At 52.4% G+C, this 112,764-nt stretch overlaps 4 protein-coding genes across 8 annotated transcripts; 3 read left to right on the plus strand and 1 right to left on the minus strand.

The window, feature by feature from the left end:
• The first annotated feature begins 20,447 nt into the window (after positions 1–20,447).
• Positions 20,448–29,970, plus strand: ACP7 (acid phosphatase 7, tartrate resistant (putative)). The gene is given in 14 exon segments (XM_029235995.1): positions 20,448–20,568; positions 22,232–22,395; positions 22,397–22,439; positions 22,746–22,928; positions 24,022–24,145; positions 24,367–24,429; positions 24,528–24,586; positions 24,589–24,641; positions 24,725–24,832; positions 24,924–24,981; positions 25,073–25,140; positions 25,259–25,330; positions 28,596–28,733; positions 29,860–29,970. Coding segments are annotated over 14 exon segments (1,365 nt in total).
• Positions 29,971–34,994: 5,024 nt separating this feature from the next.
• PAK4 (p21 (RAC1) activated kinase 4) lies at positions 34,995–81,215 on the plus strand. Of its 5 annotated transcripts, none has more exons than XM_029202215.1 (11): positions 35,053–35,165; positions 64,147–64,320; positions 69,564–69,637; positions 70,973–71,230; positions 74,065–74,526; positions 74,719–75,159; positions 76,503–76,636; positions 76,914–77,040; positions 78,178–78,303; positions 79,561–79,695; positions 80,219–81,215. In XM_029202215.1, the coding sequence occupies exons 4-11, from the start codon at positions 71,027–71,029 to the stop codon at positions 80,372–80,374; spliced, it is 1,785 nt and encodes a 594-aa protein (XP_029058048.1). In that variant the 5' UTR covers positions 35,053–35,165; positions 64,147–64,320; positions 69,564–69,637; positions 70,973–71,026; the 3' UTR covers positions 80,375–81,215. The 5 variants fall into 5 exon arrangements, with proteins under 5 accessions (XP_029058028.1, XP_029058048.1, XP_029058038.1 ...); XM_029202205.1 differs by lacking the exon at positions 35,053–35,165 and adding an exon at positions 58,538–60,437; XM_029202195.1 differs by lacking the exon at positions 64,147–64,320 and having other exon boundaries at positions 34,995–35,165.
• Positions 81,216–93,486: 12,271 nt separating this feature from the next.
• On the plus strand, positions 93,487–96,654 carry NCCRP1 (non-specific cytotoxic cell receptor protein 1 homolog (zebrafish)). Its single transcript, XM_029235451.1, has 5 exons — positions 93,487–93,739; positions 94,341–94,403; positions 94,489–94,540; positions 95,164–95,259; positions 95,831–96,654. The coding sequence occupies exons 1-5, from the start codon at positions 93,487–93,489 to the stop codon at positions 96,234–96,236; spliced, it is 870 nt and encodes a 289-aa protein (XP_029091284.1). The 3' UTR covers positions 96,237–96,654.
• Positions 96,655–98,549: 1,895 nt separating this feature from the next.
• Positions 98,550–98,972, minus strand: SYCN (syncollin). The gene has a single exon (XM_029236007.1). It carries the CDS (start codon positions 98,970–98,972, stop codon positions 98,550–98,552), a length of 423 nt encoding a protein of 140 aa, XP_029091840.1.
• Between the last annotated feature and the right edge of the window lie 13,792 nt (positions 98,973–112,764).

Below are 112,764 nucleotides of genomic sequence, written 5' to 3' on the forward strand. Positions count from 1 at the left end.
CAGTCGAGAGAATGGAAGTGTTAGCACCCTATTTCCCAAGCCCTAAGGAAATCATGGGTCAAAGATTATCAATTAGGGTTAAAAACGTTAGGTGGTGGATGTGGGTAGAGTGTCACAGTGACACCACAACTGTGACATTCTAGTCATGATGAGGGTGAGAGAGAACCATGCAATGGCAAAATTTGACTGTCCTCGCCCCAGTCCAGGGGTCATGGCTAGCCTCACTGCTGCAGGATCCCTAAGGAGTTCCAGGTCTCCTGATGTAAAGCAGACGAAGCCTGCCACTGCCTTTGATGTATCCACCCTGAACTGCCCCACCCACCTGGCAGGGAGACACAGCTAGAGGGGTTAGTGTTTTTCCAGTATCATCAAAAGGCGAGTGTGACAGGTTGAAACAGACCTAAGAGTCATGACCACATGTAGTGTGTGGTCCTGGAGCAGATACTGGTTTGAACAATTCAACTCTGGAGGATAATTTTGGGTCAACTGGAGGAATTTTGATAGGAGGAATATGAGATATTCATGTTCAGGAAGGGAAAGGTGGAGACCATTGGTTCAAAAAAAAAAACCACATATAATTTAATTCGACAACCTAGAAGAAATGGACAAGTTTCTAGAAACATACAGCCCACCAAAACTGAATCAGAATGAAATAGATAATTTGAACAAACCTACCACTCTAGAAGTGAAATAGACTGTGCACTTTTTTATTTTTTCGGTACGCGGGCCTCTCACTGTTGTGGCCTCTCCCGTTGCGGAGCACAGGCTCCGGACACGCAGGCCCAACGACCATGGCTCACGGGCCCCGCCGCTCCGCGGCATGTGGGATCCTCCCGGACCAGGGCACAAACCCGTGTCCCCTGCATCGGCAGGCGGACTCTCAACTACTGCGTCACCAGGGAAGCCCTAGACTGTGTAATTTAAAAACTTCCTACAAACAAAAAAGTCCAGGACAGGATGCCTTCACCGGGGAATTCTACCAAACATACAAAGAAGAACTTATATCCATCCTTCTCAAACTCTTCCAAAAGATTGAAGAGGAGGAAACACTCCCGAAGTTGTTCTCACAGTCGTCCTTTGTTTGGTCTACACGATAGTAATAATAACAAATATACTCTTACAAGTGATCAGGTGGAAAACTCATTTAACTTCCTACTGCACCTTAAGCTGTAGGTACTATTGTTCCTTCCATTTACAAAAGAGTAAATTGAGGCTCAAAGAGATGAAGAGTCTGACCTCAGGTCACACAGTCTGGGATTTGAAACCAGGCAGGCTGGCTGAAAAACCCTTGATATTTTTTTTTTAGAACTTTAAATTTTGTACCAATTTTAGACTTAGCAGAAAATTTGCAGATATATTACAAAGTTTCTCTGTCCCCCTCACCCTGTTTCTCCTAATGTTAACATCTTGACATTTTAGAGTCCTGAGCTGTTGTTTTTTTGTAAGATATCACTCCTTTGAGGTTTATCTGATGTTTTCTCATGATTGGAATTAAGTGAATTGGATTCTGGATTTTTCTGGCACGACTATCCTAGTGGGATGTAGTGTCCTTCTCAGTGCATGGTATCAAAAGGTTTATGACACTGACATGGCTTATTGCTCTTACTGCTGACGTTAACCTTCATTGCTTGGTTAAAGTGGTACCTGCTGGGTTTCTCCACTGTAAAGCTTTTATTCTTTCCTTTGTAGTTAATAAATATCTTGGGGTGGGGGGGTGTGGATCCCTTAAGGCTATGCAAATCAGGTTTCTTCTGAAATTTTCACCCACTAATTTTATCATTCATTGGTGGATCTCGTCTGCAAGAATTATTAGCATGGGGTTTGCCTAATGGTGATTTTGTTATTTTCTAATTCTCTTTCTTGTCTAATTGAGATTTTACTGTAAGGAAGAGCTGTTCCTCCCCACTCCATTTATTTATTTATTCAATTATTTCTTTATGTCAGTATGGAGTTACTGATATATATTTTGTCCCCTGGGTTAAATCCAATACTGTTGCTATTTATTTTGTGACTCAGATGGTCCCTGATATGGTCTTTTGATTTTCTTCAGATGGGTTTCTGGGTTCTTTCAACTCCCTCCCCAACCCCACTCCAACATCATGGTTTTTTTTGGTTTTTTTTTTTTTAAAGGGATGACATTTATTCCTTTTCCAAATGTTGCAGTAAAACCAGGTGGAAAAGAATGGTTTTAGCAGTTAGAAAAAAAAATGTACAAATCTGGGGTTTGGCCATTGAAAGTTGTCTACAACAATGGGAGGGGGGAAAAAAAAGACAAGAAGTTGTTTCACATTACATACCTCCCCCACACACCCCAGAGCTTAATACTTGCTCACCAAGTCAAAAAAGAGACACAGCTGATTCACAAGCTGGAGGTTTGAACTTGAGTTAAGACATTTACAAAAACCTAGACAGGGGCAGTGTCCTCCCCAGCTCAGGTGCCACTAGACACAGCACAAGAGACTCCAAACTCAACAGGGGAAGGCTGGACACTCAGGGTGTGGGAGTAGGCACCACCACATCTGGCTCAGGGATTTGGGGAGTAAACAAAGCCTACTTGGAAAAGAATTGGGGAAGAAAACCAGCAACTGCCTTCTGCACAGGTGGGGACAGGGAAGGAGGTAGGGACGGGGCAGGAGCATTTCACATCACTAACCTAACTTGGGAAACTGCAAGGGACCATCTTCAACTGGCCTTAACAGGAAGACCAGATGGATGATGGGAGAATCCACAGGAGGGAGAGGAGGAGAGGGAACGTGGCTAGCGGACAACAGACCCTTCCTTTCTGGGCACAGGAAGGCAGCCAGGGCACCAGGTCCAGGCTGTGACCACAAGGACAGCACAGTTTTTGCAGCTTAGGGATCACCCATCTGCCCCCACCCAGATACTCACTCTGCTCACTCGCTGGTGTAGGGCCACTCTCTGGCCAGAGGGAGCGGATGGCTGTGCGCCTGGGGCCCTGCCTCTTCCGTGTCTCCTCCCTTGGAGGCAGCACCAGCCTCGGCCCCTTTGGCCTGGGGCTCCTGGCTCTCAGGGGTGGTGGCAGCCTTCCCTCCCTGGGCAGTGCCTTCCTCGCTGCAGGCACCGACCTCTCCCTGCTCCGGCTCTTCCTCTGTGGGTGACGAGGCAGACGGATCACCCCATCCTCCTTCCGATTTCTCTTGAAGGACAGGCCACTCAATTTGAAAGCCTTTTTAAAAAAAATTTTATTTTATTTATTTATATTTGGCTGCGCTGGATCCTCGCTGCTGCGTGCCAGCTTTCTCTAGTTGCGGTGAGAGGGGATTCCTCTTCATTGCAGTGCACGGGCTTCCCATTGCGGTGGCGTCTCTTGTTGCGGAGCACAGGCTCTAGGCACGCAGGCTTCAATAGTTGTGGCTCGCGAGCTCTAGAGCGCAGGCTCAGTAGTTGTGGTGCACGGGCTTAGTTGTTCCACAGCATGTGGGATCTTCCTGGACCAGGGCTCGAACCCGTGTCCCCTGCATTGGCAGGTGGATTCTTAACCACTGCGCCATCAGGGAAGCCCCACAATCCCCTTTTGATGATACTGGCAAAACACTGTCCTCAGTGGGTGTGTCCCATGCTGATACTGCAGGTGGGTGGGGCAGTTCAGGGTAGTTACATCAAAGGCAGCAGCAGGCTTCGTCTGCTTTACATCAGGAGACTGGAACTCCTTAGGGATCCTGCAGCAGTGAGGCTAGCCACGACCCCTGGACTGGGGTGAGGACAGCCGGATCCTGCCATTGCATGGTCCTCTCTCACCCTCATCATGACTAGAATGTCACAAACGTGGTGTCACTGTGACACTGTACCCACATCCACCACCTGCCTAATGCTTTTAACCCTGATTGATAATCTTTGACTCCATGATTTTCTTAGGGCTTGGGAAATGGGGTGCTAACACTTCCATGCTCTCAAATGGAGAACACCTTCTATGGTGTTTTCTTCTGTACAATTTTCCCTCCTCACCTGGGACAGCTCCTTACTCTGAACCAAGTATTCACCAAGGCTGTAACATTGTATTTCTATTAAAAAGACATGAGACACTTTTGACAAAATGATACATTTATTACTTATGATCGGCAGATATATTGCTCATTTATTCTCTCCATGTTTAAAAAGAATTTCAAAATAACAAAATTATTATATACCCCATACAATTCAGAGTAGGGTTGGGCTCAGGGGACCGCTTCATTGTTCACAGGGTGGGCAGAACCCTCTGTCTCCAAACATTTTTTGCGCTAGTTTGACTTTCTGCTGTGAGTCCTGGTCCCAGTCTTGCTTGAAACCCCATGAGGTTAAGTTCACCACCCAAGGGGGGCTGGAATTTTCCCAGCCATAGGGATGAGCTTCTAGTTCAGAGGTGAAAGAGGGCCTCCTGGAAGGGATGAATATAGCCTCTGCAGCAGAAACAGGAGGACACAAGGGCAGAGGGCACTGGGGCTGAACCAGAGGGCCTCTGGGGGATCGTGGAGCTCTCAGGATCCAGCATTTCCCTGTGCTCAACCGTGGGTTTCCATTCAGTAGAACAGGGTCTGCCTTAGAAAGCAGCAGAAACTTTCTTCTAGTAGTTTCCAAAACCTGAAGACAGGGCCCAGCAGGAACTTCGAATGGACCCAGGAGATCCCAGGATGCCAGGGAGCTACATGCCCTTGATTACTGAGATGGCCCAACCAATGGGCCCAGCTCCTGGAAGGCACGGTCAGGTAGTTTTGCAAGGACAGCCCACGACTAGGACAGACAGACCCGCACAATCACACTGGAGTTGGTAAAAAGGACTCCATATTGCTCGTTCCCAAACTCCAGGTTCGACACCCATTGTTCAAAAGACACAAAGCGAATGCCCTTCTTGAGGTTGGAGAACACATGGCTGCCCTACAAACAGAAAAAGGTAAGCCTCGTTGTGACATAGCCTTCCCCTCAAAAGCTGAGTTGGGGGCCTTCTGACAGGTGTATTTTCCATAGATGGCTGCGACAATGTCTCCAGTTCCACATGTACTTCTAGAATCAATGCCACTCCTCACCCAGGAGTGGAGTCTAATTTCCGTCCCCTTGAATCTATCTGGGTGGGTTTCCTTGTAACCCAGAGTGTGGTGGAAGTGGTGCTGAGTGACTTTTGCTAAGTGATTTCTGAGGCTGGGTCAGAAAGGCAATGCAGCTTCTGCTGGTTTCTCCTGAAGCCTCATGGTGGAGGCTCTTGAGCCACCAAGAAGCAGCTGACTGCCCTGAAACCGCCATGCTATGAGGAAGCCCAAACTAGACCAAGCAGAGAGATCCCAAGGCCAAGCTCTGAGACTAAACCAAGAGTTGCTTGGCCAGCTACCAGCTACTGTATACACACTCACACCCTACCCTGCCCTTCAGCTCCAGCCAGTGTCTGAAATGCAGCCACATGAGAGACCAGAGCCAGAAACTCCCAGCAGAGCCCTACTCATAGAACCCATGAGAGGTGAGAAAATGACTGCTGTCAAAATTAAGCCACTAAATTCGGGGGCAGTTTGTTACACAGCAGTAGATCAGCGTAGGCTGTACCATCCTTGCCCCTCACCCCTTTCCCCACAGAGACTGACCTCAAAGGGGACTCTCCTCCACCGCCGGATGGGAAAAGGATTTGAAGAGAAATGATGCAGGACAGCCTGGTTGACGTCTAGAATTTGCACAATTAGCTGATATATACGTATACGGTTAGTGCCTCTTTGTTCCATCCAGCTGTGGGAGAAGGGAAACCTTAAAGGCTGGACCCGCCGCCCATTCTCTTTGGGGGGCTGCCTCCCCCACCTGAATGGCCTTCCCAAGTATACAAACCCAAAATGGTGCTGTGGTCCCCAGAACTAGCACCATTAGTGTCACTTGGGAGCTTGGCCCCTCTGCATACCCAATGAATCCATCTGTGCTAAATGTGCTCCCCAGCTGGTCTGCAGGCACATTCAGGAGTAATGACCTAGAGCTGTGCTCTTCAAGGTAACTCCTCCCATATTATTTCTCATTCTATATTTCACTGGTAGCAAAAGATGTCATTTCCAATGTGTACAATGGTGATGTTTTAAGATACAGTTTTCTTGTCAGTCGTTTAAAAGGATCCGGGGGAATCTATCTATGGTAACAGAATTCTGGATGGTGGTACCCTTGTGCTGGAAGTGATGGAGAATGGGGCATGAGGGACGCTGAGGGTGGGAATTGCTGGCAACACCCCGTTCTTGGTGTAAGTGAAAGTGTTCAATTGGTCATAATTCATTGAATTTCACACCCAAGATATGTGCATTTTTGATATTAGAAATTAAAATTTTAAAAACAAGAGTAATTGGTTATATAAATACACAGAGAAGTAACTTTCTTTACAGAGACTTCACATCACTCCACTTCTTAGACTTAGATGTCCATTCTACTTCTCCCAGATTTTGTCCTTATATAATAATATTATGTTTTTTGGACTTATCTTTCATGCTGTCCTGTGCCAACCACACACACACAAAGAATATAATTAGACATTTAAAATTTTCTTGTGACCATAAAGCTCTAGGTGTCAACATCTTTTCTTTTAGATTATTACCTACTAGTGGTTCCAGTTATAGCTACAGATTGGAATCATCTTCATTCTTGAAAAGATATCGTGTAGAAAAATTTTTTGGCCTGTCCAAAGCTGTGGTCTTTGCCCTCTGCCACTGGGATGTAATCCCTGGACCCTTGGGATGTTATGTGTGACAGGACTAACCTTGTTTGCCTGGGGACCTTGGGTCATAGTGGACAGCCTGCCAATGTGATTTGGTGGGAGCTGGCCACGTCCACACAGATAGTCTATAATGGGGGCTAGCCGCTCCAGGAAGACAATGTGACTTAGGGTGCCTCACGCAATCAGTTGACCTGGAGGCTGAGGTGAAACATATAACAAAGCCCCTATAAACTCAGGTGAGCTTCCCTGGCTGGCAATATTCCATGCGTACTGTCACCCATGGAGGCCAGCAGAGTCAGGTGTCCTGAGTCCACAGGGAGAGAGAGGGCAATGGAAGTCTGGTGTTGGATACTTCCCCTGGGTGCTGCCCTGTGATCTTCCCCTTGGCTAATTTTAGTCTGTATCTTTTCCCTGTAATAAGAGTTTTCATTCAGTTCCACATATTTCTAGTCTGAGGGTGGTTTTGGAATTGTGCCCTCTAACCTTGCAGTTGGCTCTAAACTTCTCAAAGATATTGATGCCTGACTCCCTCACCCCAGACACTCCAATTTAATGAATATGATGTGTGACCCAGGCATCAAGAGTTTTCAGTGTTCCTGGGTGATGTATGGCAAAATTGGGAATCACAGATTATTACAATGAAAAGCTACACCATTGCTCTAAGCAACACAAATGTGCTTCAATAATTTATAAATGATTAAGTGAAAAACAGAAGTTTACTGTAAATATATCTCCTAATGAGGTGGGTTTTCAGGGTGGGGTGGGCGGGGGGAGTTTAAGATGTCTTGATTGAAACTGAATGTAGTAAGGCTGAAATTTCAAAATGGTCACTTTGCCTGTCTCCCCAGAGGTCTTTACATCTGTGGACCATACATCTTAGTGAGGGGCTTTTTTTTTTTTTTCTGTAAAACTGGAGGGATGAGAGATAGGAATTGGGAAGGCATAACAAATGATGCTCCCACCATAGATGTGATCTGTAGCTGATGAATTTGAAAACAGGGAACATAAAAGTGTAGAGAATTTGTAATTTGCCTCCCTTAAAATGATCTGGGTCATGTATCCCTTGGAAAGTCTTCATGGACCTCAGTTTCAAGACCATCATACAATGCACAAGAGTCAGACAAGTATGAGCCTCCTGCCAGGTCCTGCCAAGCCCTAGCTGTGCCACCAGGGGAAGTCACCTCTCTTTCTGAACTTCTCAATTTGAGGTCTTAAAATACACTTTCCCACAGGATCAAGGATCACGAAGGGTGCTGAAACAGCTCAAACTTCAGAGCACTGGCTTCGTGCTTGCCGTCAGTCAGCGCTCAGCAGAAGGGCAGTTTTTATCATCACACTCACCAGGCAGAGACACAAATCTCAATCTTCCCACTGTCCAGGAGTTCTGGCCAGAAACCCTCCTCCTCCAGGTCCACCACTTCCTTCTTTTGAAACCACCTAAGAAAGAGGAAGGTCAAGAGAACAGGCCAAGTACTCACCCCCACAGCCCTGGCCCTTGGGGAATGGGGAGGGACATTTACCTGTAACCAGGTAGGTAGTAGGCAGGTAGGAAGTGGACATCACAAGGAGTTGCAGGCATGCCCTTACATTTTCCCTCCTTTGTCCAGCCGTCCCCACCGCTCAGCATAGGCTGTTTCTGGGAGCCATCTATTAAGTAAAAAAATTTTGTGCCCAAGTTCTTCCTCCACCTGTCAGCTCAGGTATAAGTCCCAGGGGTTTCCCCTGTGGTCCATCGCTGCCCCACCCTCCAAACCCTAGAGGTCGGTCGCAGGCCTCCGCACCCTCGCACCGGGTCACAGGAGGACCCCTTTCCTGGGCTCCCCACCTAGGCCCCTGGGGTTCCGGAGGAGGTTGCGTCCTATGGGTCTGCGCCCGCAGAAGCGGCCCAGGATGCAGGGCCTGGGGTTGTCGGCGGGCGGCAGGCAGGTGCTGACGATGGGCCACAGGGCAGCGTGTTTCCGGGCCAAGATGCTCAGCCACAGGGCCTGGCAGTCCACCAGGTCGCGCCAGCGCCGGCACACCCGGCGGCAGCACCCGAGCAGCACGTGAGGGGGCACGTGGCTCAGCACCATCTCGAGCAGCTCCGTGGGCAGCTGGCCCAGACCCAGCGGCTCCTCGGGTTCCTGCTCTAGCAAGGGGATCCCGACAGGCTGGCCCCTGGAGGAGGTCTTCTCGCCAGGCTCCGCTGCGACTGCGGGACAACCAGGGCCAAGATGTCAGAGACCTGCAGCCTCCGTCAGCCCCGCCCCTGCCAGCCACACCCCAAGACTGTCAGCCCCCAAACCCCGTCAGCCGCCTCCCCATCTTCACCACCCCCAGTCTTGTCCTCAAGTCCCCAGATTCCCAACCTATCCTTGCCGGGCTCCCATCCCCTCCCCTCTCCACCATGCGCCCCAAACACAGCCCTGGACAGCCAACCGGCTCTGGGGCCGCGCGGAGCCCTGAGTCCTACCCTGCATCTCAGCCAGCGCTCCTCCTGGGTGGGCCATCACCTTGCTTCAAGTGCCCTTATCTCTTCCTCCCCCCTTTTAATTCACCCGCCCCTCCCTTCTTAATAGCCGGCACCACCCTGCAGCCCCATCCTCCCTCTAACTGCCAGTCTCTGAGAACCACTCCCTTCTCACTGACCTGCACCCTCCTCCCTCTGCTTCGCGGCGATTTACAGGCCAGCACCTCCAGTCCCCGCCTCCAGTAATTTCCAGACACCCTCTCCTTTGGGCTGTATTCAAATCCCGAGGAAACTACCAAACAGAATCCGCAGAAGAGGGAGGGAGTAGGAACGCCAGGATGCAGAGTCTCTCTCTTCGTCCGCCCCCGTGGCCCCTTGGAGTGTCCCTAACCAGGCTGTAAGGCCCTTGGTGCTGAACAACTGCTGCTATTCAGTCAGGCCTCCGGATGGGAGGCCTCATATTGTTGCCGAAATATCGGCTTACCTGGGTACCGAGGCCGAACAGAAATACGGAGACAGGGATTTTAGAGGAAGAGAGGGATAGCTTTATTTTTCGGCCAGGCAGAAGGGAAGACACAGCAGGCTAGCGCCTCAAGAACTGTGGGAATCCTTGGGAATCGGAGAAGATTTTATATGTGGGGCTCGAAGTCCGGGGTATATGATAAGGATCAAAGTAGTGAAGGTCTTGCGTTCTTCCTTTCCTTTGCATTATTTCAAAACAGTCAGAGCTGGCGTCAGGCCGCGCGATAATTGGGGTCCGGCAGCCTGGTAATTGCGTCCGTTTGCCTCCCGTTTATCGGCTGCTGACCTTGTCTCTGAAATGCAAAAACTCTAAGAGGTGATTTGTTACAAGGGGCGTATAGAATATAAGTGCCGCGACATAATAAGGTTAGGGAGTGAGGGGCGCGGGATGTAACTCACACAGCGTTAGGGGTGATAGATGCCGAATGTAAATTACATAGTGTCAGGGAGTGAGGTTCGCTTTGTAAAGTACAAATCTAGTTACTACAAATTAGTGACAGTTGAAGTAAAATAAGGAGTGATTAACTCTTCCCGGCCAGGTTTTGTTTCTTCTCTAGCCTGTTCGCTGTTCCCTTTGTTTTCCCTGGTCTCCGGAGAAGAAGAAAGAAAACCCTCACTTCTATTTACACTGCAACATGATTAACTCTTTCAGGCCAGGTTGTGTTTCTTCTCTAGCCTGTTCACTGTTCCCTTTATTTACCTTGTTCTCAGGGGAGGGAAAACTTCATTTCTATTTTTGCTGCAACAATATTCCTTAGTTCCTGTAAAAATTCCTATCACATTTAAGGATCCAGCATCACTAACTCAGAGATCATTGCACAGGAGAAAGCAGGCTCCAGCAGGAGCTAAATGCATTTCTATCTGACTCCCTAAATGAGTGCTGTAACCAGTAATAACCCCAGCCAAACTTCATGGAGCCTCTTACTACCAGTCAGGGTAGCAACCCCCTGAGATAGGTATGGCTATGTCCCCACTTCCCAGGTGAGAAAACTGAGGCCAAGTGACCTGCCCAAGATCACACAGCTAGTAGGTGACAGAGCTGGGATTTGAACCTAACCAGGCTGCATCTAGAATCCTTGCTTTTAACCTGTATACCAACTCTACCCAATAAAAATAAAATGTGTGCTACACATATAATTTTTCAGTATCAGCAAGTAAAACCAGATATGGTTTCTTGCCCCCATGGAACTTACCTTCAAGGGGGAGAGACATGGTAAACAGGAGACAGAATAAGCAAGTTATATACTGTTGGGGAAATCATTAAAAATAAAATCTGCCAACCCCCAACATCCTCTTCACAATTGTAGAAAAGATTCAGAGTTTTATTATGGAATAAACATTAAATCAGACTGTAATTCACATGGGCCATGATGAGCAGTGGACGTGACATGGAAATTGTGTAGTGTGTAGTGTAGCTGATCAGTGCTCTGGGAAACAGAGCAGGCAAGGGGAAAAGGGCCATAAGCAACCCGGGTGGGGAGATCCTGAATTCTGAGAGATGGATTGACTATTACATGGGCCAAATTTATTTTCATTACATACACTGTCAATAAAATTATTACTATTGAGGTTTTCCAACATATTCCAAAGTGGAATAGTGTAAGGAGCTCCAGCAGTTAACTCCTGACCAATCTGGTTTCATCTCTACTCCCACCCACTTGCTCCTCCAGGCAATTTGAAGCAAATCTTAGAAACCACACCCTGCTGCCCATAGCAGTCCTTTTTTTTTTGGCCATGCTGCAGAATGTAAATTGGTGCAGCCAATATGGAAAACATTATGAAGTTTCCTCAAAAACTAAAAATAGAGTTGCCATATGATCCTGCAATCCCACTCCTGGGCATATATCCAGAGAAAACTATAGTTCCAAAAGATACATACACCCCAATGTTCACTGCAGCACTATTTACAATAGCCAAGACATGGAACCAACCTAAATGTCCGTCCACAGATGGACAGATAAAGGATAAAGATGTGGTACGTATATACAATGGAATACTACTCAACCATAAAAAAGAATGAAATAGTGCCATTTACAGCAACATGGATGGACCTAGAGATTATCATACTAAGTGAAGTAAGTCAGAAAGAGAAAGATAAATACCATATGACATCAGTTATATATGGAATCTAAAATATGACACAAATGAACTTATCTATGAAGTAGAAACAGACTCACAGATATAGAGAACAGACTTGTGGTTGCCAAGGGGGAGGGGGTTGGGGGAGAGAAGGATTGGGCGTTTGGGATTAGCAAATGCAAACTATTTTATCTAGAATGGGTAAACAACAAAGTCCTACTGTATAGCCCAGAGAACTGTACTTAGTGTCCTGTGATAAGCCATATGGCTAAACAAACAATAAAACCCCAAGAAGAAACGAGTAACAATCACAATAAATCCGTGTTAGTGAGATCGTGGTGTGATGAAATAAAATGTATATTTTGAGGCAGGACAAGAGAAATTAAAAATAAAATTCTCTCCCTGTGCTTTTTTGGGCCTCCTCTGTCCCTCCCTAATGCAACGTGTGCCTGCATTATGCAATCACCCAGAGCTCCTCAAAGATGGCAGTGCCTGCTCAATTGTAAAGATCATTTTTTCCCCTTTCTTCTGAAGGTTCACAATGTACCTTCCTGAAGAATAGAATTCTTTCCCAGCTCTGTGGGGGTCATGGTGACTTGCTACTCATTTTGTATATTCTTACCTGGACTAGGTATCCTTGGTGAACTTGACGTAAAATATGTCATTTTGTTGTATAATCCTTTGTCGAGAAAATGTATGACTGTACCTTCGACTTCTAACAGGCAGAATAGTTCTCAGAGCTTTCTGAGAATCTGCTTCCAGCATTATAACCCTGTTTGGCTTGAAGAAAATTCCCTTTTTTTTTTTCTTTTTTAACTTGAGAGTTTATTGAATTTTCATCGACATTTTCTTGGCATAGTCTGCAGGATATCAGAGACACCCACCAAAGGACACCAGGAGCCCCCCACCCTGAAACTTTGAGCCCCACCAGCTTCTTGGTATTCTTCAGGTGCTTCTCCAAGTTCTCCTGATATCCAGACATCATTGCTTAAATGCTGTCCTAAATTTTACTCCTGAAATTTATCTCTTTTTCTTGGGACTTGGAGTCCTGAAGGGGTTCAGGTACATTTCCTAGGCAAGGACCTAGGGGGAAATCTGGAGCGAATTGGGTTGTCTTGTCCTTTTTTTAAATTTGGCTTAAATTGGCAAGATTATGTGTATATGGTCTGAACAAACTGTCTGCTAGTGAAATGAGAGACTGAGCCTGCACAGCTCTGAAGGAAAAGGGACAACTGCTCCTTCTGGCCACGAGGTGGTCTGAGGTGACTGAGAACCTAGGGGAAGTGTCTGAGGATCAATCCTCGTGACCTGTAGCAGTCCCACAGAGGATCCCACTACAATCATTAAGTAAATTCTGCTTGTCATAGGGGCATAATAAAGGCTGATCATGTAGTGCCCCGAGAACCCCTGGCAGTTTTAGACCACTGGAGGGAGAAACTGAGATACGTAAGAGAATCGAACCAACCCAAGGATAGAACTCCCTTGGTGACCTAGACTCACAAGCAGCACGCACTCGCTCCATCACAACCGCCTTCAGAAAGTTGTCCAGATCATATCTGAATTAGGCTGCCAAATTAATAATGGGAAACCATGCCTCAAAGGCCAAACAGCTCCTGGATGGGCAGCCACTCGCGGGAACTCTGCCTGGTTTCATGTACAATTGGAACAAAGCCAATGAAAGCACTTATCTTAACTCTTAAATGGCCAGGAGGGAGCTCTTTTCACAGTTTAGAGAAAGTCAGCTTGAAAAAACACCTTTTCAAAGTTCTGACCCCAAGAGAATAAAAGTATTCCTAGGATGGACTTCCCTGTTGGTCCAGTGGTTAAGACTCCACGCTCCCGCTGCTTGGGGGCATAGGTTCAAAGATCCCTCATGCTGTGAGGTGGAGCCAGTTTTAAAAAAAAGTATTCCTAGGAGAAAGCTTGAAGTTATAACGTTTATTACATCCTTGAAATGTAAACACAGCCCACATCATCTGAGAATACAGCCTTAGCTCAGTTAGTAGAACGAAAAACTGAAAGGAAGGAAAAGAAGGGAAAGAGGCTTTTTAAGTTCAAGCAGGAAAATTATGAGGTCTCTGTGTCTGTCTGGATGTATCTGTGTCTGTGTGTATGTTGTAAATATGCTATGTCCCTACCTCCAGACGGTGTTATCAAAATTAATTTGTAAAAGAGCTCTGTTTAACGGACTTAAAAGCAAGTGCTGGGCTTCCCTGGTGGCGCAGTGGTTGGGAGTCCGCCTGCCGATGCAGGGGACACGGGTCCGTGCCCCGGTCCGGGAAGATCCCACATGCCGCGGAGCGGCTGGGCCCGTGAGCCATGGCCGCTGAGCCTGCGCGTCTGGAGCCTGTGCTCCGCAACGGGAGAGGCCACAACAGTGAGAGGCCCGTGTACCGCAAAATAAACAAAACAAAACAAACAAACAAACAAAAACTAACCCAAATTTTTAAAGGATCATGTGATCTAGAATTAATCTTTAATGACCAAAAACAAGTTTAAAGTGATGGTTTAATTAATATAGACATGTCTTTAGAGTCATCAACATTAAGTATAATACTTTTATTGTACCTAGGGTTACTGAAAGTCAATAAGCTCGTGTTATTTATGTTATAAAATTTGTCAACAAGATAATTAATGGTATGATGATATTTTCACAAGTAATAAAATAGAGATAAATGGGATAAAAGCTTTTGGGTGATGCTTTAAGAATAATATGTTTTATTGTATGCCTAGCTGCAAACAGTTTCTCCAGATTTTTGGCAGCTTGAAACTTTAGAGTTCTGCTAACTCAAATTAAATGTTGGAAATTCATTGAATGTCTAGATCATTTTTAATAAGATAAAATACTAAAACATTAATTGCTAAAGAGGCCTCTGTTTACCTACTCTTGACCTCTTATTACAGAGAGACTAAATATGTATGAAACTATTAATAGATATATTTTGTGCTTTATTGAAAGATTGTACTATGAAATGGCATATATTTCTAGAAATTGATTTTTAAAAGGGAATACTGAGAAGAGAGTTTTATGCATGATCAAGACTAAGTTTAGATTGAATTTAATTAAATAAATGAATTTTAATATTAAAGGTAAAATGATGTAAAACTAGAATTTGGTTTTTTCTCTGTTGAGAGGACAAAGTTTTCTTGAAATATGGATCTGCTTTTGATAACAGATTGTAGAGTTTCTTTACCAGTGACTTCCTGCACTTGCCTTTGAGATCTTTTATCGTCATTTTGGTTATATGTATCAGTATTGCCTCACAGTGACTTCTGATTCTATTTGACCAAATTTAAAACATTTTGATGTCTTTGACAAACTTTCTCAAATCAAATTCTAAATGAAGTTCTTTTGACCTCCAGCTAACTCTGGAATGCTTCAGAGGGCCCCTGAACATCCCAAAGAGAGGTATTAAACTAGTTAGGTATATTTGGTATATTAAATGACCCGGGAAACAATGCCAAATGAGTAATAATAAATCTTAAGTTACATTGTAAAGGTAAATATTATTAATATAAATGTTCTAGAAATTATATGAAGTTCTTAAAATTTGAAGTGTCCTGGTATGATGTCAGTCATCGTTTTAGCTGTTATCTTAAAAAGTTATATGTCACAACAAATTTCTTTTTCAGTCTTTTGCATATATAGACAATTATTGTCTTACACTGATGCTTTTACAAAAATGCTGGTAGATGACTTGCTTTTTTTTTTTTTTAAGGTTTTTGCTTAAATTATTTATTTATTTATTTGGCCATGCTGTGGGGCTTTCAGGATCTTCCCTGACCAGGAATCAAACCCGGGCCCCCGCAGTGAAAGCGCCAAGTCCTAACCACTGGACTGCCAGGAAATTCCCAGATGACTTGCTTTTATGCTTCAAAACTAAGTTAGACTCAGTAGCAAAGGGACTTCCACCTTGTATGATGGTTATTTCAGAAAAGGCTCTCTTCTGGAGGGCTCCTGTAGAGTAAGCTACAGCCATGTGCAACAACATGGATGGACTTTAGAAAGCTATGGATAAGGGAAATACACCAGATGAAAAGGAGCAAATGCCTTTTCTCAGTCTGTGGCTGGTTATAGACGGAGTCGGGTTACACTCTCTGTGTGTACATTATACTTCAATAAAAAGGTAAAACAAATATACAAACAAAAAATGAGATTGGCCCCAAGCTGGTAACTGTTGCATCTGGGCGATGAGGACATGAGGTTTGATTATGCCATTTTCTCTCCTTGTGTGTGTGTGTGTTAAAGTTCAAGGTTAAAAAAAATTAAATTCCATATATGATGCAGCAATTCCACTTCTGAGTATATATCCAAGAGAACTGAAAGCAAGGTCTTGAAGAGATAGTTGTACACTCATGTTCATAGAATTATTCACAATGGCCAAAAGGCAGAAGTAACCTACGTGTCCCTCGACAGATGACTGGATAAACAGAATGTAGTGTTTACACACAGTGGAATATTATTCAGCCTTAAAAAGGAAAGAAATTCCGATACATGCTGCAACATGGACCTTGAGGACACTACTCTAAGAGAAATAAGCCAGGCACAAAGAGACAAAAACCATATGATTCCACTTATATAAGGTTCTTAGAGTAGGGAAACACATAGATGCCAAGTAGAATGGTGGTTGCTGGGGGTTGCAGGGGGGAGACTGATTAATGGGTCCAGAGTTTCAATCGTACAAGTTGAAAAGAGTTCTGGAGATGGGTTACACAACAATGTGAATGTACTTAACATTATTAAACTCAAAGATGGTTAAGATGGTGAAATTTGACTATTCAAGAATATTTTTCATTAAAAAATTTTTTAAATTCGATTTACAAAATCTTAAGGTGGCTCAGAATAAATCCAACAAAAGATACGCAATACTTCATGAAAAAATTTTAAAACTGTTATTGAAGAGCATTAAAGAAGAGTTAAATATTGACACACAAGAGGACAAGATCTCCAGGTAACAATATGGACTAATCCAAAAGCACATCCTCAGGGCAAACATGAAGCTGTGGGTTGGTGAGTACAATATATCATTTCCATAAAACTTAAAAACACATTTAAAAAATGCTATATAATAATTGTGGGCCAGGTACTTCCTTGGTGGCACAGTGGTTAGGAATCCACCTCCCAATGCAGGGGACGTGGGTTCGAGCCCTGGTCCAGGAAGATCCCACATGCGGCGGAGCAACTAAGCCCATGTGCCACAACTACTGAGCCTGCGCTCTAGAGCCCGTGCTTGACAACAAGAGAAGCCACCGCAATGAGAAGCCCGTGCACCGCAACGAAGAGTAACCCCCTCTCACCTCAACTAGAGAAAGCCCGCGTGCAGCAACGAAGACCCAATGCAGCCAAAAATAAATAATTAATTTTTTAAAAAGATTTTTTAAAAATAATTGTGGGCCAAACATATGGAGAAAAAGGAGAACGTAACCCAAAGCATGTGCCTTCCCAGGACGGTGGCTGGGGGTGGAGAGTGGCATTGGAGGGAGGGGGCAGATATGGAGTGTTTGGTTTGTCCCAGCTAAGGTTTGAGACCTGGCAGTCTCAGCTTCAGAACTGATGTCAACGGTTCCTCTAGGCTCCATGCCAAGTTCAGGGACTGCTGGTGGAGAAGGACCTGGGGCTCAGGGCACCTGCCTCCACCTGCCCCCCCCCCGAGAGCCAGCTCCTGGCTGAGACTGGTTCCCTCCCGTCACTGCCCTGATCAGATGCCCTGCACAGCAGGTTAGAGGCGGGCTCAGGAGTCTCCTCCTTGTGGACCGGGGTTCAGCTGTGTGACTTTGGGCAGGCTGCTGCCCTCCCCAAGCTTTTTTTCTCATTTTGTAAACTGGGATGGTAACAAGGCCTACCTTCCTAATTTTGGGAATTCCCTGGTGGTCCAGGGATTAGGACTCAGTGCTTTCACTGCCGAGCGCCCAGGTTCAATTCCTGTTTGGGGAACTACGATTCCACAAACCGCGCAGCACAGCCAAAAAAAAAAAAGAAAAAAGAAAAAAACACTTCCCAGTTTTATTTTCTTACATGGTAAGTATTAAAAGATATAACCCACACATACCAAAGCTCTTTGGGGTCCTCAAAAATTTTTAAGAGGGTAATGTTTATAAACTGTTGCTGTAATTGAAATTTACCAGGTCCTTCTGCCATGGTGGGCGGGGGCGAGTGTTGGAAGGGCCAACCACAGGACAGTTAGCAGATGTCTGGCTTTGCCATGAGAAGAAATTAACAGCTGTTTTCCAACCCCACTGTAGTCGTCGCAAGACTCTCAAACATCATCTATACACTCAACAAAGTTTCTAAATTACTATAATTTTGGACCTGTCCCTAGATCTTGAAGTTTAATGCACTGATAAAGAAGTACATATATTACTGTATTACATATCGAAAAAAAATCGTGTATCTGTAATTCAATGGCATCCATTTCCTTTGTATCCTGTGTTGTTTTTTTTTTCTTTTTAATACGTGTTAAAACATGATTTGGAGAAGGGCTTCACCAGCCTGCCACAGGTGACTTTAGCCAAAACAACGTTCGCAACCACACAGCTCCTGGAAGACCACCAGAAAAACTAGAACTAAGGGGAAGTTAAAATTGCTGAGGGTGAGCAGGGTCTTGAGGGTATTTGAGTATGGCCAAGAGGGTTGCTTTTTATTACATTTTAAGCTGTAATGGAGACTCCAGGAGGTGGGGGAAAAAAGTCCAAACAGTGCAAAAGCCCATCTTGAACCACCCCTACACCCTCAGTGTCAGTCCATGGAATCAGTGTTCCCAATGAGCAGACACTGCTATACCCGACTTGACAAAGCCAAATTGTGGAGTCATTTTATCTGCAGACAGGAAGACAAAACAACTAAAACCTGGACCCTCTGACTTTTCCTGCTGCTCTGGGAAAATACGCAAGGGTATTTTGCAGCAAGCCACTCACAACCTTCAAACAGCTCACAAAGGTTTACAGAGAAAATTCTCACTTGTTCCCACCTAGACCCCAGGGCAATTTCTGGAACTCATGCATTAATGATAATAAAAATAACAGCTGATTCTTATCCAGCCCTTACTCTGGGCCAGTCCCTGTTCTCAGCGTGAAATTTCATGTGTCAACTGGTTTAATCCTCACAGTAGCCCATAGTGTCCATACTGTTATCACCCTCATTTCACAGGTGAAGAAACCGAGGCCCAGCGGGGTCGAGTAACCGGCATCGAGCGCAAGACTCAGAAGCAGCACCGTCATTCGGTGGACTTCGATTTTCTGTTTTCAGCATGCCCGGGGGCCTGAGGAGGAGCCGGCGTGGACTAAGCTTGCAGAGTGAGGAAGGCGGAAGGAACTGCCAAGAATACAAAGCCGGCGCCGCGAGAAGGGATGGGAGAATCTCCCCACACCCACCTCGGTCGCAGGCGCAGGTGCCAGCACACCTGGGTACCTCAGGATCCGTCAGGGCCAGAGCTGGGGACCGGTGTCAGTGCCCTGGGGGCTCCGTAGCTGCGGGATGGGGCTCCTGGGGGACGAGCATAGACCTCCTGTCCGGGTGCTTACCTGGAGGCCGGCTTGGAGGTGGCAGCAGCAGCTTATCAAATTTACCTAGGTCCCCCTTCCCCCGCCCAGCCCGGGGAGGCGGGGCGGGGGGGAGGTGGGCGCGTGGGCATGGGCCGCCCAAGACCAGCCGGACCTGTGGAACCCGGGGCGCCAGCTGTCTGAGGAGGCCGTCACCTGGAGAAGGCAGGCTCTTCCGGGGCTGGGATAGCTGTGGGCGGCGGGATGTCTCAGCGCCTACAAACTCATAAAATACCGCTGTCCCACTGGTGCCCCGAGACGCGCATGCTGGGAGTTGGAGCTCCAGCGGGTGAGCCAGGGACCTGGGGGGAACCTCCAGCCCCAGCTCCCGGCCCCCAGATTGACGGTCCCGGCATGGCTCTGCCCCGACAGGCAGGCAGGCTGGTCCTCGATGGGCTGGAGACCGAACTGGAGCGGGAAGGGAAGGGCTGGGGAGGAGGAGGGTGGGTATACAGGTGCAGGGTCAGGGGAGACAGGTGGAGATGGAGAGGAATTGGGGTCACTAAAGGCAGAATGGGATGCTGGGTAAGGGGCAAGGAGGACGGGGCTGCTCCAGGTGGGACGGAATTCTTGGGCGGTCTGGGGATGGAGTGGGGGGATTGAGGTTACTATGATGGAAATGGAAGGTTGGAGGATGGAGTAGAGGGTGATGAGGTCTCTGAGGGCAGGGTGGAATGCTGGGGATGGGGTTGCCAAAGGCAACTTCTTACACTGAGACCCCCCAGCCCCACTCCCAAGCCTCTTGCATTGAGAGTGAGCGGTGGATAAGAGCAAGGGCTCTGGAGCCAGGACCCCTGGGTTCCAATCCCCGCTCCATCACACCTGAGCCGTGCAACTGAGTCACTCCATTGCTCAGCTTCGTCATCTGTGATATGGGACTGATGGTCACAGTGGCCACCACACAGCGGAATGTCGTCAGGCTCCCATGAGCTAATCTATGTAAAGTGCTTAGCAGCCAGCGAGGCTCAGAGGGCATTTGCCTCTTAGTAGTGATGACTGTTTTTGTTTTTTCTCCAGTATCTGGATAACCGTCCCTGTGAAGACCTCCCTGCCGTGCTCCCTCCCTCCGTGTGATTTTGCCTGATCCCCCTTGTTTCCCCATCCTCCCCAGCCGCTCCTGCTGTTCTGAAGGGATCTCATACACTTTAGACCCTTCCCCTTCCCCTTTCTGCTTCCCACCTTCCCTCTACCATGTGCTCCCCTCTTCCCTGCTGGTCCTGCTGCTGTCTGCTCCTCTATTTCTCCCTGGGAGTCCAGGGGTCCCCAAAGGCTCCCAGCGCTGCCCCTGAGCAAGTCCACCTGTCCTACCCAGGTAAGTGTCTGCGACCTCTCCCTGGGCATTTCCCAGTGAGGCTCAGGAATCCCACACTGATTTCTAGGCTGGTGGTTCTTTCTGAGACTCATGTGTCCACCACTGTTAAATGGAGATTATAAGCAGCGGCGCATCTGGCTGTGTAGGAAATGACTCTGGAGCCCAGCCTATAGTAAGCGCTCTCCTAAGGGGGCTGCTGTCGTCCTCACTCATTGTGGTGTTCGCACAAAGCTCCCTCCTGGTCCTTGATCTTCGGGTGGAGGTGCAAGGAGGTAGTAGGACCTTGGACTCTGGACCCTCTGCACCCAGACTTCCTGGGTTTTAACCCCAGCTTTGCTGCTTACCTGCCGTGTGAACTTGGGCAAGTGACTTAACCTCTCTGGCCTCAGTCTCCTCATCTGGACAATGGGGTAATACTAATGTGACCTCAGAGTGACGAGTAAGTGAAATATCACCTGTGAAGCAGCAAAAGGGAACTTGGCGTGTGGCAGTGGTTCTCACACGTTTTTGTCTCGGGACGCTTTGGCACAGCTAAAAAAATTATAAGAACCTTAGAGAGCTTCAGTTTATGTGAGTTACGTCCATAATAGTTGCCATAACAGAAACTAAAACGGAGGCATTTAAAAATATTGATTCAATCATTAAAAATGAGCAATAATAAACCCATTCATTAGTAAGGTAGATGACATTTTTCATGAAAAATAACTACACTTTTGGGCTTCCCTGGTGGCGCAGTGGTTGAGAGTCCACCTGCCGATGTGGGGGACACGAGTTCGTGCCCCGGTCTGAGAAGATCCCACATGCCACGGAGCGGCTGGGCCCGTGAGCCCTGGCCGCTGAGCCTGCGTGTCCGGAGCCTGTGCTCCGCAACAGGAGAGGCTACGGCAGTGAGAGGCCCGCGTACCGCAAAAAAAACAACAACACCGTATAAAGATTTGCTCTAGAAGTTGACAGATTGAGTGGTACCTGGCCTGCTTCATTCACAGCAGCCATCCCCAGAGCTGAACGATGGCTCCTCTCTGAGGCAGGGCAGGCTCTACGCTTTGCAACATACTCCACATCTCCCTGCTGCCTTACTCCTTACAGCTGGCCCTTTTCCCCATGTATATTACGTAGCTGGACTCTAGACATCTGAGTTTACAACCCCTAAACTATGTCATGTGTAAAATACGTGGAACAGGCCTGCACCCAGTAACGATATTAATAATAATATTCATTCACTCATGTAACCCTGACTGTACTAGGCACTGTTTCAAGTACTTTACTTTTATTTTTTTATTTTTTTACATCTTTATTGGAGTGTAATTGCTTTACAATGGTGTGTTAGTTTCTGCTTTATAACAAAGTGAATCAGCTATACATATTACTTTACTTTTATTTATTCATCTAAGCCTCACAGAACCCTATAGGGAAGATACTATTATTATTCCATTTTATTGAGAAGGAAACTGAGGCTCAGAGAGGTGAAGTGACTTGCCCAAGGAAAGCACAGCTTGGAAATGGTGGAGCGGGGATTGAACTTGGAAAGCTCCAGAACCTGTGATCTTAACTACTAAATGTTCAAGAGCCCCTCAGTCTCTCGTTATTGCCCCTCACTCTCCGCACATCCCTCCCCACCCCTGCCCAGGCCTCACTGCCCGACCCCCATTTCCTTTCTCTCCAGGTGAGACAGGCTGCATGACTGTAACTTGGACCACATGGGTCCCAACCCCCTCGGAAGTGCAGTTGTTCGGGCTGCAGCTATGGGGGCCCCTGCCCCTCCAGGCTCAGGGCACCTTCAGCCCCTTTATGGATGGGGGCATTCTCTGGCGGAAGCTCTACATACACCGACCGAATCACACTGCAGGGGCTGCTGCCCAGGGTCCAGTATGGTGAGAGGGGCCCTGGGCCCAGGTGTTGGGGGGGAATGGGAAGAGGAGTGGGATGTGGGCTAGAAGCTGCTATTGGCAGGTGGCTCAGGTGGGCTGGTACCCCTTCTGCTTATCTGCAAGCCTATTGTATAAGACCCTAGGATGAAAATGGAAGGCTGGGGACCTGGGGTGAGGTGGACAGAAGGGGCATAGGGCAGACCCATTCAATCCCCGCACCAATTGAAGATGGATGGGGGTGAAGGAGACATCCTGGGGCGCCCCCCACCCCACTCCCCAGCCGACTGTGGCCTTTTCCTTTCCCCTCAGTTTACCGCTGCGGCAGTACTCAGGGCTGGAGCCGTCGGTTCCTCTTCAGGGCCCTGAAGAATGGGCCCCACTGGAGCCCCTGTCTGGCTGTGTTTGGGGACATAGGGACTGACAATCCTAGGGCCCTACCCCGACTGTGCAGCGACACCCAGCAGGGCAGGTATGACGCTGTTCTTCATGTGGGTGAGGCATCGGCCAGGGTGCGCCTGGAGGTTTGGGGTCGGAGAGGGGGAGCTTGGGTGGGAGGCAACGCCAGGACTGCGGAGGGGACCCGGGTCGGGGCTAGCGTGGCTCTGCAGGGTGGGGGATGAGACTGGCCACAGAGACGGTGTTGTGGTCAACCAGGCTGCCCAGGTTAAAATCAGTCTTGATGCTTCGAGCTATGTGCGTTGGTTTTCTCCTCTGTATTATTGTTATAAGGGCTAAGACTAGGTTAGAATTCATAGGCCTCTTGTGATGACTAAATAAGTCGATATTGCCTGTCCTGTTGTAAGTGCTACATAAGTGTTTGTTGTCATGATCATTTCTGTTGTGATTTGAGAGGACGGGAACCAGATGGGAGATGGAGATTGGGGCCGATATAGTTCAAAGCCATAGTAGACTCTGGAATCAGGCTCCCAGGTTTCGATTCCTGGATCCTCACTAACCAGCTCTGTGACCTTAAACAAGCACTTAACCCCTCTGGGCCTCAGTTTCCCCATCTGAAACGGGGATGATAATAACATCCACCTCAGAGGGTGTTTTGAAGATTCAGGTGATCGAGCATGTAAAGCATCTGAAAATGTGCCTGGTACAAAACCAGTACCTGACTAGACTACCTCAGTCTTTTTTTTTTTTAATTCACCCTTATATATTTTTTTATTTGTTTATTTTGGCCCCTCCGAGGGGCATGCGGGATCTTAGTTCCCTGACCAGGTATCGAACTTGTGCCCCCTGCCGTGGCAGCACCGAGTCTTAAACCATTGGATCACCAGGGAAGTTCCCAGACTGTGTCAGTCTTAACGTTGCTATTACTCTGAGAAGGGGTGAGATGGCGGCTGGTGTGCTCAGAGTACAGGAGACCGGCAAGGTCCTGCAGGGGCCCTCAGGGACCAGAGGCTCAGGAAATGGTTCCAAGCGCACATGCGGGTGGGTGTGAGGTAGGGATCGGAGAACCAGGACGCCTCACAGTGGGGGCGACCGGGACTTGCACAGCCCGCACGTGACCAACCAGGTCTCTCAAATCTGGAGAAAGCAGAGCCAGGTCTGGGTCCTCATTCTCTCCTCCACCCCCCAGGAGACTTTACCTACAACGTGGATCAGGACAACGCTCACGTCAGGGACAAGTTCATGAATCTCATTGAACCTGTGGCCGCCAGCCTGCCATACGTGACGTGTCCTGGGAATCACGAAGACCACTAGTGAGGCCTGAGGGCTTCGGGGTGGGCAAGGGCCTGGCCAAAGAAAACAGTCCTTCCTAGTGTCTCACCTTAGTCTCTCGTACTGCAGCAGCTCATTTGTGGAAGTGAGAGGGAAGGAGATGAGGGCTGGGCTGGGAGCCAGGCCTGGCCTGACAGTGAGAGGTGGGGGCGGGCGGGGGCACCCAGACCCTCCCCCCACCGTTTTACTTCCTTTTATCCAGCAACTTCTCCAACTACAAAGCTCGCTTCATCATGCCAGGGGACAGTGAAGGCCTGTGGTACAGGTAACCTGGGGGAAGCTGGGGGACTGACCTCCCTCCCCTGAAGGATGGGAGATGCAGGAGAGACCCCATATTTGACCCCTGCCCTTTGACCCTTCCAGCTGGGATCTGGGCCCGGTACACATCATTTCCTTCTCCACCGAGGTATATTTCTTTCTCCATTAGGGCGCCACCTGGTAGAGAGACAGTTTCGCTGGCTGGAGAGCGACCTCCAGGTAACCTGTGGATGTCCCCCTTGGACCTGCCTCGCCTCCCCCTCCTGCAACCCCTGCCCCTCACACTGCGCCCTTCTCTGCAGAAAGCCAATAAGAACCCAGCAGCCCCGCCGTGGATCATTACCATGGGTCACCGGCCCATGTACTGTTCCAGTGCTGATTGGGATGACTGCACCTGGCGTGAAAGCAAGGTGAGGACCCCCTCCCTGGGGAAAAGGTGCTGAAATCCAGGTAGGGGGGTTGGCCCGAGTCACCCCTCACCTCCTTGCTCATCCGGCCCAGGTTCGCAGAGGCCTCCTCGGCAAGTTCTATGAGTTGGAGGATCTTTTCTATAAATACGGTGAGTGACCCCAGGGGACTCCCCAGCCCCAGGCCCCACCCCCCATCTCTCCTGGATTCAGGGACCTGACCCCCCTCTTGCTTTGTATCAGGGGTGGACCTGCAGCTGTGGGCTCACGAACGCTCCTATGAACACCCGTGGCCAATTTACAACTACCATGTGAGGCCTGGGGTGGGCTGAGACCCATGTGGCTGCTGTCAGTGGACCGCCCCCTCAAGGTCAGAACCGCGGGGCCTGGCTGGGTATGACAGGCCCCTCCCCTTTGTCCCTTCTCCAGGTATTTAATGGCAGCCGAGAGATGCCCTACACCCACCCTCGAGTCCCTGTCCACATCATCACTGGATCTGCCGCGAGCAGGGTGGGGGGAGGGGGGGGTGCTGCTTTGGCCTCTGATCTATTGAGGGCTGCGCTTGTACCAGCCTGGGTGCCTCATCTCTTAGGTGGTTAGATGCACCTAGTATCAATGGCATGCCCATTGCACAGATGTGGAAACAGAGGCTCAGACAGTAAAATACTCCTTCAGAATCACAGGATCAATAAGTGGCGGGGGCAGGGGGTGCTTGCCCAGGTCTACTGGATGGATCCAGGGCAGAGGGCTTATTATTATCATTGTAACTGGACTCCAGACTTTATTCACATTGCACCAGCTTTCCCACCAATGACCTTTTTCTGTTTCAGGATCCCACACTGTATTTAGTTATTGTGTCTCCTTAGTCTCCTCCAAACTGTGATGGTTCCTCCCTCTTCCCTTGTCTTTCATTCAGGCCAGTTGTTTTTTTCAGAATGCACCTGGATCTGGGTTTGTCTGCTGTTTTCTCCTGCCAAGATTCGGGTTATGCATTTGGGGCCACACAGTCACAAATGATGGTCTATCCTTCTCAGCGGGCCATACCAGGGGGTCCCTGTCCTCACTGTGTCTCATTCCTGGAGGGATTTCTCTGAATCACCTGTTTAAGGAAGTGTCTGCTGGGTTCTTGCTCTGTAAAGTTGTTGTATTTCCCTTTTTAGTTGATAAACATCTTGGGGGAGATGCTTTTAGACCCTGCAAATGTCCTGTTTCTCCTCCAACTTTCACCTGCTAATTTTTGAACCCATCAGTGGGTCTTGTCTGTTACAGTGATTACTGGGGTGTTCTACTGGGGATCTTGTATTTCCCTCATTCCTCCTCGATTTATTAGTTAGCATCCTCCCATGAGGAAGAGTTGTCCCTTCTGCCCCATTTATTTGGTTAGTTAGCTGTGGATTTATACTAGTATGGACTCATGGGTAATCATCTTCTCCCGTAGGCTCTAATCCAATACGCCTGCTGTTTATGCTGCTGCCTAGATTGCTCTAACTTTGGCCACTGAGAACTCTTCAGATCATGCCCTGTGTCCTTTCGATGTGTCCCTGTCGTTTTGTGGGGTCTCTCTTACTTTTTGGCACTACAGGGTGCTCCAGGATCATCTTCTGTCCCCCTACCCCCACCCGCCGAGCCTTGGAATCAGTCACTTCCACAAGAGGCAAGGGCTTATTTTTTAAGCTGTTTCTTACAAATTAGTGAGATCAAAGTAAGAACTTCTCATGATAAAAATTCAAACAGAACAGAGGGCAGGAGGTAGAACTCTCCACACCCTTCTTAATCCCACTCTCAATGGTTACATCTCGGGTGGCATTTGAGAATATTTTCCATGTATGCAAATGAGTCATTGTCTCAATAGAGATGTGTTATGGCATCACCCACTTTTTAAAAACAGCTTGGATCATTCTTCATACCCTAGCAGTTCTCAGCCTTGGTGCACGTTAGAATTACCTGGGAAGGTTTTAAAACTCCAATGCCTGGGCCCAACCCCAGAACAAACACCAGAATCTCCAAGGGCTCGGCCCTGGCATTGCCACCCCTGTGTGGCCACCACCTGCAGCAGGAAATAGAATGTTATCAGTACAGGTGGCTCCTCATAGCTGTAGGTGATCACTATTCTGACCTTAATCAGTGCAGATTAGATTTTTCTTTCATTTAAAATTTTGAAATTATTTAGACTTACAGAAAAGTAGCAAAAATAATACAAAGACGTTCCATATCCCCTTTACCAAGATTTCCCAAATATGAATATTTAACCACACTTGTTTCAATCTCTATTTTTGTCTCTCTGTCTGTCTGTCTAAGTGTGTGTGTGTGTGTGTGTGTGTGTGTTTACATTTTACTATTATTTTCAGATCCGATGAAGAGCACGTTGCAGAAATGATGCCCCTTTATCTTTCCATCTGTATGTCCTAAGAAAACGAGGACATTCTCTTACATCAGTACAGTATAATAATCAGATTCAAGTAGTTTACATTGATAATATACCATTATCTAATCTCATTCAAATTTAGCCAATTGTCCTATTCATGTCCTTTAAATTAAAGAATTTTTTTTTTCTGGTCCAGAATCTAGTCTAAGACCATACATTCTACTTCTGTGTCTTATCTCTCTCCCTTCCTTTTTTTTTTTTTTTTTTTTTTTTGTGATACGCTGGGCTCTCACTGCTTCCGGATGCGCAGACCCAGCGGCCATGGCTCACGGGCCCAGCCGCTCCGCGGCACGCGGGACTCTCCCGGACCGGGGCACGAACCCGCGCCCCCTGCATCGGCAAGTGGACTCTCAACCACTGCGCCACCAGGGAAGCCCCCTCTCCCTTCCTTTAATCAGAAACATTTCCCCACTCTTTCTTCATTCTTCATGACTTTGAAAAATTTGAAGAGCATAGCAAAGTTGTTTTATAGACTATCCCTCAGTTCGGATTTGTCTGATGTTTGCTGGTGATTAGATTGAAGTTACACATTTTTGGTAAGAATAGACAAAAGCGATATTGTGTTCTTTTCAGTGCACCCTATGAGGAGGTGCATGGTATCTCTTTAGCCCCTTTAAGTCTCAGTTTACACATCTCCTCCACCATAGTCACGGTTTTCCCCTTTAAAATTAACAAGGGTCTCCTGGAGATACTTTGAGACTCCACAAATATCCTGATATTCCTCAAATTTTCGCCACTACTTTGACCATCCATTGATGGTTCTGGCTTCAGTCAGTTACTATGATGATGGCTGCAAAATGGTGACTTTTTTTGTTTTTGAGGCTGATGCTCCCTCATCCTTTCTGCTCACATTACCTGGGTTTCTACTGCAAGGATAAGCACTTCCTCTCCCCCAGACAATGACGATTTCAATAGCTTTCTTGGAGGGTCTGCTGTGCAGCGACGGTTGAGAGCCACCAATTTCTTCTATTCTGTGAATTGCATTTTCCCCTTAACCATACGTCTTGGCCATTTTTCTATACAGCCCCACTTTGTGATGGCTACCCTATAATTTATTTAACTGACCCCCATTGATGGCCGTTTGGCTGGCTTCCAGCTCAGGGCTTTTCGAGAAAATGCTGCAGTGGACAGTCTTGTACAGCCATGCACTGTTCTAGAAGTCAGAGAACCAGGAAGCCTGGTTGGGTCAAAACACTCAGCTGTGAGCAATTATTAAGGACGAGTCTTAACTGGCTTTGTCTTCCTTGGGGGTGGCAGGGTCCCGGCCTGGCAGGTCTTTTCTGCTCCCCAGTGGGTACTCCACCTGCGCCAGCCCTGGGTCTAAATGATTCTCTCCGGCAGCGTTGTGAGGAGCGGCTGACCCCCTTAACCCTCTTCCCGCGGCCCTGGAGCGCCGTGCTCATCAAAGAGCACGGGTACACACGGCTACACAACCTCAATGAGACCCGTGTCCACATCCAGCAGGTGTCTGATGACCAGGTCAGTGAGCAGTGGCCCAATCACCTGCCTGAGTAACCAGGCCTAGCATGCTCTGGAGCCAAGTGGTTTCAAAAGTGGACGTGAGAGCTGGAAATCCTGGGTTCAAATCCTGCCTCTGCTATTTACCAGCTGGATGACCTCAAGCAACTTTGAGCCATAGTTTTCCCATCTGAAAAATGGGGATATTAATAGTTTCTACCTCACAGGGTTGAATGGGGGTTGAATGACTTATTGTATATAAAGTGCTTAGAACAGTTTCTAAAACACAGTCGATTCTATAGGTATTTATCAACATGAAGCAGGGGAAGAAAAAGGTAGGTTGTGGGAGACAGGTAGAGGGAAAGTAATATGATGTGTGTGTGGTAGGGATGGCTTAAGGTTAGACAGACCCAAATAATCATGGCTCACCTTTCTTTATTTCTGCCATTGTAGTTTTATAAGGGTGCTAATAACTGATTGATTGAACACCTGTTGTGTTCCAGACTCTGAACTGGATGCCTTATATTTAGTCCCTTTAATCACCAAAACAATACCATGCGACAAATTTTCTTTTCATTTTACAGCTCAGAAAGGGGAGGTAATTTTCCCAGGGTCACACAGCCAGAGGGTGCAGAACTAAGATCTGACCCCAAAGACCATATTCTTTTTATGATAAATAACTACTATTTACTGTGTAGCCCATACACCACAGGCAGGCTCTTGTGTATGTTATCTATTCAGTTCTCCCCATTTTATGGAATATGGAAGTGAGGCTCAGAGTAGGGGCATGTGCTGAAGGCCACATAGGGAGTGGCTTTGCTGGGATATAAAGTGAGTTTTGTCTGACTCCAGGGTTTGTGCTCTAATAATAATAGCCCGCACTTACCCAGTCCTTGCCTTGTGCCAGGTTCCCTTTTCAGCCTTTTCCAAATATCTCACTTAATTCTCATGATAGCTATGATGTAGGTACTATTACTATCATCCTCACTTTCCAGTTGAGGAAAACTGACACCGAGAGAGGTCTAATAGCTCACCCAAGGTCACACAGCCTATCAGAGGCAGAGCTGGGATTTGAACTCAGGCCACTTGGCCCCAGAATCTGGGCTTTCAGCCTTCATTACCTCCTTTTTTTTTTTGTCCCTTGCATGATGGGAAGATTGTGGACGATGTCTGGGTGATGAGACCTCTGCTTGGCCGGATGATGTACCTCTGGGGATGGAGACAGCTCTCATCAGGAACCCTGGGCCTTGTTACCTAGGCTGGGGTACCCAGGCCCGGGAGGGTGTCAGGGAGGTCCTCGACTCCTCTACCTTCCTAGGTCCCATGTGGGGTGGATGCAGCCCTGAGGGAGCTGGAGCAGCTCTCCCCTCCCCGAGAGGTGGGGGTCCCAACCTGCTGTGTTGGGAGAGCAGTTGTACGGGCAAAGTGAAGCAAGACAGGTCTTGGGTGGTACAACCCTGCCCTCCTGCATAGCACTGACTGGGCAGAGTGTCCACAGGGCCTCAGGAGTAAAGAGGCTTATGGCTGTGTCTCTGTGGACTCTGAACTTCTGCTGGGGATGCCCCACTGGGCCGACTCCTCTCCTGACCACGGAGCAAGGGCCATCAGCAGCCCCAAGTCAGCAGGGTGGGTATGGCTGTCATGACACCATTGTCCAGCAGGTGGCGATGGTGACTTTCTCCTCCAGGCCGGCCCTTAGTGCCAATCAGAGGCCTGCCTCCAACGGCCCAAGGAGCGGTAACCAGTGTCCTTCATGCCTCAGTTTCCCAGCCTGGCACTGACTTATCCTGGAAGGCGGGAAGTGTTAACACTCCTAACTTCCAACTGGGGCAGCTGACAAGCTTAGGAGCTCACGGAGCTGCCATTTTCCTCCCTTTTTAAATTTTTCCCCCTCCCTGTGTTTCCCTTCTTCCTTTCCTGTATTCAATCGGTATTTATTGAGCACCTGTCATGTGCCAGGACCTGTTCTCCGTGCTGTGAACAACACAGAGATGTCTGCCCTCATGGAGCCGACATTCTATCCAGGGTGTCGGACAGCAAACACAATAAATAAGTAAAACATATAATGGTAATAGTGATAATGCACAGAAAAAGCGGGAAGGGGGATAGAGAGTAGTGGGGGGCAGTGGCAGTTTTCACGAGGGTGGTCAGGGAGACCTCACTGAGAGGGTGATGTTTAGATCTGAAGGAATCTGAAGGGGGAGCCATGTGAGCAGAGCAGTTCAGGCAGAGGAACAGCTAATGCACAGGCCCTGAGACAGAAGCACGCCCATCCTGTCAGAGGGCAGAGGGAGTGAGAGGAAGAGTGGGGATGAGGGCAGGAAGGTGACTGGGGCAGAACGTGTGGAGCCTTGTGGGTTACAGGGAGGACTCTGCCCTTTACCCTGAGTGACATGGAACCAGGGGAGGGCTCTGAGCTGCAGATGGACAGGATCTGACTCCAGAAGTCCTAGGCAAAGGCTGGGCTCTGGCCCCAGGGCTGAGGGCTCCCCTGAGAGAAGCCTGTGAGTCCCTAGCTCTGGCTGATGGCACATGTATTCCTCCATTGCGCCATGCAGTTTCAGCCTCCTCACATCGTATTCCCCCCCAGGCTCCACTAGGCCCAAGGCTCCTTGCAGTTTCTTTCTTTCTTTTTTTTTTTTTTTTATTTACTTGGTTGTGCCAGGTCTTAGTTGCAGCAGTTGGGTTCCTTAGTTGCAGCAGGCAGTTTCCTTAGTTGCGGCTCACCGGCTTCTTAGTTGTGGCACATGGGCTCCTTAGTTGTGGCTCGAGAGCTCCTTAGTTGCAGTTCACTGGCTCCTTAGTTGTGGCATGTGAACGCTTATCTGCAGCATGTGGGATCTAGTTCCCTGACCAGGGATTGAACCTGGGCCCCCTGCATTGGGAGTGTGGAGTCTTAACCACTGGACCACAAATTCGTAAATGCTCTTTACCTATAAAGGACAGGAAGCTTTGCTTGCCATCTATATATTGCCACTGATCTTTTTCCATGATGTATTGAAATTTATCATTTTTTTAAAAATGTATTTATTTTATTTATTTATTTATTTATTTATTTTTGACTGTGTTGGGTCTTCGTTGCTGCGTGCGGGCTTTTCTCTAGTTGCAGCGAGCAGGGGCTCCTCTTCGTTGCGTTCCACGGGCTTCACGCTGCAATGGCTTTTCTTGTTGCAGAGCATGAGCTCTAGGCGCTCGGGCTTTAGGAGTTGTGGCTCATGGGCTCTGGAGTGCAGGCTCAGCAGTTGTGGCGCACAGGCTTAGCTGCTCCCCGGACCAGGGCTCGAACCTGTGTCCCCTGCATTGGCATGCGGACTCCCAACCACTGCGCCACCAGGGAAGCCCAAAATTTATCATTTTTATGAGGCCAAATCCTCCTCACTCTCCTCACCTTTTCCATCTATTGGGGGTCACCTCCTCACCAACCCCTCCAGGAAGCCTGCTATAGGAGGTTCTTTGGGCCCGATTTCCTCTCCCAGGGCCCTGAAGTAGAAGGGCCTGATCGCCCATCCCGAGGAAACCCTTGGAGCAGATCTACCACTGGGCTTGTTCCAGGGCTCTGATCTCTGACTGAGATCCCCAACTAAGTTACAGGAGGGCTTCCCCAAACATGGGTTCTAGAGCCTGATGCCCTGCACTGTGTACAGGGTATTAAAGAGGCAAAGACTAGATATATGTATATGTGTAAGTGAATCACTTTGCTGTACACCTGAAACTAACACAGCACTGTAAATCAACTATAGTCCAATATAAAATTAAAAAGAGAGAGCCAAAGGCTGTACCCAGCCATCCTCCCATCACTGGGACTTGGATAAAGTGCCATCGTCTCAGCTACTAGACTTGCTTGTTTTTTTTTGTGGGGGGTGGTGAGGTGGGGTTGCAGAATCTTAGTTCCCCGCCCAGGGACCAGGGATTGAACCTGTGTCCCCTGAAGTGGAAGGGCAGAGTCCTAACCTCTGGACCACCAGAGAAGTCCCAAGACTTGTTTTTTTTTAAAAACGGAGACTCAGTAAGGCAGAAAGACTTCAAAAGAGCACAAGAACAAGAATGTTTAATGCTGGCAAGGGTAGTTTAAAGGGCATATTCTCTCCGAACACTGGCGGGTGTGTGAATTGGATCCCTGCAGCACAACTTGGCAATGTGTGTCCCAGGCCGTGGGGAGGCAGCAGAGCGAAGTTAGCGAGAGCCTTACTTGGGCATCAAAGCTAGGGATGAGCCCAGTGTGTGGTTTCGAGCAAACGAAGTTACTTCTCTAAGCCTCAGTTTCCTCCTCTGTGAAGCAGGGATAATCACAGCCCCTGCTGATTAAATTATGCAACTTAGCACCGTGTATAGTGCACAGAAATGTTTGAAGCATGGGAACTGTTACTATTATTAAATCTTAAAGATGTACGTTTCCTTTGACCCAGCAGTTCCATCTGTGGTAATCTTTTCAAAGGAAATAATTAAAGACGTGCACAAATATTTAACTGCTTGGATTTTTGGGGTGGGATAAATTATTTATAATAGCAAAATATTTATCACAGTTTAGATGTTCAACAAGAAAGAGTGGTTCAGACAAATTAGCATTCATTGATAGAATGGCATCTTATGCAGCCATTAAAACAAATGTTCTTGAAGAATATTTAATGACCTGGAAAGTTACTGGTGATATTTATAGTCTTGTTTTAAAAAGATACAAAATTCTTTATAAATGTGTTTCCAATTCTGTTTTAAAAGGTAGGTAGGGGGCTTCCCTGGTGGCGCAGTGCTTAAGAATCCACCTGCCAATGCAGGGGACACAGGTTCGAGCACTGGTCCAGGAAGATACCACATGCCGCGGAGCAGCTAGGCCCAGGCGCCACAACTGCTGAGCCTGTGCTCTAGAGCCTGCAAGCCACAACTACTGAAGCCCACGCGCCTAGAGTCCGTGCTCTGCAACAACAGAAGCCATGGCAATGAGAAGCCCGCGCACCGCAACGAAGAGTAGCCCCTGCTCGCCGCAACTAGAGAAAGCCTGAGCGCAGCAATGAAGACACAACACAGCCAAAATTAAAAATAAATTTATTTTAAAAATAAATAAAAGGTAGGTAAATGCACAGAAAAAAAGACATTATGCAATCACTCATTCATTGCTTCTGCAGATACTAATTAAATGCCTACTATGTGCTAGACACTGGGCTGGGGCAAGGGAGATGCACTAAATATTTAAAAGTACCTCTGCAGAGGTGGATTTACAACTCATCCAACCATCCATTCAACAAATGGGCAAGTACAGTGAACAAAACAGACAAAAATCAATGCTCTCATGGTGCTGACACGACAGCAGCGGAGAGAGCCAAAAAACAGTAACTATGATTATCTAATCATCTAGTATGTTAGAAGATGATTTGAGCAACAGAAAATAAGAAAAAGCAGACAAGGTAAGGGGTTTAGTAGCATGTGAGAGGGATGTTTGCTGCATTAGTCAGCGTGGGCAGGAACAGTCCCACTGATAAGATGACATTTGAGTAAAACCCTGAAGGACAGAAGGGAGGTAGCCATGACGATACCTGAGGGAAGAGTCTATTCCAGACAGAAGGAAAAGGCAATGCAATGACCTTGAAGTGGGAGAGCACCTGATTTTTTTTTTTTTTTTTTTTTTTTGGAAGAGCAAACTGGCTGGAGCTCAATGAGTGCAATCACAGAAAAAGATGTCCGAGTTTAGATTACGGGGGTTTTTTTTCAAAAAAATTTTTTACAAATAAATACTAAAAACAAAAACACACAAAAGAAACCTTATAAAAAGATTAAATCAAACTGTGCCTTGATTCCGGGCCAAGTTCCCGGGCTCAGACAGACTGACAGACGTCGTCCAAAACTCACTATTTACTTCCTGTGATCCCGAACCAGCTCGTTCGCCCCTCTAAACCTCAGTTTTATCTGTAAAATGGGTACTAACATACAATACAACTGTTGTGAGTATTCAGCGAGAAATTTCACTTGGCGGGGTGTCTGACACATAGTAAATGCTTACGAACTGTTTCTGGCCATTATTACCGTTACTGCCTTCCACCCCCTAACTCCTTTTGAGGGAAGGTGGGAAGTTCTGTTACCAGAGGATAGCCATTTTCCCCTTTAAGAATCCAAGTGGGCTGGGAGCCAGCCTCTCCGCACCCTTTCCAAATTTTCCAATCCCTGCTTGGCATTTTCTGCCCGAAGGTCTCCGATTGGACTATCAGCACCAATCAGAGGCTGGAGCGGCGCTGCCCGGAGCCCAGCTCCGCCCCTGAGCGGGCCCTGCCCCCGGCCCAGTCAGCCCCGTTGCTATGGGGACTGGTGGACGGCGAGGGGGGAAAGCCCCGGATGTTCGTTGGGGATTCAACATGGCGGCGGCAGTGGCCGTGGTGGCGGCGGCGCAAGAGAGCTGAGGGCGGCGTGAGGGCGCCGATTTCCGGGCCGAGCAGCTAGGCCGCGAGCGACTGCGGTGCCGAGCCGGTAGGATAAGTGGTCTGGCCACGGGATCGGGGTGCGCCGGGCGGTTGTAGAGCGTTTAGGCGAGTAGGGGGCGGGGCCCCTGGGGTCAAAGTTCACTTGTGGAGGGAAGGGTCGCGTCCGGGGGGGTCGTGGGTCTACGCTGAGCGGGAGGGAGGGAGGTGTATAGGAGGTCAGAGGTCAAACTAACGAAGGGGGCGTGGCGAAGGGGGGCGCAAAATTCGAAATTTGAAGTGGGAGTTCGTTGGAGGGACACGGGGTGAATGTCAAAAAAGGGGGTCAAATTAATAATTTGATGGAAGGATGTGCCTACGAGGGTCAGAGGTCACAACCGTGGGGGCGGCGGTTGGAGTTAAGGCAGCAGCCAGTGGAGCAAATGTAGGAGACTTAGGTTGGGGGGCATCTTTATGAGATCAAAGGTGGGGCGTGACCAAAGCGAGCAAAAATCAGAATCCGATGGCCCGACAGATGATGTTCCCAAGGGTCAAAAGTTAAAACCCAAGTGGGACATATTGCTGGAGAGGAGGGGTAGGACATTCAAGAAAGAAATCAAAGGTGCTTTCTGGTGGAGGAGAAGGATTCCCCCCTCCCGCAGATAATGAAAAGAATTCCAAGCACTCATAAAGCACTATGTGTCAGACCCTGTTCTAAACTCTTTACACGTATTTAATCCTGACCACAACCTTATGGGCTTGGTGCCATTATTAAGAGGCCAAGTGATTTGCCCAGGGCCACCTCATGAGTACGTTTTGCAGCTGAGATTGGAACTCTGGAGTTCTGGGCCCAGAGTTCTATGCTCTGCTGCCTCTCAAATACTCATAATGTTGGTTAATACTTAATGAGGGCTGACACTTTGCTCAGCGCCTGGTCTTATTGTACTACAATCTAGATACACCCACTTTACAGCCACAAAAAATGAGGCTCAAAGAGCTTCTGCTAAGTGATGGAGGCAGATTCCAGGCTGGATCTGAATGATTCCAGAGCTCCTGCCCCTGGTCGCCACACTGTAGATTGCCAGATGTCTGTTCGTGGAAGCAGGGGGCTGGGCAAGGCCGGGCCGCTCCCTGGGCAGGAACAGATTGTCTGTTTGGCCTCCGTGGAAGGGTGTGATCTGGGAGGAGAGGGTCCCATGGGCCGATGGGATGGGGTGTTTGTGGGTGGCCCGGAGTCCAAGTGAGTCTGGCAGGCTCCTGTCTGGGGAGGGTGTTGTTGGGTGGTACCCTGTACAAAGTTGGGTGTTCTCTGTCCTTAAAACCCCAACCTCTCCTCACGATCTTCAGTCACTGCCACCTCTTTTCCTCCTGCTCTCTCACGTCCCTCCCCGAGGTCCAACCACACTGGCCTGTTTGCTGTTCTTCAACTCTGTAGGCTTATGCCTGCCTCCAGGTCTTTGACCTTCGTGTTCCCTCTGCTTGGAATCCCTTCCCCACTTTGCACCCTCTCACTCACGAGCCACTCACTCACAGCCTGACCAGGACCACCCTGCCCCCAGACACTGTTTTGTGGTATTTTGGCCGTGCTGTGTGGCATGTGGGATGGTTCCCGGACCAGGGATCGAACCCAGACCTCTGCAGTGAAAGCACTGAATCCTAACCACTAGGCCACCAGGGAACTCCCAACCGCCCTCCACACACACTCTTTTTTTTTTTTTTTTTTTTTTTTTTTTCACACACACTCTTTATCTCACTATTGTTCTCTCCCAGCCCTTCACTCGGTCTTTAACTTATTTATCAACACGCAGTTTCTTGTCTGCCTCCCACTAGAATGTGGGCCCCTCACGGGCAGGAATTTCTCCATGTTGTTCTTTCCCTGAATCCCCACTTGAATCACTGCCTGGTCCATGGAGGGTGCTGGGTTGGTGGTGGTTGAATGTCGGGCGTGGTGCTGGGTGCTGGGTCTGCAGCAGCGGACAAGACACACGAGCCCCTGGCCCCTGAGGGCCCTCAGTGTCCCTTGGTGGGAGCGGACTGGAACCAGACCCTTAGCCAGTGATACATGGCTACATCTCTACCAGCAGTGACGTGGCCTGCGAGGACATGGTCAGAGGACCAGGAGAGTGCCCAGACCCTGGGCCCGGTACTCTGTCCCTTGGAAAGTCCCCTGGGTAATCTCTGAAGGATGAGTAGGAGGAATGGGAAAGGGTGCGCCAGGCAGAAGAAAAGGCGTGAGTGGAGGTCAGGGATGCGGAGTTGGGGGCTTGTCGGCAGCATGTAGCCTGTGGGAGGCCCCTAAGGCTCCTGGCCTTGGAGGAGAGTGGGCAGTGCAGCAGGGGCAGATGAGTAGCTGCCCTGTGTGTGGAGCTCCGAGGCAGCACTGGGGAGTGGTTCAGAGAAAGGACGCTGGTGCAAGGATGCCTGGCTCACATTCATCACTCACAGGCTGTGTGACCGTGGGCAAGTCGCTTAACTTTTCTGGGCCTCAGTTTCCTCCTCTGCAAAATGGGCATAACGATAATGACTACTTCATAGAACTGCTGTGAGGATGCAGAGCATAAAGCGCTTGGCCCAAGGCCTAGCACACAGTAGGTGCTGTGTAAGCACTGGTCTTGAGGCCGCTGCTGCTACTGCTACCTGAGGAGGGCCTCAGAGGTGGTGGCGGGGCCTCTCTCCACCTGCCTCCTGGCTTACTCTGGGAGCTACCCCTCCCCCACCTGGCTCTGGCAGGGTCACTGGGTGGGTACAGGGCCAGGCAGCCCTATGAGGCCAGCCAGCCTCGGGCCCTCACTGCGGCAACTTACTCAGCATCTCAGGGCTTGGCACAGATAATGGGGGAATTATAGGGCTTTGGCACTAGACATTCGGGCTCCTGCCCCATCACTTACCAGCCATGGAACCTTGAGCAAGTGATTTCTTATTTGCCAGTTTTGTTCCTGTGATACATTTTTAGACTAGGGGAAAAAGTAGAGCTTTCAATGTAGCAAAACACCCACGCTTCCAGTGTCCAGCCTGGGACAGAGCACACAGTAGATACAGTTAAAGGCCCCTCTTCTCTGCCCCGCCCTCCCTGCCTGTCCTCCCTCCCAGTGGTAGCTGCTGGGCTGGATTTGGTGTCCAGCCTTCCTCTGCAGGTTTTCCTACTGTTCCTGCCCTCGGATGGATTCACAAACAATAGAGTAATAGCTCTCAACCCTGGCTACATACTGTAGTCACCTGGAGAGCTTTCAAAAATACTGCTGCCCAGGCCCACCCTAGAAATTCTGGCTTGGAGTCCCTTGGTCTGGCGTGGGGCCAGCATCGGCACGTGGTTCTGATGGCCAGCCAGGGTTGCCCAGTGTTTTACAGTTTTACAGATCATATAAAGCATACCACAGTAAACAGCCTGCTTCTTCTGCTCTGCGTTAGTTTGGCTTTTTCTCCATGTGGATGTGTGTCGGTCTAGAGCAGGTCATTCGTTTTCCCTTTCTGCGTTTCTTTTTGTATTAGTGACACACAGGAGTTACCTGTTCACCTTTCGGTGGCCATTTAGGTGGTTCCCACTGGGACTGTAACAAACAACACTGCAATGAACATTCTAGACATGTTTCCTTGTGTACCACGACCAGAGTCTCTCTTAGGTATATGTCTCACAGTGGAAATGCTGGACCTTCCAAATTGCTTCCCTAAGCATTTGTACCAATGTGCTTCCCAGCAGTGCTTGAGGGTTCCCTTGCCTCCGTGTCCTGCTTCGGGCAAGTCTGCGGCCCTTGCTGAAACAATTTACTCAGCCATGAGGTGGTAGGTTTCATGCCACCTGCCTGCCCCCCTCACCCCAGGCTGGAAACAGGGGGATGGTTCATGTGACGGGCTTAGCTGGGGCCTGACACCTGCTGAGCCCTCACACCCAGAGGAGAAGGCAGGCTTTGACCTTCGCCCTCTAGGGTATCCAGGACAGTGGCTGAAACTTTGACCCAACTCTCCTTGGGGATCATCTCCCAGGGCTGACATTTGGGAAGGGAAACGGTACTGACTTAAACCTCCTCAGGAGGGAGGCAAAGAGGAAGGAGGTGCAGCTCGGAAAGGGATGGGCAAAGCCTTGATACACTCGTATGTGTCAGATCATTGGTCCCAGTGGTGACCAACGCAGTCCAAGCCCTGCCCTCATGGGTTACAGGACAGTGAAGGAGATAGACCTGTCCCCAGACAGTGACAGCCCACAGTGGTTGGGCTGGGATAGGGATGCACAAGCAGAATGGTTAGGGCTGGGATGGGGGACGCACAGGGACTGTAGGAATCCAGAGGAGGCATCTGACCCAGCCTGGGGAGCCAGCACAAGGGCTTTCTGGAGAAGGAGACATCTGATTGATGAGAGGGAGCCAGGCCCGGGAAGAGTTGGAAAGAACAGAACAGGTAGTCGGTATGGAAAGTGCAAAGGCCCTGAGGTCCAGAGGAGCTTGGGATGTTCAGTTCCCACCAAGGAAGCCAGTGTGGCAGAGCTGGCAGTGAGGTCAAGGAGGTGGGGAGGTGTGACAGATACAGCAGGGGGTGACAGGCTGGGGTGAGGAGTGTGGACTTCATTCTGTGTGTAATGGGAGCCATCGGAGGGCTTTAAGCACATCTGCTTTGCCTTTTATCAGGACTGCTCAGGCCGCTGTGTGGGGACAGGTCAGGGAGGGCGGGGGCGGGGAGACCTGAGGGGAGGCTGCCGGGATAGTCCAAGCAGAAGAGAGTGGGTAGCCTGAGGGCGGCGGTGTTGGAGGGTCCCGTGTGCTGGCCAAGATTGTGAGTCCTTTACCCATATGGACTCCCTTGATCTTCACGGCAACCTATGAGGTAGGTACTGGTATCAACCCCTTTTTAGAGATAAGAGAATTGAGACCCAGAGAGATATGTGACCTGCCTAGGGTCACACAGCAGGCATGTGGCAGAGGCAGGACTTGAACTCCAGGCCTTCAGGCTCCAGTGCCCTGCAGTGTTTTGGAAGTGGTCTTGGTAAGACAAGCCTACTTCCTGTTCTTCCAGCCTCCTGTTTAGATAGAAACTCTTCGGGGGCCTGTTCAGCCTGGGTGGTTTCTGGGCACTGGGTCCCTGCTTCCCTCACGACCTCCCACAGCCCCCTTCCCTTTCGTGTCTACTGCCTCACCACTCCTTGTCCTGCTGGCTCACAGTGAGCCAGACTTCCTGGCCAGACGCCGGTCGGGGTGTCCCCAGCAGCTGTTTCTCCCATCACCCAAGCCGGGCGGCCACAGATGCTGCCAGCAGGAAGCAGTCTCCTTCCAAGTCACAGCCAGGGAAATGGGACCCTTCCCGGCCCAGCCACCCATCCGGGGCTGGGGCTTATTGTCTGCCAGCTGCCTTGGCCCACAGGAATGCTGGTGGAGGTGGGCAGGGAGGGTCAGAAGGGGAGCTTTCCCAGGTCCCAGGGGAGCCAGCTACGGCAGATGTGTCAGAAGCCACCACTCACTGCAGCCTGTCTCACGGGGCCCTCTGGTCCTGCCCAATGGCACCTTCCCTGCCAGGGCCACACATTCCGCTCACACGTCCCTCAGCCCGACCCCCTACTGGAAGAGCCAGAGCATCCCCGGGCCTCACCTTCCTCACCTGTTAAATGGGCTATCGGGGGGATTGGAGGAGACCGTGCTGTCGAGTGCTTAGCACATTACCTGGTACATAGTAAGCTCATGGTACGTGTGCCCCTCTGGGCTGCAGCCTCCTCTTCGCCTGCTCCCAGCCCCTCGTGATACCGTGCTAGCCGCCAGGTCCCTGAGTGCCAGGCACCAGATGTGTGCTTTTTGAGCATCCCACCGTGGCTTGGCCCGGAGCCCTGAGGAGGAGGTGTTATTAACCTCATTTCTCTTTTCCTGCATTTTAATTTTAAGAGGCCCATTTTTGCCCTGTCTGCATGTATTGCCTATTTGCAGTTGAGAAACCACGCACAGCGCAGAATGGTATATACAGCAATAAGGTCTCTTTCCCACCCCTTCTCTGTCTTCGGGCCCCTTCCCAGAGACAGCATTGTTCCTGGTTTCTTTTCTGTCTTGGGTGTTTGTTCCTGCACGTGTTCTCCCCCGCTTTTGTTTTTGCTCACATGGAGCCGACTTCCCATGTTTGTATTCTGTCCTGCCCCTTGCATTTTTCACTCTTAAGTTCTGTGTCAGGATGTAGAGGGCTTCCTCGTGCTTTCTGTGGCTGTGTGAGGTTCCATGGCATGGTGTCCCCCCACACACGTGTGAGCTGTGGGCACACCTCTGGAGGTGCTCGGGGGTCTGAGATGCGTGCCCCGGGAGCTCTGCTGGCAGTGTCCCAGTCTGCCTGAGAGCATGCTCCTGTTTGCACCCCACTCCCAGTGTCCGGTGGCACCATGGTCTCCTCACGTTCTCACCATGTGGATGGGTGTTACCTGATACTTTGACCTCTGCCAGTCAGGCAGGTGCCAGTCAGGCAGGTGCCACAGTAAGTGGTCCTTATTGTGGTTCTGATTTTTAAAAATTATTCTTGTTATTTATTTTATTTTAATTTTGGCCATACCATGTGGAATCTCAGTTCCCCCGACCATGCCCCCTGCCGTGGAAGCGCAGAGTCTTAATCACTGGACCACCAGGGAAGTCCCCTGATTTTAATATGAGTAAAAGGGAGCATCTTTGTGTTTGTTGAAAGCCCTCTAGACTTCCTTTCCTGTCTATTTGTGATATTTTTGCTTTCCCTAAAAAGAGGAAACTGAGGCATAGGCTGGAAACCCCACAGCTAGTGAGTGGCAGATTTGGGACTCAAATCCAGGCCTGCCTCGCTCCAATCTGGAGCTCTTAACCTGTCGGATGCAGTGGAGATTGAGGGCATAGATTCTGGAGCCAACTTTGCCACTTTTAGCTGTGTGATCCCAGACAAGTCAGTTCACCTCTCTGTGCCTCCGCGTCCTCATCTATAAAATGGGGATGATAATGATACCTCCTTTACAGGGTTGTTTTGAGGATATAAATGCATACTCATCAGACAAAATGCATAGTAAGTGTTCAAAGACGGATAGCTGCCGGTATTAGTACTCACAGTGTTACTCTATATTATTAGTATTAGCAGGCACTGTTTCGTGTGCTTTGAGTGAACGAACTTGTCACATCCTCCTAGCAACCCCAAGATGTAGACGTTCTTGTTTTCTTGGTGGTGGTGGTTTTTTGTTAGCAGCATGTGGGATCTTAGTTCCCGGGCCCCCTGCAGTAGAAGCCCAGAGTCTTACCCACTGGACCACCAGGGAAGTCCTAGATGTAGATGTTCTTATTATCCCACTTTTAAGGGGAGGAAATGGAGAACCTGGGAGACCAGCCTGGTGTCAGAGCCAGCAGGGCTGGGGTTTGGCCCCGGGCTCCCCCTGCCACCCGCTAACTGAGCGGAGGGATTAGAAGGCTCCTCCCTTCCCAGCCGGCTGCAGGGGAGCTCTGGAGGGCACACCTTGACAGGTGGGGACGCCGGGCAGGGGCCCCACATAGAGAGCCTCCCTCCTGGGCCCTCTGCTCCCACCCCAGTGCCCCAGCCCGGCCCTGGAAACTCTGATAAAGCGGCATTGTGTGGCAGTTTCGGGCTTGCTTCCCCTGGCGGCTTTCAGCCACTCCCACACATGGGGAAGCCGCCTGGGCCTCCTCCCCCTCCCCCGCCCCTCCTGCCAGCCCTCCACGCGAGTGCTGGGAATGGGGAGGAAGTAGGGCATTGCGGGAGGGCTGGGCTCCTACTGTCCCTCAGGTGAGGACAACCCCCCAAGTCCTGTGCGCAGGCACACGCTCTCTTTCTCGCGCTTTCTTTCTCCCTAGGGACCCCTCCTCTGCTGCCTGCAGCCACTTCCCCAGCTCCCTTCCTCCAAATCTGGCCCCAGATTATTTGTGTATTTATGTACCTTGATGATTCCACCTCTTTAAACCTTCCACAGTGGTGAAGGGTAACATGCCTATAGAAAAGTGCATCAGTGCCCATGTCAGTTTAACAGGTAGTTATAAGGTGAGCAGCATTTCACCACACCTAGGCGAAGACTGCCAACACAGCACCCCAGGAGCCTCCCATGCCCTCTTGACCACAACCCCAGTAGAGGCCACCTCCCTGACCTTGGGGGTCACCAGGCCCCCGCTTTTCCAGAGGTTTTACCAGGTGTGCATCCTGAGTTATAGCCTGCCACCTCGCCTGCCTGGGGACTTCACATAAAGGGACTCCTGCAGCACATCCTCGTCTGGGTCTGCCCTCCCTCATCCTTGGTCTGTGAGGCACAGCCATGTGGTTGTGGGTGTGAGTGGTTCATTCGCCCTCGTTGCTGGGCAGCCTTCTAATCATAACTTACTTCTCCGCCCCTGCTGCGCGGGGGTGACTGTGCTCTTTGAACACATCTGCTGGGACCTGTGTGCATGCACTTCTCCAGGGATCACGTCCGGGCTGCGGTGCTCAGCTCAGAGAGTCGAGTCTCACCCCCTTAGCAGAGCCCGCCACGCAGCTGTCCAGAGTGGCCGTAACTGCGCGCCCGCCCAGCAGTGCTGCTCGTCCTCCCTGCACTGGGTCTCTCAGACTTTGTAACTGACCTTGGAACACTTTATATTCTCTTCTCCTACAGAAGTAACATGTGTGCGTCTTATCGCTGAGATGAGTCCTCTTGTCCTTTTCTCCTCCCTGGGCTCCTACCCATGCCAGCTCTTACCCATCCCACTTATGGGAGTCCCGTGCTTACTCCTTGATAAGCCCTGTGCTGGGGCCCCGGGTGCCAGGACCTGGAGGTGAACACAGCAGGCTCCCTCGCTGGGCTCAGTCTGGCAGGCGACCCAGACCTTGACCAAAGAGTGATGCGGAGACAGGTAAAATAGACCAGACTCCCAAGCCCCATCTCCTCCCAGCAACCCTGCCTCGTTCACGGGCACCCCATTCGTCCTCTCCATGGGACCGGGAATCTGGCGTCATCCTGGCTTCTCTTGTCCTCATCCTCCACATCCACGATGTCAAGAAAGCCGGCTGGGGCTTCCCTGGTGGCGCAGCGGTTGGGAGTCCGCCTGCCGATGCAGGGGACACGGGTTCGTGCCCGGGTCCGGGAAGATCCCACATGCTGCGGAGCGGCTGGCCCCGTGAGCCATGGCCGCTGAGCCTGCGCGTCTGGAGCCTGTGCTCCGCAGTGGGAGAGGCCACAGCAGTGAGAGGCCCGCGTACTGAAGAAAAAGAAAAAAAAAAAAAGCCGGCTGTTCTGCCTCAGATTAGACCCCAGCGCCTCCCACTCCTTGTTGTCTCCGCCTGGTTCCAGCCGCCCTCCACTCCTGCCTGGGCCATGTGGCCGCCTCCTCACTCCCCCGCTGCCCCCACAGTCTGTCCCCGTGCCCAGCCAGGGGTTCCCTGCCCTGCTGGGCGGCCTCCCGTGGCTTCATCTCTTTTGGGAACGCCTCCAAGGCCCCACAAGATCCTGGCCCAGGTTCCCTGCTCGCCTTCACTCCTCTCCTGCCGCCCTATTCCTGGAGCATTCCAGGCTGGTCCTGCCTCAGGCCCTCTGTTCATGCTGCTCCCTTGTGTTTGCAGCACCTCGCATCCCTGCATCCAGGCAGATCTCCCTGACTCCTGTCTACAGTAGCGCCGTCACTCTCTCTCCCCACCTTCCCCTGCTTGGTTCTCCTGGTCCACTCACCTTCACTACTGATCCTTAGTTATGACTGTGGGCATGTGGGTTAGTGTCCTCTCGGCCCGCCCCTCCCCACCCCGCCCTGAATGACTTAGCTTCGTGGCGGTGTGGGGGGGGGGGATTCTTGCGTCCCTTGTTGTATCTCAGGGCTTGACTTGTAGTAGTCGCTCAGTAAACACTGGTGGGCCGAATGAATGAACAAGCCATAATAAGCGGAGAGTGTCATTGCCAGCATGTATGATGTGGGGGGGTGTCCTTCCCCCCCCCGCCCGCCCCGCCCCCAACGTGAGACTTACAGGGCAGGCTTTCCTAAGGAGGAATTGCTACTTGAAGGATGAACTCAGGGAGGAGGAGGGCGACTGTCGAGGCTGAGGGAGCTGCCTGGGCAGAGGTTCCAGGCGGGAGAGCGCAAGGAGCCTTCCAGGAGTTGAAGGAAGACTGGCATTCTCCCACTGCTCTGGATTCGAATCTTGGCAGCCACTCGGGCCTCTTCATGTCTCAATTTCTTCCTCTAGAACTAAGGTTCCTCTGCGTGTCCTGGGGCATGTGTAAAGTTCTGCTCCTAACATACGTATCCTAGTGCCTGGCATAGAAATATGCATGTGATTGGTTTATTACCCTTTTTTCCAACAAATACTCTGGAGCGCCTGGCCCTTTGTGGCCTCCGGGGACACTGTGGTAGATAAACAGACCCAGTTGCTACCCAGATGGAGCCTATCTCTTGGGCTCTTAGCCTTCTAGCCACACCCCCGACCTCCCAGGTCAGAGGCAGGAGAAGGCCTGAAAAGACCTTGGGCCTGGGGAGTCCTTATTCCTGAGGCTGATTAATAAGGAGAACTAATCGCGGGTTTGCACGTGCCAGGCCCAGTGCCCGCACACAACTCCCACGCTGTTTCTACTCAGTCCTTCCTGGAAGGATTCAACCCATTTCAGAGATGAGGGCAGTGAGGGTGGCACCAGTAGTGAGTACTGGGTCCATCCTACCGGCTGGTGCTAACCTGATGTGGTGGTATCTCCTCGGGGTGTTGGAGCAGCTTTTCACATGCTCCTCAAACATCTGGAGCGCCCCTCCTATGAATGGCCCATTCGGGTCACTTGCCTCTTTTTCCTCTGGCTGTCTGTACTTTTTTTTAACCACTAGACCGCCAGGGAATTCCCTGTCTGCGTTTTTGTTTTGAATTTCTGTGAGTTAAATTCTAGATTCTGGTCAAGAACATGTGTTTCCTAGATGGTACTCCTGCCTTCTCTCAGTCCATGGCCTGTCTTTTCACTTTTTTTTTTTTTAATATTTATTTATTTATTCATCTGGCTGCATCAGATCTTACTTGCAGCACACGGGCTCTTCATTGCAGCACTCAGGCTTCTCTCTAGTTGTGGCGCATGGGCTCTCTAGTTGAGGCCACGGGCTCAGTAGTTGTGGCTTAGTTGTCCTGCGGTGTGTGGGATCTTAGTTCCCTGACCAGGGATCGAACCCACGTCCCCTGCATTGGAAGGCAGATTCTTAACCACTGGACCACCAGGGAAGTCCATTCACTTTTTTTATTGTGTCTTTTGATGAACAGAAGCCTTTAATTTTAATGCAGTCAGTTATCACCCATTTCCTTTATAGTTTTATAGTTCTGCTTTTCACGTTTAGTTTTCCTTTGTGCTAGAATTGGAGTGTGTATGTGTGGTGTGAGATAGGCACCCAGTTTCACATTGTCCATCTGGATCCCCAGTCATCCATGTACCATTTATTACAAACCAGCGTTTCTCCCCTGCCACCTGTGTCATAAATTATCTCTCTGTATAAGTGGGCCTGTTTCTGGGTACTTTCTTCCTTTCTCATGCTTGGTTTGCCTAGTCCTGTGTCAGTACCCCACTGTCCTAATTTCTGTAGTTGATAGTAAGTCTCGCTGGTGTGGAGAGCAAGCCCTTCCACATGTCCTTCTTCCCGAGTGTCTCGGCTATTTGACTTTTCATAATTCCATTTAGAGATGAGACAAGCATCTTGCCACACACACAGACGTGACATTGAGTCTCCCAGTCCATGAACGTGGCCTGTCTCTCCATTTATTTATGTCTTCTCTGATGCCTTTCAGCAAAGTATCACACTTTTCCAGCCTGGGCCTTGCCCACCGCCTGCTGGATTTATTCCAAGGCACTTTGTGGTGTGGCAGGGGGAGCCTGTGGCCTCCTCTCCCACGAGGCGCCTTGTTCACTGGGCTTGGCTTTGCTGGGTGAGGCTCTCACAGCAGAGGCAGGAGCCCACCTCCCCCATTCCCTGCTTTCTCCCTGGCACCGCCCCTGGGCCCTGGCAGAGGGCAGGCAGGGTGCCAGAGAGGAGGTTGTAATTTTCCTGAATGATTTCAAGGGCTAATTAAAGGTTTTCCTTGACTAACCAGCTTACGGTTTAATTATCGGGAAACAGGCTCAGGGATGCAGGAAGCAGCAGCGCTGGGGTCTCCTTACAGCGTGGCGGGAAGGAGCCAGGGCCCAGCCCTTACCCCGTAGCCATGGCAGGATCTGGGGATACCCCGGCACCCCCAGGAGGCCAGCTGCGATTCTCCGTCCCTGGGAGAGAACAGGGTGGAGGGCAGCAGATGCCGGTGAGGTCAGAGTGGGTCCCTGCCCTGCTTAAAATCCTTCTATGGTTCCCACTGCTGGGGTGGTGGGGGACCTAGTCCCGCCTCTGGTCGGCAAGGCCCTGCCCCCCTCCCTTGCCGGCTGCACTTCAGCCTCGCTGGCCTTTTTTTAGTGCTCTCACCTCATTTATTCTTTGGGTCCTGGCCTAAAGGTCACCACCTCTGGGAAGCCTTCTCAGGCCACTCCTGCCTCCAGAGCAGGTGATAAACTCTGCCAGCCACAGGCTGGCTGTCAGTGTCACTCCCTCCACCACTGATAAGCACTTCTCTCCTGGGTTGTGCCCTGTGGTCCAGCATTGGGATTGCGGAGGACCCAAGAGGAGAAGGGGTTCAGGATGGGCGCTCTGAGGAGAGGGCTGGGTGCGGGCTTCAGGCCCGGAGGACTGAGTGATTGCTGAGGCCTTCCCGGGGGCGGTGGTTGGCAATCTGGCCAGTGACCTGACCAGGGAAGGGCTCTTGGGAGTTTGTGAAAGGGGCGGGGACCTGGAGATGGCCGTGCCAGGCCTGGCTTCATTCCTTGCATTCTTCAGCAGGCCCCAGACTCCCGGTGGCTACGGTGGGGGAGGGTGGGCAGGCAGAGAGGGGGGCCTCCTGGGCACTCACCCTGCCCCGCCCTTTCCCTTTCAGCCCCTAAGGCCTACACCCCCATCAGTCTGTCTCACTTTACACCACCCCTCGAGGACGCAGGCCTGGGACTGTGTGTCCAGGCCCCCCACCCCTAATCCCGTGCTCACCTCTGGCCACACATTAGGGTTACCTGGTGCAGGCATCCATGCGGGGGTCCAAGGTCAGACCATTTGAATCCGAATCTCTGGCTGTGAGGCCTGAGCATTGGGTTTTGTGAGGTTTTTTCAAGCTCCCTGAACCGAGATGAGAGCCACTGGCTTACAGAATGATAGGAAACATATATTAGCTTTTGCGATTTCCTGGGTTTGGGTACTTTCCTGGGTTTCTGACATGGCATGATTAAGTCATGTCACCTCCATGAGCACACTGTAGGAAGATATGATTATTATTCCCATGTTACTGACAAGGGAGCTGAGGCCCAAAGAAGGCGTCCGTGCCTGGTGGTGCAGCCTCTGTCGCTGTCCTGTCTTCCCATCCCTGGGCCCTCCAGACCTCTGTCTGAGCAGCTATCTCTCTGTCCCCGCCCTGCTCCTGTCTTTCTCTACCTGTGTCTCTGCCTCCTATCTCTCTCCCTCTTTCCCTCAATTTCTGCTTCCCTCCTCCCCTGAAGAGGCTTCCTTAGCTTCCCTGTTTAGAGCCAGGATCCTGCTGAAGCCACAGAGGGGAGATGGTTTCTACAGGCCCAGGACAAGAACCGGAAGGAGGGCTTCCCTCCTTCCACAGGCTCCCCCTGCCACACACACTCCAGCCTCCCTTGCTCCTCCTGGCACCTGGCGTGGGAGAGGGTGGGAGGCAGGGCACCCATCCCACTGATGGTCAGGGGCTGGGGGTACTGGGGCTGGCTCTGCAACCTTGCAGGGAGGACCATCCAGTGGGGTGGAGCCTAACAAATCCCGTGGGCCCCAGATCTGGTGTTGTCATCTGTTGCTGGTTACCATTTCAGGCTCCCGTGGGGTGGCTCATGGTTTAATTTCAGGAAAGGTTTGTGCTAATATGTGAATATTGCATTGCAGGAGCCGTTATTGTTTGATGGGAACGAGGGGGACCAAGAGTCCAGTGCCCCTGTGTGTCCCCACTCACCAAGGGCTCTCTGGCCTCCTCTCCCCGACCCCATCCCAGCAAGGGCTGGGCATGCAGCTCCCCCGCCAGCCTCAGCCACCCCCAACAGAGCTTCCTCTGTGACCTGAGGCCAGGCCCTGAGCCCTGGGTATCTCTGCACTGGTTCCCATTTGGAGCCAGAGGAGAAGGATTCTTGTTGCCTCCCAGGGTGGCTGGGAGAATTGAGCCAGCGTGTGTGTAACACCCAGCACAGGACTGTCGTCATTACGTCATTCTGGTTACTGTTGCCGTGATTACTGTTACAGTTATTAGAGGCGGGATATGTGTTTGGATTTAGTAATTAAGGTTCACGGGGTGAGCGATCCATAATTCTTCACTGTTATGACTAGGTCACATTTCCTTTTGCAAAACATTTAAAACCTTTGTATAATGGAAGTGTCCACACATGCTCTGAAGAATGGTCTGATGGCCTCCCCACGTCCCCGTCCCCAGCTTCAGCAGTTATCAGTAACCACCAGGCTTTTTCATCTGTACCCCATCCCCACCTCCCTGATTCTTTTCAAGCACTTCTCAAACATCATAGACTTCAGCCATAAGTATCTCAGATTTTTTTTGCCCATGAGAGATAAGGAATCCTTAAAACACACAGACACACATACACACACACACAATACCATTGTCACAGGAGAAAAAGAACCAGTACTTCCTTAATATCCTCACATTTCCCCAGCTGTCTTATCATCCTTTTTCATGTGTTTGTTTGACTTGGCATCCAGACAGGGTCTGCTTTGCGTTCGGTTGATAGGCCCCTTAAGGCTTCTGTAGTCTGTAGGATTTCCCCTGGCGGCTCTTTCCTGTGCTTGCTTATTGGGTCATTGATCTGTCAAAAACCCTGGTCCTCTCTCCTCTGGAAGTTTCCACACTCTGGATCTCACTGATGCATCTTTGTGGTGTCATTTCACATGTTCCTCTGTCCTCTGTACTTCCTGTATATTGGGCCTTAGGCCTAGAGGCGCTACTGGATTCAGGTTCCCTTATTTCATAGGCGGTGCTCTGTGGGAACATCAGGCCAACATTTGTGTCTGAGTGACTATTTTAAAATAAATTTAATTAAGTTTTTTTTTTAAGTGAGTGGATTGAAAAAAAAGTTCTTAAGTCACTCCTAGTAAGGCTGGTACCCAGCTACAGCGGAGCGGAGCGGGAGGAAGCCAAAGGCCTGACTTCCAGAATGGCCGGGGCCTGGGAGCAAAGGGCTGTGTGTGAGCCCCTGGCTTACAGTGAACCATTGTCATAAGTGCACAGCTTTGGGCTCCTGCTTTGCTGGGACCAGAGGCGCCCAGCTGAGAGCCGTCCCTGACCCCCAGCCCCACCCCCATCCTTCAGCCTGGCCTGGCGGTTAAGCTTTAGGGACACCTGCCCCAGTTCTGCCCTTGGCCAGCAGGGCCACCCTGGGAAGCTTTCCCATCCCCCACGGGCTTCCTCCTCTTTAACATGATGCTGGTAGGGGGACCACACCTCCCTTGGAGGCCTGTGGTCAAGAGGCCTGGGCGCCGGGAGCCGCTGTTCTTCTGCATTTAGTGTAGACTCTCTTTGACCTCAGCCGGGCCACTCTCCCCTTCCACCCTTCCTCCCTTCCTGCCACGCCAGCCTCCTTGGCCAGCCTCCTCCGGCATTCTGGAATGTGCCAGGCAGGCTTCAGTCCTCGGGCCTTTGCAGTTGTGGTTCCTTCCACCCTGAAAACTCTTCCCTGGATCCTCACGTGGCTCCCTCACTCCCCTGCTCTTGTCCAAATGCCGCCCTCTCAGAGACACCCCTCCCCCCACTGTCCCCTCTCCCACTTGTTACAGACTTTTTTGTTTACTTGTGTGTTGTCTTAACTCCGTCTCACTCACTAGGATGTCATCTCTGGGAAGGAGGGACTATCTTACTCACTGCTGTATCCCCAGGGCTTAAAACAATGCCTGGCACATACTGAGTGCATAATAAAGAATTGTTGAGTGCGGGACCGAATAAGAGCCTGAACGGGATGAATAAGAGCCTGAACGTGGTTAAGTGAGTGGACTCTGGCCTGGGTCACACCTGCCATGGAATCCTGGCTCTAATACATGCTGTGTGACCTTGGGCCAGCACCTCCCCTCTCTGAGCCCCACTTTCCTCGTCTGCAGCATGGAGGCATTCACAGCACCCTGCTCACTGCCTTGTCTTGCCCTAGTGTGGTGCGCGCACGTAAGGCTCTGTAGCTGGCCTCGCTGGTATCCTCTGTCTCCAGCGCAGGGCACAGGTGAGGCAGCTAGGGCTGTCCCCACCCTGGGGACCCTACCAAATCTTAACTAACTCCTTCCACTCTGGGTGACCGGCTGTGGCACCCCAGGGTAGGGACGCCGTGGATAGATACTTCCCCGTGGCCAGAAAGGTTCCATGAGTAGTGTGATCCACGCAGGACACCAGAGTGCTGGGCATGTGCAGAGACCTGGGTGTTGGGGCTGAGGCTGAGTCTGGCTGCTTCCAGGCCTTTGTCTCCTTTGCAGGAAACAGCCCAAGAGCTGCAAGGGGCCAAGGGGGGCTACTGCTCTGATCGCGGCAGCAGTTACAGCCTTGGGAGTGTGTGAGTGTGAGAGAGAGAGAGAGATGGACAGAGAGCGAAAGAGACTGTCTGCGGACACCTGCAAGTGTGGAGGAAGCTTCCAGCTGTCAGAATTGCTACCCCTGGTGTTTCCTGCACCAGAGTGTAAAATATGACACGCGTACAGAAAACTGCGTGAGACCTCTCTGTTCAGTCTAGTGAATGATCATAAAGCACATGCCCTTCTAACGACCACCAGATCAAGAAGACAGGCGTTGCCAGCACCCTAGAAGCCCCCTCCTTTGTGTGCTCTTTCCAGGTTTATCAAATAAATTCAGCCCTCTTTTCTTCCTTTTAATTGTTGCCTGTTCGTTTGTGAATCATGAAAGATTACAGTTGCCCTCAAGAGATCAGAGAATCACCTGATGGACTCCCTTGGGCCTGTTGCCCAACTAAGAGAGAAAAAACGCTTGCCATGGTTAAAGTCCCCTGGGTCCCCTCCCGCAGGTACTCACTGTGCTTCCTTGTTGCTTCCATAAATAGTATCCCATATTGTTCTGCAGGTTTTAACACTGTATGTAAATGGCTCCAGACCGCCAGCACTCAGCTGCAGCTTGCTCTCAATAGGGTGGGTAAGTGAAGTCGCATGCTCCCCAGCATGGGTCAGATGGAAGCCTCTCCCCATAGCCAGATGAAAGCATCCCTGCCCCGGTGGAGCCGCAGGAGGGCGCTCTGGGGCTCCTCTTGGCTTGCCACCCCCTGCTCCAGCTGGGTGTGACACCTCTGCCTCAAATGAAGGTGGGTAGTCCCTGTCCGGAGAGGGCGCTGCCAGCTTCCCAGGTTGACAATTGGGATTCAGCTGTAGGCCCATGACCTGTAAGGGGCCTTCCCTGACACCTGTAAGGTGTGAAGGGGGCTCTGGTGCCATCCCAGATCTGTCACTTCCACGGAGGGGCCTTCCCTGGAGAAGGGTGAGACACCCCCCCCCGCCACGTGGGAATGGATTGGGGGCTGGGTGCAGGGAGGGTCTCTTCTCTTTCCCTGCCTCCTCTGCCCCTCTGCTTCCCCTGTTAGCCAGTCTCATCCAGCCTTTCATGGAGAAGCCCTGTGGGGTGGAGATGACTATCAAAGGCTCTGGATCTGAAGGCCTGGGTTTGCTACCCAGCTCCGCCACCTACTAGCTGGGTGACCTTGGGCTCGTGGCTCCCCTCCAGCCCCCCTCGGCCTCAATTTCCCCATTTGTAAAATGAGATTGTTATAAAGGTTATTTTATCCATGTAAAGCACTCAAAAGAGAGCTAGCACATAGAAACCTCTTAACAAGTGTTAGCTGAGAGTATTATTGTCATTATTGTCCCTCACTCTTTCACTGTGTGCCTCCTCTGAGTCCAGCCCTGTGCTGGCTGATGTCTGGGACAGGATGGTGACCTGTCTGCCCGAGGCCCTGCTCTCACGTCCAGTGATGGGAGACAGACACAGCACTAAGCAGTGACAGCCCAGAGTGACCCTGAGGAAAGCACAGGCCCGAGGGTCATGGCTTTGGTGGAGGAGGCCCCGAGAACTTGAAGCAAGCCCTGGCTCCACCCTAGGAAATCAGGGAAGGCTTCCTGGAGGAGGAGACATCTGTGCTGAGGGCTGTAAAAGGAGCAGGAGTTAGTGTATGGAAAGCTGTGCGTTCCAAGGAGAATGAATAGCATCTTCTAAGGTGGGAAAGGGTCTGGCATTTTCAGTAAATTATTAATATTTTTTTAATTATTAATATTTTTAATTAAGCTTTTTATTGTGAGATCATTGTAGATTAACTTGGACGTGTAAGAAATAACACAGAGAGAGCCCCTGTACCCTTTACCCAGTTCCCCCAATAATAACATCTTGCAAAATTATGGTTAGTACAAGACCACAACCAGGATATTGACACAGATACAGTCAAGATATAGAACATTCCATCACAAGGATCCCCCCTGATGCCTTTTTATAGCCACATCCCCTCCCTGGCCTGTCCCTAACTCCTGGCAACCACTCATCTATCTGTTCCCCATTTTTATTATTCTGTCATTTCAACGTTATGTAAATGGGATCACACTGTACGTCACCTTTTGGTGTTGGCTTTTTTTCACTCAGCATAGCTCTCTGGAGATTCATCCAGGTTGTTGCCTGTGTCAATAGTTCATTCCTTTTTCTTGCTCAGCAGTGGATGTGCCATAGTTTATTGAACCATTCACCCATTGAGGGACATCTGGGTTGTTTCCAGTTTGGGGCTATTAGAAATAAAGCTGCTATAAACAGCCTCATACAGGTTTTTGTGTGAATGTAAATTTTCGGTTTTCTGGGACAAATACCCATAAGTGCAACTGCTGGAAAGTAAGGTAGATGCATGTTTAAAGAAACTGCCAGACTGTTTTCCAGAATGGCTGTTCCATGCTGTATTCCCACCAGCAGCGTATGAGTGATCAGTTTTTCTGTGTCCTCACCAGCATTTGGTGTTATCACTATTTTTTATTTTGGCTGTTCTAATAGGCATGTAATGATAACTCATTGTGGCTTTCATTTGCATTTCTCTAACGGCTAATGATGTTGAACATCCTTTCATGAGCTTATCTGCCATCTGTGTATCCCCTTTGGTGAAATGTCTCATGTCTCCTGCCCATTTTCTAATTGGATTGTTTGGGGTTTTTTTACTGTTGAGTATTGAGAGTTCTTTATCACTTCTAGATATTAATCACTTGTCAGATATGTGGCTTGCAAATATTTTCTCCCAATCTGTGGCTTTTTATCCTCTTCACATGGACTTTTGCAGAGCAGAAGTTTTTAATTTTGATGAGGTCTGCTTTATTCATTTTACAGGTCATGCTTTTGGTATCAAGTCTGAGAACTCTGTGCTTAGCCCTAGATCCTGACGATTTGTTTGTTTTCTAAAAGTTTTATAGTTTCACATTTTATATTTAAGCCTGTGATCCATTATGAATGTAGGTTTGTGCAAGTGTGAGGTTTAGATGAAGGTTCATTTTTTAGCATAGGGATGTCTGATTGTTCCTGTACCATTTGTTGAAAATGCTGTCTTTCCTCCGTTGAATTGCTTATGCTTCTTTGTCAAAAATAAGTTACCACAGTGAGATACCACTTCACACCTACCAGGATGGCTATTATCAAAAGAAGAAAGGAAAATAACATGTATTGGTGAGGATGCAGAGAAATTGGAGCCCTTATGGACTGCTGGTGGGGATGTAAAATGGTGCGGCTGCCGTGGGAAACAGTTTGGTGGTTTCTCAAAAGGTTAAATATAGAACTACCATATGACCCAGCAATTCGACTGCTAGGTACACATCCAAAAGAATTGAAAGCAGAGACTTGAACAGATATTTGTATACTTTAATGTTCATAGGTGCATTATTAACAATACCTAAAAAGTGGAAACGATCCAAGTGTCTATCAACAGATGAATGAATAAACAAAATTTGGTGCATACACACAAGGGAATATTATTCAGCCATAAAAAGGAATGAAGTTTTAATTTATGCTACAAGGTGGGTGGACCTTGGAAACATGCTTAGTGCAATAAGCCAGACATAGGAGAAATATTGTGAGATTCCACTTACGTATTGCACCTAGCGTAGGCAGATTCATAGAGAAGGAAAGTAGAATAGAGGTTACCTGAGGCTGGGGGGAAGGAGGGAGTGGGGAGCTATTGTTTAATGGGTACAGGATCTTTTTTGGGGATAATGAAGAAATTTGAGGCATAGGCCTTGAAGGTGTTCCACAACATTGTGAATGTATCTAATGCCACTGAAGTGTACACTTTACAAATGGTTAAAAGGTAAATATTATGTATATTTTACCACAGTGAAAAAAATCAATGTTTTAAAAACCAGTTGGGGGCTTCCCTGGTGGCGCAGTGGTTGAGGGTCCACCTGCCGATGCAGGGGACACGGGTTCATGCCCCGGTCCGGGAAGATCCCACATGCCGCGGAGCGGCTGGGCCCGTGGGCCATGGCCGCTGGGCCTGCGCGTCCGGAGCCTGTGCTTCACAACGGGAGAGGCCACAGCGGTGAGAGGCCCGCGTGCCGCAAAAAAAAAACCAGTTGGGTGTATTTGTAAGGGTCTGTCTCTGGGTTCTCTATTCCGTTCACCGGGCTCTGTGTTTATCCCCACTGTCTTGATTACTGTGTTTATCCCCACTGTCTTGATTACTGTGTCTGTACAGCTGGTCTTAAACTATCGGGGAAACTACTGGGGAAAGTGAGTCTTCCCATTTTGTTCACCTTTTCCACAATTGAGTTCTTCTAGGGCCTGGGCCTGGCATTTTTGGAGCCCCTCTCGCACTCCCTTTTGTAGAAGATGGCACCAGGACTTACCTACTTTCAAAGTCACCCTTGACACCTGCCTTGCCCTCAGCCCCCCGTATCTGACTCAAGCGTTGCTTTTTTGGGGGCAGACATAGCTCTGGTCTGTGCCCCTCTCTCCGTGTCCAGCCATACTGGCTGCTTTCATCAGTCTCCTGGAACACTGCTTCCGTCTCATCACTTGTCCGCACACCCTCTCAGGCCCCCTTGATCCCATCCTCCACAGACAAGGCAGCCAGAGTTACATCTCCCAAATACCAGCCCGTCCTCAGCGCCTGCCTCTGCTCCCCCGCCTCCCTGGTGGCCTGGCTCCTGCCCCGCTCCAGCCTGGCTCCCCCACACTCTCAGCCCTCCAGCCACCCGTCTCCGCTGGAATTTCACACTTCGTCAGGCGATGCTGGACTGCAGGCCCCAGCGGGCAGGGGCCATGCTGCACCGTCACACCAGCTGGGACTGGACTTGGTGCATGCACATTGGATTTCTACTGACAAACCCCATGAATGTGGGAAGGAGCCCATGGTTGGGGGTGGTGGTGGGGAGATGAGGCTGGAGACGTGGGGATAGCTGGGGTGGGTTTACAGAGGTCTCCCTGACCCTTGCAGAAAAACAGGCAAAAGCTTTTTTTTTTTTTTCAGCCATACCACATGGCACGTGCGATCTCCCCAACCAGGGATCAGACCCGCGCGCGCCCCCTGCACTGGAAGCACAGACCCAGAAATTTCCAAAATAAAACTTTTTTTTTTTTTGGCCACGCCGCGCAGCATGCAGGAGGCAAAGGCTTTGAAGAGACACTTAGCAGAAAAGGAATTGTGGTGCTTTTATAAATATGAAAGGATGCACAATTACTAAGTACAAAAACGCAAATGAAAACTAGGCCGAGAGGGGCCAGACTTCACCTGTCTGACTGAGGAAGATGGGCGAGTTTGAGAGCACCCTGGGCATGAGGCCGATGGAGGGGCTGAGAATGGGCAACTTGGCAGTGCTGAGCTTTGCCCAGCAATCCCACTTGTAGGCATTTGGCCCACAGACATGCTGGCACACCTGTGAAATGACATCTGCACATGGTTATCATTGCTGCACCGTTTGTAAGAGCAAATGCCTGGAAACCACTGACCTGGCCCCATGGGGACTGGCTCAAGACATCGTGGCCCTTCCACACAGCTGCTAAAGCAACAAGGCTGTGCTTTGCAGAGATGGAAGCATGGAAAGATCACTAGACATATATATATTTTTTATTTAAAATCCTAATTTTAAATTATTAGCCTACCTAAGGCATAAATGTATAGTATGACCAGTTACTTTAAAGGGAAAACCCACGTAACCCCCACCTCCATTTGAAGACACAGATGGTTCCAGCCCCCCAGAAGCCTGTCCCAAGCCCTCTTGCCCCCCGGAGGCAACTTCTCCCCTGATTTTTGAGGCAGTCGCTGCCTTGCTTTTCTCTTTGGTTTTGCTCTCCTCTGTATGCTTCCCTAAAGAGCATATTTCATTTTGTCTGGTTTTAAACTATTTCTGAACAAAGTCCTAGGATGTATCGGTTTTTGCTTTGCTTCTTCTGTTTAATATTGTTTTTGATGTCCATCCAATGTAGCTGTGGGTCATTCATTCTCACTGTTGTGTACTATTCCACGGAGCTAGTAGATCACAGTTCATCATCCATCTCCTGTAGACGAGCATTTGTGTTGTTTCCAGTACCTCGCCGATTCAGACTGTGCTGTGTGAACCTTCTCATGTGTGTCCCTGGGTGTAGACGTGGAAGAGCACTTGCCAGGTCCCCAGTGTGTCTTCACCTCGACTGGATCCTGCCAAATTCCTCCTAGTGCCAACGGCGCAGAGGGGCCGAGGAATGCTGTTGGCAAAAGCATCGTACGTGTGGTGCGCTGCCATTTCTGGCTGTTTTAAAAGTGCGTAAGCATCTCTGTATGCGCGCGTGTGCACACACACATGTGCATAGGCTCTCTCAGAAAGAAAACAAAGAAACTCCAATAGAGGTGGCTCCAGGGCTGAGCTGGGGTGGGGCAGGGCAGGAGGGCATCGTTCTGTCCCTGTTTTCCCTTTGGTGCCATTGGCTTTTGAACTATGTTCCATATTATAAAGGGACAGAGACTGAGACGGAGAGAAGGAAAGAAAAGGGACGGGATAGATGAAGCCTAAATGTGGCAGGATGTTAATAGTTGAGAATCCGAACGATGGATTTTATGGGGGTTCATTGGTTTAGTCTCTAGCTTGGGGTGTGTTTATAAAGTTTGGTAATGAAGATCTGTTCCGGTGTGAGAGGCTCTTGAACCGACCTCTCCTTGCCCCTGAGGCCTGTCCCAGGAGGATCCCTTGTTTCCAGTGAGACTTCCTCCTGGAGGAGGGGTGCTCCCTCCTTCCTCCCCCCTCCCCGGTCCCTTCCCTTGGGACCTAGTTTCCTTGGCTGGTCAGAACTGCCCAGTCCTGACCGCCTCCCTCACCAGAGCCCAAACCAGCCGGTCCGGTTTGGGGAGCCCGCCCCATTTGGCTCTTCTCTGGGTAGCTGCCTGACAGGTGCTCCACCCTGATGGGGGAGGGGGTGGCCTGGGATCTGGGGCATGGGGGGGGAGCGGGAGGGGCCAGACCTGCCCTGCCGTGGCCCCAGGCCTGGCTGGGAGCCCCTGGCTTAGTGAGCAGGTGGTAGACAGAAGGGGGTAGATGGGATTTCCAGGCCCTTGGAGCCAGTCAGTCCTCCTGGTCCCCGTGGTAAAGTCCTGGAGGAGTCGGTCTGGGGCAGAAGCCGTGGTAGGGTGCCGGAGCAGGGGAGTGGGAAGGACCCAGGCACCTCTGTCCACCTGCCGCCCGGGCCACCTGCTCACTCACTGTTCTCCCTGGGCTCCCCGTCAGCCGAGTACCTGCCCAGGGCCCAGGACCCTGCTTGAATCTGATCATTGCTGCTGCTCACATGACCACCCACCCCCCACCCAAGTCAGAGAGCAGTCCTACTCTTCTGTCCACCCCCAGGGCAGGGAGTTTTGTCGGGTTTGTTCACTGCTGAATTGCCAGGGCCTCCGACAGGCTTGCCTGGTATGTGCCAGGAGTGGGGCAAATGTGTGAACCAATGGGGGACACAGGTCAGGGACGGTGACAGCCTGAGGGTCAGCGCAGGGATGGAGCCCGGGGTGTCAGGGAAGGCTTCCTGCAGAAGGGGCCGCAGTAAAGGGATGAACTGGGCAGCCCCGGCCCCTGCCCCCCACAGGGGAGACAGAAAGAAACAGATTTCGTGCCAGGAGCTGTGCCCCGGGCCAAGGAAGGCTTCTCAGAGAAAGTGAGATCTGAAGTGGGGAGAAGGTGTGAGGCAGAGGTGGGGTGGGCCTGCACTACCCCTTCTAGATTCCCTTTCTCTGAGCGTCCTTTTCTCCTGTTCTGCGATAGGGATTCTGGGCCCCCTAGCCTCCTGCTCAGAGTGGCTGGTCTAGGACACAGGCGCTGGGACAGACGGCCCACTTGGGCACGTCACTCAGCCTCTCCAGGCTTCAGGTTCATCTGTTGTAAAATGGGCCTGATAAAGTACCTGCCCATTTAGGGCAGTGGTGAGCTAAAATGACTTAATGTGTGTCGATGCTGAGAGCAGGACCTGGCCCAGAGGAAGTTCTCTGGAAAGTTGGGCCACTTATTTTCAGAAAGGTTACTTACATCCTGGCAAGACAGCCAGCATAGCGACACAGGAGCCCCAGCCGTCCCCACCTTTCCCTCTCCACATTCCCGCCATCCAGCCCCACTCTCAACGCCTAGGTATTTCCGTGGCATGGGGGTGGCGGCTGTTTACCGTGATCTCCCCTGGTGAGGCCGCAAGTCTCGGGTTCATCCCAATGGGTGAGTGGGGCTGAGCAGCAGGGGCCCCCTTCGTTGCACCCTCTGGGGCTCTTGCTGGCATCGCAGCCTGGGTGTGCAGGGAGAGGGGGACACAGCAAGCCCCGGATCTCCAGCCACCCTCCCGTCAAAGAGGCCACTCATCCCCCGTCTCTGTGTCCTGCACCACAGCCCCAGCCAGTGTTTCACACCTGGCTGCCCCGCCAGCCACTCTCGGGCACTCAGCCCCAAGCTGAGCCACTGTTTCCCTGGCCCCTGGCACCTGGCCTGGCATAGGGAGTGAGATGGGGGTGTGCGTGTGTGGTGGGAGACTGACCCTGACGAAGCAGGGGCTGTGGTTGGGTCCCCTGTTCCTGTGTCCCTGCCCAGCCCCTCCCTCTGCTGGGACAGTTGTGGGCCCCATGGCTCAGGCTTTCCAGGCTCAGCCCCGCCTCCCTCCGGCCCTCCCTTCACCCTCCACCCTTCCCCTCCCCCTCCCATGGGCTGGAGCCACAGCCAAGCTCAACTCCTGCCAGGGCAGGGCCGCGTCACCAGCCGCTGCCAGGGAGGCCAGGGCGCAGAGCCCAGCCAGCTCACCTCCGTGGGCAGGGGAACCCCTTGATCCCAGCTCCCTGATCTTTCAGCTGGAAGCCTCTGTCTGCCGGCCTGCCCCACTGCGGGTGGCCCAGGACAGAGGGAAAAGGATGGTGGAGGTGAGCTGGCCCAGGCCTTGGGGAGGAGTGGAGGAGGGGGAGGGCTGCCTGGGTGTGCGGGAGGGCAGTCCGGCCACACGGCCACCTGAGCCAGCGTAAGCACGTGCGCCAGGGGCCACACCTGTCTTGGGGCCAGGGGCGGGGTGGCCATGTGTGTGCCCGTGTGGGCGGTGGCAGGTGTCTATCTGCTGGGGCTTAGCCCACACCTTGGCGCGGGTCCCCCTGAGCATCTCTGTGGGAGCGCATTCCTGGGGTCTGGTCTGCATGGAGGTGTTTCCAAGGGGTTGTGCCTCCCTGGGCCACTGGTGACCCTGGAGCTGGCTGTGGGCATGCCTGGGTCTGTGTGCGGATCTCATGGTTTAACTCTGTCTCAGGAGCGCTCCTAGGTGTGTGGAGGGTCTTGGGGTCTGCCTTCCTAGTGAGTCCAGCCATAACGGAGCATTTGTGGGATTATGTGTGTGTAAGCACGTGGCTGTGTTTTTAGGTGGTGGCTAAAGTCCGTATCGTTATGTTATTTGGCTCCCCCAGGATCCTTGTATGTGTCTCTGGGTCTCTCCAGAGTCCCTCCATCTCAGGGGTGAACGGGTCTTTACGTTGTTTGTGGCGGGGCTCCCAGGTCCTTGACTTCTTGGGGTCCCAGCCGTGGGTCCCCAGTGTTGCGGCCCTTTCGTTCTGAGAACTTCCTCTGAGCCAGGCCCCTCTTAAGACTGCTTTCCCCACCTTCTCCCATTGACACCTCACAGTTGCCTCCGGCCCACTTGCTGAGGCTCGGGGTGGGATGTTCCCTCCTGCGCCCAGGCCCCTGTACAGCCACCAGCAGGGTACCTGGGTAGTGTGGGGCAAGCGGCTGCTCCGTCTCGGGCTGCTTGGGGACTTTTCCGTGCAACCAGTGTGTGTGTTCTCATGTTTCTGTGGTTGTGTGGCTGGACGTCTGTGTTGCATGTCTGTGTCAGTCTCTGAGGATAGCTGTGCACTGTGGAGCGACTTCATTTGCTTCTGTGTCTTGGGTGCATGCGTGTGTGTGTGTGTGTGTGTGTGTGTGTGTGTGTGTGTGTGTGTGTGTATGTGTATGGCGGGGAAGGACTTAGGTTGGAGGGGCCTGGCAGGCCACTGGAGCCTCTTTTATACCTGTTGCCCCCTCCCTCCTTCCTGCCCCACCTCAGGGGAGGAATGAATGAAGTCGAATCTGATTTCCCCAGTCCCTGGGGGCTCGCCCACACTCTCAGGTTTGTTGTGGCATCCATCCCCACCCTGGGCACCTCTGGGGGGTGAGGGACACCAGCAGTGCCCTTTGTGTCTGTGCTCTATTGAGCCTGGCCAGGCGGGGAGGGGGCCCCCGAGCCTGGGGCTGCCACAGGAGCCGCCTGGCCTCCCTGGGGGCTTAGAGCACCTCGGGGTAAAGGAAGCACCATCTCTGCATTCAGCCACACTCTCTGAGCTGTGCCTCGCCCTGTGCTGGGCAGGGCCGGGGACACAGGGTGGCTGAGAGGGCCCCAGGCCCTGTCCTTTGGGAGGGCAGGGGTCATCAGAGCATAATGGGAGCCCATTATGCTCCCCCATCCCAGCCCTGGAGAAGGACAGTCTTAAACAGAGATAGTCAGACTGGCGCATTTGCTCTGGGAAACCATGCTCAGCATCCTCTGTGCTTTATTTGTTCCTTCCTTTATTCGTTCAGCAGCAACAACAGCAGCAGTGCCAGTAATGATAACAGCAGCTAGGCTGTAGCAGTGAGGGCCCACTCGGCGGCAGGCGCTGTTCTGAGCGCTTTGCATGGGTCATCTGGTTTGCTCGTCCAAACACTCCCAGGAGATAGGGACCATCGTTACCCCCAGTTTGCAGGTGAGGACACGGAGGCCCAGAGTCACTTGCTCGCGGGCACACAGCTTGGCAGTGGTGGAGCGGGCACGAGCCTGGGCCGTCCGCTCTTACTCATCGGCTGCCTTCCGAGTCCTTGTCCGGCACTCAGTGCAGAGGCCTGCTGAGGGGAGGATGGCGCTTACGTGGCCAGAACACGGAGAGCAGGCTGCTCGTCACTTCCCACATGGCCGACTCCAGGCCCTGCTCCCCAAGGCTTGGGTGGCCCTCGATCTGTGTCTTTTTATGGGCTTTCACCCATCGTGGGGAGCGCAGATCTCTGGCGGCACACCCCCTGTATGATGTTCTTCTTGCTTCTGGCCAAAATGTACCACCACTTCCTCCAGTTCCCAGCCTAGGCCGTGTGGTGGGGAGGGCCCGGGGAAGTGGGCTCACAGCCGGGCGCTCCTTGTGTTTGGAACACACACCAGGTTATTCACTAAGTAGCTAGATTCAGTCTCTAAAGAGGCTCAGTTCCTTCACAGGCATCAAGGTCACATTTCCAGGCAGTGTGGACAGGCCTTGGGGACTCCTGGCCACCTTCTGCCCCACCACCCTTCCCTGCGCCTCCTCAGGGCCCAGCCTCATCACTTTGGCAATGGCATCACTCATTCGTTGCACAGATATTTACCAGGTACCTGCTGTGTGCCAGGCCCTGCTCTAGCTGCCAGGGGTACGACAAGAATGAGACAGACAAAGGCCCCTGTTCCTGGGGAGCCCATACTCTGCTGGGGGGTGGGGAAGGAGGGGGGACCAACAGTCAACAGGTATATAATGCCAGATGATAATAAATGCCACGGAGAAGTATAAAGCAGGGGTGCAAATTTTGTCAGGGGGTCAGGGAAGGCCTCCCAGAGGAGGTTTTCTTTGCACTGAGACCTGAAGATCAAGAAAGGGGAGCCATGCAGCTCTGGGCAGAGGGAACAGTGGGTGCAAAGGCCCTGAGGCTGGAACAAGCTTGATGTGTCCAAGACTGAAAAGGAGGAGACCAGCGTGGCTGGGGTGAAGTGCAGGGAGGAGATGGGGTCCCTTGGTGGCAGGGCCCAACTGGGCAGGGCCTTGCTAAGTCACAGTGGGGAGTTTTATCCAGGTGGGAAGCCCTGCAGAGTTTTGTTTAACATTTCTTCAGATTCCCTGCTAACCACAGCAGCCTTTCTTTGGTCATCGGAAGTAGAGTTGTCTCTGTTCATGTTCCTGTCCCGTAAACCTCTGAGGTCCTTTGTCTGGAGTAGAAGCTTTGGCTGGAGCCAGGGCTGCTGGGAAGCAGGAGGCTTAAGGGGGCAGTGACAGGCCTTCTCCGTGGGTCAGAGTCGACGCTTTTGTGCCCTGGCGCTGGGCAGCCCTGGGCAGTGACTTCCCCTCTCTGGGCCTCAGTTTCCTAGTTTGGGAAACAGGAGGGAAGAGGACTCTCCACCCACACACCCAAGAACCACCGGGAGGGTTCACTGTGGCCTGGTCTGCATGCCTGGTGCAGGCATAGGCCAGAGTCAGTGCTGAAACACGTGTGTCCCCTCCATCCACCCAGCAGCCACTGAGGGGAGACCTGGGATCCAGCCTGTAACCAACCAGAGCATTGCTCCTGCCTGCGCCGAGCCACCGACTTAGCAGGGAGACAGCAGACACAATCATAACCATATAACATGTTAGGTGATGCTAAGGGCTGGGAGAGAATGGACTGGATGCCAGGATGCCAGGCTCTGGGGGATGCGGCAACGGGCAAAACCAGACCAAGCCCCTGCCCCCGTGTGGAGCTCACGCTCCAGCTGTTGCAAAAGGTGGTGTCAGTCCTCAGCAATCCTGCCGTCTCAACCTCTACAGGGTGCCCAGAACCTGCCTATTCCTTCCGCCTCCACAGGCTCCACGTGGTCCCGTCCACCCTCTTCTCCTGCTGGACTGTTGCATCCTCCTCCTCCCAGGTGTCCCTGCTCCTGCCCTGCCCCCCCACACAGCCACCGGGAGCCTGTGAACACCTGAGTCTGGCCACATCCCTCCCCTGCTCAGAACCTTCCTGTTGCTCCGTCTCACTCAGGTAAAAGCCAGAGTCCTGGGGATTTCCATGGTGATCCAGTGGTTAAGACTTTGCCTTCCAATGCAGAGGGTGTGGGTTTGATCCCTGGTTGATCCCTGGTCGGGGAGCTAAGATCTCACATGGCTCACAGCCAAAAAACCAAAACGTAAAACGGAAGGAATATTGTAACAAATTCAATAAAGACTTTAAAAACGGTCCACATAAAAAAATTTACAAAAAGCCAGAGTCCTACCCACGGCCCACAAGTGCCTACACAATCTGCCCTTCTCTCTCACCTCACTCACCCGGCCCCAGCCACTCGGCCTCCTCTCTGCTCTTTGGCCACATCAAGCATGTTCCTGCCTCAGGACATTTGCACTGGCCGTTCCCACTGCCTGGGTGCTCCTCCTCCAGCTACCCACAGGGCTCCCTCTCCTCTCTCCACTCGGGTCCCTGCTCAAGCGTCACCTCCTCAGCAAGGCCCTCCCTGACCACTTCACTGAAAATTCCCACCTCCCCTCACCCTCCACACCCTCCTGATCCCTGCTGTATTTTTCTCGTCAGCACTTACCACCTGACTTACTAGCTATTTTTCTGATTTATCTCATTTATTGACTGCCTCCTTTCCCCTAGGCTGTGAGCTCTGCAAGGGCAGGGATATTCCTGACGCTCCTGGCGCCCCTGCCCCGGGCCTGGCAGAGATCGATCCTCGGTAGACATCGATGATTGGACAGAGGGGTGGGGGGCTGCGTGTGATGGATCATTTGTGGGTAGAGTAGCTGTTTGCCAAGGAGGGGGCTTGAGCACGTGTCAGTCCCAAAGCGTGAGGCAGGGTCTGGGGACAAGGTGCCAGAGGGTTCCTTGGTGGAACTAGGCTCAGGGCAGGAGGAGAATGGGGGGTTGCGGGGGGAAATGCAGGTGGGCAGCAAGAGCTGAGCAAAGGTGTGAAGGAGGAACGGTGTGGGGTTTCGGGGGGCAGCGAGAGCCTGCCATGGGCTGCCACGTTAACACTCCCCCTCCATCATCAGAGCACCGCCCAGGGAGGTAGGCGGTAAACTGAGGCAGGGAGGGGGCTTCTGGAGCTGGTGGGTGGAGATCATGGCAGAAGGGTGGGTGGGAACCAGCGGTGGAAGCGAGCGCAGGCTGGGACCAGTGAGCCCTTCCTCATCGCCCCCTTCCTGCTTTAGTTTCATTTTGGTGACTAGGAAGGGGTAGCTGTGGCCCCTGCCGCGTCCTCTGCTCTGCCCCTGCGCCCTGGGGCCCTGGCTGAGTCAGCTCCCTCCACTGCCGGGGTGATGGGGGGGCAGCTTTATTCAGGGCTGCTGGAGCAGGTGGAGGGCAGGAGGGAAGGAGCTCTCTACACGCGCACGCACACACATTCCCTTGACCGTGTTATCACACTAGCAGATCTGGTTCTTCCACGTGCGCTGATTTCCTTGGTGGGGAGAGTGGTGCCATTTTTGTCTCATGAAAGGTCTGATGGTAGAACACGTGAGCATAGGGGGTGACTGGAAAATGTGAAGCTTTTGCTAGGACAGGTCGGAAACTGCCCGTTCCGCGTGTGAAATAAAAAGACTTTTTTTTTTAATTGAAATAAACATTTTAGAGTAGGATGGAAATGTGCCTGCATTTGAGGGATCAAGCACTGGGCTTCAGAGGCATCTATGCCCCGGCTGGTGGCTGCAGGCTGCACCCTGTCCTCCTTTGTTCCGTGTCGCTGGGGTCACTGCTTCACCCTCTGCCTCTGAGTTCCAGGGGTTTCTCTGCCAGAGTTTCACAGGTACTGCCTGGGCAGAGTCTGAGGTGTCTGAGCAGGGGTGTAGCATAGCGGGTACAGGCGAATGTGTTCGTTCACCAAGTGTTCCTTGAGTGCCTGCCACGCAGTGTTGTAGGCATTGGGGTACAGTGGGGAGCAAGACAGAGGACAGGCTCTGCCCTGGTGGAGCTGACATTCTGGTGGAAGCAGACACTAAAGAAGCTCACACACGCAAACACATACACACACAGTATATGGTGAACGCAATGAGGAAAAATAAAGCAAGGAAAGGGGCATAGAGGGTGGTAGGACAGGAACAGGGACATTTGTGTGCAGATGTGGGTGGAGGGAAGGAGGGAGGGAGCCCTATGGAGATCACTGAGAAGAGAGTTCCAGCACAGGGTGGGGTGGGGGGGGGTTGTAAGCTGCCAGTGCAAAGGCCCTGAGGTGGGGGCATGTCTGACGTTTGAAGAACAGTGAAGAGGCCAGAGTGGCTGGGGCAGAGTGAGTGAGAGGCCGTGTGGGAGGAGAGCTGATGGGCAGATCTCTCAGGACCTCGTGGGCCACGGGGAGGAGTTTAAGGATGTTGACTCTGTAGTGGATCAGACTGTCTTCCAGGCCCACCTCTGCTTGGTGACCTTAGCGAGAGATTTCACCTTTGTGAGCCTCAGTTTCCACATCTGCAAAATGGGAGTGAAATAGCCACTCCACCTAAGTGCCGGGGAGTCGGTGAGCTCAGCATTGGCATCTGCGCAGGGTCATGGGCCCCCCATGGTGGTGGTGATGGTGGTGGTGGTAGGGGTGTGAGTACTGGGGCTGAGCCTCAGTAAACCACATTTGGTGGTGGGGACTGGTTCTTGGACAGCTTTTCTGCTGCAGACCGACAGGCCAAAGGCCCGTGGAAAAGGCGAGTAATTCCTTATTCCTGGGTGGGGGGTGGCGGTGGTTGGAGCCCCACTTTGTGCTGCCTCCCACACTACCGCTGGGGGCCTGGGCATGTTGGAGGAGCTGGGGACCCTCACCCCCAGGTGGGTCAGGACAGGAGAGGAAGAGCAAGGTCTGGGTGTGGATAGAGAGGGTGGAGAAGGAGGGAGGAAGGGTTGGAGGCCAGGACCATGATGGTAATGACAAAAACAGAAGCACCACCGCAGGACAGGTGGGTAAGAGCCTGGACTTCGGTCCCCGACTGCCTGGGTTCTAATTCTAGGTGCCCTGGATAAAGGATTTTCCCTCTCTGAGCCTCAGTCTCCCCACCCGTGAACTGGGGATGATGAGCGTGTCTGTCTCACAGGTTAGCGGTGAGGATGGAATGCGATTAGACACAGAACACCAAGCAGACCCGGGCACACACGAGTCTCCAAGGACGCACCTGCCGTAATTCTGAGAACTGGCGGGGCCCGGGCTCTGTTAGACAGGGTTGGAGTCTTGTGTCCACTCTGCTTACCAAGCTGTGTGACCTGGGCAAGTGGGGTGCCCTCTCTGTGCCTTGTCTTCCTTGTCTGTAACACAAAGCCCAAAACAGCCCCTTGGTCTGGGGTCGGGCGTGCAGATTAAATGAGGGACTCCGGGTCAAGTGCTTAGGAGAGGGGCCGGCACGGTAGGTGCTCCCTAAGTGTTGGCTGCTGCTGTGATAGTGAGCGACATTTACCGCGCGCTTCCTTGCTGTGTGCGCTTGGCCTTGGGGCCAGGCCATCAGTGCCTGGGTTCTCTGTGACTCCTTATAAGAACTCCAGGAAGCAGGTACTGTCATGGTCCTCTTTCAACAGAAGAGGAGACGGAGGCACAGAGCAGCTGAGCTGCTAGGCCAGGGCCACGCAGTGAGCTCCCACGGTGGGTCAGCTCACCCACACTTCATAGGCAGAGAGCTGGGCTCTTGGCCCTGGGCTGTCTGACCCCTAAATTCTGGGCTTGCCTGGGAACCCCAGCGCCTACTCTTTGCCCGCCTCCTCTGCTGCTGGCACAGGCCCCTTTATATGTAGCAGCTCCTCTCCCTTCCGTGGCCCCCATAAAGTCAGGAGCTTGGGGACTTGGTGGGAAGGGGGGTTTCTGGTCGGGGGAGCCGGCAGTGCTTGGAGCTGCCCCAGGGTGGGGCTCCCGCCTGATCATTATAAACACGGTTGGTTCCTCTGTTTGTCCTGCCCTCCATGCAGCGCCCAGAGGGAAGGGCTGGCCCCGGGCAAATATCCGGAGGTGTGCCCCTCTGTCCCCTTCCCCTGCAGGTCACACAGGCAGCTGGGGGCGGGGCTGGGGGCGGTGTGCAGAGGTGGCTTGGGGGTTTACGGCAGGGCTTCTGGGTTGGCTGCCCTGTCTTCCAGGCTGCCTCCTGCCCACCCCGTCTGGATCCTGAGCCCCTCCCTCTCCTGGGTTTAGTGAGGGGTCCTGTGGCTAACCCTATTCGTGCAGAGGGCTTGGAGCTGACTTGGGGCCCGAAGGTCCTGGGCTGGGGGGCAGAGGATGGGCAGGCAGAGTGAGAGAGGCCAAGGTGAGGAGTGAGGCTGGGCCCAGGGCCAAACGGGGGCAAATCCGGGAAGGCAGTGAGGAGGTGGTGGGACATGGTGTACACATCTGGAGGGATGGAGTGGAGTGGGGAAGATGGGGGAAGGTCAGCGTGTAGGGATGAGGCTAGGAGCTGGAACTGGGAGAGAGTCGAGGGCAGAGAAGCCTGGAGAGAGGACAGGGTAGGTCAGGGCCTCTGACAGGTGGGCCAGGAATGGAGGCCTGGGCGGGCGGGATAGGCAGCGTTCTGGGGGCTGGAATGCGGGACCGCTGCTGAAGGGGCTCCTGGCTTGCAGGGTAGAGAACGGGCTGGGGCAGAGGGCCCCTCACCCTGGCCAGGCCTGTTCCACCCCAGAGCAGGCAGGGAAACTGGACCCCTGGGGGACCCCTGGCTCTGGTCACCTGCTGCTGGCCGGGAGGCCCAGGCCAGTTGAGGCAGGTTGGCTGCTGGGTCCCCACCCGCCTCCCACTGGGCGGCTCCTGCTGCCAAACCGGTTCCCCTGGATCACTGCCCACTGATGGCCCTACCTCTGGCCTGGGGATGGCGGCCTCTTCGTCCTTACCTCACAGAGCTGCTCCGCGAAAGGAGCCGGGAGTGGAACCAGGGGCTGCAGGGGCCGCATCCCAGCCACACGCAAGCATCCTTGCTAGGTCACGAGACTTACTGAGCTTGGGGCCCGACCCTGTGCTGGGCACTGTGCCAGGCTCTGGGGAGCCAGCCATGAACCAGACAGAAATCCCCACCCAGTGCATTTCCCCTAGTTCTTTGGGTATTCGTTCACACGGGCCCTCTTCTGGGAAACCTCCCTTATCCCCAGCCTGCCATCCCTCCAGGCTGGGTCTGGCACTCTGTGACCCCAGCGCCGACCACTCTGGGCTGTCAGAGGCTGTCTCAGTCACCGCAGTATCCCTAGCACCAACCAGCGCAAGGCTGGACACAAAGGAGTGAGTTATTGCTGAATGAATGAACGAACGAATAATGGACAAATGATGTTTTCTTCCCACTTTACAGATGAGTAACCCGAAGCCCCAAGAGGAGACTTCTCGTGCCCAAGGGCACTTCTAGCACAGCCAGCATCAAACCAGGTCTGTGGGACTCAGGGCCCATGTGCGGGTTGGGGGCAACACCTGGGCCCCCTTCCCCAGACGTGGCTACGAGTCGTCCTAATCATCAGAAGAGCAAACGCCGACGGCCCCCCCCCCCCCCCCCGTGTCCCAGCCCTGCACCCAGCCCTGCCCGCATTAACTCATTAATCCTCCCGGCAGCCCTGTGGGGGCTGATGCAGCGCACAGACAGGTTAGGTCACTTGCCCAAGGTCACACGTAGTAGGCGACAGAGAGAGATTTGCACTCTGGCCATCTGGCTCCCCTACCCATCATTTCTCTGGTCCCCCTATGGGACACCGCCATCACACATGTCCTCTTCGGCCCCTTTGGTTTTTAAATCAGCTCTCATTGAGCATTTACTCTGTGCTGGTACTGTTCTGAGTACAGGACTGGAGACCACAGGCCCTAAAGACAGGGACTGTTTGGTCTGTTAGTATCTGTTATGAAGTGGCTCTTTCTCCGCTCTGTAATCTCGGTGAGGAACTTCCCTCCTCTGAGCCTCAGTCTCCTCATCTGTAAAGTGGGCATATAGCAGTAAGGCTGCCTAGGGGTCACGCATAGGACGGGGGCTTGGTAACCATTTGTTGAACAAATAACCAAAGGTATGTGGTGCTTCCAGCCCAGAGTGCAGGCTGGAAAAGCAGGGATAGTGTCAGCTGGCCTTTAGGAACCAGTCACTGAGCACATACCGTGTGCTGGACGTGGCCGAGACAAGGGAGTGGGATGCCAGGAAACTGGGCAGGTGAGACCTGGCCTGGGGCACTGAAAGTCTAGTGATGGGGGTTTTAAACACTGAACTAGTAAACACAAGACTGAGCAGCAGAATTTCCAGAAGTTAAACATGCTATGAAATGTGATGGAAGGACAGTGGGGAATGGGGACTCTTTTTCTTGGGGTGTTCAGGAAAGGAGTCACCAACGACTGTGAAGGAAGGGAGGGAGGGGACCATGTGTGTGGATACTGGGGAAGAGTATTCCCCACAGAGGGAACAGCCAGTGCAAGTCCCTGAGCTTTGGAAGCCAGTGTGAGTGAGAGGGAGAGATGAGAGCAGAGAAGTGATGGGGCAGGTCGTGTAGGGCGGGCCACGGGAAGACTGAGCTTCTCCCCTGAGTGAGGTGGAGCTACAGGAGGGCTCTGAGCAAGGGGCCTGACTCGGGTGTTCACGGGGTCCCTTGGGCTGCATGTGGGGGACAGACTGGGGAGGGGGCGGGGGGGAGTGGGGAGACCAGGGAGGAGAGGAGAATGGATAGGACCAGGGCGGGGCCAGAGGATCGAGGAGAAATAGCACGTTCTGCGAGCTGTCCCCTCCCACAGGCCTGCCGGTAGGAGCCCAAACCTGCACCCTCACCACGCTGAGAGCCTGGCGCCATGTTTGGGAAGAAGAAGAAGCGGGTTGAGATCTCGGCACCGTCTAACTTCGAGCACCGCGTGCACACGGGCTTCGACCAGCACGAGCAGAAGTTCACGGGGCTGCCCCGCCAGTGGCAGAGCCTGATCGAGGAGTCAGCTCGCCGGCCCAAGCCCCTCATCGACCCCGCCTGCATCACCTCCATCCAGCCTGGGGCCCCCAAGGTATGCTGGTGCCCACCACCGCCTCTCCTGACCCACGCCAACCCCCTTGGGGTGACCCCAGCCCTCAACCCCACACTTGACCCTGCGGCCAACACCTCCCCCTCCCTTGCTGACCTCCACACAGACACGCCCCAGTCCTCACCTTTCGCTCACCCCTCCACCCACTGATCCCTCACTTGGCCTCAACGCTGATGCCCCCCCTTACCTTGCTGAGAACCCTACACTGACCTTGACCCTCCGACAGTCCCCCACACCAGCCCCAAGTTGTGCTCCTGTCCTTGGAGCCTCACGCCCTGAGCTCTGTGCTCCGGTCCCCAGCACCAGACTTGTCCTGGGCCTTCACCGGGCTCTCATCTCAGGACGAGGGACAGGCTCGTTCCCTCATGGCGACTGCCCCAAGTGCTCAGGGCTGGGCTGGGGGAGCCCAGAGGGGGCTCCTGACCAGCCCCAGGGTCCAGGCCAGCTTCTTGGAGTCGGGGACACCGGAGCTGAGCCCTGAGGGCCGAGGACGAGGAGGAGTCATTGGGGCAAATGGTGGAGAGGCAGGGCTTTTAGTGGAGGAAACGGCCCACATGAAGCATTGGGGGTTTTTTGGTTTGGGTTTTTTCCCTGCCATCTGAGCAAAAGGGCAGAGTTGGGATTTGAATCAAGGTCCGTTTCCAAGGCCCATGTTCTTAACTCCTTTCGTGTCTCCGTGATCCCAGTGCCGGGCGTGGCCTAAGGTGAGGCTGGTCTGGGGGCAGGGGGTGCGGCACCCCGCAGCCTGCGAAGCCGGCCTCGGAGCACGGACTTTATCCGAAGGGCAGTGGGAACCGGGAAGGGCCATGGGCCAGGGAACGCAACCCGGGTTGTTCGGAGGGGTGGAGATGGGCCGGCTGGTCAGCAGGCTCAGCGCCAGGGGGCAGGCCCAGGGCTGACTCATCCTGCCCCGCCCTGGGCCAGCGGGCGTGGAAGCTCTCCCCCAGGGTCTCCAGCTGGCGGCCCACTGAGGCGTTCATGTGCCCCAGCCAGGGGGATTTTGGATACTTTGAATTCTCTGCCACTGCCTAAAAAAGCAAGAGGCTTCACATCCAAATCTCTATTTCTGGCTTCTCCTGACAGATCGGCTGGGGCCACTGGAGGGGCAGCTGCCACCGCAGGCGGGGTGCCAGCTCTTCTGGGCCCGCAGGCCCCACCCAGCCCACCTCAGTTCCATCCCCTACCCGGCCCTGTGGCTGCTTGTCTGCTGGTTATGCCCACACTAGGGCGCTTCCTAAAATCTAGCCCCTGCTCGGCCTGCCAGCCACGAGCCGTACCTGGGACTGTGTCTGCCAGGAGGAAGGGGCACCTTAAGTCACACAAAGGTGCCACACGGGCTGGCACTCTCCTGGGGCCCCTGTGGGCGCTTGTGTTTGCTGCCCTCGGCTGAGAAACTCCCTAGTCCTCCCAGACCCTCCCCCAACCCCCAGGGACTTCTCGACCTCTTATTCCAGCACCAAAGCCTGACCAGGCGTCTCCCTTGCTTCGCTGGGCCCCTGGGCAAGGCCAGGCCTCCAGGCTGGCAGCCAAGCCCAGGAGAGGCCGGGGGCAGGGGCTGGCCCCACAGGGGTACGGTGGCCTGTAGGAGGGTTTTGTGGGATCTGTGTTTTCTGCACATTTGAAGTGGTTCTGGCTTTAGGATGTCTGGCAGCCCATGTCCCTGCCTGCCAGTGATTGACGGCACAGGGCTGAGGGGCATGGGCTCTGCTCCCCTCAGCCTCCTCCCAGCCTGCCTGCCTTACTCACTCACGGGTTCAGCAAATACTTATTGAGCACCTTCTGCATACCAGCCAGAACAGAAACAGACAGGAGGAAACCATGGCCTCCCTCACGATCATTGCACTGGGGGAGCCGGCCATGGACAGCTGTACGCATGCTTTATGTCAGCTGGTTTTAAGTACTCTAGAGAACAGGAAAGCAGGGGAGGGGGATAGGGAGTGTTAGGGGCTGGCGTTTCAGACCACGGGTGGTCAGCAAAAGCCTCCAGCAAAGACCTGAAAGGGGGGTGCGTTGGGGAGGGGAGCTCAGGGCAAACTTGGGGGAAGACGTTCCAGGCAGTGTGAAGAGCCAGTGCCTGAGGTAGGAGTGTGTCTGGTGTGTTTTAGGAGCAGTTAGGAGGCCCATGTGCCTGGAGCTGAGTCGGGGACAGGGGGAACCCTGGAGGCTGTGACCTGGATCAGGATGGTGGCCGTGGTGGGTGAGGGTGGATTCAGGACAGGCTTTACACAGGCATTCGCATTTGCCAGCCTTGCTCCTGGGGCACTCCTGCCCTCTACTTTGGGCCCAAACCTTTCTGACTCTCCCTTTAACCCACCCTCAGCCTCCAGAGGAACAGAGAGCGTGGTTTGGAGTTAACAGCCCTGGCGGGCTGCAGGGGAGGAAGTGCCAAGCTGGGCCCTGGCCCCAGCATCCTGTAATTTGCAGCTCTCCCGGGCTGATTATGGGGTGGCATAGTCTCTGCCCTTCTTCCCCTGCACCCCACAGGGCAGGGACCGCCCCCCAGTCCGGAGAGCAAGAAAAAGACAGGGGTGCATCCCACGGGGAGGGGGCGACAGCCTGTCGGATGGGCAGGCTTTCCTCCCGCTCCCCTCCTGCCACCCAAGGCTAGGTGCTGGGGGAGGGGCAGCAGGGGCCTCCCTGCTCCTGCCCGCCCCCCCTGCCGCCCCGCCCTGTCATCACCCATGGCATTTCTTCATTCCGTCTCTGTCTTGTCTCTGTGTGTGTGTTGTGTTGTCCTGTCCTCGTGTGTCGGATACACGTCCTGTGTCCCCCTCCTCCTTGCCCGGCCCCCACCCCGCCATTGCCCCGGACCCCAGACCATCGTGCGGGGCAGCAAAGGCGCCAAGGATGGGGCCCTCACGCTGCTGCTCGACGAGTTTGAGAACATGTCGGTGACGCGCTCCAACTCCCTGCGGAGAGACAGCCCGCCGCCACCCGCCCGTGCCCGCCAGGAAAACGGGATGCCCGTGGAGCAGGCCGCCACGGCCAGAGGGGGCCCAGAGAAGGCGGGCGGTCAAGGCTGGGTCACCGGTCGCAGCGAGGCGGGTGGCAGCAGTGGAGACAGGCGGCGGGTGGGGCCGGACAAGAGGCCCAAGTCTTCCAGGGAGGGCTCAGGGGGGCCCCAGGAGTCCTCCCGGGACAAGCGCCCCCTCTCTGGGCCTGACGTCGGCACCCCCCACCAGCCTGCCGGTCTGGCCAGCGGGGCGAAAGTGGCAGCTGGCCGGCCCTTTAACACGTACCCGCGGGCCGACACGGACCACCCATCCCGGGGCGCCCAGGTAACTGCTCCCCCTGCCCCAGGACCGCCCCACTGTCCCCTTGCCCGGAGCTTCCCCGTTGCCACCCACCGACTCCAACCTGTGCCCAGCCCACCGTCCATCTGCATCCTGACCACCATGTGTCTGTCCCACAGCCGGGGTCCCCGTCCCTCTGGCCCCTCCACTGACAGCCGCCTCTCTTTTCTGTTGCAGGGGGAGCCTCACAACGTGGCCCCCAATGGGCCATCGGTGGGGGGCCTGGCCGTCCCCCAGTCCTCCTCTGCCTCCCGGCCCCCCGCTCGAGCCCACGGCCCCCCCAGCCCTGGAGTGCTGGGCCCCCACGCCTCCGAGCCCCAGCTGGCCCCTCCAGCCCGCACCCTCGCCGCCCCCCCTGCACCCCCCGCCCCTGGACCCCCCGGACCCCGCTCGCCACAGCGGGAACCCCAGCGAGTGTCCCACGAGCAGTTCCGGGCTGCCCTGCAACTGGTGGTGGACCCCGGCGACCCTCGCTCCTATCTGGACAACTTCATTAAGATCGGCGAGGGCTCCACGGGCATCGTGTGCATCGCCACCGTGCGCAGCTCGGGCAGGCTGGTGGCCGTCAAGAAGATGGACCTGCGCAAGCAGCAGAGGCGCGAGCTGCTCTTCAATGAGGTGGGCCTGCTGCCCCTGCCTCCGCCCTTCACCTCTCCTCCTGGGGCTCCTCCGCCCCGTGGTTTTTGAGGGCACATAGGGGTGAGGAGGGGAAAGGGCCTTCGGGGATGGGGTTCCCCAGGGCTGGGTTCTGGGCCCGGCTCCTGTCCTCACTCATCACACCTCCCCAGGCTGTCTCCTCTGTCCCCACGATACCCATGGCCACGGCTGTCCTGTTCCTGGCCAGGCCCTGAGCCCCAGCTCCAGGCTCCCTTAATCCCCCTGAGCCCCACCCTCTGCGTGCCTTCCAGGCCCCTCATACCCACCAAGTCCCATTCTGGCCCCGAAGCGTGTACTCCAAACCTGCCTCTCCTGGTTCCCTGTCTCAGACAGGCCCCGCCACTCCTGTCCGCAGGCCGGAGCTCTGGACCTCCCTGGCCCCCACCCTGGCTTGTCAGCCCTGAGCCTGTCACTCCTTCCCCCATCCCCGTTCCTGTCCCCATGTAGTCCATTTGCTGCTCGGCCCTGCCCCCTGGGCGTTCCGCACACCCCTTTACTGCCCCTTGCAGCGCCCCCTGGTGCCCTCAGGACAAAGGCCTGGCCTCTTGGCCGTGCATCTGAGATCCGCCCCCATCTAGGCCTCGCTTCTGTCTGACCTCAGGCTTTGGCCCTTGAGGGGCTCACTACCAGTGAGCATGTTGCAAAGGCAGACCCCTGGCTCCTTCCTGAGAGGAATCTGTGTTGGGAGCAGCCCCCGGCCCCTGATGCAGGAATCCCAGGAGGACGTCAGGTCCGGGGTCGTCCGACTCTAGCTCTTGCCTCCTGACCTCTCCACACTCCTCAGCTTTGCCCAGTGTAATGTGGCCCCTGTGAGCATCATGTTCCCCCAGCTCCGTGAGGCTTTGCCTTGCTAGGCCTTCCTGCCCCTGAAATCTCTTCCCCCACCCCCACCCCCCACTGCCTTTTATCTGACCTGCCTAGTACCTGCTTGGCCTTCTGGTCTCAGCCCTGTGCTTAGACACCCTCGTTCCAGGTCCCTCTCCTGACACCAGCCTGGCCATCAGAGCCACTCGCGGCCCAACTCAGGGCTGGTCAGAGACCAGCGTCAGAAGTGTGGGGTGTGTGTGGGGCGGGAGCACCCCTGGAATAGAGTGCAGACGTCAGGCCCACGCTGCCTTTGAGGTCTCTTGACTTTGGCCGTGGGAGGACAGCCCAGGGGGACCCCGATGAGCAGGAGTGACGGGTGGAAGCGGACCCGCAGTGTGGCAGGGCCCACACCCAGGCTGAGAGGGAGGCAGGAGGGCTCCGGTGGCAGGGGCTGGCCGTCCTCCCTCCACCGCGCCGACCTGGCCTCCCATGCCCAGGTGGTGATCATGAGGGACTACCAGCATGAGAACGTGGTGGAGATGTACAACAGCTACCTGGTCGGGGACGAGCTCTGGGTGGTGATGGAGTTCCTGGAGGGAGGCGCCCTCACCGACATCGTCACCCACACCAGGTACTGCTGGACAGCTGGACCCTGTGACAGCCAGCCTGCTGTCTCCCCCGGCTCCCCAGGGTGGACCTGGGTCCTCCTCAGACCTCTCCCATGATAGGACTGGCCCCCTCCAGACCCCTTGGGGTGGGGCCATGTCTCAGAGCCAACAGGCTCTGTCCGCATCCGGCCCCCAGGGTGGGGCCATGTCCCCCTCAAAGCCCAGGGTAGTGTTGTGTCCCCCTTAAACCACAGGGCGGGGCCCTGTCTGTCCCCGTCACTCACCCACCCACCCCCGCAGGATGAACGAGGAGCAGATCGCCGCCGTGTGCCTGGCCGTGCTGCAGGCCTTGTCCGTGCTCCACGCCCAGGGGGTCATCCACCGGGACATCAAGAGCGACTCCATCTTGCTGACCCACGATGGCAGGGTGAGGAACGGGGTGGCTTGGCCTTCCCCCACCTCTGCCCAGCTCTCCCTCTGCTGGTAGGGTGTGCTCTGACCCCCGAGTTCAGTCACGTGAGGAGCAGTAAGTTCCTTCGTTCCTTGTGCAGCAGTCCAGAGACAGGGGTCCACGTGAGTGGGGCCTCTGCCCCTTCGGTCAGGGGCTCAGGCTGGTGGGGGCTCTGCCGTCAGCACGGGCCGTTGGGAACTGTAGTCTAGCCCTGGGCCCAGAGAGGGGAGACTCCATTTGGGTGGCCAGCCTCTCGGCCACATGAGAACCTGCTCCTAGCCTGGCATCCAGGCGTGGGCTGTGGACTCCAGTCCTGTCTCCCATCTTCTGGACTGAAGTTCTGAGTCTGAGGTCCATGGATGAGCCTCACAGTGACCAGAACCTGCATTTATATTCCAAGAGTGAACATGATTTTCAGTGGGAGGGGGCCCTTGACTTTCACCAAATTCTTGTTGGTGATTTGCCCGCCCTCCCCCAGGAACGTTAAGCCAGTCAGCAGAGGCGGGGGGTGGGGGGAAGGCTCAGTTTCACTGGGAGTCTCAGTTGGGGTCCACGAACACCTAAAGATGTCTGCAGATGTGTTTAGGGGATATGTGTGAGCGTGCTCTATGGGGGTGGGAGGATCCATAGACATCCTCGAGAGTCCAGATAGGGCCCACGGTTCCAACAGAGGTATAAATCCTTGGTCTGGGGACGTAGCTGTTGCAGAGGCAGGCTGTGTCCCCTTGTACCCGCCTTGGACAGGGTTGCACCCCTCTCACACCTGCCAGCTGAAGGTGTGCTTCCTGCCGGGAAGCAGGGGCCCAGGGCACAGCATTGGGAGCCAGCCCCAGTCTGAGCCCCCGCCCAGCCTTTGGTACCCCTGGGACTCGGGCCACTTCCCCCGAGAGCCCCAGCGCAGACCCTGTCACGGAGGCAAATGGTGCGATCTTGGGCAGGTGACACGGCTGAGGGCCCCAGCCAGGAGACGGCAGAGCTCCCCAGAGGCTCTAACCTCTGGGCAGCATCGTGGAGACCCAGCGCGTCCGAGGCCAAGGAATCAAATAGGTAGATGCCTCTGCTCACCCTGCCCCCACCAGCACCTCTGACCCTACTGCCTACATCCTACTGCAGGTGAAGCTGTCGGACTTTGGGTTCTGTGCCCAGGTGAGCAAGGAGGTGCCCCGGAGGAAGTCCCTGGTCGGCACGCCCTACTGGATGGCCCCGGAGCTCATCTCCCGCCTCCCCTACGGGCCAGAGGTGAGCCAGAGGCGGCCGGCCGTCCCGCTCGGCACTGGTCTACGCTGTGACAGTCCGGAACAGCCAGAGTGCTGGGGGTGAGGGGCTCAGTCCCTGGGGACAGTCTGGGGGGGAAGTAGGCATGCCTGCGTGCACTCATTGCTGACTGGGCTCTAGTTTGGAGCCAGGCCAGTGCTCAGCAATGGGAACAGAATGCGGAGCAGAAGCGGCCCCGGCCCTGGCCCTGCCTGTCAGCCTGGGGCAGAGGCCACAAACTGGCTGACGTGCTCTGAAGATGCTCTTGCAAGCATTTTAAAGAGAGCTCTCACGTGAAAGTCTGAATTTTATCCTCTGTCAGAAAACCAAGAGCTCTGGCCACGTGGAGGCCAAGTTCCTGCACAGCAACAATCCGCAGGCGCTGGGGCTGCTCCACATTAGCAAGTGCGGGGCCGCCTTCGTCTTGGCCGTAGTCCCCACCCGTCTCTATTGCCCGCACCGACCTGCTTCACTCCCTGCCGTTACCTACCTGCCTGGTCTTTGAGCTGTGGCCTGTGGCCCTGAGGATTCCTCCACAGTCAACAAGGCTTGACCCAGGGCTGGTCCAAGGTGCCCTTGGAAGCATATCTTGGGGGAACCCCAGGCAGGAGTGGGATCACACTGGGAGGGGAGGCTGGGAGGAGATTCTGAGGGACCATCTCAATCAGGACTGCCTGTGAGTGACAAAACTATCTCAAATGGATTTAGCAAAATGGAAAGCTGTGGGTCCCTAGAATTTCCCCCCTGTAGTCTTCACTCAGGCAGGTGCTCCCCTGGTCAGCGCAGACATGACCCTGGCAACTCCAGAACACATCACGTGAGCCCTACTGTTTTCCTGAATATTTTGGTTGAAGTCTCAGGGTTGACTGTGACTGGCTCAGCTTGGGTCCTGTGCCCGTTCCTGAACCAATTACTGTGTCCGGACTCTTGCCGACTAGGCCACCTGGTCATGCTCCATGGACTGAAGTAGGGGAGAGGGGGTTCTCCAGAGGAACCCAGGGGAAGGAGGGGGGTTAGCAAAAAAGAAGGGGATAGATGCTGGGTGGGCAGAACCCTTCAGAGGGCTCCCTGGGTGAGGAGTGCATAGGGTCCGGCAGGCTAGGTATCAGCGAGGGTGTTCAGGCCCCAAGGATTCTAGGAGCGAAGAGGCAAAGACAGAACCAGGGCCATCCCTCTGTGGGTGTCCCTCGAGCACTGGCCGTGCCTGCACAGCTCAGCCCTGCTGCCCCGTCCCCACCGCAGGTGGACATCTGGTCTCTGGGGGTGATGGTGATCGAGATGGTGGATGGGGAGCCCCCCTACTTCAATGAGCCACCCCTCAAAGCCATGAAGATGATTCGGGACAACCTGCCACCCCGACTGAAGAACCTGCACAAGGTGGGCCCCTCCCGCAGGCGGCAGGCAGGTGGGGGTGGGGGGACAGGGCTCCACCCAGCCCCGAACCCAAGCAGAGCGCTGAGTGTGGGCAGCACTGGGGTATGGATGGCTCCCTCCCGAGGTGGCGCTTACTGTGCGCTGGGTCACCCCCGTGTCCCCCAGGCCTCGAGTGTCTGTGTAAACTCTGTGCCCTCACCACCCCACATCCGAGAAGTTGTGCTTAGGCTGGCCTGGCTAGACGCACACAGCATAGCCAGGTCCAGGAGAGGAGCCTTCGTGGTGAAGGAATTGCCTGGTGAGAAAGGGGTGCCTCCAGGGCCCAGCTGCTGCCAGGGTCCTGCCGAACCTTGGAAATGGGGAGGGAATGAGCCCCTGGGGCCAAGCTCCTGGGACCTCTTTGCCCCCTCCCTAGGCAGTAGATGTTGTCAGCCCATTTGACAGAGGACGAGACTGAGGCCCCACAGCGAGTGAGCAGTGGAACTGGCTCTCAGACCCCCTGACCCTCTCGCCCGCCTCCTGACAGGTGTCGCCATCCCTGAAGGGCTTCCTGGACCGCCTGCTGGTGCGTGACCCGGCACAGCGGGCCACGGCGGCTGAGCTGCTCAAGCACCCATTCCTGGCCAAAGCGGGCCCGCCCGCCAGCATCGTGCCCCTCATGCGCCAGAACCGCACCAGATGAGGCCCAGCGCCCTGACCCTGAACCAAAGAGCCCCTTGGGTCACCCCTGCCCTGCCAGAGGCCAGTGGAGGGCCGGCCCCTGCCCCTCCCAGCCCAGGAGACACTCTGTATGGCACTGCCCTCCTTGCTGGGGGGTGTGCGGGACCCTACTACTGAACTGCCGTTTTGATTTTGGGACTTTTAAAAAAGCGCAGGGACTTGTGGGAGCACACGAGGCTCCCAGGACCCGCCAACCCTCTGGGACAGGCCCGCCCCAGTGTTGTCCTGTCTCCAGGAAGGACGGGCAGCCTTCCCATCACTGGAAATCTGCAGTGGGGGCCGCCAGGGGTGGAGACAACACTACGAAAGAGGTGTGTGTGCGTGTGTGTGTGTGTGTGTGTGTGTGTGCGCGTGCGCACGCGCGTGTATGTGTGTACACGCATGTGTGCATGTAGAAGGTCCAGCTCCTCTGTCCTCCAGCCTGCGAGTGCGTGTCTCTGAGACCTCGCCTGATCCACAGCCCCTCCCCCCTGAGCCATTGCGGGGGTCGATCATGAATGTCTGAAGAGTGGCCTTTTCCCTTCGCCCCACACCCCTCTCTGTGGCTGGATGCGGAGACAGGGGTCAGGGCTTCCCACCCACCCCCAGCCTCTGCAGAACATGACTACTGCACCTGGAACAGCCTCCTCTTTTCTAGAAGTCTATTTATATTGTCATTTTTTAACACTCTAGCCCCCATCTGGGGACGGATGGTCCCTGTCCCGCGGGGTGGCACCGGGGACAGGACCACTGCTTGAAGAATCGGGTTCCTGCCCCCTCAGCGCAGCCCCGCCCACCCCTCCCTCAACTTAGTTTTACAATTAAACCAGTTTCTTGTTTTGTGTGTGTGCAGTGTGCATAGAGGCCCCCCCACCCCCGTCCAGGCCGTCTTGGGGGGAGAATTGATGGGGAGGGGCTCTAGGGTTGGGAGGGAGGCCTGGCTGACCCCAGGATTCCAGCCCAGTTCAGGGCCAGGGCCGTGTCTGTGGGTGGGTGGGAGTTCCAGGTCCAAGCAGCCGGTTACAGGGCTGGATTGATGCCCCCCAGGCCTGGAAGCAGCCAGTTTACCAGTCCATGTGCCATGATGACCAGTTTGCCAAATCTGCAGTTTGCTGGAAACCTATTTTAAAGGTTGTCTGGAGTGCGTTCAGTGGGTAGGAACTGATCCTTGGTGAGCTGATGTTAGGAAACCGGTCAACAGGCAGATGGGCTGCTGGGGCATCGGCTAAGACAGATGGACCTGGAGCTGCCAGCCTCAGAAATATTCCATTGGCCATGTCCTGCCCTCCAGGCTGAGGCCGGGTCTCAGGGAGAGGAGAAAATCCGGCCGACAGGAGACGGCGCTGCTTCTGCATTTTGGGCAGGCGCTGCTTCTGCATTTTGGGCAGTGACTGCCCCAGACCAGTGTGGGCTCGGCGTATGTCCTTCCCAGCACCCTGGGAGGTGTCGGGGCAGCAGCGGCCTCCTGGGGACACTGAGAGACCAAGGAGGGGACCCCCTTCCCAGAGCCCTCCAGGCGTCACCGGCACCAGGGACCTCAGTCTGGTTTGTGGGCTGGAAGTGTGTGGAGAGGAGCCAGAGAATCCGACCTAGTCCTGCCTCGCCCCCACTGTCAGCCCCTACCCCACAGCACCCCTCTCCACAGGCCCTGAGTCCCCCAGGGATCCGGGCACTGTTTCTGTGTCAGCCTGGCCAAGTACACGCATGATCTAGATGGATGAACACAGAGATTTAAAGCATAGTGCAGGACGTCCCTGGTGGCGCAGTGGTTAAGAATCTGCCTGCCGATGCAAGGGACACGGGTTCGAGCCCTGGTCCGGGAAGATCCCACATGCCGCGGAGCAACTAAGCCGGTGCACTACGACTGCTGAGCCTGCGCTCTAGAGCCCTTGCTCTGCAGCAAGAGAAGCCATCGCAGTGTGAAGCCTCATTCTGATGCCCCCTCAAGTTTGAGAACCACTGAGATCTACAGTTGCTCTCAATAAGAGGCCAAGGAGTGGGGGACTCAGTCCTGCCCAGTCAGCAAGGTCCCAGCTTCCTTCCATCTTGCTGCTCCTCCATCCTAGGATTGTTACCTCTCCCACGTGAATAGGAGGGCACACCCCTTCCTTTTAAAGGGCAGTGACCCCAAAGCTTTCACCATTGCCTCTTTGGCCTGAGCTTAGTCACGTGGCCACACCCAGCAGCAAAGGAGGTTGGGAAATGTAGTCTTTATTCTGGACGACTGTGTGTCTAATTAAAACTTCTATTACTGGGACTTCCCTGGCGGTCCAGTGGTTAAGACTCCACGCTCCCAATGCAGGGGACACGAGTTCGATCCCTGGTTGGGGAACTAAGATCCCACATGCTGCATGGAAAAGCAAAAAAAACGCTTCTGTAGAATCGTGATCCTCCATCCCTGCTATTCACTACATTCGCCAGGCTTCACCCCAGAGAACCCAGAGGCAGGCCCAAGTGTATGCAGGAGCAAATTGAAGGGGGGAAATAGATTGTTTAATAATAGTGTTGAAGAAATTGGTTCATTTTATTAAGAAAAAGAAAACTGAATCCCTACCGAATACAATGAAAGGGAACCCGAGATCAGTGCTGTGCAGGGCAGTAGCCACTAGCCACATGTGCCTACTTACTTTTAAATTAAATGAAATAAAATTAAGCATTCGGTCCCTCAGTTGCACTAGCCACGTTTCACACGTTCAATTGCTACTTCTGGCCGGCGGCTGAGGATTAAACGGTAGAAATACAAAAACCTTCTATTATCTCAGTTCTGTTTTGACAGTGTTTTTCTCTAGCTGGATTAAATATCACCGTGGGGACTTCCCTGGTGGTCCAGTGGTCAAGAATCCGCCTTCCAATGCAGGGGACGTGGGTTTGTTCCGTGGTCGGGGAACTAAGATCCCACATGCCACAGGGCAACTAAGCCTGCACGCCGCAACTTAAGATCCCGTACGCTGCAACGAAGATCCCGCGTGCCGCAACTAAGACCCGACGCAGCAAAATAAATAAATAAACAAATAAATATTAAAAAAAAAAAAAACACCGTGAAAGGTAAACTATAAAGTTGATAGAGGAAAATAATTGATGAGCTAGGGGCAGAGAAGGACTTCTGAAAACTCCCCCAAAGAAACAAATTATGAAGAAAAAAATCAATTTGATTATACCAAATTAAAAGGCCAACAGGGATGTGCACAGGTGCTCAAACCAATTAGTAATCAGAGAAAAGCAAATTCAGCGATGAGCTGTCATATTAACAGTACGAATCTGGTAAAAATTAAAGTCTGGCTTAGCCAGATGAAGTGCTGCACATACGTATCTCGCAGTAATTCCGCTCCTGGGTGACTTCCCAGAGAAATTCTCCCTCGGGACCATGCAGTATTTATGCAGGATCTGAGGGCACAAGGCAAGGGCTCCTGTGAAGCCATCAGGAGCCAGGGACCAAGTGTGCCCATGGGAATGGGGAGCCAAGCCAACCAAGTCTGTAAATCAAAAACTGTGGACATAAAGAATAGTCCTCATTTGGCAAGACCAAAAAAAGAGACTCATTTATGGAACAGAATGGCTCACAGTGAGGAGAATGGAAGAAGGAATGGGCTAGAGGGAAAGAATGAATGAATGAGAGAGGGGTCTTGGGAGGAATAAAGGCCTTGAAGGCCATGCTGAAGGTCTGTTCTGTGAGCAAAGGGCAACCCCCTTTGGTGCGGATTGGAGTCTGGTCATAGGTATATAAAATGAGAATTATCCAGGCAATTATAACATGCAGCCAGGATTGAGAATGGTAGTTTATCTGCCACAGTAAGTCGTTGGTGACCTCAAACTCGTGCCTGCCTCCTGCCGACGCCCCACAACGAGAAGGGCCCAGGAACCATCTCACACCTTCCCCCATTTCACAGATGTGGAGACTGAGGTCCATGGAGGGGAAGGGCCTGCCCAGGGTCACACATCCTACGAGGGCCAGGCCTGAAGTCCTGGGTCCCTCACTGGCTTTCTGAGCCAGGCCTCAGGCTGGGCGGTGGGGCTGCAACAGTGAGCAGGACAGATCTGGTCCAGGAGGCTCCAACTCTGATGCCCCAGGGCCAGGCAGGTGACACTGGGGACTGGGGAAGTGGCCACACACGCCCCTTCGAAGGTCAGTCACTTCTCAGGGCTCCTTGGCCTTGCGGGGGTTTGGTCCAATGATGCAAAATGTTCTGATTTTCCTCAAGAGATCCTCATTTTCATGTGAAAGCTTTTGAACTCAAAGGTAGGCAACTTATGAAAAACATTTAACAATATCATGTGGGCCAAGCAAAATCAAGGGAATAGTTAACATTCATCAAAACCTTACTGTGTCCAGCGCTTTGCTGAGCTCCTAGTTCTACCTCATTTAATCCTGTAGTGGGTTAGTGTCCCCTCCCCCCCCCCCCCCCCCCAAAAAAACCAGACGTGTCCCCGTGGAACCTGTAACTGTGACCTTATTTGGAAAAAGGGTCTTTGCAGATGTGATTAAGGACCTTGAGGTGAGGTCATCCTGGCTTATCTGGGTGGGCCCTAAATCCAGTGACAAATGTCCTTATAAAAGAAAAGCAGAGGTAGACTATAGACACCCAGAGAAGACCTTCTGAAGACAGGCAGAGATTGGAGTCCTGTGGCCGCAAGCAAAACCGCACTGGGAGCCCCTAGAAGCAGGAAGAGGCAAAGAAGTCTTCTCCCTCTAAAGCTCTAGACGGAGCAAGTCCTTGCTGACACCTTGATTTCAGACTTCAGCTCCTAGAACTGTGAGAGAAAACATTTCTGCTGTTTTAAGCAACCCAGTGTGTGACAATTCATTATGGCAGCCCCAGGAAACTAACACAGCCCTCCTAGCAGCTCTCCGAGGAAGTACCTTCCTTGTCCCATCTTATAGCTGGGAGACTGAGGAACAGAGACTCGAAGTCACCAGCCTGAGGTCACACAGCAAGAAAGTGGTAGAGGCAGGGTTCAAAGCCATCACCACGCCACAGCCTCCTGAAGACTGAGCAGGACCTCCCTTTCCAACCGCACCTGAGGGACCACAGGTCTCAACAGGAAAGGGTCAACCTCTGTCTTACAGGGCCGCCAGTCAACTCAACTAGGCCAGACCCCAAAAAAGGAGACTCTGGAAGAAAGATGGCCACTCCAGGAGAAGACTGAGAGGTATTAGGCCTGGGGGGACAAAATGGGGGCAGCAAATAGGGTCCTGGCCTGTCATTGGGGGAGGTCAGGACCCCTCACAGCCTTTCCCCAGATGACCAAAGGCATCTACAGAAGTTTGGGGACCACTGGATTAAACAGAGTTAAACTCTCTCTCCCTTTCTTCCTCCATCCCTCTCTTCCCCACAGCTTTATCCCTGACTTTCTGTCTCCCTCTGTCTTTCTTATTCTATCATTTAATCTTATTCAGTGTTTGAACAGGTAACTGAAGCCCATGGTACAAAATATAGAAGATTCCAAAGGGAATAAATTGAAAAGTCAACCTCCCTTCCTCTGCACCCCCAGCCTCTCGGTCCCCGTCCCCAGAACCAGCCACTGATGCAAGTTTCTTGTATCTGCTTTCAGAAATGTATGCATACACCAGGAAATACCTACATGCGTATACTGATATGTGTTCCACTTTGCGCAAATGTTAGCATACTGTACACGTCCTTCTACACCTTGTTTCTTTGTGACCTAACAATGTATTCTAGTGGTTGATCCCAGTCGGTACATAAAAAGCAGCCTCGCTCCTGTTAATGGCTGGGTAGTATTCCGTGACGCATATGAACCTTGATTCACTGAAACAGCCTCTGTTGATGGACATTCAGGACATTCAGCCTGCGGCTGTTTGCTGTTCTAAACAACGCCACAGGAGAGACCTTGCACGGACTTTCTATTTGGCAAATTTATCTGGTGTGCGTACGCCTCGCCTCCCCTGCCTGCCCCTGGACTCCCACCTGCCCTCTGTCCCAGGTAATGCCTTGTGGGTATCCCTGACTCTCTGGATCCTTCCCTGGATCTGATCAACTCCATCCCAGTCCCTATAAGCATCTCTCCTTTTGTCTGTCTGCTTCAGCCTCTCTAGATCTCTCTACCTCTCTTTCCTTCTGTCTTCATCTTCATCACTCTGTCTGGATGTCTCTTTGTTTTCCTCCTTACCAGCGTCCCTCCTCCGTCTCCCCTCCTCCCACCCCTTCTCATTTCCTTCCTTCTACCCCAACTCATCCCCACCTCTCTGTCGCCCCCTACAGGGTGAAGCTGGCTCAACACATATCCCCACCTCAGAGCCCAGTGGTTTATATTTGGGGGACGCGGCACCCAACCTAGCACACCTTTCTCCCACCCTCACCCCACGCCTGACCTGGCTGGGCTCTCCCATCCCCTGCAGCCCTGGTGGAGAAGCCACCATCTGCTCCTCCAAGCCCTGATGCCCGCCCCCCAGGACATCCCCCCCCCCTTTCTTTCTCTGTACCAGCAGGACTGGGCCCTGAGACGCGCCGATGCACCTGGGGGTGATACTGGTTTTGCAGCAGGAGCCGTGGGAGCTAGACTTGTGCAGGTTGGATGTGGTTCTTGGGCTGGACAGAGCCTCTTCCTCCTGTTCGGGATCGGCCTTCTTGCCCTCCCTGCTCAGCAAATAGAGCAACCAGTCAGTGTCAACCCTGAGCTGAGGACAAATAATAAACAAATAATAATAATAATAATATATAAATAATAAATAATAATAAACAAACCCACCCAATAAATAAACAGGCCCTGCCCTGGTGAGGTTGACATTCTTACCGGGTGACACAGTTCATGACCAAGTGAACATACCCATGTACTCACAGGTATTTACAAACAACACTCAGTTCAAGAAAGAAAAGAACAGGGTGTGGCGGGGGTGGGAAATTGACCTGGTGGGGGAGGGCCCAAGATGCTTTATAGGAACCAATAGGGAACAATCACCGAGATGTATTGTTAGGTAGAATAAAGCAGGAAGGGTGTGTGCCTTGTGAAGAGATGACATTTGAATGGAGATGAAGGCATCCACTGGAGGCGTGGAGTGGAAGGCCTTGTAGGCAGAAGGGGCAGCATGTGCAAAGGTCCTGAGGTGAGAAGGAAGTTGGAGGGTCAAGGCCCAGCAAAAATGTGGGACTCACAGTGAGCGAAGAGGAAAGCGTGGGTCACCTCAAGTAGCACTGTGGGGAGGAGAAGATAGCCCCATTTTATAGACTAAGCTTTGGAAAGAAGGAAAGTCCTTTGCCCAAGGACACACGGAGTAAGGGTGAGGACTGTTGAGCTCAGGCAGCCTTCTGCTTCTCACCACCAAGATCCCAGATCTGCAGCAGCATCACCTCTCGGGTGGGCGCAGGGGTGTGGAGCCCAGAAGCCTGCATTTAACAAGCCCTCCAGAGGATTCCAACACACGATCTTTTTTTTTTTTTTCCTGTTCTAACACACCAACTTGAGAACCACTGAACCAGGCTCTCCTGCCTCTCCCAATTTCGCTCTTGCCCTATGAGGAATCCCTGTCCATTGTGGGTTGACTGATGGTCCCCCCAAAAGATATGTTCACACCCTAATCCCCAGAACCTGTGAGTGCCACCTTTTTTTTGGAAAGAGGGTCTTTGTAACTATAATTAGGTTGGGGACCTTGAGATGAGATCATCCTGGATTATCCGGAAGAGCCCTAAATTCAATAAGTGTCCTTATAAGAGTGAGACAGAGGGAAATTTGAGAGCAAAGGAGGAGGCAATGTGACCACGGAGGCAGAGACTGGAGTGATTCGACCACAAACCAAGGAATGCCAGCTGCCACCAGGAGCTGGGAGAGGCGAGGAAGGCTTCTCTCCTAGAGCCTTTGGAGTGAGTGCTGCCTGCCAACTTGATTTCAGACTTTTGGCTTCTAGAACCATGAGAGAATACATTTCTGTTGTTTAAGCCACCAAGCGTGTGCTAATTTGTCTCAGCAGCCCTAGGAGATGAATCCACTCTCTAATGGGGCAGACCGAGCAGCAGACTCCAGCCTGACTTCCCACCTCGGGCAGAAGACTGAGCCCACGCAGGCTTCCCTGTCACCGTGCCCGGCACTGGCTTCATCCTGTCATTTTCCCGAGAGCTCTGAGTCTTCTTATGAGTGGAATTCAGAGCTGCTGGGATGTAAAGAGAGGGGCAGGGGTGGGGTTGAGGTGCACTGGGACCAACTGGATGACTTAGAAATGGGGCTGCAAACTAGAATCTGATGGGGGGGGCGGGTCTGAGGAGCCGGGAGGGGTTTCAGGGAGAGCAGAGCCATGGTCAGATGGCTGGTGAAAAGGATCATAATGCTGGGAGTTAGACACTAGCATGAGGAGCTTGAACCCTAACCTGGGCCACCCTCCCCTCCCTGGGGATGCAGACTCTGGGGCCAGACAGTGGGGGTTCAAATCCCAGCTCTGCCACTTTCTGGCTGTGTGACCTTGGGCAGGACACGTCACCTCTCTGTGCCTCAGTTTCTTCATCTGTGAAATAGGTTTAATGATAATACCTACCTTAGAGGGTGCATTTGATTAACAGACATAGAGCACATAGTGCCAGGCACACAGTAAGTGCTCCATTATTGCTATTGTTTGTTTGTTTTGTTTTGTTGCGGCTTGTGGGATCTTTGTTTCCCAACCAGGGATTGAACCCCGGCCCTCAGCAGTGAGAGCTCGGAGTCCTAACCACTGGACCGCCAGGGAATTCCCATCACCCCTTTAGATGTCCAGTACTGACACCTGAGATAAAATACTTGATTTCGTGCCCACTCTTCGCCCTCAATCTGTTCCGACCTCGTTTTCCCCTCTCTGCAAATGGTGCCACCTTCTTCTGCCCATTGCTCAACCCTCAAGTCCAATCAAGCCTTTCCTCTTTGTCAGATCAGCAAAGATATTAAACCTGTCCTCGACCAGTCACTCTATGGCCCCACCCTGGTCCTGCCCACCCCCATCTCCTTCCTCATTGTTTCCTTGCCCCCTCCCTGCCCTCACTCAGCCAGAGATCAATTCATCACTTGCCAGCCAAAAACTTCCCCATAGTTTCACTTTGCATTTATTACACTTAGATAAATCCTACAGAGCTGCCCACTCCATCCTCTCTCTGATCTCATCTCCCCTGCGTTCCCTCCATTCCAACCACACTGGCCTCCCTCCTGTTCCCCAAATGCACCATGCCTGGTCCCACCTCAGGGCCTTTGCACTTGCTGCTCCCTCTTCTTCAGGTCTCTGCTCAAATGTCACCTCCTCTGAGAAGCCCTCCCTGACCACCTCAGCTAAAACAGGCTTCCCACCCGCTGCTCTTCCCTGTCATCACAACCTTTTTTCACCATCAAAGCATTTCATGCTGCTTGTCAATTAGTTACTTGTTGAACAGTTGAAGCCTGTCCCTCCTCCCACGAGGAAGCCCCATGGGGACAGGAATCTGTCTGTTCTTTCACCATTATATCCGCAATGCAGAGGCCTTGGCCACTGTGGATGTTTAATAAGTATTTGTTAAAAGAACAAAAGGTAGAAAGGGCAATGGGAAGTTATGGATCCTTGTTTTCTTCATATATATTTTTTGTTCACACAAATAGTAGCCTATGAGGCCCACTATTCTAGATCTGGCCTTTTTCACTCAATAGGCTTGTTGCTATTTCCTTGTTTGTACATGGAGAGAGTTACCATATCCTTTCTGCTTTGTTTCTTATTGAGGTATAATTTACACACAAGAAAATACACCCATTTTAAAGGTACAGTTTGATGAGTTTTGGCAAATGTATACACCCATATAACTACCACCACAATTAAGATAGAACTTTTGGGAACTTCCCTGGTGGTCCAGTGGTTACAACTCTGCGCCTCCACTGCAGGGGGCATGGGTTCAATCCCTGGTTGGGGAACCAAGATCCCTCATGACCTGAGGTGCCACCAAAAAATACTAAAAATAAAAAAAATAAATACACACAAAAGAAAGATAGAGCTTTTTTTCTCACTCCAGAAAGTCCACGCCCCTGCCCCGCAGCCTAGGAAACCACCAACCTGTTTCTCTGATTCTAGATTACTGTTGCCTGTCCAGAATTTTCTAGAAACGGAATCACACAGTACGTGCTCATTTCTGCAGGGCTTTTGTCAGTCTGTGTGAGGATTTTTAGGTTCATCCATGTGGCTGCATGTTTGGCTAGTCATTCCATTTTCTTACTGAGAGCATCCCACAGTGTGGACATAGCACGGCTGGTTTATCCACTCGCCTGTGGATGGGCACTTGGGTGGGCTTGCTCTGGAGTCATCATGGGAAAGCTGCATTGGGTGTGGGTCTTTTGGTGGCCATGGCTAAATCCCCAGGAGTGGGATGGCTGGGTTGTAGCGTGGGAGCATATCTGGTTTTATGAGAGATTGCCAATTTGTTTTCCAAAGTGGTCACACCATCGCTCGTACTTTTCAATGTTTCATGACACATGAGAGGTGGCTGTGGGGAGGCGAGCTGTGTTGGTCATCCAGGCCTTGGCCCTTTTGAAAAACAGCCTTTCAGAGCTTGAGTCCCCACACTGGGACCTTTACCGCTCAGAAGGTGGAGAAAGGAGACGTTTGAGATCTAATGTTGAAGACACTTGGCTTTGTATGGCCCTGGTTGTGTCCCTGGATCCCTCAGATTTAAGTAAAAATGTTTCTCATAGTATGGAATGATGGGGTGGGTGCTTCTAAAATTTTAGATTCTGGGGCCCAGAGGGACTGAATTAGACTCCTGGGAGTGGGGCTTGAAAATACACATATAAAATAAGCTCCCTGGGTGAAACTAATGAGCCCTAAAGTTTGGGAACCACTGAGTATGGGGATATGGGTGAGAGGGAAGGGCATTCTGGGTGGAAAGAACTTTCTGAGCGAAGTCCCTAAGACGGGAGAGAACAGGGAGCAGAAATCCAGGGTCTCTAATGCTGGCAAAGAGCTGGGATTTTTCTCCGGCACTGGGGAGCCATGGCAGGTTTAAGTGGGGGAGCGACTGCTTGGGTTTAAGCTTTCATAAGACCCCTCTGGCTGTGGCGTGTGTGTGTGTGTGTAAGAGAAGGGGGTGAGGACCCCAGGAGGGAGATAATGTGGACACCATGGCAGGAGGGTGGCAGACAGAGGAGGGGTGTTGATCCCCATTCTATAGACTTGCTGTGCTTCTTTTTGGGTTTCTGGCTCCGAGCCACTCCCTGCCCTGGATTCTGACCAGGGGACAGCTCTGAGTCCACTAGACAGACACTCCTCCTTCTCTCTCTGTCCTTTCCTCCTCCCCTTCCCCCTCTTTTCCCCTCCCCCTCCCCCTCTTTTCCCCTCCCCCTCCCCCTCCTCCCCCTCCCCCTCCTCCAATGAAGACAGGTGGGCAGCCAGCCAGACTAGGCTGTGGGTTTGTGCGCTTGTAGTGGCCAAGGGAGTATTTCCGGTTGTGCGTGTGTTGTGGGCTCTGCGAGTGTCTGTCTGGGAATCTGCTGGAGACTTCCAGGTGCAGCGGGGCTATTGCACATTTGTTGGTTTGCCCGCTTCCATGGGTCCTCCCTCCTCCCAAGGGCCCTGGCTAATTCCCAAGTTTCCCAGGATAGGTCACTTCACCTCTCTTGCCTCAGTTCCCCAATCTGTCAATGGAGGTACTATTACCAGTTCCCACCTCCCAGGGTTGTAAGATTTAATGAGTTAAAGACAGACAATAAATGTAACCATTTTCTCCTGTCTGTTTCTGTGTTGAGCCAGTGTTTCTCTCTAGGGGCAGTTTGAATCTGAATCCCTGTGTATCTCACTGAGATTCTGTGTCCAGCTCGCTGCACACCAGCTGTGCAACCTTGGGTGAGTTACTAGACCTCTCTGAGTCTCAGTTTCCTCAAGCATCATCATTCCAGTGTGAGCTCAATTCTGTATGTCTGCAGTATGTGTCTCTCAGGGTCTTGTGGGAATCTGAGGCAGGAGGCACCCATGGAAGCATATGGGGTTATCTGGGGCAGTATGGGACCAGGCCTGTGAGGTGGGACTCTGTTTCCTCATCCGTGAAATGGGGATAACAACAGTTCCCCACTCAGGGTTGGTGTGCAGGCCGATGCTGGAGCGCTTGGGCCGACATGCAGCTCCACACATGTTCTCTATTCTTTCTTTTACCTATAAAATGCCCACAATAGTAGCACCTACGTCGTTAGAGGATGAAATGAACTTGTAAGCGCTTAGGACAGCACCTAGCGAGCAGAAAGCTCTCACTGTGGCACTTGTTACTGGTAACCTGTGTGGGACTCTGAGCCTGTGCTTACCGGGGCTGGGTGTGGGATGTGGCATGGGCAGAAAGGGGCTGTGGGCGTCTGGCCCTACAGGTTCCTCTGCCATCCTACTTCCTCTGCACCCCGACCTCCTACTCCAACTATCACTCCAGCCCTCACTCCAAACTCCCTATGACCTCCGAGGGAGGAAGCTTTGGCAGCTGTGCCACCTGCCCCAGCCCCAGGAAGGGATGCAAGGCACCCTGATACCCAGAAGAGGTTACTGCTTCCCTCTCTGGTGCTATCTCAGTGTCTCCCTGATGTTCCCCATCTCTGTGACTCCCCATCTCAGGCTCCAGGTCTCTCTCTGACCTCCACTGCACCCCCACTATGTTTCCAGAACAGGAAATGTCAGGTCCCAAGATTGTCTCCCACGTCAGGGCAGAGGAGGAACTGGCAGAGGACCTACCCTCCCAGCCCCCACCCCTTACTGCCTAGCTGAGGGGGGTGGGAAGAGGGGGGCTTCATTAATTAACCTCTAATCCTGCCATGCGGGATCTTAAAGAGGTGGATGTGCCCCGGAGCCCTGGCATTAGCGCCTTGGTCCCACCCCTCTCCCAGGGCTGGTGTATGGGTCCTCAACTGGCCCTGGGGAAACTGGGGCAGGAGGCTTGGGAAACGGAGCAGGGCCAGGACCCGGACTCCTACAGTCTGGGAAAAGGAGGCGCTGTGACCTGGACAGCTGGATCTGAGGGAGGAGGGCCTGGGGCCCCAGAGCCTTCCCCCAACACACCCTTCGCTTAAATGCCAGCCGAGGCGCTCCGCCCTCTCCCGCCCTGGGTTAATCCCGAGCCCTGCAGAGGAGCCGGGACAGTCTCCCAGACCCGACGGACGGAGGAGGTGCGGGAAGGACCAGCGCTCGGTGGCGGGATGGAGGAACCCTCGAGCACCCAGGAGCTGCCGTCGCCGCCCCCGCCCCCGTCGCCGCCGTCGCCCGCGGCCCCCGAGACCCCCGGGTTCCCGGTGCCTGAGCAGCCGACCGAGGCCTATGCACAGCAGCTACTGCTGCAGGAATGGGCGCCGCCGGGAGGGAGCCTGGAGCTGCCCCCGCGCCTCACCTGGAAGCTCCTCTTCCTGCAGCGGCCGCTCTACCGCAACCTGCTCCGCTCTCCCAACCCCGAAGGTGCGGGACAGAAGTCCGCGCGGGGCTGGAGACGTCTCTGCCTTCTTTCCCCAGGCTCTCACCCAGACCGTCTGTCTCTTCTTCTTTCCGTCTGTTTGCTTGTCTCTCTACTCTGTTTCTCCGTCGTTGTCTATTAGTGTGCCTCTGTCTTTTTATTCCTCTACATCCCTCTCTGTCCCTTTTTGTCATTGTGCCTCTCTCTGTCTCCTTGTGTCTCTTTGTCCCACCCGCATCTCTGTTTCTTTCTACGTCATGTGTCTCCGTCTATCTCTCCCTGTGTCTCTTTGTCTCACCCCGTATCTCTCCCTCCCTCCCTCCGCCCATATTCTATCTCTTTTTCTTGGTGCCTCTCTCTCTGTCCCTCTGTCTCTGTCTCACCACAACGCCCTCCCTCTCCGAGCATTGTCCCTCTGCCCCCAGGACATTCTCAGGGCTCTCCCAGGGCCATGACTCACCACCCAACCCTGCCTGGCTGGTCTGGTCTGGTAGGCAGGGCACTGATTCCTGCTCTTCCAGCCTGCCCTGGGGTTAGAAAGTGGGGAGCATTCGGAAGGGGGGCAGCTTCAGCGCGCCTGAGGCTCTGCTTCCCTGCGCATTTCAGGCATCAACATTTATGAGCCAGCGCCCCCCACTGGTCCCACACAGCAACCCCTGGAGACTCTGGGTAAGCGCTTTGTGGCTAGCCCGGTGCTGAGGGGCTGGCCCTGGAGAATGGGCACATTCTAATCCTTTGCTCGTCCACCTGCCAGGCAATTTCCGAGGCTGGCACATTAAGACGGAGAAGCTCCAGCAGGGCCTCAGGTGAGTGGCCGGGACCCACGGTGACCTGCCTGTGATTCCTTGTTCCGGCCTTCCTCTCTGTGGGACCTGGAGAAACAGTCTTTGCCTCTCTGGGCCCTAGTCTCCTGCTCTGTAAACAGGGTTAGTCATAAGAGCATGCCCATAAAACACACGCCTGGCTCGCTGGGAGTAGCCTGCACATAGTAGGTGTTAAATAAATAGCAGTTAATATTGTTCCTATGCTCAGCCTCTTTCCGTAGGAGGGGGAGGGTCACCCAGGCCACCAGCTATCTGCCATTAAACCAGGCCCTGCTTCTGAACGGTGGATGGGATGGTGCAACTCAGAAGCTCAGAGTCACAGGCACCTGGGTTGGGATCCCAGCTCTGCCACTTCTTTGCTGCTCGATCTTGACACGTCAATTCCCTTTGTGAGCCTCGGTTTCCCCATCTGCAACACGGAGCTCAGGATTACCTTCAGAGGAGTTCATGGGAACTGAGGCCGTGAGGTAGGCTGAGTGAGCTCTCAGTGCCCTTATGCCGGTGCCCTTGACGTCACTTCCAGGGTGCAATGATCAGGGTGCCCTGCTTGCTGGGGCCAGGCTGGCCTGGGAGAATCCCCACCTCCCCTGTGCTGTCTCTCACAGCTGGACCGTGAAGCAGCAGCGTGTGGACCTGCTGGCGGAGGGCTTGTGGGAGGAGCTGCTCGATGTTGAGCAGCCACACATCACGGTCATGGACTGGTACGTGCCTCTGCACCACCGGCCTGCCCAGCCAGGTCGCACACAGGCACTCCCCGAAGTGCAAGCCTCACGCCATCCTCCCAGAGACCCTCCTGCCCCTGCAGGACCCAGCCCTGCCCACCTCTGTGGCCCCTTCTCTCTGAGTCCGTTCTTGCAGTGTGCCAGCCCAGAGGCTGTTCCTTCTTCCTTGGATGCTGGCCACCCTCTTTTCTTGAGGCGAAGTCCCCTCTCTCCTTCAGGAGTCGGTACATGTGGCTCCACCAGGAAGCCTTCCCCTGGCCGCCCCCAGGTTGTGTCAGATGCATTATTCCCCAGTGCCCCGATTTCCCCCATCTCGGCCCTGACCATTCCTGTTTGTCACTGCCTGGTGACATGTCCGCCTCCCCCACTGGACCATGAATCCCATGAGGGTGGGGCATGGGGTTGTCTTGGTCACTGCTGTGGTGCCAACACCACCCAGCCCCGGTGCACAAAGTGGGTGCCAGTGAGTGTCGACAGGCGACTGAGCCAGGGTTTGGGGCTGGGAGGTAGGGGCAGTGGAGGCAGCTGAAGGCCTGGCCCCCACCCCCAGGTATGAGGACAGCCGACTGGACGTGTGTGTGTATGAGCTGCACGTCTGGCTGCTGGCAGCTGACCGCCACACAGTCATCGCCCAGCACCACGTGGCCCCCCGGACCTCTGGGAGAGGCCCCCCTGGCCACTGGGTCCAGGTGAGACTCCCTACCCCGTCTGCCACCCGCACACATGCTTTCGCATCCCAAGACCTCACAGAGGGAGGAGAGCAGGGTTTATGGGTCCCTCATAAGAACTTCTTCCTGACCCTGGTGCTGCCCCAGGTGTCCCACGTATTCCGCCAGTACGGCCCTGGCGTCCGCTTTGTCCACTTCCTGCACAAGACCAAGAACCGGATGGAGCGCGGTGGGCTGCTGCGGACGAGGGTGACCGACTCCTCCGTGTCTGTGCAGTTCAGGGAGTGATTGGCTGGCTCCGGGCCCATTCTGACCCCTTGTCATATCCATCCACCCCTTGACACCTCCCTGAGCCCTTAGCATCTTCTTGTTCCTTTATCACTTCTGGCGTCTTAGCGTCTCTCTGACCCCATAGCAGCTCCCTGACCCTTAGAAGTCCCTAACCCTTGGCACCTCCTTGACCCTTAAGCTTACCGTGTTCCCTGAGCACCTCCCTGCTCCCTCTAGACCTTCACGACCCCTCAGCTGCTCTTGGATCACGTACCACCTCCTATACCCCCGTAATCCTGCCTGACCCTTGGTTTCTCATTTGACATCTTCACACATCTTTGAATGTCTGACTCTCTGGCATTTTCCATGAGGGCAGTGGCCACTTCTTCCTGAGTCAGTGCTTGACAGACAGTAGGGGCTCAATAAATCTTTGCTGACTGAAAATAAATACATGTGCCCAAGGATGCTGATCATTTCCGTGGTGTTTGATCCTTAGAACTTCACCAAGGGACTTCCCTGGCGGTCCAGTGTTTAAGACTCTGCGCTTCCACTGCAGGGGGCGCAGGTTTGAGCCCTGGTAGGGGAACTAAGATACCACATACCCGTGCGTGGTGGCCAGAAAAAGAAAAAAACTTCACTGTGTTCATTTCCCACTTTCCAACTTGCACATCCTCTAATCCTTGATCCTCCAGTACCTCCGTTGACCTCTGATCTCTTCACATATCCCCAATTTATGGCCTCGTAGCCTCTCCACTTACTTCTTCTCCCATGTCTCTTAACTCAGAATCCCCCCAGATTCCCTTCCTCCTCCAATCCCAAGTTATCATCCCCCAGAGCTGTCCCCCTACTTCTTCTCCCCCCAAGACCCCTCATTTCTCTTCCCTCACTCCTCCAGAGCACCCAAACCCAGGTACCCATCAAGGGCCCTGATCCTTGGGAGTAGTAAATTGCAAATTCGAATTTTCAAAAATATACAAATTAGAACTAAAGTGTTCTCCATGTGTTGGGTAGAGGGGCACTGAAAGCACTTCACAACCCATAAGTCCTGGGCTGTGACCAGATTGCAAAACAGACCCTGGCCCTAGCCTGGAGCAGGGTCCTTGAAGGCCTCCTACTGTCCTATTCATAAATCCTGAGAGAGTCTGGAGGTCCCGGCAGGCCTGAACAGCTGGGAGGCATTCAGAGACGGGCTATCCACCAAAAAGTATGGGAAGCATTTCAATGTTTAACAATCAACCGGCAGTACCATGGCATGTCACCCAGATGTCCTGTGTGTGTGGGGTGTGTCCACACCTAAACCCATGTCGGAATCTATGGGTGTGTCCCCATCCACGGCATTGTCCCAAGTATGGGCTGACCCAGGCCTGACCACCCTGCTCTCTCCTCCATCCTGACCCGCATCTGCATGGGCTTGGGTCCCAGGCACCAATAGATGGCAGACAGGGACAAGTTCATAACAGTTGTATTACAGGGAAGGAAGGGTGGTGGAGGCAGGCGGTGAGCTCTCTTCTGGGTCTCGCGGACTTCAGCAGACCCCACGGACAAGGCCAGGTGAGGGGCTCAGCACTTTGCGGGGGATGGAGATGAGGGATTGCTAAGGTATCAGTAGCACCTGCCACAGAATCAAAAATTATAACCAGGGGGTGCCAGGTGGGAGGGATTCTGGAAGCCTGAAATGGGGTGGGGGTCCTGGGCTGGACTCCAAGTTCAGGAGCTAGGCATCCTGGCCTGGAAGTTTGGGGCTGGAGGCTCTTGGAGTTCTTGGGGGTAGAGGGACAGGTGGGGTGGTTTTAGAGGGTGCCCTGGCTACATTTAGGGCCCCCGGGTCTGTGAGCTTGGATATGTGAGTCCAGGGTGGGCTCAGGGGCCTCCAAGTTGGGTCTGGGGGCTTCAGAACCTTAACAGGGTCTCTGGAACTGGTTTCTGGGGCCAAGGCTGATCTATAGGGTCTAGGGGGGTGGAGCATGAGGGCTAGATAGGGTAAATCCTAGAATTAGGTCTGGGGTCTTGAGGTCTGTGTCAGGTTTAGAATCTGGGAGTCCCAGAGTTGGGTCTGAGAGCTCTGGGATCTGAGGTTGGAGAGGGTGCTCCCAGAACGGAGGCTGGATTACTGGGTCAGCTTCTGAGCCTGGGAATCCCAGAGTTGGGTCTGGGAGATCCAAGGGGCATGGGCTTGGGGGAGGGGGCCTGGGTGAGAAGGGGGACCTCCGGGACTGGTTCTAAGGACGCCCAATTTGGGTCAGAGGCTCAGCGGTCTGGATGATGGGGCTGGAGCCCGGATGCTCTGTTGGGAGCTAGGCAGGTGGATGTGCGAACTGGAGGGCCGGGTCCCTAGGGGCGCGGGCCAGCGGGCGGGCACCTGCAGTAGAGCGAGGAGATGGAGTTGGACCAGTCCCCGAAGATGCCGCGGCGGTACTCTTCCAGGCGCGGGTAGGTGCCGGACGAGAATTTGTGCGTCTTGCCGGCCTTGCCGCGAGAGGACCACACGGTGAGCTCGCAGCGCGGGGCCACCACGAGGGACGAGATGGCGTTGTTCCAGCCAGAGGGCAGGTAGGGCAGGTCGGTGCCCGGCTCCACCGACAGCTCGGCGCCGCCGCAGCAGCGATCGTAGTAGGGGTCGCTCTTTTCGTAGAGCTTGGCGCACGTGCGCGTCCCGTCGGCTCTCTTGAGGCTGGCGGGCTCCGGGCAGTTGCCTCGGACGCCGGGGACGGCCGCCAGGGCCACGGCCAGCAGCAGTGAGCACAGAGGGGACATGTTGACACTGCAGGGCAGCGCCCTCCCGCCCTTTTATGCTCCTGACCCGTGGGAAGGGAAAAGCTGCGAGATAAGGACTTAGGGAGGGAAAAGGAGGGCGCTTAGGAGTGGGGAGTCTTCCCAACCTGGGTCGGAAACCCACAACAGATGAATACAAGACGGACTTATTTGTATAAAACTCAGCAGCTTAAGATTTAATGTGGCAAATGACAGGACCAGTGGCTTGTAATACAGAAGGTAGCATAGAGTTAATAGTTATAGGGAGGGGCTTCCCTGGTGGCGCAGTGGTTGAGGGTCCGCCTGCCGATGCAGGAGACACGGGTTCGTGCCCCGGTCCGGGAAGATCCCACATGCCGCGGAGCGCCTGGGCCCGTGAGCCATGGCCGCTGAGCCTGCACGCCCGGAGCCCGTGCTCCGCAACGGGAGAGGCCACAGCAGTGAGAGGCCCTAGTACCGCAAAAAAAAAAAAAAAAAGTTATAAGGAGGAGAAGCTCTTAAAAATTGACAAGGAATGGACAACCCCCTTCCAAATACCAAGAGACCCAAAGAGGGGGAGGGGAGCTGGGCCTCCGCGCTGGGCAGGTCCCCTTCCCGGGAGGCAGGCCCTTGGGAATAGAACAGCTGGAGATAAGGAGAGAGAGACCCTGGAGGGGAAGGAAGAGGGGGGAGAGGGGAGATGGGGAGGGGGACCCCCCCCCACCTCCCCAGGAGCAGGAGATCTTCCTAACCAATCTTAAGATATTAGACATATTTGCATAACAAAAACCATTGCAAGGCAATGTACAAAAGGCTTGGGGAAAATTCTGCAACACTTGGGACAGCGTAGAATTAGTAGCTATAATATATAAAGAGGGCTTATAAATTGACTAGAAGATATCAAACAACCCCGCCCCCAGTCCCCACTCCAAGAAGGACAAACCAAGGAGGGGGGAGAGAGAAGGAAGAAGAGGCTGCCTCCCCCCGCACTCCACTGCCCGGCATTCCCACTCCCAAGGAGCTAGGAGATTTTCTTAACCAAGATTGGAAATCTTGCATCTATAATATAAACAAAGGACCTTTTGAACTGTACAAAACTTAAACCTTTTGTAGAGCAACAAACAAACAAATAAAAACCTAATCTGGGGGAATATAGACAATTTTTGTAACATGACTGCTTACTGATCAGCAAGCTGAAATGGCACAAGCCAAAGGCAAAATTAAGGAGCTGCACAAGAAGGTTAGGGAGGCTGGGACCTCAGGGAGAGACAGGGCCCCTGGCATCTGGGAGTCTGGCCAAGGCCCTTCAGAGGCTCTTTGGAGTTCCTGGTCTCCCACCAGACAGGAACAGGGTCAGGTGTGTGGATGAGCTGATCAGACACAGTGGTTCAAGTCTGTGGCTCTGTGGGTGAGTCCAAGTCTGGGCCTCAGTTTCCTCATCTGTAAAATGGGTGATATTTCTTCCTACACTATAGGATTGTTGTGAAGATTACAAGGGATAATAGAAAGTATGGGGGCTAAAGGAACAGCTTATGGAGCCAGGCTGCCTGGAGCCAGATCCCAGCTCCTCCACGAGCTTTCACCCATGATTCCACCTCAGGGCCTCATGGAGACAAGTACGGTATCCACCTCAGGACACTGGTATAAGGAGTAAATGAATTAATCCACATAAGAGTACTTAGAGTAGGGCCCTTGCTAAATGCCATATGAGCATTTGCCGTATTCTTATTGTAAAAGCCTTTAGCACGGTGCCTGGCACACATTAAAGGCTCAATAAACACACACCAGCACAATGCGACACCGACAACAATCTGCTATTATGCATGGCCACCCAGCTAACACTGCTCCCTCCTGGTCCCCCAGATGCTGTCTTCCGCCTTGACCAGGGTAATGCAATGGTTACGAGCCAAAGGCTGGAAACACTTGGAACTAGGTTCAAATTTTGACTCTGTCACCTTGCTGAATGACCTCGGGCAAGTGAACTCACCTCTCTGAACTTTTCTTCCTACCTTCAATGGGATAATAGAAAACGATAATAGAAAATGATAATTAAAAATTACTATGGGGCTTCCCTGGTGGCACAGTGGTTGAGAGTCCGCCTGCCGATTCAGGGGACGTGGGTTCGTGCCCTGGTCCGGGAAGATCCCACATGCCGTGGAGCGGCTGGGCCCATGAGCCATGACCGCTGAGCCTGCGCGTCTGGAGCCTGTGCTCCGCAACGGCAGAGGCCACAACGGTGAGAGGCCCGCGTACCGCAAAAAAAAAAAAAAAAAAAAAAAAAAATTACTATGTAATTTATAACTAATAGAATATTATTCAAAAACATTAGGAACAATTCATATAATTATTTATAAATATAAATACTTAATTGTGATATTGAATAAATACAACAGTATAAATATAGTTATATTTATAAATGACAGTATAAATATAAAAACAGTATAACTATAAAACATGAAGTACAGTGCCTGGCACATGGTATATACACAATTAACAGGAGCTATTAGAACTATACTTTTTTTTTTTTTTGGCCGCACCGCATGGCATGCGGGATCTTAGCTCCTTGAACCAGGGATCGAACCCACACCCCCTGCAGTGGAAGCTCAGAGTATTAACCACTGGACTGCCAGGCAAGTCCCTAGAACTATTCTTATAATGATTCTGAGACCCTGGACTCTGGTCTGGTCCTGCCTCAGACCAAATCTGGATCCTTCTCCCTCCTTTCCGCTCATGACTGTGAAATCTTATCTCCAGCTGCTAACTTCCCAGCGGGCCTCCTTAACCTCCAGGACACAGAGTCCCCACCCTCCCAGCTCTGCAAGGGCCACCGGACTTGGGGATGGACACAATCACCTAGAGCCCCAGCCACCCAGGAGGGCCATGAGCTTCAGACACAGAGAGCAACATGGAATGGTGAGGAGACCCTGACACGGAGGCAGACCAGGGACAGGAACGCAGGACCCACTGAGCCACAGCACACAGCCAGCGTCAGAGAGAACCCACAGAGATCTGGGGCGTGGGCACAGCATCTCCAGTCCAGAGACACACACATGGGTTCGGGGGGGTAGGGATACCCCTTCACACAGTCAGCCACTGATGGTCACTGATTCTCACTGGTGGATCCTAGAGGATTACAGGCATCAAGTGTAGACACATGCTTGATACCACAGTGCCAGAGAAACACGGTCCCAGACAATATCCTTCCAACAGAATCACACGCCCACCATCATCAACAGAACCCCAGTTCTCAACTGCTCCCACCCTACACCCCATGAAATCTCAAAATCACAAAACTCCATGCACACATCAAACATGCCCATGTGAGCACCCATCAGGCATCTTCCCCCAGAAAGAGTTTCCTTGCTGTTGATAACACATAGTGGACAAATAGTAGAAAAATAAACATCTCCTTATTGCACATTTTTTTTTCTTCAAATGGAAGAATGTCCTGCCCTTGAGAAACCCATGAGCCCTTCAGAAAGTTAGATGGTAAATCAATAATTCGAACACAATGTGAAAAGAGCTATTACAGGTGCGTTGCAAAGGACTCTGGGAATGCAGTGGGAAGAACAGCAGGTTTTTTAAAAACCATCCACCGATGTATTTTGATTCGTACAATGTGGGAAAAAAAATCCCCTTTTTAGATCTCACACCTTGATTTGACATTTTTCATCAGACCATAAAAAAAGGAGGTGGGTATACACTTGAAAGTGCCACTAAAAGAAAAAAGAAAGTTTTTGTCTCAATCAGGGTAGAACCTGAACATAAATCACATTATAGGTGACACATAATTTAAATGAAAATGCTAAATCTGTGCATAAATACAGGAAAATATTCAGATCAGTACTTAAATTTACACTGGATCACTGGAATGAATTACTCTTCTGTAATGACAGGTCACTGACTGGGATCATTTCTATATAATTCTCAAGGGCTAATACAACCCTCCAAAGCAGCCCTGACTCTGTAGTTTGGAAACAGTGGTTCTCAAAGCATGGTCTCTGGACTAACATCATCAGTATCCCCTGGGAACTTGTGAGAAATGCAGATTCTCAGCCCCATCCCAGTTCTATGAATCAGAAACTAGGGGTGGGGCCCAAGAGTCTGAGTTTTAAACGCCCTCCTGGTGACTTGATGCTAGAGTTTGAGAACCACTGGGTTAGGGCTTTGGTCTTCTAAGACTTCATATGTCACTGATTGTTTATCACATCTAGGATTTTCTGTATTGATACCTCAATTTGCTCAGCTCCTATAAAGTTTATTTCATATAATTTTCCAAACAAATTAAACAAAATTCCATTAGCAATAGAAAAAGGAACATCTCTTGGGGTCCACAACGGAGCCTCGTAAGACAGTGCCTGGAACCCAGGTGCCTGGAATGCACTCGAATCTTCTCCAGCTCAGACACAAACAGGATGTGGCTGAAGACCGTTTTCTCAGCCACACCTGCTCCAGGTGAGGGGCCTACCTGGAAGGCTCCCTGGGTCCCACGGTCCTCTTGTGGTCTAGGCCAGAGCTACTCAGCCTTCACTGTGCCGCAGATTACTTGGGGGTCGAGGTGGGGTGGGGAGGGTCAAGATACTGATCCCGATTCAGCAGGTCTGGGGTAGGATTTCGTCTCTGCATTTCCTACCAGTTCCCAGGCGATGTCAGGCTGCTGGGGGCCCTTGAGCAAGGCTGACACTCCCAGCTGAGACAGATATAGCAATAATTGAGCTCCAAATAGGCAACCTGCCACCAGGAGGGAGTGACAGGAATTCAGAGGTGATCAAGGCTGCAGGGTAGGGGCCACTGCAGGGGAGTGATTGAAACTGAAAGAGAAAATCAAATGAAATTTCAGAAGGAAGACTGTGGAGTAAGCGGAGTCTGAACCTCCTAAGGGCTGCAACAACTTTGACCCGAGATTCCCGGCAGGTGGGCGGTAGAAACCCTAAACTCAATCCGGGGAGGGGGCGGAGTTTCGCCGGCTGCCGGCCGGGAAGGGGAGGCTGGGCATTCTCGCGAGGTGGCGCCAAAGCCAGAGATTCGTGTAGCGGGCAAGTGAGTGCTGGAGCCTCAAGTTCAAATCCCGACGCTGCCACTTACCTGCTGCGTGAACTAGGGAAGATACTCAACCTCTGTGAACTTCAGTTTCCTCGTGTGTGAAGTGGAGACAATACACACAAAAGCTAGCTACCTCTTCTAGTTTTGAGACTTGTAAGGAACGTTTCCTTTCCTTTTACTTTTTATACAATTTTAAAAAGTTACACTCCTGGGCTTCCCTGGTGGCGCAGTGGTTGAGAGTCTGCCTGCCGATGCAGAGGACACGGGTTCGTGCCCCGGTCCGGAAAGATCCCACATGCCGCGGAGCGGCTGGGCCCGTGAGCCATGGCCGTTGAGCCTGCGCGTCCGGAGCCTGTGCTCCGCAATGGGAGAGGCCACAACAGTGAGAGGCCCGCGTACCGCAAAAAAAAAAAAAAAGTTACACTCCTTTTACAGTTACTATAAAATATTGGCAATATTCCCCGTGTTGTACAATACATCCTTGTAGCCTACTTTACACCTCCCACTCTCCCACCTCTATATTGCCCCTCCCCACTGGTAACCACTAGTTTGTTCTCTGTATCTGTGTCTACTTTATTTTTATTTTTTATTTTTTGGCTCCCAGGCTTGTGGGATCTTAGCTCCCCGACCAGGGATTGAACTCGATCTCGGGCCACGGCAGTGAAAGCACTGAATCCTAACCACTGGACTGCCAGGGAATTCCCTGCTTCTTACTTATTATACTCACTAATTGGTTGTACTTTTTAGATTCCACATGTAAGTGATACCATACAGTATATGTCTTTCTCTGTCTGACTTATTTCACTGAGCATAATACCCTCTAGGTCCACCCATGTTGCTGCAAATGGCAAAATTTCAGAAGGTTTCCCTTTCTGTTGCTTATATTGGTCATTGATATATTCTCTATCTCTCTTTTTTCTTTTTCCTTCTCTTTTCCAGTTTTATTGAGATATAATTGACATATAGTATTGTATATGTTTAAGGTGTACAACATAATGATATATGCGTATATTGCAAAATGATGACCACAGTAAGTTTAGTTAACATCCATCCCCTCGAATAATTGCATTTTTTTCCCTGTGGTGAGAACCTTTAAGATGTCCTCTCTTAGCAACTTTCAAATATACAATACAGTATTGTTAACTATAGTCACCATGCTGTGCATTACATCCCCAGGACTTATCTATCTTATAACTGGAAATGTGTACGTTTTGACCACCTTCATCCATCCACCAACCTGTTCTCTGTTTCTATGAGTTCAGTTTTTCATTTGTTTTTGGTTTTGTTTTTTTAGATTCCACATATAAGTGAGATGACACAGTATTTGTTTCTGTCTGACTTATTTCACTTAGCATAATGCCATCCATGCTGTCGCAAATTGCAAGATTTCCTTCTTTTTTTTAATGGCTGAATCTTTTATTTCATCGATTTTGAGATATAATTGCAAGGGTTTTATTAGTCTTTTCAAATTACTAGTGATAACCAACATTTAGCTTTGTAGATCCTCTCTATTGCATATTTGGGTTTTTTCTTTCATTTGATCTTATTTCATTAATAATAATAAATAGCATTAGTTTCTATTGTGCATTTGGTTTTCATTCGTTCTTTGAGTTTATTGTGTTGTTCTTATCCTAACATTTGAGATTGATGTTTAGCTTGCTAATTTTCAGCCTTATTTTTCTTTTCCCACATTTGTATTTAAGGCTTTCTACTTCCTTTGTAGGATTGTTGTGAGATAATTGTTATGTGAGATAATAAGTGTCATGTGCTGAGATTGTGTCAGGCACAGGAAAATGCTCAGTATGTTAACTATTAATGTTGGTGTTGGCTTTGATTATTGTTTCTTTAAATTTATTTTTATTTATTTGGCTGCGTCAGGTCTTAGTTGCGACACTCAGGACCTTCACTGCAGCATGCAGGATCGTTCATTGAGGTGTGCGGGCTCTTCGCTGTGGCACACGGGCTTCTCTCTAGTTGTGGCACACGGGCTCAGTAGTTGCGACGTGCAGGCATAGTTGCCCCGTGGCATTTGGGATCTTAGTTCCCCGACCAGGGATCGAGCTGGTGCCCCCTGCACTGGAAGGTGGATTCTTAACCACTGGACCACCAGGGAAGTCCCTTGATTATTATTATTAGTGATGGGCCTTAAAGACAGAAAGATTCAGGGGAAGAAGCCTGGATCAATTATATATTAGTTTTCTATTGCTGCCATAACAAATGATTACAAACTTAGTAGTTTAAAACAACACAGACATTATCTGACAGGTCTGGAGGTCAAAAGTCTAAAGTGGATCTCACTGGGCTAAAATCAAGGTGTTGGCCGGGCTGCATTCCTTCTGGAGGCTCTAGGGGACAATCCATTTCCTTGCATTTTCTAGTTTCTAGAGGCTGCGTACACTCCTTAGCTTGTGGCCCCCTCCTTCTTCAAAGCCAGCAACATAACATTTTCAAATCTCTCTCTGACTCTGACCTCCTCTTCTGCCCCTCTTCCATATTAAAGGATCTTTGTGATCACATTGGACTCACCCGGATAATGCAGGATAATTTCCCTATTTTGAGGTCAGCTGATTAACACCTTTTATTCCATCTGCCACCTTATCTCCTCCTTGTCATAACTGGGGATTAGGACAGGGGCATCTTTGGGGGGGCCATTATTCTGCCTATCACTAATTTGTATTTGATTTTACCGCAAATGAGGAGTATTCTTCTCTCCTTCATGAAGAGAGGTGCCACCCAAGCTGTCTGGGGCTCCAGCGTCAGACTGTCTGGGGTTCCACAGTGCAAGAACCCAAGCTCCTTCTATATTGTTGCTCCATCGTCAATATGTGGCTTCCTCTTCATGGTCCAAGATGATTGCTTGAACTCCATCCTTTGCATCCATATCCCAGACAACAGGTGGAGAATAGGAGGGAGGGAAGAAGAAGAGAATGCCCCAGCACTTTCTGTCAGAACTTAGCTACAGGTGAGCGTATGATGCCATAAGAAGCTGAGTCATGACTCAGGTTAGCCATATGCCTGGTAAAAAATCAATTTTCCTATTAATAAAGGGAGAATAGATATTAAGGTATTATCACAAAGCTTGGGTAAGAGGCAGGTTGAGGGATAATCAGAGAGTCAGATAGGACACAGATCTCCAGGGGAAAATAAAGGGAATTCAATCTTTCCACAACCTGGGTACAGTAGAAGGAAGGCTGACTGTGGTAGGCTGATTGATAATGGCCTCCTAAGATATCCAGGTCCTAATCCTGGAACCTATGAATGTGACCTTTCTTTTGGCAGAAGAAACTTTGCAGATGTAATTGAATTAAAGATCTTGAGATGGGGAGATTGTGCTGGATTATCTGGATGAACCGTAAATGGAGACACAAATGTCCTTATGAGAGGGAGATTTGACTACAGATGAGAAGGAGATGTGATGGTGGGAGCAGAGACTCGGGTGATGTTCTATGAAGCTAGAGGAAGGGGCCACAAGCCCAGGAATCCAGGTGGCCACTAGAAGTTGAAAAAGGCAAGGAATCGTATTCTTCCCAGGATCCTCCCTAAGGAATCAGCCCTGCTGACACCTTGATTTTAGCCCTCTAAGACTCGTTTTGATGCAAATGACCAATAAGCATATGAAAATATGTTCACTGATCATTAAGGAAATGCAAATCCATTCCATTTCTTTCTTAGATCAACTGGTCAATTTTTCTTTGACATATATATCATTATTTTGTTTATTCATTCATTGATCAATGGACACTTACTGTGAGTGAGATGGAGCCAGGAGAGCACTCTGGGCGGGGGAGGGGCCTGACCTGACTCAGGTGTTCACAGAGTCCCTCTGGCTGCATGTGGGGAACAGACTGTGGGCTCAGAGCAGGAGTGGGGAGCACAGGGAAGAGGCTGCTGCCATGGTAGAGCTGGGAGAGGGTGGGGCCAGAGAGGGAGTGAGCAATGGTCCAATGCAGCATATTCTTTCAAGTAGCATCAATTGGACTTACTAACTGGATGTGGGAGATGATAAAAAGAGAGGGGCCGAGGATGATTCCAAAGTCTTTGGCCTGTGGGTCTTGAAAGATGGAGCTGCCATTTACTAGGATGAGAAAAATAATAGAAGGAGAGGTTTAGGGTGGAGAAGGGAAGAAGTTACATTTCCGGCATGATAAGTTTGAGAAGCCCATTAGACATCCAAATGAAGTTGTTCAGTAGTCAGTTTGATGTATAAGCCTGGAGTTCAGGAGTGAGGTCTGAAGAGCTAAATTTGGGAGGTGTATCAGTCAGTGTGTGCTGTGACTGATAAACAACCACAAAAATTTCAAAAACACTTACTTAGCTCAGCCATCCACAGATGAGCTGGGGATGGCTCTGCTGATCTCTGGGGCTGGGTGATGCAGGTCGGGTTCAGCTGGGTGGCTCTGATTCAAGCTGAGGGTCTGGCTGGCTCAGGTCTGAGGCCAGGCTGAAGGAGAGCAGCAAGCCAGGGGAGCTCTTCTCGTTGTCATGACAAAATCCCAGGAGGGCACAGGAAACCCATGAGGCCTCTTGAGGACTAGACTGAGAAGAGGCACATTATTGTATATCATTGCACATACATACCATTGGCTAAAAAAAGTCACATGGCAGGCTACCCTGGTGGTGCAGTGGTTGAGAGTCCGCCTGCCGACGCAGGGGACACGGGTTCGTGCCCCTGTCCGGGAAGATCCCACATGCCGCAGAGCGGCTGGGCCCGTGAGCCATGGCCACTGAGCCTGCGCGAACGGAGCCTGTGCTCCGCAACGAGAGAGGCCACAACAGTGAGAGGCCCGTGTACCGCAAAAAAAAAAAAAAAGTCACATGGCTAGGTCCAAAATCAAGGGGCAGGGAAGTAAACTCTGCCTTCAGTGAGGCCATGGGAAGGGTATAGATGCAGGGAGGGGGAAAATTTGCACCAAGAATTCAATCTGCCACAAGAGCCATGACTGTAGAGGTGGGGTTGGGTTCTAAGCCATGAGAATAGATACATGCATCACAGATAGATGAGAGATAAGGCCCAGGATGAGCCCTGGTACATTCGGGGAGAAGCAGAATCAGAAAAGAGAATGAGAAGGAACCACCAGAGAGGAAGGAGGACAACCAGGAAAGTGGGAGCCAGCGAAGAATGTGTTTCATAGAGCAGAGGACGAACACCCATGTCAACTACTGCTGACAGATCAGGAAAAATTGTACTGAGACTCAACCGCTGGGTTTGGCAACATGGAGGTCATTGGTGGTCTGAACAAGAGCTGAATGTGGAGTGGTTGGGACAAAAGCCTTACTCAAAGGAGACACAGGGGAAGAGGAGACAATGACATAGACAACTCTTTTGACAAACGTTGCTGAAAGGGGAGTGTGATGGTCAACTTTGTCAACTTGATTGGGCCATTGGGTGCCCAGACATTTGGTCAAACGTTGTTCAGGGTGTGTCTGCGAGGGTGTTTCTGGATTAGATTACATTTGAACTGGTACACTGAGTAAAGTATACTGCCTTCCCTACTGTGGGTGGACCTCATCTAATCAACGACAGACCTGAATAGAAGGAAAAGGCTGAGTAAGAGAGAACGCCACCTGCCTGACTGCTTTGAGCTGAGATGGTGTTCTTTTCTGGCTTTCAGATTCGAGCTGAGACATTGACCCTTCCTGGGTCTCAAGCATCCTGGATTTTGGACCGGAACTTACACCACAGGCTCTCCTGGTTCTCAGGGCTTTGGAATTACACTGGAACTACACATCGCCTCTCCTGGGTCTCCAGATTGCCAACGGAAGCTCTTGGGACTTGGCCTCCATAATGCATGAGCCAACTCCTCGTAATAAATATATATATATATATAAAATATATATATCTGTATCCTGTTGGTTCTGTTTCTCTGGAGAAGCCTGACTAGTACAAGGAGGCAGAGAAATGGGGTGGTAACTGGAGGGGGTGTGGGACTGAGATAGAATTTCTTTATGTTTTTATTTTTATGTATTTTTTTAGCCACATCGCGGCATGTGGGATCTTAGTTCCCTGACCAGGGATCGAACCTGTGCCCCTGGCAGTGGAAGCGCAGAGTCCTAACCACTGGACCGCCAGGCAGTTCCCAAGATAGAATAAATAATAGAAATGATAGGAATAGACAGGGGAAAACTGACGATGCAGGATAAGCGGTGAGGGGAGAATTATGAGTAAGAAACAGGTAGGATCCAGGGTCCAAATGGAGAAGCTGGGTTTAGAAAGGAGGATAGCAGAGCATCCAGGCCCCGATGCTGGTAGGTATGTGGATGTGGTAGTGGGAGCATATGGGATTTCTCTTCTATTGCTTCCATATTTTCAGTGGAAGAAGCAAAGCCATCTGTGAGAGTGAGGACGGGGGAGAGGAGTTGGAGTTTTAAGGAGAGGGGAGAAAATATGAAATAAGTATTGGAGGCTTGTAATAGATTATGGAGGCCTGAAATAACCCCCATTTTGATCAGAAATCTACCATCTTTGCTGTGACCTGAGCTTTCAGGAGAAGTGGGCCCCAACCCCACTCTACAAAGCAGACCATCTTTGGTCTGAGCCAATTATAGTTGTCTCATGTCCCTTTCCAGTAAATCATTTGGGCTGAGGCATGTGACAGTCATCCATTCTTTCAATAGGTATTGACTGAGCACCTACTCTGTGCCTGTTTTGGGTGCTGGGGACAGAGGTGAACAAAACAGACAATAACCTCTGAGCTGGTGGAGCTTATATTCTAGTAGAGAGCGACAGGTCATAAACAACAACATAATAAGTAACCACATTTCTTTCTTTCTTTTTTTTTTTTTTTTGGCGGAGCCGCTTGTGGGATCTTAGTTCCCAGACAAAGGATAGAACCCGCACCCCCTGCAGTGCAAGCGCGAAGTCTTAACCACTGGACCGCCAGGGAAGTCCCAATAAGTAAGTACATTCTTGGGACTTCCCTGCTGGTCCAGTGCTTAAGACTCCACACTCCCAATACAGGGGACCTGGGGTCGATCCCTGGTCAGGGAAGTAACTAAATCCCACACGCAGCAACAAAGGCCCCGTGTGCCGCGACTAAGACCTGGCTCAGCCAAATAAATACATATATATTTTTTAAAGTAAGCACATTTATGGTGTGTTAGAAGGAGATATGTGCTATGGCGGGGGGGAAGTAGAGCACTAGGATATCAGGAGCACTAGGGGGTTTGCATTTTTTTTTTTTTTTTTTTTTTTTGCGGTACGCGGGCCTCTCACTGTTGTGGCCTCTCCCGTTGCGGAGCACAGACTCCGGACGCGCAGGCTCAGTGGCCATGGCTCACGGGCCCAGCTGCTCCGCGGCATGTGGGATCCTCCCGGACCAGGGCGCAAACCTGCGTCCCCTGCATCGGCAGGCGGACTCTCAACCACTGCACCACCAGGGAAGCCCGGGTTTGCAATTTTTAATGGGATGTTAATGTGGGATTGAAGGAAAGTCTGCCAGGGGCTCCTAGGAAAAGTTTTCCTCAGTGATAAGAAAGATACATGGAAATGCGGTCCCTTTTCTTCCTCTGGACATTGCTCAAAGGATTTAATATCCGGAACTGCGGTAGCCACCGTGTGACCTGAGATGATCAAACTTGAGGATGAGGCTGAAATGCTGAGGACAGCAAGGCTGAAAGATGGAAAGGATTTGAATTATCAATAACATTAGTGTGATTTCCTGAATTAGCCAACTCCTTATCTATCTTCCCCTCAGGCTTCTTGGTATATGAGATTACAAATTCCTGATTGTTTAAGCAAGTTGAGTTGAAGTTTTCTGTTATTTAAGAAAAAAAATCCCATAACCATTATGTGATGTGACAATATTTCATTTTAAAAATCTGTAAGTGCTGAAGAAGTTAACAGGCATCCACCAAGGTCCCAGAGATGAAAGAAACCACCCTCCTGTAGCCAAGAGTGGTGTTCAGGACCATGGAGAGTGGACAGTGGTCCTGCCTTCTCAGCACTGTGGACTAGTTCTTCTTAATGGGGGTTTCCACCAGCAAATCCCTTTCTACGGATCATTAGTCGGAAAATGGCATGGGAACTTTTAGGATGAGAGTCTTCATTGCTACTGGCTTATCAGCTGGTCCAGTTTGGATCTGAATTTGAGCTGGTTTCTATACACAATAATAAAGCTAATTTGTCTTTGTCTTTAAAGTCAGAGTTGGAGGGACTTCCCTGGTGGTCCAGTGGTTGAGAATCCATCCTGCAATGCAGGGGATGCCGGTTCGATCCCTAGTCGGGGAACTAAGATCCCACATGCCGAGGGGCAACTAAGCCCGCGTGCTGTGACTACTGAGCCCACGTGCTCTAGAGCCCGTGCACCACAACTAGAGAGAAGCCCACGTGCTGCAACTAGAGAGAAGCCCGCATGCCGCAACGAAAGATCTCATGTGCCACAACTGAGACCCTATGCAGCCAAAAAATAAATAAACAATAAAGTCAGAGTTGGAGATAAGAACTTAGGATGTGTTATACTGCCTTATCATTCCAAATACCTTCTTCCTTTCCAAAGTGAGGAATCCATTTCTTGGGGAAAATTATTAATCTCTGCCTTATTGACCTCAGGCTTGGCTATGTCACTTGTTTGGGCCAACGAAATGGGGATGGAAGTGGTGTGTATCATTTCTGAGCAGAAGTTCTAAGAGCCAGTGCATGGTACACCATGTACTCTTACAGAGGTAAGAAATAGTAATGTCATAGAGACAGGAGTAGGCAGAAGAGCATGTTTCCCCAGATTGCAGCCCCAGATTATTCATCTTCTTTCCCCCCTTCCATGGATACTGAATACAA

The sequence above is a fragment of the Monodon monoceros genome, unplaced genomic scaffold (genome assembly GCF_005190385.1).
Source record: "Monodon monoceros isolate NGI ecotype Baffin Bay Population unplaced genomic scaffold, NGI_Narwhal_1 Super_Scaffold_10, whole genome shotgun sequence".
NCBI lineage: Eukaryota > Metazoa > Chordata > Mammalia > Artiodactyla > Monodontidae > Monodon > Monodon monoceros.

Bases quoted from the DNA above. Each gene is read 5' to 3' on its own strand.
- PAK4 (XM_029202195.1), top strand. From the start codon at position 71,027: ATGTTTGGGAAGAAGAAGAAGCGGGTTGAGATCTCGGCACCGTCTAAC. The intron at 74,527-74,718 runs GTAACTGCTCCC...TTTCTGTTGCAG, and splicing joins ACCCATCCCGGGGCGCCCAG to GGGGAGCCTCACAACGTGGC. The intron at 76,637-76,913 runs GTACTGCTGGAC...CCACCCCCGCAG, and splicing joins GACATCGTCACCCACACCAG to GATGAACGAGGAGCAGATCG.
- SYCN (XM_029236007.1), bottom strand. From the start codon at position 98,972: ATGTCCCCTCTGTGCTCACTGCTGCTGGCCGTGGCCCTGGCGGCCGTC.
- NCCRP1 (XM_029235451.1), top strand. From the start codon at position 93,487: ATGGAGGAACCCTCGAGCACCCAGGAGCTGCCGTCGCCGCCCCCGCCC. The intron at 94,404-94,488 runs GTAAGCGCTTTG...TCCACCTGCCAG, and splicing joins GCAACCCCTGGAGACTCTGG to GCAATTTCCGAGGCTGGCAC. The intron at 95,260-95,830 runs GTACGTGCCTCT...CCCCACCCCCAG, and splicing joins CACATCACGGTCATGGACTG to GTATGAGGACAGCCGACTGG.